Raw genomic sequence first — 144,179 nt, forward strand, 5'->3', positions numbered from 1 at the left:
CTGTTCTCATTCAGCGCGAATACGCAAACATGCTTAACGCATCACCTGTGCGTTCTTCAGTGATTCATATTGTTTATGTTTCCGTTTGCATTGGTCGCAAGTTAAGTGCAATGGCTATTTGCTATTTCTTCTTGTTTCCGTGTTATTTAAGTTATTTTTGTATGCTATTTAAGTTATTTTAAGTATCTATGTTATTTTTGTTATTTAAGATTAAAAGGCACTATGATGTATTGATTGATGTGAAGTGGCCAAAATCTTTTCTGTATAAAAAATTAAGCTGTTACAAAGGTATGCTACACTGTGTAGCCGGTGTGGGTTGCTACCTGTTTATTAGGATGAGATTTATTTTTTTTAGCATTTTTAGCGCAAGCAATGTCTAACGGTCCAACCCGGATTTAAATCTAGAATACGAATCTTCCATCGTATGACCCCGTGTGACCTAGTTTTGAAATATGGTAACGAATTATTATGTGCCACAAAACACATTTTCTTGTATTGGAAGGTTATATCATATTAGCAAAACGGTCTAGCCGTTCTTCATCAATGAAAAAAAAAACTATACAGTCCGTATCATGATTATACTACACTTTGTTTTTTAATGAAAAACAAAACAAGTTACAGAGCTACTTAAAAACAAAATTGTACAAATTTGTAAGTAAAAATAAATAAAATCGATAAATCCTTCATGTTACACAACTATTTGACATCTTACGAAACTCGTTGTTTAGAGTGTGGATTGTCATTAAAAAAATCTTGAACATATGTATTGGCTTTAGAGTGTCGAGACTAATAAAAACACATGTTTAACCATTTTTATTACTGTTTGATAACTTATGACATGTAATTTTAAGCGTTGTGAACCAAAATTTCGTAGCAGTATTTTTGTTTTTAGTAATTTTGTAACCGCTCCGATTGGTGATTTTTTTCTTATGATGCTGTAAAGATAACTATATCGGAATATGCAAAAAAAAACAGAATTCGCTAAAAGAATTACTTTACACATTTTTACAATTATATACAATCTACCTTCGGTTCTTCCTATCTATTCACCTTTTTTGTTATTCTCAAAGAACTAAGTGTCGTATATTTATGCAACGACCCGTATCGTGTAACAAACAACAAAACAAACAAAAATATTTCGAATAAAATGTAAATGGATGTCACACTCACCCGTTTGGGGGATCGAAACGACAGGAAATTTGGAAAACACAAAATGAGCTGAGAAACCGTGCCAGACTCCCCGACTCGGTATCCATCCTCGCTACGCGTTGGTTTCTTCCAATGCCTCCCTTAATTCTCTCTCTCTCTCTCTCTCTCTCTCTCTCTCTCTCTCTCTCTTCGGCCTATCCTGCTCATCGCCTTTTCCCTCTAGGTGAGACTCGTGTGGCCTACAGGAAAAATTTCAAATAAAAATTGCCGACACACTCTCACCATATATCTTCGGGATCCTTCATAAATCACAATGTAATCCCTCATGCTGTACGAAAAATAATGTATAACAGCAAATATTGTTTCACACGCACACACTCAGTTCTCTGGCCAGATCTTCTCGGGAACTCATCCTCCTTCTTAATTCAGAAACGACCACAATCCCTCTATTTCTTCCCGAGTCTTGTACATCGCACCATTCGTTGCTGTATCGCAGAGCCGTAGTCTCACTCACGCCTCAACGATTCCAGGCCAATCGTACTTCCGACAATTTCGGGCAAACACCTTTCGAAGTTTCTTCTTACCACTCTCGACAAAATCATCAGACCCAGTATAATTCGAGTCTTTACCCCAAATACCTGGCTACGGGCACCAATACAAGATGCACACATACACACAACATTATGCGTCAGAGAGAGGATGAAATGTATACAGGCTTTCATTACACTCCCTGGCCAAAGGTTCAAACCACGTCTCGAAAACAACTCCCTAGATCTCTAAAACCTTTTCCCACTGTTCCAGATGCTGCATTTGGGAAAACGATCCATTGCTCTTGAAATTTTGTCCAACCATTCGTTTAACCCTCTTTGCGACCATCATCCTCCTACGTCTGTGGTGAAGCAGAGGTAGACTATAAATATTATACCACAGCTTGCTATTTATTCACAACCATCATCCTCACCTGATGGTCTATTGGAGGGGAAACAATGGTTTCTTTATTTACAAATGCTTTCTTGAAAATGTTGAACAGCTCTACAACAGTTAAGTTTAGCATATTTTCCAAAACATAATTTGCGCTAGTTTTTTTTTTAACATTATTCGATTGGATGTTCGAAAACAACCAAAATACATTTATTGTAGTTTGGCATTAAAATTATTTTACAATCGCTCGAAATCGCTCGACAACAGCTAGATACAATAATTGTTAATAATGATAATGACCAAAACTGTAATCAATAACAATAGGTAGACATCCAAAACAGTCCACGTATGTTGATAATTTTGCTCATCCATCGTATTCGGAATCACAACTCAAAAAATCGTCAGTTTTTTTTTGTTAGTATATTAAACTTGACAATATATACATATCGAATCAAGCACAATCAGCGATACTTTAATATCAACCGTTCAATCAACCGTTAATTAATAACGTTTTTTCTAGTCTGCTACTCTACTTTTAGAAAACCATTACCAACAACGAACTGCAAGATGCAAAATAAGAATTTTGTCATAAAAAAAGCAGACAGGCAGGACGTCGATACTATACACAAGCAACACGAAAACTCATAAGTACCTTGTCAGACAGAACCTTGTCTTTACATCCTGCAACGTACCTTTTTTATTTTACAACATAAAACTCAAGGTTCATGTGCTACACAAGCCAGGCACGACACTATATTTGCCAATTCAAACGAACAAGTGACTTAAGAAGAATGAAACCGTTGTTAGGTAGCATATTGCTACGTCACGTTATATAATAGTTCAAATGTTGCCAATTTTGTGTTTATGGCCTAAGCACATCAAGGCTAATGATAATGGCCTCAATGCGTACCTGTTCCAGTAGATGCCTGTAAATTGCGTTACCCATGCATTACAACATGGTGAAATCAACTTGTCCTATTTAGCACAACACTGGTGCAGTTTGTCGCTGTTCAAGGTGTGGTTCAACGCAACCAAAACGTCAAGGTAAAAGATAAACCATAAGTCCAAAATTCATCTTCACGCCAACGGTGATGGTGAGCTGACCAATGACGAGGATATACACAATAAAGCATTCGCTCTTAGAAGACCTTGTAGAGAATTCTTTTTCACCATACGTTACATTTGTACCAAGATCATCCAACCTTGGCCGCGAGACGATCGAGAGGCATTTCTTGGCGTCAGCAAAACGACGAAGAACGAAGCTAGTCAAGTGGTCACATGGTACTGTAGCCTCGTTCAAATGGACGACTTCTTTGTGAGAAGACTGTGAAAGGTAAAAAAGGAACGAGAAAATGTTGTCACACGAAATGATTTATGAACGAATTGTGATTTATTATCAAAATAAGCAAAGAGAACCCAAAAGCGACGAATTCCATGGAAGAGGCGATTATGTGACTATGCTTAATTCCAATGCAAAACTGGATCTCCAACTGTCGCATCTTCGTGGTGTGGTAGGAGGGTGTGTGTGCGTGTGTGTATGTGTACGTGTGTACGTGTGTAAACTGGTGGTATCGCACTAGTTCACCTTAACGATATGATGATGAACTTGACTCCACTAGTACCTGAATTTGTTTAATAAAAAACGAAATAAATTTTAGTGTTGAAAATTTCTATCCTCTGCCACAGCAAATTAAAAAGATGAACAGTGGATCTTTGTGATGAAATAAATGTCAGTCAAGTATAATACCATCGACCACATTAGATTTCTTGAACGAATTTACTTTATTGCAGTTGTTGCAGGCTTGATTCTATTCAAACATTTGTATGTTTAATAAAATATTGTTTGTTTTTATATCAAGAAGTATTACTGTATAAATAAGATAATCATATACATTCATAACAATTCAACCAAGGCGTACTTTATGGGAAATGTAACAATATTTCATAATCCGTCTTTATCCTTGAGACAATAATGCAAAACTATATAAAAGTCATAATAGGAGTAAATAGTCATCAACTAGAAAAAAGTCAATATAGCCATGCTGCTCTAACGAAAAAATAATAATAATAAAAACACATTAACCATTCCCAAGTTCGAAAGAAGCCTGCAGTCAAAATAAAAAATAAATAAATTTGGTAGGTTTTTAAATCAAACATTATTTGAAAATCGACTCTCCAGCATGAATGATAGAACCGATAACGTTTGTGTCGACACATCATTCAATATTTGCTAAAAAAATATGAACGTCCATCGAAACCAAACCGGTAGCATGTTGAATAATGATGATCCACAGGAAGCAACAATAAATTTTCATTAAATTTACGCGACCTAACGGAAAATTTAGCACACGTACGTGCTCGCACCAAAATGCCGTCATTGAGCCCTTCTATTGCAGCCAGCGCATGCGATTCCTTTTCACAGAAGAAACAAAGAAAACAGGACTCGTCGGTTCGCAGAAAAAAGAAATATCTAGGAAAAGTTTTCTTCTACAAATAATAAAACTTTGCTCTATAAATTTATCTTCCTTTCCTTTTCCAGCAGTTCTGGGATAAAGCACGAATACGAAAGCAGGGTTGGCAATAGGCTGCAAGAAAGAAAACAAACTTTGCCTTCAGTCATTACTGTTCCCAATTTATTTTTCCTGATTAATCTTACCTTCCATAAATCAGCGGCAGCCATGTCCGATCCCATGGCTATTGGATAAAACAAGTGCTTGTTTGATGAAATACAATATTGTTTACTTGCTATAAATGCATGCACTGTCCTACCATTTTGCTAGTGAGAATAGATCTTATATGGTTTAAAAATGCTAAACCGTCACCACTCTCCATTAGATTAGAGCATCTGTTATCAAAATATTGATATAAATGAAATCACGATCGAAAACTGCGTTTAAATATAGCATAAAAGTCGGATGTAAGCAACAAGTCCAATTGACTTGTAATCATTTTCCAATTAAGTTCTCTAATATTCTTCTACATGTGCCATCTGGTGCTTGATGATTTCATACTTTCTGAAACAACGTTCTACGCTTCGACTTCAACTTGCACTCATCTACTTTTTGTGGTTACTTTTACCCCTAAGGTAAGATAATTCCACTGGAAATCCTGACACTCTAAGAAGTATGTCTACGGTTTCGTGAAAAATGGCACCCGTGAACAAGATGGAAAATGGACCGGTGTTCTTATTTATGCAAAAATTAAATTTTAATGAGTTTGTAATTTAAAACGCTCTTTGCTTCGCAGTTCGTCGTTGTCGTCGTCCGCGGAGAGTCCAATGGGACTCGAGCAGAAGAGTCCTGTTGGCTTAGTAATGCTATTGACTTTCACTGGGGGTATCCAACGACGGTCACTAATGGGCTACGATAGGCCATTCTCAAACATAGAATAGTTGGGTGGGTAAAACACAATATGGATACTGTGCAGCGAGTTGAGTAAAGCTATTAACTGCTGTTTTTTTATAGGTTATGATAATAAAATGACAAATTCATTACTTCACACGCACCAAGGTGTATACAATATTGCTTATTTCCTAAGTATAGTTAGAAAAATACTTAGTAACATAACGTGGAGTACACAGGTAGATTTAAAAAAGTTTTAACAACTTTTCGATTAAAACTATCAATACATACTAATTTTATTTGCAGCATTGTACAGAATTTAAGCTATACCATATTGATTAATGTTTTTAGTTACTAATGCTATCAGTTTTAAACATTTAGTAAGACTTACAAAATGAACCATAATAAGTTCGTTGCTTCGAATTTCGTTCAACACTACAATCAACCATTCAATTGAATTGCACGATAAATGTGCTGCCTGAGTTTTAAACTGAATACCATCGCTTTATTCTAGGGAATTTTTTCTAACCTGTAACACCTTCCACCCTATAAATGGCTACGCGTTTACCTTGTTCAAGTTTGCACGGGCGGCTAGGATAGTTGATTGCTTATGTAATTAATTTAAATTAATGAAATTCTGAGATGTTGTCTCATCGCACGTAGCAGGGGTTGAAGTTACTCAAAGATCCTTAAGTCACCCAAGGATCGTTGGATAGCTTTTGTGTATTATCACCTGGTTCCTAACGGGAATCATGTGTCATTTTAATTGGATAGCGACGATGTTAGCCATGCTTTTATTTCACCGAGCCAAAAACACAAACACACGATTCGTTTCATGATCATCATGTTGATGCGTCGAAATATGCTGACTAGTGTAAAACCTTGTTTGACATGAATGAAAAAATTACATTTTCTTGCACGGTGCGATACCGTACGGTGGTTTGGTCCAGATGGGATTTTCACCGTTCCTCTCGTGTGAAGACCGGCGCTGCTACCAATATACCATCCGTTCTATATATGTGTATATATATATATATATATATATATATATATATATATATATATATATATATATATATATATATATATATATATATATATATATATATATAAACCAGGACGTGCCTTAAAAATGACTTGTTAAACAGTTGTGTTGAAAAATGTTAAACAATGGAATTGAAAATATCTTTCGCGTGGCTTGCACGATAGCGAATTGAGCAGTTGCTACGAAAAGATACCCTTGTGTTTTTAGTCATTCATTTTTAAATATCATTTTACCACTTCGTTAATCCTTAACAACAAGTCTTAAATGTTTGTAAGACATGTACACAGGTTTCAAAAAAATCATATGCTAAAGTCTATCGATAAGAAAAAGAAACCAATAGCACATAATTGTTCAAATTGATTTAATTTAGTTCATAAATAACCCAAATATAACACAAAAACCGTATCCTGCTACGAAAACAAAATGCTAACCAATAATAAATCTTGTGTTCTCACTTCCTATCCTAGAGCTACGCAACTCATTGTGGTCAGCGCTTGCCTTAGATGTATCCCTCAAGCATGTATTGATCGAAGGTTGTATCGCTACTGCGAGGCAAGCACATTTAAATGGTTCACGACGTCTTATCAAAAAGAAAGGCTACTATTCCCATTACATAACAACGCACATGAACGAAACAATCTCAAGGATATCGGTTGGGATCCCAACTGGTGCTCTCGCTTTGGTCCATCCTAAAATTATTTCTATAATATTTTCGCGCGTACAAGCAGAATGAGGAAAACCAACCAAATTCGAAACATTTGACGAAAATGGTAGCCGGTGGCCCTGCCTACCAGTTGTATTTCTACGACTCGAGGGTGTTGGTACGCTGAAGAAGAAAGATAAAATATGTCAGAAAAAGAAAATTGCAAAGAACAGCAATAAATTTTCATGAGAAAGGAAGATCTATTGCTGATACTTCTGGTCGCGAGTATCCGACCGTCTAGAAGGACGCGTCAGCCGGAGGCTGTGCCCCGAGAAAGTTATTTTGGTCAGAAATGCTGTGAAGATGGGAGAATGGGGATTTAGCATCAGCAGCAGCAACAGCAGTAGCTCTAGCAGCAATGGAAGCGCCTCGAGGACATTGTGGATAGGACTTGAGGAAATTTCTTTCCTTTGTTGAAACGAAAAAAAGAATCGCACAAATGGGAAAATGGAAAAAAGAATCATCTTACCAGATAAGGGGGTGCCAAAAAGTACCACGAAGACGCTATCGAATTCCTGATAATGGAAGTCGCAGCAAAGAAAGACAAAGTGCAGGAGGAAATTGGTGGCTGGCATGAGACGAGCCAGCAAAACGGGGAAAAGCACTGATACGAATAGAATGAAAATCCTCCCAATACGAACTGAAGGAAAAGAAAAATTATTGAGAAAAATCAACAAATATATCACGTTTGCTTGACGTGGCGTAACAATTTTATTTCAAATTTATTCAAGATCGAGACTTATTATCATAATACTGATAAATATGGATGCCAAAGTATATAGAGAGCTGCAAAAATTCAGTGCAGTAGATCACACACAAAAAAGCAGCCATTGCGGCGCTAGGAAAAACAAGACGAATGTGTTCCGCAAATATAAAAGCAATCCTGTGCAAAACAGCTAAAACTGCATCGTTTTGTCCAAAAACAATCATTCATCAACATACATTGATGCACAGGCAAAAAGGCGATTTAGGTGTTTGCTTTGTTATCGCACTGGTACCAGCAGGCTTATGTAATGAAGTAACTTATGGCAAAAGTAAAGCCAAGTTTACTGAATAAAAATATTATATACACAAAGGCGGATTTACAGTCTCAAGCGGGGCCTCAAGTGGTGGTACAAAATGGGGACAATAAGCTTCTCCCATAATATATATCATCTAATATCAGTAATCCATAAAAATAAAATAAACAATTTAAATTTTATTATTTATCAATTTATCTATATTACCTATTATCATTTAATATTTTATGTATATGACGATCTTCAAAATGTGCTAGGTTACTTGGCCTACTGTTGTTTAATGTCTTCAATATTTCTGCATTCTTTTAAAAATAAAAATATGCGTTTTTTTTTCTTTACCGGTAAAACAACCTCGAGAGGTCTAGGCCTGCCATTGCTGGGTTTCTTTGTATTTGTTTACGCGTAATTGGATAGTCAGTCCTGCATAGGAAGTATTGGTCCCGATGAGATTTTGACCCGTACTTTTGTGTGAGGACCGGCGTCGCTACCAAATATACCACCTGGCCACTCCAAAGATGGGCATTATCAAATATATTTTTACCAACATTAAGATAGGGTTTTATATTTGAATGATTCGCAACAGGTCCCATGCTGTTTTATATGGATCTTTGTTGATTTCAACGCCTCTAGCAAATTGGTGTTAAGCTTTTGAGTTTTAAAGGGATTATTTATGTGTTTACACAAGTTTATAAAAAAAATCTTCCTTAAAAGATCCTCTCAAATTAAATTTATCTCTGCGGCTAGTTATGGTATGAGTTTTAAAGCTAAGATGTAGACGAATTAACAATTTTATTCTATTAACCAATTTTCGCGAACAGCCCTAGTGCAAAATAATCCAGAAGCCTGCCAGGAGTAAGAGATTTTAGACAAATCAATTCGGTTTATTAGAAAAGTATAGTTCGAAGTTATGTAAGAATTGATTAATTTTGTATTTATCATTCTAAGGGAAAATTTAATAAAAATTTTTTTTACAGTTTTTGAAATACTAAGTCACATCGTCTGTGAATAATATGTAGCGATTAAAAACCAGAACGAATTTCCGAATTGTACACACGCGACATTCTCACACCTGTATTACGTCTTGAGTTGAATGTTAACACTTTTTTTACCATTTGGTTTGTGTAAGCTTATTCTACAGATAAAGTTTAATGTTGTCTCACTCTATCTCTTTCGCTATTTGTCTCGCTCACTCTATCTGTTTTTCTATTTCTTTTTTCTAACTATCTATCTCTTCAATGTGTGTGTGTGTGGAATATCTTTTGGCTATCATTATTCTTCATAATGTATCCTGAGTTTGATATTAAATCAAAATATATTACAACACATCGCAGGTGATTTATATCTCGTATGTCTTACAACCAATGAGAAGCATCGTTTTAGGATCAAATCGATTGAAGAAGTACCCTAATTTTATCCTACTTGATGCTCCCTAGCTTTTTCTTCCTTGCTTTTCGCTTTTTCCGGTTTTTTTTTGCAACCCTCTCTTTCGTTCATGATGCCTGTGTTTAATGTTGCGCCTTTTTAAGTACATATCCTCCTTCAGTTGGTTCTTTCTTTCATTATGTTTAGCTTGCTTTCTCTTTTAATTTCTTCCTTTTTCATTCAGAATATTCGTGCAGGACCAACACTGAACATTAGAAATTAAGGTTAACACTCGTATTTCACTGCATTTCCCACCACATTTCATTTGACTCCAAATACATGCCGTTGTCCGTTCACCATTGCATCATTGGAGCTTTTCCTACATTTTGTGTATCGTCTCCCGTCTGTTTCGTATCATACAGATCTTCTACCACGAATATATTGTGCTCAGCGTAATCAAGAGCGAAGCAATGAGTCTTCTTTTATTTTTTCATTATCAGTGGTCATAAATTATAGAAGACGAACGAAGATGAAGGACTATTTTATTCAAGCATATTTATCGGATTATACTTGCCGGATTACACTTTTTTCCTTCTCCGCTTATTGTTTACAGTTTACCTTTCAAAAGATTCCAATATTTAATACATCTTTAAGAGTACAGTTATACAATAAAACTGTTAAACAGTTACATAATCTTCTCTATAAAACTGTTTATTTTTGCTAGATAACTCTATACTATTTATTAAAATTGCAAAATAGCTTGGTAGCCACGTTGTTAAGATTAACTTAGCTTAATCATCAGTGTAATTTATGCATTTTTTGTCTTATGCATATAGAGATTTTTTCTAATGTACACTAAAATCTATTGATTATTTCACTCGTAATTGGCCAACAACAGATAACTACTTAATAAACTCGTGCCGATAATTGTTAATTTACGACTGAACTGCTGAGCTAAAAGAATTAGTATTTTCATTTTCCTCTGCCCGGGTGGGATATGCTGACAATTTGTACTTTTGCTTTCTTTCTTATCAGAAATGAGATTCACTCGTGCCTCACTCTTGCCTTGCCTGTTTTGAATTATGTTAGTGTCCGAAGAACTAAAATGTAAAGTCGAAACTATGTATTTTCATTATAGGAACAGTACGGTGCTGTCAATATTAAATTACGATGCTATGTTTAATGTAGTTAGTAGTGGGATAAACATTTACGTAAAGTTCAGTGAATTCCGCTTATATTTGTTGTACTACCTAGTCTTTCTCATACCGTTTGACCTAACCTAACTGTTTGGCCACGAGTAATTACCAAGGTGAAGGAATTTCTAACGACCGCTGAGCACACCTCCATGGATGGTTTGCAATTCTAAGAACCACGCAAAATACTTCTCGAAATCCTCAAACGAGAAAGGAACACTTTTGGCTCGGTTGAACATAAGCATCGTCAAACTTTCCAGCTGCTACCGCTTCGTGGAAATTCTTTGCAGAACCAAAAATTGTTCTAGCCTTTTTAGTTTCGCTATGAAACCTCCTCACTTCAAGAAAGCTCAATGGCCACAAAAGGGATATGAAGCAATGCATTAATCTTTCTACGCTAATTAACAACACTTTTCCATACATACATGGCTTCGCATCGTTCTTGCTTGGAGATCTGCTTTTTAGTAGGAAACTACTACGCCAAATTCATTACGAACCGACAAACCAACGCAACCATTTAGTCGAAACTTGCATTTTAAATTATTATTTATAACTTGTTCTACCCAACACTCCACCTTAAATTCCACTCTAACCAAACCAAACGCTCTGTGCAAAGCTTTCAGTTCTTTTTTGTATTTGTTTCCTAGCAGTAACAACCAATCCATACAGAGCTACGTCTACACGGTACGATCGCTTGCATAAGATGATGCGGCTGACTGATGTGTTTGCTGATCAGCTTTCTTCGATTTAAATCGCTGTTATTAGTTGGGATTACCTATTGCAATCGTTTCGTATTTCGCTTTGTTAAACGCTGTGGGGACTCTCTCAGCGGTTCCGACTGGCTGGACAGACATCAGCTGTCCACGATAGAAATGCACCACAATTGGTTGTGGCATACCGTTACCCCACGTATTCGGATCTCGTACGATTTTCAGCGTCTTTGAACACATCTGGTGGTACAATCGCAACCATAGTCATGCTGGCTGTTGGGATTGCACCATCCGAGGCTAACGAAAGAAATTTGTTTAAAATAAAAGCGATAAAGAACAGACACATATACATACAAACATATATATCCATTTTCCGAAGACGAAATTTATTAGTTGTTTATTGAAAGGATTCCAACCTTTTGCTCCTAGCGAGCAGTGTGTACGCGGTTCCATTGAACATCATTGCCATTTGCAACCAAAATGCAAAGCCTTTACACCTAAAGCAGGGAGAAAACGGTTTCCTTATCCTACAGCAATTTTCTTGAATTTTCTACCAGTTTCCATCCATCCTGTTGCCGTCAATAAATCAGTGGATTTGGTTGAATCTTTATGATCAGCTTTGTGAATAAGTATGGAGCAAGGATTTTGGGAATGGAACTTGTTTAAAAAACTCATACCTAGGGGTCTTGCTGTTGAACGTTGCATCGATTCGTCACTTAAGCAAATATAAACAATGTGGGTGCAATTTCTAGTCGAGCTTGGTGCCAGCCGTGGACAACGTCGACGATAACATCATTTACGTCATAGATTAAACGTATAGTGTGATATCCTTTCAGAAGGGCATGATGCTTTTGTCGGACTAGAATCATACACAGAGATAGTTTGATAATCACTGCGGCGAAAACTAAGAATAGTATTGTTTGCAAATAATCGTGCCGATGCCAATTAGCTTTTACTAATTTCAAAATGTGCCATAAAGCACTTTCAATGACGAACTGGCAAGAGCTGCAGCAAGAACTGCATTTAAAACTATATTTCTGGCCGTCTTTTTTGACCGAATCCAAGTGCGCAGACCATTGTGAAGCTGTATCATGGGTCATATTCCAAGATCCGTCCTTAGTTTGCGTTTTTGCAAACGTCCTTTGGCCCAAAGTGCAATGGCACACAAAGACCAATTTGTCTCGCAAGAGCAATAGAGTCGCGCTTGAGTTTACTGCTGTTTTCCGTCCAGCTAACGGATGCATATGATGCGTATTTTCGTGCGTGCATTCACGCGTGCATACGCATGAGCTCGAATGCGGTTTCGACAGGGTATCACAAAAAATACCTTTAGAACACCCATGTGTCGTTTCGGTAGACATATTTCATTTTTAGTTTCACTTTATTGTGCACTATTCCGTAATTTATGCATTATTTTATTTAGTGGAATGTCATATAAACAGTTATTAAATAACATTTTTACATACGTGCTCAATTCACGCCGACTACGTTGCGGGCGGTTGGCAAAGATTCCTAGAGTCAGTCTGCTTCCGTTGCGCGTTGGTAACGGATTCCCGTGCAGCGGTGGTTTATTTGTTTTTATGCGTTCGCAATTCCGACGTCACACGCTGCGAGGACGCATAGTTTGGGTTCCTGCAACTAAATGCAGCCAACCGTTCAGAGTAGCGATGGCACTGTTTCATCCTCTGCGCGCCTACACCCACTCTGTTCTGGTCGATGGCCTGTGATTGGATGCATAGTTTAGAAATTCGCTGAGTAGCACCAACGCAATCCACTCGCGAATCGCGTCCTGCGAAGGGAAATGGTTTATTGAATTCCCGCGTTTGAACGCAAATGATGACGATGGCGCACGACGACGATGGCGGATCCGGAAAGGAAAATCCGGAAAACCTGTGCGCTCAGGCCGAGATGAAAATTTATTGGTCTTCCATTCCGTAGCGTATTCGCACCACCTTTGCAGCCGCGTTCGGTGCGTCCCTGAAAGGTCCAACGCTGTCGGAGCACAAAGGGATACGCGGGCTTTCCGATTTATATGTGCGTAAAAAATTTATCTTTCACAAGCTTCCATGATCCGTAAAGTTCGACTTAACCTCGTATACTTGGCAGGCATACTACGGTTCGATGTACCGTTGTTCGCTCGTACCATACCGAAAGGATCAAGATGGATGCTTTTTGTTGCTGCCAGTAGGAAACAAAAAGGTGCTCAAGCCTTCCTTCGTCACACTACATAAGATTTATAGCATACCAAACCCAGCTTTTCTTTGGATGTTAAACTTTTCTATGATTTGCCTTCATTTCAGTTAGAAGAATATTAACAAACTAAACATCAATCTATGCAACTAGGACACTTCGATGCTAGAAAGATGTCAAAATGCGTTTGAAGCAGAGAGATGCCGCGTTGAAAGACAGATTTAAATAAAGATGCTATAAAGTTGTGGTAAGGTTTTGGAGCGGTCCAGTGGTGTATTGGTAGCGGTGCCAGTCTTCACACGACAGGACCGGTCCAAAACCCCTTCGGCACCAATCCTCCGTAAGCAGGACTGACTATCCGGCTACAGGTAAATAAAATCAAAGGAAGCTAGAAAGACCTCTTGGGGTTGTTGTGTCGAAAGAGAATAAGTAGAAATTCTAAGGTGAATGAATTTTTAATAAATAAATTTTGAACAATGAATTGTTTTACATACCTTCTTATTGTGTAACAAAACTATGCGATGTACATCAAAGACATCCGAAGCGATGGGCATTCTTTGAGTTCATTAATCGTGCGTCCAATTCCGCCGGTTAGCATTTCTGCCTGTTACATCTGCGATATGTGCTACGTTTATTAAACATATTATTGTGAAACAAATTGTATCTGTTATCTGTAATATGTTACGTGAAAACCATATTGTTCGAGCAGTTCATCGATTGATCAATAAACAAGAAATAAGACCAATAGCCCTGGAAACAACATTATGTTTTAAAGAAACTAAGAAATATCCTACTCTAATGTGCTAATTGTTCCGGTTAGCACACCATAAAATCGTGTTACTAAAAATTACTAATTGTGTGTTATAAGAACTAAGAGTACTAGTTCTTAGAATATATAGATTTTTGCTCTAATTGATAGTATATATAATAGAATAATAAATCAAATGATAGAATTAAAAGAATTAAGCACTTCAAACTAGGGTAAGCGTCCTTGAAGCTTGCTAGGGACAATTAAAGCAGACAGCAACGAAAATTAACAATTATTTTTCAATCAAATAATAAATTCGAAGATTTCATAGAACGGTGAATAAAAGAAAAATACAAGAGACAGCAAAGGGGAAAAGAAATGTATCACGTTCCATAGATCAGAAATTAATACCGGGTTATTTAAAACAATAATAGTAGAAAAGGTTGGCCTAATAACCTAAAAGGAAGACAAATAAGTAAGCAAAAAAACCACAACAACTAATACTAAATATTGAAATATATACATTATATATAAAATATTTATATTTGATACTTAAAGCGTTTATTTAGCAATAAACGTTAGACGTATGATACTAAAACACAATATGGTCTAGCTGTTCCTCATGAATTAAAAAATGAAAATAACGCTTATTTGTTGTACGCTGAGGGTTTTAAAATGATTATGCCTGTAAAGACTCGTAATGACTGCACTAGCTTCCAAAATAGGGTGAAGCGTTAGTCACTGCAAAGTGTAGTGAAATGAGGACGAATTAGGACGCGCAATTAGAATCCTTGGAGTAATAATTAAAATGGAAAGGCATTTTTGTAACCTACTGTGTTTAAAATTTTTGTTCTGTGAGCTAGTTACACCGATACTGCAGTACAGCTCAACATTTTGTTGTCCATTCACTACCATATGGATAAGCAGAATCGAGAAGGTTTACAAGATATTTGTCATTTGTCGGTTTCATTGGCGTGACAGAGACAACTTACCGCCTTAGTAAGTGCGCTGCTGACTGCTGGGACTGGAGACCTTAGAAACTAGATGAAGAAATGGTCAAACCTGCTTCGTTGCAGGTTCGGTGCTAGAGATAATTGACGCACCTTCACTTATAGACAAACTAAATTTCGTCGTTCCACGGCAATCGGCTAGACAGCAACGTATCCCAAATGATGCTCGATATAAAACATGTTACGGCACAAACAGCCCTCTTCCAGTGATGACAAGACAATTTAACAAGTTTTCGCACTATTTGATTACAACATTAACTACCAGACCTTTGCAAACAGACTACATACAAGAAAGTGTTTTCTCAAAATGTGTTGTTTAAGTCTCAAAATGTGTTGAACATTTTGTTTTTTTGCTCTCATTAAACCTACACGTTGGACGTGTTACATAAACGATTTAACGATTTCAATTCGTTTAATTTGTTAAAGTGTGAATAGTATAATTCGAAACTGTAAGTAATGTTTGCATGATCTTTAATTGTGTTACTTCATGGCTTTGAATGTTTCGTTGTTATCAGAACTGACTATCTGCCATTGTTACTATTCCGTGTTTGTTGGTAGCAGTGACTCATCGTATTCTCAATCTAAAGACGTTTGCTTGTGAACTCGTTTGTGGATTAGAAATGAACTAAAATGTGTTAAACTTGTGTCGTGTTTAGTATTCCGTATAACTTCCACCAACTATATTCGGCATCTACACCTAAATGCGCTTTGTCGAACTTCGGTTGTGGACTGAACCGGATGGGCATAGCAAATGTGCAAAAAAAAACTGTCTAAATGACACATACGCAGCGCAAATCCGAAATTGGAGAAATCGCACAACTAAAGGTGCATTTTGCAAACACCAAGTGCTTGAAAGACAAGTGCACAATCATGTAAGGTGCTATGATCGATAAACGGCGAAACAGGAAAGAAGCAATATATAAAGAAGGAAACAAACCAGCCATGCGAACATGCCCAAACAGAAAGTGTAATAAAATTTTATTGATTGATCGTGTTTTGATTTGACGATTGTAAACAATTACATCTACGACAAAGATGTGGAAGAAAACATTTACCACCACAAGTGGCTATACAGTCGTCCGCTAAAGGTGAAATGACTTCTCGTATAACATGGCAACGCCTAACGTATTACGTGTTACATTGCGCCTTTATTTCAGGCGTCTAACATCGTCCTCCGCAGTGTGCAATTGATCATTCCCACAGGCACAGATTATGAAGCCAAAATGAAAAGCCGTAAGGTATCACGTCGTTCCTGCATTTCGGCTTCTTTAATTCAGCTCAGCAAGCGGCATCCATCCCTCCCTCAGCCATGTGTGAGGTCCAAATCGTGCCAAAATCGGATTCAAAGTAATTTATGTGTTTTTTGTTGTTTTTGCTGTTGTCGTAGTATGGTGCTGGCAAAAGCACCAAGGCCTTTCATATGCTGCAGCACATTCCCAACCACTCGCTATTTCATCCGTCACTTCGCGACAAAGTTTAGCGTCCGCGTGTCGCGTGTTCAGGATTAATTATGTTCGCGGTCCAATGAAGCGAGCCGTGATCATACTGAACTCGAAGCGATCGTTCTGTTGAGGGGAATACGATAATTTTGTGTAAATTATCGCTCAAAGCTTGTTTCGTCAACGCTTGTTCTTACAGAGTAACTGGTCCTACCCACAATAAATGTGCCAGCTACTTCCGGACCCAATGGTTCTTCTGTTGTGTGAAGAGTACAGAACAATTTGCATCCTCTATCAAGATTCATCCGTAGCATGAGGAAGGAAGTTATGCACGGTTTCCAAATAGATGCTTTACTGTTTCATCCGATGTACGAATCCATCGATACAGAAACGAACAGTGGCGGAAGGAAACAAACATTACTCTGCAAAGATTTCGCTAGAATTCTTTTCTCGGTTTATATACATCGCAAGCGCAATATCACTGCGAGGCGACATACTGACGCCAGAAGTAGAACATTTCCCATACGATTGCTGAGATTTCATTGGTCCTGGCATCGGTTCATTACGCTATCGTTTCTGTGCTATCATCAGTAGAGCATCCCATTCAGCATGGCTATAAATAAGGATTTTTTATTTCCTATTCCAGTTTTTGCTTCATACCGTGGACCCAATGAAGTTCATGCTTGGAGAGAATTGTAATTCACTCACAAATAAGTTCATAATAACTTAGTTTATGTTCTGTGAGCATGTGCATTAAATCTTTCATTCGTTTCATTAAACTAGCAAAACCATCTAAAAGAAGTGTAGGAGATAATGCATATCGTCGAAGAAGGTAATTTGACATACAATGACTCTACCTAAAGATAGTAGCAATAAATTTGACAGCAAAACGATTTGCGACGATGCATATGATGGGTTGGGGTTAGTTTACATTGGCTTACTTGAATTTGGTTAAACCAAACAATTTTGTTTATCTTTAAATTCAGGAAATCTTTACAGTCCTGTACATTTTAAAAATAAAATATATATTATGTGATCGGCAATGTTCATACTGAATTTCAAGATGTTCGTTCAACTACAAAATTAACAATAAAGTTAATCATTAATGAATTGCACAATTATGTGAGAAAGTAACGGAAGCCCTAGCTAATTGTTTATTTCAGTATGTGTGAACTGAGCATTTGCCCACAATTCTCCATGTATCCACATTGTTGTTAAGCTCCATTGCTAATGTATTGTGATACACACCATTTACAAAATCATTACAAGAGCTCCTACCGTTTATGGGGCATGCAATGGCAGCTTGCCTTCGTTTCATACATTTCTCAAACAAATCGCGTTAGTTTGATAACTCCTTCACCGTAGCTTAAGCCTACCTGCTAACGTAGTAAGTAAAACAGGATAAATTTAGATTCAGATTTCTTGGAAATCTTAATCTTGGCTGCTCGGCATCACTGTTAATCGTACAAATGATTCGAATCGGCTACACATTTATTGCTGCTTAATGCATGATGAAAAGTACTCCTTACGCATTTAACAGTGTGTTGGCATTGATGGGAGATTTTAGAACTTTTTCATTATTTACAAGTGTAGCTTTGTAGCAAATGCTTTGTAGCTTTTGTCATGCACGCCAATTAATATACAGACCATGTAGTAATACAAAAGAAATGTAATATTAATAGCTTCAATTATTTCCAATTTATATTTTTATAATCACATCATATTGTTCAAAAAAGATAATAAAAGGTTAACAAATATTATTCTTTATCAGTGTGTAAGACGAATTGGAATTTTACACCAGTCGTTGAAATATGTTTTAAACTTGTTATGATCGTTGTACATCGCAAATAACAAAAAAACACACACAAACAGTAAACAGCAAAAAACAAACAAAAACAGCTTCTGAACGGTGCATTATATAAAAAAAAAACAGATTTTATGGCCGACGTGTAGTCCGTGAAAAATATTACGCATCTCATTTTTTCTCAAACACTGCTTTTATATAACGGGACAAATCAAAAAGGCACTTTAAAACCAAATATCACAAATCACTACTCTCCACAAGCCCTGCTAATCGATTTTTTCCGACGAAATGAGAATTGCAGCGGAAAACAAACTCTTCTTCATCCACCATTGTAGTGATTGTCGCGATGATTAAAAAAAAACTGTAGAAGAAACTGCCAACGAATCAAAGAAAAACTCAAACGACAATCAAGTGAAGAATTATTTTCCAAAATGGAAAACTAACCATAAATTAAACCGATACTCTCCTTCCCTGCCGTATGGCTTTAACCGCACCTAACCTTCCCACAGATTAGTTCTACGATCTGCGGGACATGTGAGGAAAACGACCATTTCAATGACTTTTGTTACGAATGTCGGAAGAACCGTTTCGATGAGATCAGCGTCGGTCTCGTCTTGAAAAGAACCAAATAAAAGTATTGGCACTGCGTCAACAAATGTTTACTGTTCAACTATCATGGCTATGCATCAGTGATGAAGAGCTTTGGTTTGAATTTTCACTCACTATTTACCAACACTATTTGTAATGAAGAACAGAATGTATTGAGAAGAGTGCACCAACTATCAAAGATGTTTCGAATAGTTTGAAGAACCTACAGAAATAAATATCAACCCCGAGGATCAGCCTATAGATCAACGTTATCGCAAACGGAAGCATATTCCAGGATATAAGTACGCTAAAACACTGCAATTAGGTAGTGAAATGGTTTGCCACATTTACAACAAATACAGCGCATCTTTGATTCATACTTTGTATAAGCGTACACTAATTTTAGCTCAAAAGTCAGAATAATCTGAAATTTTTAAATTATGCAAATTGCCTTCACTTTTCGACACATTTATTTGATTCGCTCATCATAATTACACTTTCATGTTAATTGAATTTCTAGCAGATTTTAAGTCAGATGAAAATGACTTCTCATTGCTTCAGTTTCTTCAAATGACCGTAGCCTTATCTTGTTTTCGAACGACTTTGGCTAGTGTTAAGTTGTTGTTCGCTTATTTCTTGCTTCTTGCATTGCTTTTCTACACTACTCACTATCGTTTGGTTGCGAAGCGGTCTTGTGTTTCTTTGATAAATCAGCACTTATGCGTTCATGAATAGCGCTGTCGCCTGTAGGACAAACATAGTCCCATGCTCTCAATAAAGAATTCGAGGAAAACATACATTTGGACAGTGCATTGATATCTTCCATCCACTAGTCAATGGGATGGATACGGACCAGTGGATGCGCAAACTATGCGACATGAAAAAACTTTGCACACAATTTTTAGTGCTGTGTTTATTTATTATTATTTTTCCAAAGGAACACATTTATCGTCAGTTGCTGGCTGCCCCATTTGCCTCTCGTTGCGACTTGGACAGCTTGGAAGCTGTTTGCGAGATCTTTTTTTGTGGATGAAAGAAGTATGTTGCTATAGAATGTACGCAATCTACACACTTTTAAAAGACATTTTTCCTTCTTGTCCAATCGCAACCAGTACGCCCCGATTTTGGACGTGAAATCATCAGCGACCGAAACGGGGAGTAAACCTCCGAAGGATGCGAAATATAATAGTTCTTTACAGCAGGCGAATCCTTGCCAGATTTCTATATGTGCATTGGTTTATTTTCACTGTAAAAACGTTCTTGCTCAGTTCCGGCTCAGTAGCTCCATGACTGTTGCGCTCATTGACATTGGCAGAATGTGTAGCTGTATCGCCGCCAACTAGAAACTGTGCACCAATACTCCATGATGAAGGCTGGAAGACGATTTGATAGGGAAATCCTTTGTGCTTTCAGTTGGCGCAAGATAGTGAACGATGTTGATCGCACAACAAACATTTGTTCTGCGGCGAATGTACAGCCACGAACTGTTGTTGGTAATTCATGGCAGTTTTAACAAAGCAGAACTAATTTCCCGTTCATAACTAGTGGCTACATTCACAACCGACTGTGTTAGCATTCTCAGTTGATTCTCTAGTTACTCTAAGTGAGGAGGACTTAACAAAACTCATACCCAAACTCAAACTCATGTTTCAGATGTATAAGAAGAAATCCTTCGACTTTTGTAAAGGTCTTCCGTTTCAAATTCATTGGAAAGTATGTGTTTTTATACATAGCTAAAATATGTCCATCATTCACATGTTTACATCCGTCGCCTCTCCTTACACCGAAAATTGTTGTCATCACAAGGAGTTGTAAATATTCTTCTCCTATTCTATGTGATATTACAACTGTAGAGGTATTTTGCTTGCGTTAAACTTATTGATCGGTACCAAATATTTGAATATACCTTGAGCGATTGAAATTTTAAATATACATAGATCGTGCGGTTGAGTCGAGTAACAGTTGAAAATTGAACATTTCGAATGGAACAGTGTCAATGACAAACAATGTGGCTTGTGAAAGTAATCGCTTTTCATACAATCGACCATTTATTCTTGTACTATTTAGTAAAGTGTCTTGCAGTTACACATCAATCCACACAGCAACGTCTGACAGCGAATGTAAACCCGAAGAAAATAGAAAGGTAAATTCGTTGCATCATATACAACAAACCAACCAGCCGTTTTGCACGTCCTATCTCACCAAAATTAAACAGGACGAGCCGGTTACGTGTGTTGCTTCATTGTTGTATTTTTTCCTTGTGCCATTGTTTACTGCTCATATCCGCTTCACAATTTCCGCATGTCGTTGAAAATAAGCCAATTCACAAGAATTGCTTGATAAACTCAGGCTTCACAGCAACACGTGTGACGAAACTGCAGCAAAAACAAACCTAGTTTCTGTTAAATTGATAAAACATAAAAGAAAACAAGCATACCGCTGCAAGAACGGCATGATTGTTAAAACCCACAAAACAAAAACAACGAGGAGCTCAAACGACTGTAAAATACAACGCATCCGATGTTCATCTAGAGCAAGCGCCCAACAGGAGGCTGGGTTGTGGACACACGTGGACTTGCTTTTTTATAATTTGTTTACATTTGCGATGGACCTACGTTTCGCGTCGTGTTTTGCTCATACGTCCACCGTTCACAAAGCATAAAGGAAATGGAAAGAAAGACATAATGGCCGGAACACGGAGCTTCCGCTTTTGAGGAAACAATTTTCCATCACTCCCGCTGACAGCAATGGTCAGTCGACCGTTCATCCATCTGACCATTGCTACTATCCCGATTATTCACCGTCTCCGTCAGGGAGCCGCAACGCGTAGTTTATGAGCTCAGTTATAAATCATATTTCACATATTTGATCACTGTTTGAACTACATAAATTAACATATGCCTTAGCTTCGGCTATCGTTGGAATGTTGTCATTTTCTCAATGTTGTTCTGGCCGTTCGTTTCGAGTGACCTGAGTCGCAGCGGATAGTTATCGATGATAGTTTTTTGTAACTTGTTTCTTTCTCATGGCTTTTTATGGCACGACAAATTGCATATTCTGTAGGTGCACTTTCCAAAATAAGTTGGTGCCATTTAATGACTGTAGACTGTAAATATGAATTAGTCAATGATAAGGAACGTAAATTAAATCCATCCCTCAGTAAAGAGCATATTTTTTCGTAGCAGTTTTTAGGATTCGTAAGCAATAAATTATTATCCATCTATCCATGGACGTTGGCTAAAATTATGCTGAACTTGATTTTAATTACACACAGATAAATTTTAACCAATAATAATGACACGCTAAACAAAAGAGCTACTATTTATTAGTTTTATTGATATTGTTTCACCACATGGCGTCACATGGTGGGTTCAAAAACTTTCACTCAGGTTGTTAAATGTACATATATATCCGTATAACTTATGAAGATCGTTCTTAGCTGATTATCTTGATTTGGACTTGTTGCACAGGTTCTGTGCTCAACTCTTGACAACCGTACAGCGATGAAGGTACAGAACAAGAATGCAAAGAATTCGTCCATACAAAAGACCTTTCCTGCTATTACATGAACGCTAGAACTAGCAGCATCGTCATCATCATTTCTCTTTACTCCTGACTATTTCTGTGTTACAATGAAATTTAGTTCTCTGTACCACAAAATTGCTATCCTGGTCTGGTTGTCTTTCTAACCGTATCACACCCAAACACATATTACACAGTCTTAGCTATTCCGATCATTTGCATGCAAAGCTACGCGTTTTGTAAACCGGCATTTTATCATGAACGGCACCCATCATTACCGTCCACATTCATTTACACTGTTTGCTATGCTTCGTCAAGCTGGAGCACTACGGAGCCAAGAATGCGCCGAGCACAAAACCGTTCGACAAAGGAATCTTTTTGCACATAAAATGATAAAGTTCGGGTCCATGGTCGTGTTTATTAAATATACATTAATCCATTTTTGAATAATAACTCATTCATCCAGCACGGAAAACAGCTCGCTCGATTGGCCATCCGCACTGGTCCAGCCAATAAAGTATGAATCAGAACGGTGTCCAATTTTCGCATGTTCAGATTCACTTTAACAAGGGCCGGGACCCTCAGGAAAATGTCTCCGTAATCCCATGACAGTGTGGCGTTTTTGGAACACTCACAGTAATGGTGCGTATGTGAATGCATCTCCGAGCATGGTAGGTCATCACATCCAGGTTTAAATTGGTTTCTGTGTGGAGAATAAAGGGTTTCATGGCATCTATTTTTTATCTATACGTCACATGTTCAGCCTCCATAGATGTCATAACGGCAACAGACTTAACTGAACTGATTTTTTGTTTGGCAGCTATAGATAAATTCACTATTTGATAAAAATAAAAATGAAAACTACCTTTCAATGCACGCGCGTGCCACCTGCTCAATTCCAAACTATGCTTAAGTTGGGAGAATATTCAAATCGAGATGTTTTGCAAATAGAAACTTAATACAATTGATAATTGAATGTAAAAATAATGTTTATATGGTCAGCAATGCAGCCTGACCGTTCTTGTTGAATAAAAAAAAGTTTAAATGGTCTAATTTTAATAGACTATAAATAATATCGTCTAAATTTAATCGTCTAAATCTAACGCATACACTATAAATCTAACGTAAAATAAATATTTTAGAAGCATTTCGATTTTTGATAAACTTAAGTTATTAGTGATGAGTTTACTACGTACGTAGATTGGAAAATAATTTTAAAATATAATTTGTGTATTTCTAATTTCATTTTAAGAGTAATGGTAACAGATTCTTCTTTCCTTGAAATATGTCGATGTCAAAAAATAAAATATCGCTGCAATCTAAAAGTTGACTAAAAGACCAATGTTTAATTTCAAGCCTACCACTGTGGAAAGTCGACATATGTATGTTTGCTCCCAAAAGTATGCAATGCAATACAAGCGTCTGTATCTTTCTCCCTAAACGATATGCAAAACGCATGACATACAGTAGCCGATGAAAAACAGACACTGTGTAATATTTAGGAGTTTGCCTAATACTCCGTTTTGCATTTCTAATGGAGTATCCTTGTTTCAGTTTTTAAACTAACAATCAGGAACTAATAAATTCTTAATAGAAACAAAATAACGTTGCCCCTGAAAGCATGGCAGTTAGGTAGGAGGAAGAGTTTACTAACCAATTGAATGTTTGTAAACCTCAGTCGAGGCATATCTCTACAATACGGCATAGACCGTAATACATTAAATGAAATAAATAAATAAATTTTCGTGCAATATTGATGCTGAATACATGTTGTTCGTGTAAAAGTACAGCTTTAATAAAATAAAGTAAAAGTATATCAAGCACGAGTGAGCTTTATTTTTCTAAGAACCTAGCAAGCTCTTAGCTTTAGGCACTTTAAACAATTAATGTGCAAATGGAAATTAATTCGTATAAAATACAAATTTTGAATCTTGATTATTTTATTTATATTCATATGTATGTTTGAAAAAATGTGATAGTGATTAAGTATGAAATATCTTGGCCGATATGATTATATGCAGTAGTTGAATAGAATACTGTGCAAGTATTCTAGTACAGACAAGCTTTTGTTTCCAAATCTTTTATAAGGGGTAATTGCTACAACAACCTTCAAATATTTCTTTAGGCAATAACCTGAATTTTACCTTAAGCAAAAATCTTTTTGCCGCATTGATTGTTTTCCGATCATCACTGTGGCTTTTGCTCTTCATGAGAAATTGGCAGCATCGTTAAAATTAATTTTATGTCTTACCGCTTCACTAACCCATTTTCCTCCATTTCGCGCCTACAGACACGTACCGTGTATATTTACTTCACTTCTTGATTTTCTATCACCAAGCAATGGTTTCTCAAAGACGGTACAAAATGCAACCAAGCATGACTGTAACTCGTTTCTTCGCTAATATTTCTGCCTTCATTGATTCTGTTTTGATTGGTTACCAAAAATTTTAAAATTTCGCGCAAAAGCGAGGCAGTTTTTTGTAATATTGCATACAGTTTGAACGTTTTTTTCTCTCCTGCATATAAGCGTTCATCTTCGGAAGGCTTGAGCATTGAAGTATTGTTACATTATATATCCTGTTTCTTTTTTGTTTCAGCCAATACTTTTTACAAGAAACCTGTTCCAGTGCAACAATGGAACCTGCTGTTATGTTGAGTAAATTTTCGTCAAGTTTGGGTGATTCTGGAGCTGAATGCAATGGAAAATGTTGTTCTTTTATGCGGTTTCATCTCACATGCATTGTACATGGCATGATTTTTTCTGAATATTTTGGCCCGTACGTGAAATTATTCAAGTTCCAAATACCGAACGATGAACATGCACAAAGCATGATGTGAAATAAATACTAACCAATAAAAAAAGGTAGGGAAACGAAAACATCGCATACCAAGACGACGAAGACAATTGTTAATACGATGATGACCTCGACGACGCGATCTCCTGCGTGAACCATGTGGTTCTGATGCTCATAAATAATTTATTTCCAATGTCTTCCTTTTTTTTCACTGTCGGATCACTCTCAATGTCGGAAATGCTTTGCGTCATGCTCTCCAATCGGACACCAGAATCGAATAATTTTCTCCCGTTTTCCTTTTCATGTCATTTTGAACGGCCATCCGCCATGCCTATGGTAAAACGCTTGATCTTCCGCCACTGATGTACTACCGCCCGATTTTTCTGCTCATTAATGCGACGTTCACGATCATCCCAACCCAAACACTGTGCAATCGTATTGTCACCGGGTACAAAGCGTACATTTACCAATCAATCCAACGTTTAATCGGACCCAGTCATAACCCACTGCAGTTTCACTCAACTTCGGAAGCGTTACACAGTCATTTTCCATGAAACCATCGAATCGATTGCACCATACGAAAGGAAAACAAAATTCGACGTAGTATTATAGAATGTATCACGTTTTTTTTTTATCATTCCATCACTGGTCGCGGATGGAGCGTATGCATCGATGCATGTTTTCTGCATGCAAGCTGAGATGAATGTCTGGCTGGATAGACTGCAAACAAGATAAACGTTAGGTGGTATTTTTTCAGCAACAAATATTAGTTGAAGAAAATAGCGCAGAAACTTAACTCGATAGTAGACCGAAACTTTGCTAATGAATAGGAGAAACCATATAATTCGATCTGTTCCGCCTTCAGTTACTTTATTTCTCAGATTTTGTAAACCGTTCAATAAGCAATCATTCGTAATTTTATTATTACTATGAACTAAACTCTGAAGTATTTTGTAACCAGTGAATAAGAAATATAGTCTTTCGCTTCAGTCTGTACACTGACCCCCTTTGGGCCATATACACTCTATCAAAGTAATTTACACATACATGTAGCTCATCGAGAGATAATTGGAATCGTTCGGATTCAATTAATGAGGAATGACGATGCCAGTGAAGTGCAGCAACATGGCCCTGAGCCACGAGAATGCACGGTTGGGAAACCAAAAACGGCGTCAACATATTGAATGAGCAAGGAAAAGTAAAAACTTGAGCGGATGTTGCAAGCGTTGATTGTGATGGTGTCGGCTAAAATTAATTTCGTTTCTCACTACAATCAAGTTGCTAATGTCTTGGACTGCAGTTTCACGACCCCGTTGATGATTGTAGGATAATAACAAACCAGGCGATCAACTCAAATTAAACTGCAGTTCATCATCGTCGTCATTATGGATGCCGCAGTGCAAAAACAAAAACAAAAGTGTAACGTAAAATAAAAGTGCCTCTGGTCTAACGAACACCAATCAATTCGCTCAGTGTCTGAAGGCTTTAGCTAAACACGTGCACATTCAAACTACCATTATCTGGACGATTATCGTAGCAGTGCCGCCTGGAAAGTAGCCATATTGAAAAACTCGTTTGTTCGTCAGTACTTAGCAAAAGTACTGTAAACGAAAAGTTACAAGAAATTTACAATTCCAGTGCTATCTTATGTCGGAATGTTTCTGAATGGGGTTTCTAAAGTTCTAAAACTACTTTTATCTAACGTTTCTATCATCAAGTGATACAACAAATATATAATACTTCAATAAATGGAGCTATGATGAACAAAACCAATTGGCCTGGTTGGTGCTACATATTATATAAAATGTTATATATTATTATCATTATTATAATTATTAGGACATGTGTGACAAAAAAGGATCTTTAAACTTTAGACTTTAGACTTTAGAAACAATATTCCATGTATGTATAAGAAGACTATCGTATTCGTAAGCTCATGAAATGTAAAGCAAAATAGCTGCTTATTATGCTCCGATTCACAAACGAACTTGACCTATAAGACGAAGTAAACATTAAGTAAAGAACAATCGTACCTCGCAATCAAACTATTGATGTAACATCAGTGTAAGCTGCAACAGTCACACGGAAACAAACTCAAAATATGTGAGTTGCAATGGTATATTACACTAAACTAATAACGAAAACACTTACGTTGTTCGCTGCCAATAAACCTCTGCAGTGGAATTGCATTTGTTTTGTTCAATACTGTATGCTTTCAGCAAATGTTCGCACAGTAGCGTCATCTAACAGTAAACATGTACAACCAGACGAAACAACAGCAATGCCCCCTACTATGAAACGCATGCACTATGGTACCTGCTCGCGAGTCCTGTTAAAAAGGGATGAAGGGATGTTCACCCGATTTTTGGAAAGAGGCAGAAAATTCGAAATTTATATCACCCGACGCCATATGCATATCCGTTGGGAACGCATGCGCTTCATCATTTCCAGTTTCTTTACGGTTTTACATGTGGTAAGGGTGGTAAGTTATTGTCGTTAGGATCACATTCCGGCACTTAATTATCGCTGCTCGATTTCGTTGGATGTCGTCCTGAAAGTATGTGCTGTCCAAGGCGAGCAATAAGCACTCCGTTCGGCGAGTGTCAGGTTTGCAGCAAAAGCTTCGACAGAATGTAGAACAATATTTCTCCTTTTCCAGCCGTTGAAAATATGGTCCTACAAAGCGTGACACTTCATAAGCACTTCATTAGATCGTAAGGCATTCATTTGCAAGAAATACCACCGCCAATATTCATTATATGTATTTCTCACTTCACCAGACTTATATTGCTTTCGAACATAATTCCAAGTGCATTAGATGAGTTGGAATACTGCAGCCTGTAAAGGCTATACATTTTGATGGATATAAAATAGACAATCAGTTTTGATGATATATGCTTATTCTCAATACTAAACGGGACGTCCAATGGAAAATCATAATACCAAAGCGACTTTGTAGCGCCGTTTCAGAAGGAGTTTGGTTTTCAGGCATGACACTGTTCGTTGTAATGGTTAGTTCCGTGTTGAATTTGCCGTGAACCAGGTATTTGTACAAACGTTTCCAACATTAATGTGCTGAAGATAACTGCAATACCGATATACACACACGCACACACGCACGCACACACACACGCACGCACATACACTGAACACTGGTATGCTATGATTTTCTGTCGTATTCGATTCATTTATTTTCTGACAAATCTGGTAATTGCTTACGGTCGGTTTTCAACTAAAATGACCCACTTTTGTCTTCTTTACATTTATTTTTGTTTTAGATATTTTCTGATTCCTTCATCTTTGATCTAGCAAGAGAAAACCTTGCCATTCCTTGTAAGGTTCATCCTCAATTTTACCACCTCCTTTGCTTACTTAGTGTTTTGAGCTTCTTATAACTGCGCTCCTAATAGTTGCTGAGCAGCATCTGCAGCACTTCGGGCTGCTCCAATTTAGTTACTTAAACCTACCAGCAAAACTATGTCTCTTTGCTCATTCTCAGTTTTGTTGATCTAGCCTTCTGGGCAAAGTGTTTGTTGAAGTTGCCTCTCACTTCATGTAGAAGCTGTGGTTGTGAGTAAAACATACGTTCTCTGGTCACATGTATTCTACTTTGGGTGGTGTAATTTGCTGTACTCGTTGATTTTTACCTTTATTGGAAAAGCAGTCAACTAAACCAGTTTAGTTGCATCAATTAACTTGTTTCATTGTTACTTTTAGCAATCCTAACGCCAGTGTTATTCCATTGCATTTAAACGCTCCCTTCTTCTAAACACAATTGCGTTTACGCTGCTTATCGCTTACTAGTTCAATATTCAATATTCATATTTAAATACAGGATCTTCTTACGGGCTAGTTACGTATACATTTAATGTTTTGTTTGTAGTTTTGTAGCTTTTTGCAAAAGAGGTTGCGCGTTACAAACTCTCTCACAATTGCCACTTTGTTTTGCACTGGGTAGTAAAAGTAGCATTTGGGTTCTGTCCTCCAAGAAGTAAACGATTTGAGTGGCTTCGTACCTTGACTTTTTTGTTACTTTTCTTCAACTCTTATCGTGCTTTCGGGCGAAATCAACATCACTAACCAAAACTAGGGTTTGTTGCTTTTTTGTAATTATATGTTTCTTTTCGAAAGTGTTCATTAAATCTACAGTTACGTATTTCCGTCCTAGATATTTGTTTTGGTTCTCTCTTTCTCTCGACAGAACATTCTTCGTTTGGTTTTGCAGCCCGTTCCCGTTCATCACAAAAGAACAGCAGAACAGCAAAATATATCAAATGGGGACTTGTTTCCGGGTATTCTCTACAGGTTTAGGGTTAAACTGAAGTTTCAAAGTCGTTTCATGTTGTGTTACATTTTACCACGATATGATACCAAACAACGTTTCCCAGTCAATGTTGTTGAGCAATGCAAGAGATCGAATGTCACTCGTTGCTATGAAGTGAAAATAAACAAAATGTTCCGACGTTCCATGTCTACATGTGAAAGTATGATGTTTCATTCATATGCTGCTGTTTTGAATTTGCAATAAATAAGTACATAGGCATCCAATGCAAGCTGTAAAGTTAACATCATTGCTGGGTTTTAAAAACAAACTACACATGCATTGCAATATTCCGGGACAACGAAGGTATGTATTGAAAGAAGTAGGGGTATTGTAGTTTAGTAGAAGTTTTTTTTACAGTTAAAGCTATCAAAGTATTCTATATGTACAAAACGATACTCAAAATTTAAAAAATAAAATCAACAAAAGTGATCTACTAAAGACAACAAAACATAAGAGCACTGGGAAAATGGCAGAAGCTACAGAGTACATAATAATCAAAATAAATAACGAAGCAACATTACAGATCATTTCCAAAATTTGTCTAAGTCTCCCCTTGGCGAACGAACGTAGGTTTTTTTTACGCGTACACGTTGTTCCTATCGCAGATTACCAAGGATTACTTTTTCCTTGGGAGACCAAACTCAACTATCTAACATGAAAATACTCTTTACCGTGGACTCTAGAAAGTACGATATTCGTACATGTAAAATACTAATAATCGCACTATGTTAAAAATAAAATCAATGGAACGGATTCTACATTATCAGTTACGTAAGTTCTATATTATCAAATCCAAGTAGACCGAGATAAATCTATAGTATTGCATGTTTTTACATCACAACAGAAAGCTACATTCTGATCTCGAACTGGTGTGTGCGGACTGAAATACGAAAGAGTACGACTTGTACATTGCAACTCATTGAAGCGATGTGTAGCGATCCTCGCGCTAATGAACTTTTTTGACATTTTTTGGAGAAGCTACTACCTATTACATTATGTGCAGTAAATTTCATTCCTAGTACTTCTGCGTTGCTTCATACACATTTTAGTTACGTATATCTGTTTCCAAATGTATCTTCTTATACTTGTCGAGAGAACTACATCTTCTTTAATTCATTTCTTTTGCTTAAGTCGATTCAAATTTGTACACTGGTAGTTGTTATGCATTTGTGTTCTTGCGGTTTCCTCGTATGCGTTGTAAAAAGAGTTCAATCTTCATCCCCTTCGCTTTTGTTTACTTTTACCATGCGCCTATATTACAAAGTGCGACATACTTGCCACCAATCGTTCTCGACGGCATCATTGCCGCATCATTCCGGAAGCATGATTCGGTATTAGGAATGGTTATTAACCTATATGTTTGTTCTAGGATTGAAGATTGAAGAAGTGGGGTTGAAAAAAGTATTCTTGAATATATCTGCCTATTTAGATGCTGTGTTATTTCACATAGAAGATTCTAATGAATTTCATTCGTTTTTAGATTCACCATTTCACTACCACCATTCACTGTTGATGCCAATCAAAAATGAAACAACTAAAATTCTGAAACTGACTAAGTTATTTGATCACAATTTTTAAACACAATCGCCGTTCTATGAAATGTGTTAACACAAGATGAACGAATGCGCCAATGTAAAGACGGTAAACCAGCAAATGCAAGCTCAGCATTAAAGTGGAACAACAAAAGCACAAGTTCTCAAAAACCTCTGATGTTGCTGACGAACACTAGCAGTAGATTTTACAAAGAACAAAGAAGGAAAGATCAAATTAGCGTACGGATTGTATGAGAGGATAAGCTGGGGCCTCGGAGGTTGCACAACCGACAAAGAAGGATATGCTAAGCCTACCTGCGAACTTTGATGGCATGAAGAGCAGATAATCAATTTGTAATTGCCGTTTTAATGCGTTTCCTGATTCAACTGGAATTTCTTCCCTTTAGTATAAATAATTACTAGCACTACTGTGATTGGTGTGTTGTTGGTGTAACCCCTAGTTTTGCTCATGTAACGCGGCCGCTGCAGCTGCCGCGGCGGCCGCTTTCTGTGCCTGGGCTTGTTTTTCTTGCTCGTTTAACTCCTTGATGGCTTGTATTTCCTTCTTAAGCTTCATTCGGCGATTCTGAAACCAAATTTTGATCTGTCGCTCGGTTAGACAGAGAGCGTGTGCCATTTCAATCCGGCGTCGACGGGTAAGGTAGTGGTTGGTGTGGAACTCCTTCTCCAGTTCCAGCGTTTGGTATCTTGTGTAGGTTTGGCGTCCCCTTCTTCGTAATCCATTTGCACCTGGGCGAAAATAGAAAGCATAAACGTACAATTTGAAAATGGATATAAAACTCGGACTGCAATCAAAAGAATTATACTGTTTGTTCGAATGTCTATTGTATCATTTTTTTAAAATATATATTGATAACATCTGTTTAGGCTGCGAGGTTCCAAAACTTGAACAAAGTATGTTTGGTGATACCTTTATCATTCGTTTGCTTAGCAATGCTCGATCTCGGAAACGTATTATGTGCCAAGTATAGCTATTGTGTAATATGTTTCTATGTTGAGGGCAAACATAACGCAAACATACACGAAGATAAATAAAAGCAGCATAACCAGTTTCTGGTCATCCATCCCGGTTGAACGTTGTGAGGGTATGTGTTTCATTCGTCACGAGTTCTCGTGACTTGTGTTCACCAACGCAGGACACGGAAAACGAAGGCTCGCACCAACATAAGAAGAACAAAAAATTGTTCACAATGTTCTTTGAATGCCGCCACTGCCAGACATGTACAAGCATTCGAAGTTGCCCGGAGATTCTGCTGCCGTACACAATGTGGGGCCAACGAACTGTTAGAACGATCTACCCAGTGTTCAGTAACCGCGGGTAGCATACGATTCGCTTTTATCATCCCTTTGCAGTGGCAGCTATGTGGTAGCTTTTGGTGTTGTTGGAATACTCGATTGTATTTCTGACCGATGTTGTTGCATACTACATTTTTCGACAATGTGGAATATTTTTTACTCATTCCTTGCGGAGAATATAATGAATGCAAAACGTAATAGAGCTTACAGTCGGCTTCAGTGTGGCTCCACAAAGCAGACAGCAACCTGGCCTGGCCTGGCATAAACGTAGTAATGAAGTCAAATTGCCACACAGGGAAGCTGTAATTACTGACCTAAAAATGAGCACAGTATCGAACGAGACAAAGTGAATCGCCAACGCCATGCGAAAATGTTAAGCCCCAAACATCAACTTTGGGTGAAAGGCGAATTTACTACAAAATGCCGGCTATTGGGTTGGACAGATCACAACGAAATCGACCCAAAACTATGGAAGAGCCTGTCAGCTATGCCATGCCACAGCATTGCACTGTAATTTTTGTGATTGTTTTTTCAACCACTTTTTGTCCACATTCGTGTATTTTTCCGTTTACTGCATGGGTTCTTGCACTTCCAGCGATACATAAACGATCATCGTTACCGTTCGATCATATCAACACCGACGCTAGTATATCAGATGCGAAACCATAACCTGTATCTTTTTAATAAGCCTGAAAGCAAAACAAAAACAGCACCTCAAATTAAATTGTTTCGTGAGATTGTGTGAGAAAAAACCGGCAGAGCCTGAAGAAATGTTTTTACAGTTTTATGAAGATACTTGAGGGTTTGATAGCGGTATAATGCGTGGATAGATCTGATTTCCTTTTGAAAATCGTTGCTTGGAACATCAAAACGTTCCGGTACGAGAGCCGAAATGTGTTCGGCGATCTTCCGAATGTGAAAGGGATTTTAACATTATAATTAAGAAACAAGACTAGCTTTTCGCTTAGACAAGTCTATTTCGGAATGTTTGGCCCAACAAAAAAACACCACCCGGTGGCTTCCAGCTTTGACAGCATGACATAGGAACCCAAAGTAGATAGAGAGATAATTTAAGCTTCCATTTGAGCTATGGGTTTTTTTTGTCTTGATACCCTTGAAACAAAGTGAAACAGAACCTGATCACACACACGCACACACTTCTGCGAGGTTAACGCACAACTTAGAAAGATCTTGGAACAAGCAACGATCAACAGAGGGAAGCAACGATTGTACTACGACATCGCCGTTTTAGCGGATGAAACGAACCAGTTGGAACGGACGCAAAACGAAACGAAAAGAGATAAGTCCTGCTTGTACTCCATAACGATTTCAACAGCATCCAAGAAAGCGGCAAGCACGCAAAACATCGAACAGCGTAGGAAAAGACTAAGCGAAGAGAAGTATTTAAAGACTGCAGGGTGGAATATGACCGAAGAAAAAGAATACAAAATGGAATCGTCAGCCATCATCATGCAGCCTCTGTTTTCAAGGTTTGCGAAGCTCCTCCTAAGATGATGAAAGCGAGCACGGAGTATTCGAATCCACAGTCACTCCAGAATTCCCATTACATATCCCAGAGAAAAATCAAGGGTCGCGATCGTGACTGTGCTCATAAATTAGTGTGCAGAATCAGCATACGAATACACACAGCTCTTCATACACATATGCTGATAGACTCAGATGAGTGTACAGCTTGCGATAACGAAAAGCAAAAACTCAAAGTTTTTTCCAATAAATCACTATTTGGGAGTTATTTATTCAAAATTAAAAACACATAAAACCATGAGTCTCGACAGAGTAACCACGATGATGATGTTCATACGGTTTTGCATGTAATTCAAACATGGAAACATTTATGTAAATTCCAGAAAGAGCTACACGCATAGGTGAAAAATAAGCAATTATATTTACAAAATGGATTTTTGAAGACAGATTGGCTTTTCATTATACAAAGGTGAAATGATGAAAGTCTCTGCTTCAAAAACCTATCTTCGAATTTCGTTCATAGTATTTTCACCATAGTTAGAACCTACGAAATTATTCAAACCCATCGTTTATTCATTAAATATCCCTAATGCTATTGACTCTTGCCATAGCAAGCGATGATTGGCCTTGAAACAAATGAAGATTATTTTTATCTTAATTAGGGACCTAACTTTGCCGTATCATTTTATACGGACTTTGTAATCTTGACAATGTTAAGTTTCGTCGAAATAAGGGCGGACAAGGGTTAACGCTAACGATCATATTAAAGAGCTGATTAGTTGGGAGGATAGGGAATTCTGACATTCAAAATTACACAAAAACGCTATGTGCTATAGTGCACATTTGTTGTGCAAGTATATCAAAGTGATTGGTGATGATAGCTGACGCCATTTTACTGTTTTCAATACCTAATGTTTGGCGTTATACTTTGAAATCGTAAAAAATATGCTTTAGCATACATTACTGCTTATAAACTTGCTTTACTTCGTCTTACAAATGGAACAAAGGTGAATATGAGACGTCGCGGATTACGAGCAACATAGCGAAGAATAATGAAATATAACAGTATCTGGATCTTGCAGTATCTGATGACTTGACCGGTAAAATAGCACGATCTGTTCCAGCGTGAAACGCCCTTACATAAAAACAAACCAGAAATACATTCAATGGAAAAGGATAGAACAAAGTAGACTCTACGTGTGGCGTAAAGATTCGCTGGGAAAAAATAAAACCATGAAAACTGAACAGTCACACATCCCTCTTCATGATAAAATCCCCATACCTCAACAGATGAAAAATAATACAACAAAATCCCAGCGGGAGTAAGCATTCGCTGTGGTTTAATCCGAGCGACCGGCACTTCCAATCGAAGTCGTTCAACAAAACCTTCCTTGTAGCGAAGCAGTATGATGCCAGGGTATGCAGTGGAGATACAACGAAAACATGGTATTGCAAATGCTTGTTAACTTTCTTCTTTGCAAAGATGTCTTCGTCACTAACCAATGCACTTGTCTATACACACTGCTCCTTTTTCTTTGTTGTATGCAGTATCTTTCAACGCTTTAGAAAATTGCACGGCACAGGCTAACCAACTCAATGGTGTGCTGAAAACTCATATGTCTTATCCTCGTGACGTTGTTAAATGAATCGTGTTTTTCCTTCCATGCCTCAGTAGCCCTTTATTAACTAAGATACGGACCACTTTTGCTTGACCACTGTACTTAAACTGGAAATAGAAATGAATAAAAATCATTATCAAACTCTGAGCACCCGATCAGACTCCAAACTTTATTGTAAAAATAAACAAATTCTTCATGCCATATGCCATCTGACAGTTCCAATGCGTCGAAAGGTTTTCGTTGTATTAAACTGTAAGGTAAGTGTATTAATTGTGGTGCTAGTACCAATGGTGATGATAGTGGAATAAAATACCATCCCCACAAAAAAACTAAAATTAAAAAGATATTTCTAGTAATTCGAAATGCTTTGTGGCCTTCTACGAATAGTTCAAAACACAAATGGCCCAATACTGTTTTAAAATGGCTTAAATATTCAACTTTTTCCAACTTGCTGCGACTTTATGCAGAATTTTTTAAGATTTCGTAAGGAACGTCATCTTTTTCTTCAGGCTGTAACTTACAGGAAAATCATGAAATTCATGCTCTTCATAGTCATAGTCATCAAAGTCTTCATGAATATGCTAAAAAAATGTTTTTGTTTGCAAGCATGCTGTCTTTGAGAGAAATTTCCTTATTTTTATTGGGTTGCACCGTAGTACCACTATAAGAACCTAAAAACCGGCATGTTTACATAGTGGTCGTAGTAACATAGAAAACTCCTGTCAAACAAAATGAAGCGAGAATCCTAGGACTGAACGAACTATACAAATCAGTGGACGGGAGAAGATTTACAATCAAGAATGAAGAATGAAAATGAAATGAAAGAAACAGTCTCCCGTTTTTTGGCCATTTGAGGCACAAATTCACCTTCTTCTTCTTTATCGGCAAACATAACCTCAAGAGATCTAGGCCTGCCATATCTGGCTTTTTGTGACTTTCACCGGTAGCTGGATAGTCAATCCTGCGTACGAAGGATTGTTCTGGATGGGATTTTGGTCCGGTCCGTTCATGTGAAGATCGGCGCCACTACCATCATGCCACTGGGCCGTTCGCATTGATCTCAAGAGTTAGAGAAAAAATGCACACAGGTCCTACGGAAGATGAAGAACGAATCTGGATCATCTCAACTGAAGAAAAAAAAAATAGTGAAAATGTAATGAACAAAAAATAGCACCACTGTTGGTACACGATACCCTCACAATAAGCACCATACTACCATTATAGATACAATAGAACATATACAAAAAGTCGTTATTTTCGTTAAATTTGCTATGTTCAATGATGGTTTTTTTTTGTTTAAGAGAAAACCCTGTCATCTATCATTTTTTGTTGAAGCAACAAAATTTGCTCCTCCCAAACAACTTAAACATGTTTCAATCGTGCGGATGATGCTATAATTGCACCACTATTGGTAATCTTACCATAGGCATTTAACTTTACTTTAACATAAATTCACCGTATTTAAGTAGTCACCAGCATTCTGTTGACAAAACGGATTAAAGTTATGTAGTCTTCTGATAAACTGCACTTATAACACAAATACTAAAATAGGTACTGTAAAATGTTTAAAATCGGTGTTAGTGCTGTTAAATAGTTGCACGTATTTCACGTTTAAAAAATAGCATTGCATTATCATATAATGATAACTATATTCAAGATTGTTACGCAACGTACCTTCTTACATGTAATTTCCTTTGGCGATGTTTTTGTGTTCGAAACTTGCATTAAAAGATTTGGGTTCATAGTTGTATGAATTATAAATTGATTTAGTGAACAAATTATACGTTGGATTAATACGCTGACTGATCACAGCCATGAAGGTGCACAGTAAAAGAATCTAAAGATCGATGTAAGCACCTCCCACGAAATAGTAGAGATGAAGAAACCATGGTACATACATTTATCAAGCTTTATTACTTAAAAGATGGTTGTAAATTTATTCCTTACTCCGCAAGAGAACTTCATTTTTTTCTTTCGAACCAAAAACACCTTTTAGAGCCTTTTTGTCGCCCCTCTAGCCACAACGAAAAACGAACATTTGCGCAGACGCTTTTCCTTCCAGCCTCTTCTATTCGAAAGAAAAGGCTCGCTGGCGTTTACATTAGCAGAGAAAAGTACAAGGTCAATAAACTGTTCCTTCTTTTGCTCTGATAAATGAACGAAAATGCTTGGATTACCTCTCCCTTAGGTTTTCTTCCAACTCCAAAATCTTACACAGCCATTGCAAAACACGTGGCAGGATGCCCAGTGAATTATGACCAATTTCTCCTAGGTAAAGATAGCTAGGGTAGCGCGACAATCTTAATGCAATATTACCACCCTACTTCTTCAACATGTCGCTTACTTTGGCTATGATATACGCGAACGAATGAGAATTTCAATGGGGACTGATGCATTTATTGGAAAGCGAGAGGCATGTATAAAGGAATGTCCATGCTCTAATTAACCTTATAAGATACACAAGATGTCCAAACGGAGAAAGTATTACGACAATAACAATGGCTCACGACAATTAGACGATCGCACAAACCTGGCATAACGGTTGCTCGAAATTTTCATCTACCACGAAGCAGCTAAAGGGAAAACAACACGCCCATAATTCTTTCCTACGCTTGTCGCTCATCTTATCCCAAGGGAAATCAAGGGTGAATCTTTCTCTAGAAGTATCGTATTTGTGTTCTTGTCTTCTATGCCTTACACCGTTCGTTCACAGTGATTCACATGAGTATCAATCAGTTGCTAAATCAGCTGAACGGGTTCCGCCGAATCGTCATGCCAATAAAACATAATTGAATCTCCCAATCGGATATATGAATGATGACTTCAGGGTTAAAAAGTTTGCTAAAAGGAAAATAGTATGAAAAGTTACACAACTTTGGAAACATTTCATCAAAAAAGAATGTTTTAACTGTACTCCTTGTTTTTTTTCACAGCCCCAAAACATTCACGAAAAAACCCAAAACTGGTAACTCTTCTTACAATCAAAGGATCAAGTCATTATGTCCACACTAGCACAGCTGGCCAGCGTACTCACATTCAACATTCTAGGACAGCGATGCAGAACAAGAAAAGGGATAGCATAATTTACAGGGGCCCTTGTTAAAACAAGATTTATGAATCTTTGCTTGCTTTGGGCCGGTTCCTTTAGATGTTCCAGTAGAACATGACCGAAGATGATTGGAGAGGCCATGTTTCATAAATGAGACTGGTTTCAAATTGCCAACAAACCTACGCATGGAAGAAGGGAGTGAATGATGTTAATCATGCTACAACAGAGGATACAAGGGTGAAGATTATGAAACAAAATCTGCAACAAAATGTGTACACCCCCGATTGCTGAACATATGATACTACACCATTTGCAGAATCTGATATTTGTGTGTTAAAAAGAAAACGTAACACATCTCTGCGTCGAAGAAAGTGTATTGTTAGTTACACAATGTTCTTATATTTCAATTAGAAACAATAACTGGAACTATGTAGGTAAATGATAAGCAACGATTGAATATGAAATATTCCTTATGCTGTTTCCAAAATATTCCTTGTTCCATTTTGTTATAAATATTGGGTTTGGCTTCGGTTCGCGAATAGAAACGTTAACGTGGGAAAAAATACGTATATAATATTATTTTTATCTAAGTCAGCGGTACATTCGAGTAGAAATGCACGATGAAAACATAAGAGTAATATAAATAATTTTTTTTCCTTCATTGATTGACATTGTCAAACAATGACGTAAATTTAATTAACAAACATAATTTAAAACTCTTTCAAATGTTAACATACTACACAATTTATGTCTAAATTGTGCGCGGGATACCAAAGAATGTTTTACACTAACAACATAGGAATACATTTCGATTAATTCAACATATTCCTTTTTAAAGGCCTATTAGTTGAGCTCAAGAAACCGATCAGAAGGCGACACAATAGCACCTATGAAGTATACCCAGTTATGTGCATTAAAATTTAGTCGTGCAAAAACACTGCATCATGTTCAATTTAACGATTTCGAGATACAAAGATAAAGATACTGCACGACGCGAACGATATTTTCCAAGCAATGTTCAATTCTGGCGTGGTCCCAGAACAATGATTACAATAGCACTGAAGCCACAAGGGGCCACAATTCTGTACTGCATTTGCCTATGTGGAAGGAGGTTCGAATGAACAACACAGAAGCCCTTAATTGACCACGAGCACAAGGAATGTCAACATAGTCTTGGCCTTTGCTTCCATTTTGCTAGTCTGTAGTAGTTGGCACCATAAAATTGTGCCTTCAGGATAGGCCAACCTACATTGGAAAGAGGCAGGGCAGGTTTCTATTCATCCACGTGCTTCTCATAGTTACCGTAATTCCGAACTTCTCACACAGATTGATGCGTTGCTGTATAGACCGTCGTTCAGCACCATGCTCCTGCATTGCGTTCAGAACGGTTGAATACAACGGCGAAGTGATGATTTCGATGTTACTTGCCATGGTGTAACAGTATATCGAAATCCATTCATTATCGATCGAACATTGTTTAATTTAATCCGATACAATAAAATATGCGTCCATTACGTAATATCCTGGGCAAAGTTCATAAATAAAGTAAGGAGAAATAATGAAATTTTCGACGACGAGACGACGAGACGCAAAGCAAGGATGTGACTGAGGAGCTGTTGATGGTTTATTCGCACCATAGCTTACACAGGAGCGATGCACCTTCACCGAAAAGGGGATCGAAGCCAATGTTGGTGCAGGAATGGCAAATAAATGCATAGACAGTCGATGGATTCTCCAATTGGTGCTGGTATATGGCGAACCAGTCTGATCCTAGTACATAACTCACATAACCCTATGGTCAATTAATAAACCATCAAACATCATAAATCAAAATGGAATCCCAATATTTCATGATTCCGATACCGGTCGGTTAGTGCAAAAGCGAAAATACGTACAACTTGTTTGCGGCATGATATTGCGTGGTCATCGAGAGCAGTGCCGAATTGCAGTGAATAGCACAGTAAGCCTAGTGTGTGGCAATTCATTTAAATCAATCTCCTCCTTTTCGTATCGGTCCGCTTCACTTTCCCCACGCACGCAACGATACGTGACGAAAGCGTCCGAGAATGATCACACTATGCCGAAAGCCGATGAGAATCTATGAATGTCGGTTCGCAACGAACGAAGACCACTCACCCTATCACTGACGATAGCGCCAGAACACGCTGTTCGATAGCGAAGGAAGCCTTCATTGATCGTAATGAAGTGTTTATAATGGTAGATATAATCAATAGTTCTTTTCATTTTCTATTCCACGTCATCCACCTGCTCCCAACATAGCATCTGAACTCTTCTGTAGCGAGAAACAAAAACTTGTGTCGAAGCGAGCAGTAAATGCAACAGAATCGATCGATAATGCAGCTTTTAATCAAAGCCGTAAATCTTGAAAAACCTGTGGCCAAAACAAATATAAATTGTCTGAAGGAGGATATGCTCGCCTTGATCCAACACTTCACAGAGTCAAGATTGTACATCTTAGATGATGACGGTGGCGATGACGGTCATGATGATGGTAGCGGAATCTATACCACCCTATTATGCCTTCTTCAGAAGCGCTACAATGCAGAAATCCATAAACAATAACCGTCTACTCGTTCACTCGTGCCATTGGTAATCATAATCATAGTAATCTAAAGGCGAGATCTTAATTTGATACACTTCTTAGTCGATGATCTTCCAGGCAGGCAGATCGTTCTTGTGGTTGCTAGTTCACATGTGTTGTGTTGTTGGTAGAAAATAGTAAGTTGTACTCATAGGATGTGTATATAGCACGAACGGTTCAAGAATGATTAATTGTCTGTACCGGTCGCTTAGGGCAAAAATAAAGAGTGCGAGTCATGGTGATTGAGTAAAAGCTTGTTAAATCGATGTGCAACCAATCAAATCAGATTACAAGGGCAATGTCGAAAATTGTTTACAGCGTACGGAAGGCCTATTTGACTTCTGAATTGTTAAATATTGGACTCTTGACCGTTGTTTCACATTTATAAGAAATTTACAATGCATAGCATTATAACTAGAATCTGTCATGCCTATTCGCATTCGTACATATAAAGGCGATGCAAGGCTTGTGATAAGTATTAAGTGACACACATAATATTACTAATCCAAATTCTTAGAAGAAACAGTTATGAGCTACCATTGAATAGCTTTAAACTATAAACATCGAAAGATAAAATAGGTCCACGGTAAATACGAACATAGTCAATTCAAACGGTAGCAACTCCGTGTGTGAATAGAAACAGCAACCAATTTCATGCGGCCAGCAAATAAAATGCATCCCATTTACTATATACAATCCCTCACAATTCACACAAAGAAACAACCAGTTCGAGGTTTCTGAAAGGTTCTGAAACAAAGTCTGCAATATCCTCAGGGTCAAAATCTGAACGGCAAAGAAAGGCAACACGCCACAATGAAGCACTGACAATCCGCTCAAATAGGCACGATTTGCGCGATAGCTTTTCTAAACTACTTTTCTAGCGGTGACTCCACTAGTATGATTCTTCCACACTAGTATAATTCTTACGCACACAATCATACTCTTAAAGCTAACCTAAAAATATCACACGTAATAACATTCACTAAACAATCGGACCATAAACTAAATCCCGATCTATTTACCTACTTTTGCCTTTCATTATACGGTTACAAAAAAGACTATTGAGCAGAAACTGGAAACGAGAAATCGTTTTGATTTACAAACGGGTTCCCTTACTTAAAAAGCATGTCCCCTTGACGTTGACCATCATGAACATTGTTGGTTCAATAAATTTAGATTATGTAAATGTCGAGTTCGATTATAAGTATCATCATGATTCATATTCTCACGACAAATCAAAAGTGTTAAGCCAATGGTTTGCAATAAGTTTGTCAATTTAAGTATCGGAAATTGATCAACTATTACCACTATGCTATGTTAATAAAAAGTAGGGTTTGCACCATGGCAATGTACAGAATTGCTCTTAAAATACCAACGTTTTGCAGGTGGTAGGTTCAAATCTAATTTTGAACTTTCTGTAAGGTTTGAAAAAAACTAGCTGCAGTTATAGGTACCAAAACCATTCAATGGAACACACAGGACGATCTTATGCGTGAAAGGCCATTCTGCGTTATCATGAATGGATACGGGCTTAGCATTTACAAGAGCTGAAAAAAAGTTTCGAAATGGTTACGAGATCGTAACGTGGCGTTTCTGATAGGGTAGCATGTAACATGTGAGTTCAGCATGGCGTTAAAGCCATACATTAGAGAAGGATCTATAGGGTGTTTTAGTAACCAATAAAAAGCGAGAAAATTCAGAAGAACAGAGACAGAGATGGCCGTGGGTAAGAGTTGCAACGGCAGCGAAGGCTATAAACACAAGGGAAAAGAACCTGTTCCATGTTCCATGCTCGTCCTTCCAAAACGGGCAGGAAGTGCGCCAAAGGTAACGAAGCCATAGGCGGTGAATGCGAGTACCAGTTGAGGTACAGTGTGCGGCGGGATTTATAGCCTCTGTATAGAATTTATGGTTTATTTTCGAAAAACAACATCAACGCAATGGAGGATAAAATAAACATACAAAAGCCTTTGCCCGTGCCACGTCTAGAATCAATGTGTTTGTCATGGAGCCTGTGGCCAAAAGTTTAAGTCTGGGTTAAAGGCTCGTCCTTTCTAGGTGATATACGATGATGATTATACTGCAGAGGGGTTAGTTGTGGTTGCATGCAACCGAAACGAATGAAAATCCCCAAAAATGTCTCTAAAAATTATTTGAGATACAAACTCTATTCTACAGTGCGTTAAATGCTTGAAATGTTTGACTATGTCACATCAGTTTTAAGTAAAAATTTTAAATTAGATTAGATAGCGCGAATCTGTACTACACGAAAACAAAAATAATAATATTTTAATTAAAAAAATATGGGACAAAAACAGTTCAATTAAAACCAAATCAATCTTAAAGCTTCAACCCATTGGAATCTATAGCAGAACGCATACTCATACAACTAGAAATATCGTTTGCTCTCAGTTGCTCATCGGCCATTTTTTTACTCGTTGGTACAGAATCTAATAGAACAGATGGTGCCGATTTCTAGCTCGTTCATTTTATCTAAGCGATGGTGGTCCTGTCTGTTTCTCCCCTTTCTCTTCGCGCAAAACACTGGCCAGTAGAAGCATAGGGCTGCGATAGGGGAAGGTCTAAGATTTATTGCCTCAAATTAATCACCTTTTTAATTGGATCCGCTTCCAAATAGCCAACGCAAACGCAGAAGAATGCGTGTTTTCGATGTCTTGTACTTTTCGAAATGGAGTACTAGTCACGAAACAATCTACACCTTTTCTCAAACTATATAAATTGTTACTGACTATATACTCAACAGATATCATTGTCGGATGACAGATAAGAGTCTAAAACATATGATTTCAACCTTTTTCTATTTTAAAACAGCGTACATTCAAAAAAACCAATTTTTATTATGCTGTTTAACTAAACAAGAATGCTGAACTTGTTAACTTACTGTGAATCTTGTGAGTGAGCCATAAAATCAGAAATCATTTTAATGATCATTGATCAAACACAACAAATTGAATGTGTATACTTTTCGCATTCATGTAACCATTTCTTTATATTCTAGGCATTCTAGGCGGAAAAAACGGTGGTTACGCTGAATCTTGTATAATAATATTTTTATATTTAACGTACATCGGAATGTATGTTGTTAGACACACAGTTTGAATAGCATTCTTTTGTTTTTATACCTCCTAAAGAATTGCTACTGTGTCCATGAATAAATACGCTAGATCATACCACAAGAGTTGAAAGCAAGCGAAACCGGAGAGGAGATCCGAATTTAGTATCAGTTGTTTTTTATTTTACTATGATGAATTTCCGACTTTTTTTGTTAAGCCGTGGAAAGCTACATACTCTCTCGATATACACAGGATTATCTTCAAATCCCATTGCACTCGCCACAAAATGATATATGAACTATCATTTCAAAGAATTAAAATTCTAAATCCTTATGGAACTCACCAGAAGAAACTAAATGTGCAATGCTGGTATTTTCCTTGTGAGTGGTAGATACAGCACAAGCAAATCTTAAGATTTATGACACGTTTTGTTCATTGTCTCTTTGACAATCTTCGACCAGAATTCTATGCCATTCATGGCAAAGTGTGAATTTTTTTCTTTCCCAAGTTATCAGAAAGCTACAGCAATAGAATGCTACACTCGTAGGATAAAAGCATTCATGCTGCCAGTAACAGTCCCATAAACTAAGGCTGAACATCATGGTCGACAATCTATTGAATTCGCGAAATGCTATATTTTTGTAACTTTGTATTCTTGCAATAAAGCAATCAATTATAAAACGTAAGCTTAGCACTAGTGTCTACAGGTATGCAAAAAGGATATCAGCATTCAATCTGAACACCAACACGAATTGCTATGAATAGACATGTAAAATGTATGCAGCATTTGTATAGTACTGACTCGTAGCAATCTGTCTGAGTAGTCGCTATTATAGTTGTGCATCAGCAGAGAGCACATGTTTTATTGCTGTCACCCAGCGAGTTTGCCCGATATACTATCATTCGTACGTGATAATACCAGATAATAAAGCTGTAGAGACGTAAATTTCGTTTCCATTATGCCTTACAAAACTTAATTATAACGCTTGACATGTATGGAACGCACGGTCGTGGTGTACCCACGTTCTTTGCACACGAGTACTACTGAAGTTAGTTTCGAAGGCATTTCAGTTCCCTACCGAAAGCCCATCTTTTGTAGAAAACGGAAATGTCTTTGGTTTATCTGTACTAAATCTCAGGTCGAGCACAATCGGCTTAGATGCTTCAGCACAATTTTTCTGTGCACGGTTCCTAGGCATGACTTTCCACAATGAGCCACAAGTTTGCATATCCATGGCAGAATAAGGTTGGTCATGTGCAAAATAGAAACGTCTATTTAATCTAGTAGAACAAAGAACGCTTGAACAACTTGATAAAATATACTTTCACCAATTCTATGGCGAAAGCAGTCTTTCTACATGATATACTTCTATTTCATCCCTGATAACAATGTTCTTTTGTTTTGATTTGAACGTTGTACATATTTGTACACCTTGTACGCTTGTACTATTATTCTTTCAACCCCTAGGGCTCAACAATGATTAATCGGTACTTTTCCACTTCTTGTCTCTGACAAGCCTTGTCAGTATTAGACCTAGACTAGAGATCTTGACATGCGAAAGGCTGGTCACAACTGCAAAATCAACTAATCGGGAAAAGCTGAAAAACTCATGTATTAAACATTTTTCCTCACCTTGTTAGAGTTGTCTTTTTAAAGAAAAAAACATTAACCATTACATACGATAAAACTTCTAATCGATCTGCCTTGCAGTTGCCAAGCGAAACATGGTACGAATAACTGGATAGCTCGGACAGTGAAAGTTTTGAAAGGATTTAATTGTGCGAAGGATTTTCGCCTTCGAAGAGATTTATGATGGGCTTATACAGCAAAAATGATGTTATAAATGGATGATTTTGTATCCTAAAAAAGAACACGTCCCTCTCTATCTCTTTCTATATCTACTGTTTTTCCCACTCTCTGAACTTCTTCCTCTCTCTATCGCCTTCTCTCTCTCTCTCTCTCTTTCTTTATCTCATTTTCTAACGTATTTGCTTCCATATTGTGCTGTGAGTTGTACAGGTTGGCACGAAACAGTGCCAAGGTAGGTTGAAAGTATGATCTCTCGATTTTGAACCTACAAACGGCTCAAGTACCATAGTTTTGCTATGCAGTAATATAGAAGTTAAAGTTTTTGTTACCCATACTTAAGGATTAACAATGATTGAAACATTAGGCAAAACCGAAGCGAACAATCTACACCAGGATATATTTAGCTCAAATGAAAACTCATTATGCAACTTGGAGCGAAAGTTATCTTTCCGCTAAAAGTAATGAAATTGTGTTGTACTTGCGAGTACAGTGAACTTGGAAGTGTATAGAATAATAAAAGTAATTCATCAGCATTTGCAATTATTTGGAGTCTTTCGTCAGTACAGTAGTTTAGTAGTTATGCATCATGGTATTTCAGGATCTTGCTATGAACTTTTAACGACAAATAAAATTTTCTGTTCTCCTTGTTCTCGTTCTACCTACAATTTCTGAAAGACAAGACTAAGACATACAAATAGTATATAGCAGCTTCATTTTGGCATATGTCTCATATTTCTACAGCACTCGCGTTAAGTAAAGGCCCATTGACTGGCTGAGGTTTATGCTATGTCGGACATATTACTTATTGGTTGTTTTCTTCTACCGACCAAAATTTAATTACCGTTTGCTTTATTTTATCGCACGGCTCACAGGCCGAAGATCCCCAGCTCAAACCGTCAAACTACTCCCAGATATAAACTGAGTTCTGCAGATTGTGGATGCAATGGAATGACTGCTGAAGAAAAAGGTCGTTTCCGGAATGAACTATTTTGTAATCAAATAAAGTAAGCAACGCAATAAATCTTCAAGAAATTCCTAAAATAATAACATCATAAATATCTACCATTGCAGCATCCTTTTTATGCGTCTGGAGAGCCGGAGAGTAATATATTACGTGAAGCTATAGCTAGCAACGACTAAACAAGCTATGTTGTGTCAAACGAATTTTTCATGATGTATTTTTTCTCGTTTTTTTTCAAATTTTCGTACATGTTTGTTCCATGCGTCGAGAAGTATTTAGTAATGCAAAAGCTAACTTTAAAACCAGTTTTACCATTTGTTGCCAAGCTTCTTTATACAATGCAACATCAGGTTTCAAACCGAAATGGACCAAATATCTTCGCTAGTATTTTGTTTCCTTGTCGTTCTGTATCATCATGTACGACAATGATTCACTCGTAAAGTTACGTTAAAGATGATTGAACTTTCCTACTAACAATTACCAATAACCTTTTTGCTCATTTCGTGTCGTATCGATTTTGCAACTGAACACATCGTTGTATTAATAGTTCGTTGAAGGACAAAACCATAGCGTAATTAATTATGGTCAGCCCATTAAAGTACGATAACAATGATTATTGTATCAAAAACAGCAGGTCGTACAAAAAAAGCGTGCAATGCCTCATGCTTACTGATCGCTTTTTTGTTTTCTTGTTTATCAAAGTAGTTTTGAAATGCTACAGTAAATATGTGCTCATCCATCAACGTTAACGAAATTTGCACCAACTATGTTGACGTAGTTTTCTATAGCATACCACATCGAGCAAGTCGATGTACCGGTTTCTGTTAAAGCACATTGAAAATAAAAAAATAATTGAACGTTTTCTCGAGAAATCCAACAAAAAAAGTAAGTAAAACATTATTTACCAGCAAAACCGTGGCATCAAATGACTGCCAGTTGCAATAACTGTAGAAGCTTTCCCTACGATCAAGATTGGCATTCGCATAATTACATTAAATTTAATTTAGCTTTAAAAGCAAATTAAAACTTTTGCTCGAAGCGCGTTTGCCATTGCCAACACTACTTCCTGATGGATGCAGTGTATTACCTACATGCATGACATACTCCTCCTTTGGCTGGCAAGTGTTTCGATGCTGTGTACACGTACCACACCAAACAAGGAGCAAACAAGTGTCTTTTCTTCAACATCGGTTTCAGCCAGGTTGGTACTAGTACGTGGCGTCGACTGTCCATGAAATGGTTACATTTAAAAGGAAAGAAAAAACGCCATTCTTTGGCAGGCATGCCACATTGAAAGAAATTCTTCGGCCTCAATCGTTCCGTATACGTCCTAGGGCGTTCAAATTAAAATCATATCCCTGTTCAACCCCCTGCCTTTTAGCTTCGATTAAACGCAATTGCATTTCACGACTGGTTATTTTTGATCTCTCTCACACTTGCACAGCATCCCATTCTTTTCATGCTCTGGATCGTCCGATCGCCAACGAGTTTAACTTAACAAGTCGGGTTTGCTGTGCCGTGCCGTGCCTATGGAGTAAAAAGCAAACTGAAGAAAACATAACATGATGTCCGAGCGGGCCGTGTCCACAGACTGCAGTTTTAAATTATGCTTTGCACCAGCAATTCGAAGCCTTCGTTACTGTCGCGGTCCACCAAATGGAAAGGATGGCGTGATGTTCTTTGAGGCATTGGCGCATATAGAGAGTATGTCGATAGTTTTCGCGTTCCTCATTTTAAAGATACCTTTTTGGACAGAAAAAAGATGGAACTGCACGGAACCCGATGCCCGGTTTAAGTTTTCGAAGGTTCTTTGTATGGTTTTGTTTTTATTATTTTGTCGAGACGCGACATTACGATCCAGTTATCAAGGGAAACACCAATAATGCTGTTTTCTTGACCAGGAGCAGGAATGGAGAATACTGGGAGGCATCCATGTTTTCCATATAAAATGAGCACAAGCCAGCAAAAACCCTTTTCTGACAAACAATGATTTGATTCCCGGCCCTTTTCATACATACTTGATGCTTCCTTTTTTGCCTAACTTCAGAGTATTACAGTCACTGCTGCAGGCGTTTTTGCAAGACTCAGAAAGACAGAAGATTTTTCATCATCGTTGAAATCTAACCCCTCCGCCGATTCATTCTACGTTCAAGAATGTTCATGTTGCCATCAAATCTTGTCTTATTTCTTCATTCATTTTTTTTTTCCTGTTGCTACCAGCGACATCAAAGCAACAACCATCTAAATCTGCAACGTTTAATTATCGTAATTCAAATTTAGACAAATATTCATAATATTTATTAAAGTTTTATAATAGAGAAAAGTGTAACCTGGCTTACTTCAATTACTGTGCCAATAATCTAGGTAGTTTGGAATGAAAACTTTTGTAATGTTTCATCAAAGTTGTTGTTAGTTGAAGAAAATGTATCAACTCTTACTTCTTCGTGAAAACAAATTATATTGCAATACAATATACAACGGTAGTTGTAAAATAACCTCACTCCCTCATATATACATACGCACAGAAAAAGGCAAAACGCATTCTAGCTCATTCGGTATTCCGAATGATATTAGTACAGACAATAAATTGCTTCAGAATCCACCCGTTCGAAACAGTCACAAGAAGTGATTTCTCTACGCGCTGATTGTAGTCGAAAGCAGTTGTTTGAGCCATGTATCCTCAAACACCCCCTACAATAAGGCATTGCTACAAAAACCCAAAAGCACATTTGTGCTCGAATACTGTATGTATATAAATGAATATATTATCTCTTCTTTAACGAGTAACCTCATCAGTGGCGTTTTGCTTGATCGCCCAAGAAAACGGAAATTCAGTTTGTAACATAACTTCCATTCGTTGAGATCTGTTTCCTTCGAACCGTCTTCGCTTGTGGAAATAAAAAAATTCTACCTTTGTCAGATCATTATTCTTCAACAGTGTGTGTTTTGTTTCAAGCTAGCTTGAAAACAAATAGTAAAAGGATGAATTTTTGCACCCTCCATCTTTTTTATCCATTTATTTCCAATATCCATTTATTTCCATTTATTTTTTATCAGGCTATTTTTAAACAAAGTAGTTGTAGTGAACAGTACATGTAAAAAAACAAAATATTGCCTCTTCGTTTATAAATGCATCTTCACAGTATTAAAATTTTGGAAGTATTCATGTAGTAGTATTCATCAACATGATTTACACGTAACATTTAAACAAAGAAATGTTTGCGGATCTGGAAATTTGTGCTGCTTTGGCATTTAATTATTGGTGTCTTCAAGAACGTGTTTTTACGAGATTTGTGAAAAACAAGTAGCTTTGATTTGAAAATCATCCAGGTAAAGAGTAATTGGACACTAGTTTTTAATTTCCGTGGCTTTCTTATAGCGTAAATTATACCAACAATAGGAGAAGTAGGAATCAAAATTCAAGTTACCAAAATTATTATCAAATCGATGGTGACACAAAATACTACGCAACACCAACAAAACGCATTTGGTTTAAGTCTGATGTACAGAAAGATTAGTTTAGATCTGATACCAGATATATTTCTTCTGTGTTTAGGCCGCTCATGTGCTAATGTACAATGGCCGGGCGGTTACAATGAGAAGCTCCATCAGTTATCATGTTTATTTCAGGACGAGCCGGGATGACCCAGGTCTGTAATCAGCTTAAAAAATTAATAACAAACTAAGTCGACTACATTAAATGTTTGACGTTAGCGTCACTCACGTAACAAATCAAAACAGTAAAACTTGAAGAACTATTCGGGTCTAGAAAAAATCCTTAAAATCCTGTATAGTATATGACAGTTAGTTAATTTTCATCGATCTGGAAAGCACTTAAACATCGTCTTTTATAGATCCTTAAACAGTAATTTAGCTGTGTTTAGTAATGATAGCTGACCATTTTGGTAATGTAGTCCAAATCTTAAAACTGAATATGAAATCTTGAGATGTACTAAATGTTCAGTAAAAGTTTTATACTTACTGGAACCCACGCATATTGCATTATTCATCGCTTACCTGAAAAGAAAAAGAAATAACATATACATTCTGTTCATCATAATCGTAATCGTAATTTGCTGCATTTGTAGTAACATAAACATTAATAAAGCTGCAGCATCAAAAATATCTGCACCAATTGTCTGGTATGACGTTTATTAACAGTTTTAACTAAGCACACTGTAAACAGCATTGCATACTGTGAATAGTTACTATAGATACCTTTAGTATACTAAATTTATCCTTTTGATATTATTACTAAATTTATAACCGTAAAAGTACGTTTTAATTCTATTTATTTTTACATTTTGCTAAAGTACATTTATAATTATTATGCTTTAATGCTTCATTCTTACGTGTTCAAATCGAACCAGAAGTCCAGAAGTCACTCAATTAGCTAAAGTTTGCAAATTAATTCCATATAAATGAAGCGAAAAGAACGGTGTCGAACAACTAGGTAAAGCATCCCTAAAACTCGAATAAAATCGAATATGCTTTTCTCATTTCAAACGCAAATATACATCAAACAATTGCAAATATGCATACGACGTGACCGAAAGGCACCCAATTTCACGATTAGAAATTTAATTCTTTCTCTGACGTAGAGGTTAAAGTCCTGAATCCGGTTATCAGTTTTTGAGATGGCTGGGCTCGCTTTTTCACACATCTTGTTTCCGCATCACCACTGCATGACCTAAGCGAGAATTGTTTATCTATTGCCTAGAACAATGAAGGGAAAAGATGTCTCATAGTTACGATCCTTGTAGTTGTGATTTTAAATGGGATCGAAGTGTGCGAGCGGGCGTTATCCTTCTTCCTATCACAATTGAATGCACGAGAGAGCACGAAATCACACACGGCCGGGTAAGCTTGTATTGTGACATATTCACACATGGTGCCTCCATCCCCAACGAATGTTGAATGTTCCCCGCAGGCATACAGCATCATGTGTATGCGAGTATTTTGGTTTCCATATTGTGACTACTGGTGTCAGAAGGCCACCAACGAGTAAAACGCGAGGTAATCATTTCTCTATACTCCATTGGTGCACGCAAATGAAAAACCTGAGGCCGTACAATTTATGGAACCATTTTGAGTTTATCAGTGTTGGTATTTATGTTTCATCTACCTCCAAACGCTCACAGTGGCTTATTTCGTTTCCCTCATTTCGTTCCCATGTTCCATTGTTATCGTCATGTGGAAGAACGCGGTAGTAGGGATAAATGTTGTTACGGAAGAGCCGAATCCAATACACCGTGGACAAACGGACGATCTGGCGAGTTTCGATCCATGCAGTATTGTGGTCCAACAAAAAAGAGAAAGCTGCGAAACGAATTTTGGACACTCATTGTTTGCAACTTGCGCAAAATGAGAGAACAGCATTTGTGACCCTTCATTTTACAGCAATATCTGAGAATGAAGATGAGCATCGATTTTGCTGCGTAGGAGTGAAAACAGGGCAAACGAGCACGCACTGAGGAACTGTAGTGTACGCAAGAAAAGCAAACTAAACTAAGCGCGTAAACATTAACCCATTGAAGTTGTGACTATTTTCATCGAAGACCCGATGCATGGATTGCCGACAGCACGTGGTGGTATATTTATCACGCTACTCAAACCACACATTTTACCCGAACGGACAAATCTCCCCCCATTGCGAAATTCCACTATCGACACGCTCAGCACAAAGCGCCGTGTGCCCGAGGGATAAAGTATCCACCATGTGAGCCGGCATGTGTATGAAAACATCGAAAATATATCTATTAAACCCTCAGGGATAAGCAAACGATGAGAACACAGCATTGAAACACCGGGGCGCCTAACTCCTGATACGAGCATATGAAAAATAGAGATACAAAAACGGTTGACTAGAAAGAGAAAGACAAGAGAGTTAAACCCTCGCTGGTACTGTCCCCAATATCACCCGGCTGTAGTGACCAGGAAATGCTGGGGCCGAAAACTGAGAGCAATTAATAAAACCTGCTTTAATGTGTTTGTTATCACATTAGCCATATTGAGTTATAAATTATATTATTAAAATATTATACTTTATGATTATGTTTCTCCAATTCCACAACAATACTTTGAATTCTTGCGCATTCGGCGGCAAAAGGTGCAGTAAATGAAGGATTTCGAAACGACGGAGGTGCAAAACGGCGACAAAGCCGGCAGAAATGGGCGTTGCAAGGAAGAAAAATCGATTGAATTATAATTACAATTGATTATTCGTTTTTCCGATGCGCATTCGGTATTTTATGTGGGTGAAGGTTTATTTTATTTGTAGACTTGGCTACACTGTTACTTTTTCTTCATGGGAAGGGTGACCATTTTACGAAAAAGCATTAAGCTATAGAGCTTCAGCGTAATGCTAATGAGTTCAAGAGCCACGTAATCCATGAATTAAGAATCGGTTCGTCCATCGTTACAATTTAAATAGAAAAAGGTTGATATTTATTCTGGGGTGCAGAATATAAACAAAAACACATGATCTTTTAAAGATCAATCAGTTTTTTCTCTCCAATTGCAGGCTAAAATATTAGTTTTATAATTGATGTTAGTACCAAACGTGCCAGTTCCCGTAATGCCGAGAATAGAAAGAAAAAAAAATCCCAGGATCTACGTGACCACCGGCTGCGGTGTTTTGTAAAAAGCAATATTCCTTACTGCATGAATTTTGATTTATGACAGGAATTAGAAAGTTTATTTTTTACGGTACCTTAAAGAGAAAGTTCAAGTTCAAGGAAATGAGAGCGAAATAAAACGTGTGGATGAAAATATACGGTTAATGTTCATGTTACTTAACAAAACGGAACTCATTTCTTTGTTTTTTTTTGAGTTTAAAAAAATTGTAGTTAAATATATATTTGCATCTGTCCAACTTTGCCTAACCTTGACAGATCCACAAAAAATCGGTTTGTAATATATATAAATGGTGAAAAAAAACTTATTATTCAAACTGTTCTAGCCAATCCTCCCTCTTCTTTATGTACTGTTTTCGGCTTACATTTAGCCAAATCGTTAAGTATTTGTTCCCTTTGAAGGACATGCAAACCCGCCTCAGTCTTATGAACATCCAACATTCATAGCATGATAGCATAAAAAAGAGCTTGTAAAAAATGCCTTCCACTTATCATAAAAACCTTTCTCCAGTTTGAAGAACTTTGTAACATTCTTCACTTCGTACGGTCGAGACGTAACATTTGGAAACACATTCGTGTGTGAATGACGCGGCTGGTGGGACAAATAGTCTTATGTGTCTTGCAAAGTAACGAATAGTTCAGAAAATCGGCGCATTACTAACCATGTTCATGAATAATGTATGATACTTTGTTTCAAGGGGGCGAATTCAGTTTTGAAATCAAGCTGCGAAAGTTTTCTTTGTGATCCGAATCCAGAATTTGGTCCTGTAATCTGCTCAGTGGAGTGTTGTTCTGATCTATGCCATGGTGCGTAAAAAGCCACATTCCACATTGTGGTTGCATTAAGCATGGGAGCACTATCTGCTTTCATAAGTTCCATCGGCCTTATTGAATAGAAAATAATGCAAAACGAAATTCTACATGAGTAATGTTGCGGTGAATTCGAATAAAAATAACGATTGTTTAGTTGCTGCCACTTTTATCAATTTTGGATGTCGCTAAAGATTTTTTATATGCGATAAGGTTTAGCAAATTAGCAATGCCGTATTGCTAATTGGTCGATTTTCTTGAAGAACAAAATATTTGGCCATTCTTTGATGTTCCGTTTAATTTATTGAAATCCATGTATCAGTTAACTTTCTTTCAATTCTTCATTGTATACTTATTATTGGTTGTATGAGGACACAATTTTAAATTTCAAATATTACAATACTGTGCCACTTCCTACAGGTTTAGTAAATTTGATCAAATACATAGTTGCTTGATAACATTTACTGATAGATATTTAAAGCAACTATTACACTCAAAATCTCAAACGATTTAAATGAAATTGAAAATCGTAGCAATTAATACCCATACGAAACACAATGTCTTTCTACTCAGTATGTCTTGTAGTATAATGTATTAAAGTGTATAACATGTTCGAAATCGATTTCTACTTGAAGTGGACAGTACTAAATATTAGAAAGAATAAAATAATATTTTATTAGAATTATTAGAAAGAATAATTTTATTAGAAAGAATAAAATAATATTTTATTAGAAATAATAAAATATTAGAAAGAGGAAGAGGAATATAAATGTTTTTAGTTTGCGATACTTCGAATCAACTTCGATTTTGCGATCATATTGTTGAACAGATTATAGTTTAAGTTTGCAAAAGAAGAAGATCAGCTAGTTAAGCAAAACGGCGTGGCTCTTTTGTTGAATAAAGAGTTTATGATATAAGTTATATGCCGGGCGTATCGGCTATCGACATCTTTAACAAAGCTCATTGCAGCAAAGCCTCTATTCTATTGTAACATAGCCTCAAGAAACAATAGCATAGCGCAGCAAAACTATGTTTCTAACAGAATAAGGAAATACAACCGGCAAGCAAAATGGATTGAATAAAATATTTCACATACCTCACGACCAGAGCACACTGCAGCATTTGATGGCCACAATCACCGCGCCGCAACGTCGGAACAAGTCTGCATTTCATGTGCTTTCTAGATGTACGGAAGCTTATATGAAGCAAGGTTCTTTAATGCTATTCACACTGTCATGCAGTAGCTTACAGAAGCAAACACGAAAAATTGAGTGTGGTCAAGCAAATGCCAACGAACTGCATTCTGCACCAGCAGCCAAATAAATGTTTCTGTAACGCAGTGCTCGTACAAGAAGCTGCTTGGAGAATGAAAGCATTTAACGATTTTAGATTTTTTTTTTTATTGTTATACTTGATTGTGAGCAATACTTATAGGATATATTGAAAGTTTGTTTTAACTAAATCTTTCATAAAAAACGTTAAATGAATATATTGAAAGTAACAACACATTACTTGTAGCTAGATTCGAAACAAAGATTGTGTTTGTTACAGTAAAAAATAAAACAAAATTATGTTGAACTTTAATTTAAAACATCTCCTGGACGCTGTCCTCATCTATGGAGTTTTGTGTAGTTTGTTTAATAACGAATTGATTCACCTTATATATGCAGAAGTAGGTTACTACAACGACAACTTGATGTTTAATTTTTCCTTTGCTTTTTAACGAACCTTTACGTTTTATCATATTTTTTTCGTATTATCCCTTACGTTTTATAACTTAATATATTCACATATCATGGCATAGTATTGTGACGAAAGTATTCATACCATTTCGCATTATTTAGCAGTGCTTGTATAAAACAAAATGCACAGAAGTCCCATCCCTATTCACATGAACCAATTCAACGCCAGCTCGACGTTTACTGCGCTACTGTGGCTGTTCTATTTGGATTCAATAACAAAAAAAAAAACAAACAAAACATTCATTAAGTCCCTGCAGGTGGTGCTGCAGCAAAAAGAACTGCTTTCGTGATCGAATCATACGTTTTGTATGACCAACAATAAAAAAAACCCTTCTCATGCGGTTCGAATTGCACGATTGAACCACCATAGAGATGGAATTGGTAAAATGCAGCAACAAAACAGACAACATGAATAATGTTTAGATAATCACATTTCGTTTACTTCTTCCTGGTCTTCCAACAGCAGCCGTTACGCTTTGGTTATCATTGTGATGTGTGTGTTTTTTTTATAAAGACGCATTTTAACTCTTCGTGTTCCAACCAGGACGTCTCACTATGAAGACGGCTTAAAATTACGACAGGAGGTTTTTGCTTCCTCTCTTGCTGATTACCGATGAAATCGTAGAATGGGTGTCATTCCTTCGTTTACCGAGCGTCTAGCACGAAAACACTTAACGATTGACAAAATGACGCATACAGTGTATCACGCAAACGAATACAAACAATCAAAAACAGTAATCATTATATAACACAATCATTTGAAATGTAATATATCTATGCATTTTTTATGAGCAACAGTGTCTTAAAATTCTGTCGCGACATATACTAAATTGAGTTAAAACTTTATTCAAGATTTCCGTTACAAACGTCACACGCTCCTAGAAATTAGGAGTTTTTGTTTTATTTGAGAAGTATAAGGAGTTTTACCTTTTCTTACATGTGTACAATTTTGCACGTACTTAATAAGTACCACTTAAGCAAAATGTGTGTTTTTTTATTGCGCAATGGCCTACGAGTTATAGCTACAACTAAAATTCTATTCGATTTTTAACCACAAAACAGAATAAACATATCTTTGCTACAGGGAAACACTTCGGATAGGATTTGACCGGCCATGTCTTGTAAAAGACTAGATCTGCTACTACCTACATCACCAGGTCACCACAAAACAAAATGAAATAATTTCCTATCAGTTGATAGCCAGTACTTAGTGTATACTCATCTGCCGTTGCTAAATTGTAATTGTGCATATTGATATCCGTAACCATTGCGGTATTATATTGCAAGTTTACGTTAATAAAATTATCCGCATATTATTGCCATTTTTCTGTATTTCAGTGTTTGGTAAATTATAATCATGCTCAATCAACAAAAGCAATAACATACTTTATGCTATGTACACAATACACAACAGAAACTTAATGATCAAAACCAATCCTTGCAACCAACGCATAAAATTTCCAATGTACATCGAACATGGTACATTTAATACATTTACAATATTGGATTAGTCATTTGTCAAAAACACGGAGTCTTCAAAATTACTTACGGAGATTGTTTCAATATTGACCGCTTTTTCAGTTCCATGTTATCTGAATTTACGCATATCTGACATCACACGAGGTAAAAATTTCTCCTTTTTTGGGTACAATGAAATGCTAACGCCCACTTTTACTTGCTTACGCCCAACACTTGTTTGTCATATGATAAGTTGATATGGTTTTATTGAACTCGCGCGACTTTTCAACGCATGATTCGTAATTTTATGTGCGATTTCCTCTACTTAAGCATTAATGCATCGAAGCTGCATTAATTTCACCATCAGTCTGACAAATATTCGCCATATATTAATGTTAAAGCGATACTGTACTTTCAGAACCGTACTTCCAAACTTACCCATTTCCTGAAAACATGCTGTACTCGCTCTCTTCGGAAAATGAATTCGCGGATTGTTTATGCTGTCTGCATTATCCTTCTGGTTCCACAAACATCACATTTGGTATACGGATGCTCACAATAACTTTGAATTGAATGTGCATTAATGAATGGTAAGTTTATTTTATCATTATCATTATGGTTGTTTGTGTGCTGCTCATAAATCGACAACACCATCGAATCAAATAGGATTGCAACGCCAAATTTCGATATATATTTGATGTGTAAAATAGCAACTATCAACTATCTGATCTTAAAATCATTTATACACCAGTAGATTATTTACCAGCAAATTTCAGATATTTTACCAAATAAATACAATATGGAGATTTAAATTGGCGTCTTTAAGCAAATCATTGTTATAAGTGTTTGAAACCATCGTCTCATTCCACGCATGCTAGAAAACCTAACCGTATCGCCGTACAACGCTAAATAAAACATTTACTTCACCAATTCAACGATAGAGGACTTGTGTGATACTTTCTAGTCCCGGGACATTCGTCAAGCTCCTTTCGGTTCACTCAATTTCATTTGCTTTGCGTTTGTTTAATGAACATTACGTGTGTAGGTAACCTATGCCATCATTCACCAAATGCCTTTTTTGTTTATGGTTTTATGATCAGCAGTTGGTAAATGTTACGTAACTTTCACAGGTCATTCAGTGAAAAAATAAAATATCTATTTTTATGGCTTGTTCGTCAAATTGTTTAACAACCGCTACCTGCTTGTTGGCATTTTACACACCGGTTGCAATAGTCTTGGGATCCTACCGTGTGCCGAATTTGCAAGGTGTTTTCACTCCAGGAAGTACTGTACGTCGGACGATAACACACTGCACAATATTTTATTACTTGCAATATAACATCACTTGCACTGATTCGGGTAGCGTAGCATTGATCTCTAATACTGCGTGGCTGTGTTTTCAGTAAAGAAAAACCTCGACTGCGTCAACACGATTTTGAACAGAAACTGATCTTTGCTACGTTGGTAATGAAGAACCATTCCCTGCCATTCTTGAGTTCTAACACATAGAAAAAATCGTTGCGAAAGGAAATAATCAAAAGGTGTGTCCTAACTCAATGTGTGCGTCGCTTAAAATCTGACTACCTTACGTTAGGGGTACCTTTCGGGAATCACAATGCAACCCCTAACAAAATCCAACATTAATAAGACGCACAACGAAGAAAACCTGCACACAATCAAAATTCATTTTGTGTATAGACCTAACGAATCTCTTACGGGTTTGCTGCGAACTACCGGAGAATGTACGAAAGAGTACCAACAACACGTCTACTTACCATCTGTATGCTGACGTCTATCTTTTCATGTATGCTCATGCCACGATCCAAATAAAACCTCTTAAAACGAACAGGATAAACTTCACATTCTACCCAAAAAACAAAAGCTATGGGCACCGAAAATAAGCTATAGCAAGATCACAATGGATCGATCAATCGGAACATCCTCTCGTGTCGAAGAGTTCTGAGAAATCCATTTTAAAACCGTTTTCCTCAACGTTGCAGCTATCCACGCCATCCACAGAATCCAAAACAAAAAAGGTAAAACAAAAAGGTTTTAATGAAATAACTCATTTGGAGGTATCAAAATAATCACGACCACCCTCGAATCCACGAACTGTGTAACATAGATTGAACTCTGAAGTGGTCAATGGATGATGATGAAAGAAGGAAAAAGATGAAATTGCATTTATAAATGGTTATATTGCCAATTTCCCGACTGCAGTGAAAGCTTTGGCCTGGAGAAGCCATATTTCCAGCATAAAACAACGTTTAACAGTTGAGTTAAAAAAGTAGTACCAAATACCATGAAATCGAAAATTAATGTAAACTTCAGCCAACACAAAATGCGGATAATTTGATTTGATTGGTACTATTACGACCATGATGAAATTTTCCGCAGGCCTCTCCTAGAAATGCGATAAAACAGACGACCCGAAATCACTGCTTTATATCGGTTTGTGACGGTAAAGCCACAGGAAACCTTTCCGATAGCGCTGCTTCGTTCTACGGTTTACTTTCCTCCCTATTCGTCTCCCGGTGCATAACAAAACGTAGCAACGTTTACACTCGACTTGAAGCCATACTGTAATGTTGCAGAATTATCGACCAAAACTCCGTTTAACCACATACGCTTCCCGGCTTCTCTACCTTTACTGTTTCAGAGCATCGGGCAGCGCTAAGCTTAGGGCTGCATTCAAGCAAACAACAAGGATAGCAAGGATAACTGAGACTAAATAAAGGGAAACTTACTACCGAGTGCATAACTACACACGGGAACTATTGGAACAGATTTCAGCATTCGTAATCAAACGACACATTCGTCTTCAATAAGAAATTCGTCTTCAACATCTAAGTAGCGATCAGCAAATCGTGCCTTTCAACGTTGCTTCTTTTATCTCGCGGTCGCGACGAAGAAATTATGAAGACGAAATTTTAACGACGGTGCTTATTTGCCGCTAAACGCTCTCTTGAGATCGTAAAACTCATCGAAGCGATTATGCCGCTGGTGTGTATATGTATAAGGGAGCGGGTGCTAGCTTGGATGTGTGTGTGGTTGCGTGTTTCTAGAGCTTCGTGAAACTGAACGAAACGGCTGCCATATTGCATTGCTGCAAATATTGCCATCTTCTTTTGCACGTTTTCACAGCACGCAGCCGAGTAGTTAGCACTAGCTCTTTCTTTCCAACGGCGGCTTGCCCCACCATCCGTTGCCGAACATAGTGTAATACGTTAAGAGTTTTATGGTTTGTTTTTGTGCCTTTTGCAGTTCAATGTTTTGTGGATGAATGTTTGCAGTGCTCCAGTTGAAACGGTGTTTAGTGTGAAATGTGTGTTACAAAATCAAACATTTTTCGGCGAGCAGCGTGTACTTTGACCGTACGTAGCGTACAGTAGTTGTTCCAGTCAAGTGTTGAATGTGAATGTCGCAAATAAGTGAATTTTCGAATCCTTTATCGTGTTGGCGGAAGCAACGGCGTCAACCAGACGACGCCATAAAGATTTCACCAATGTATTTCACGCACACCTTTGTGAGGTTTTCACTTGGAGCACGCACACAGCTTTATCCCTACACAGCAAATCACATAAGCAGCATGTATGCGTGTGAAATCGACGAATGAAGTCGGCGTTGACGGTCGACCAAAACTCAACGTGAATACCACAACAGGATTAAACTCGCATTCACAATGATTTTTAAAAGTGCTATATTTCCTTGCGATTACGACAGTAAAAGTGTGCAAAGAAGTCTTAGCAATAACTTATAAGCAATCGAATTGACTGGTCAATCTCAAATTTGAACAAACTCAATGGTCTTCATAAGTTCAACGGCTTTGAAATCATTTTAATCTGACGCTTTTCAATTCCACTCGCAATAAAATTGACCAGTCTAATTTAAATGCATAATTTATATTGCTAAATATGTTTTGGTTAATCACAAAATGGATGTACTTTTCTGGATTATTTGAAAATTACAGTAGGGAAATTCGCTCACTCCATCCGTTCTAAATGGTTTGAAAACAATGATTTTAGTGTAGATTTTCTTCTTCTATAGATAACAATACTAATACTGCCTGTCATTGATTATCTTTCTGATATACTTCTCACTTGTTGTGCAAGAAAAAACACTACACAAATACAAAACTACTGTCTGTTTTGTAAAATTAGATTCAGGTGATCAGGTGATCATGATCTGGTAAAAGTTATCCTAAAACATTCAAAAGTAACTCTATTCTGTAAAACATTTCCCTTCACAATTGACAAACATGTTAAGATTTTGCTTAAATAAAGTGACTTCTTATATTTAAAAATAAAAGTACTTCAACAATGAAATACCATCTCATTGGTCACTTGTTCCAAGTTATTTTCAATGCCCATTTAGTTTTCATAAATCGTTTAATTTGCTTAGAAATGCTTTCAGCACATGCGCAATTAAACCTATAAATTGAAACAAATTATTCCTGAACCAAGTTGAATGCTTTTATCGGACAACTTTTTACTTAAAACTGTAGCATTATTAGCTTCAAAAACTAAGTATAACGATTCACAATTAAATTCAAAATTGCAATTTATGGTACAGTAACGAGTTTACAAAAATATGGTTTAAATCTAGATATCGTTCTGAATATATCCCCAACGCAATGAGAAAGTCGGAAGAAAATCAATACTAAAATATGGGAAGGTGCTAATAGCGCGATAACATGATCCGGCCGTTCACCTTTAACATCAAACATGGAATCCTCTAGTATGAAAAAAGCAGTACGAACAAAAAGAACAATGACACAATTTCCTACTTCCTTTTGGGAGGAGGTGGACGAATATCTTCTATTGCTAGCGCCCTACGCTTACCCTGATTGTTTTGTGACCAACCTGCAATTACACCCAATTCCAACCCGAAAGACATGTGTCCTGGTGGTACACATCTACAACCATCGTTGCGGATCAGCACTAAAACGGATCTAAAATTATGAAATTCACCATTGAGGAAAAAAACGGGAATGAAAATCCAGAACATTCTCGTTCATCTAACATTTCTAGCATGGATAAATGAACCTGGCTAGCGTTCACGGATGTTACGTTGCCTGGATACAATGGTTTGCTGGGACAATGGATAGCAAAATATGTATGACGCTACCAGAGTGCATGACAGTGGGCACATGGGGCGGTGACATGGGGAAAAGATTTGCTTTTCGCCCCAATCCTATTCGAAAAGAGGAAGAATAAACTATGTCAACATATAAATCATCTAAACTTCTTCTCCCGACGGCCATTTCAGGGATGCGTTTTTGTTATCGCCGGCTTGTGTGTGTGTCTGTAAACACGTGAAACTAGGTCTTATACGATCTATCTCGCTTCAACCATACTCCACCACACCACTCTCCTCATAGCGTGATCCAAAACACTCCAACGAGACTCGAATCTCTGTCGCTGACTGCAATAAATCAGTGACCGTTGCCTTCGCCATTCCGCTATCATTGCTCACAAATGCTGGTGTTGTGGAGAGTATTGGAATTTCAGAAGCCATGTGCAAGAGCGAAGCGAGGAGACAGATTGTATCGCGAAGAAGAGGAAAAATGGATCGGGATCGTAGCAAGAAGCCGACGACGAAGATGTATTTGGTGCTGCAAGTAGTGTGAAGAAAAGGAGAGATCTAAAGATTTTCGCTGCAAAACTGAAGGAGCACAAAACAAGAAGCCGTTCCGTATGAGAAGATTCATGCCTCTCAGCCTCCAGATCGGTGCGTGGTAAGCGAAAGAAAAAATCACTTTCAAAGAAGTGGGAAAGAGTGCGAATCAGAAATAAATAAAATATACATTAGGGCGTGGTTAATGCCATTATTTTTGGTGCTGGTGTTATTAGTATTCCGCCCGTAATTGTGGAACGTCGGTACCGAGCAAAAGGGGCCAAATTTTGATTCTGGTGAAGAACATTTCAAGTGTAATTCAAAGCGCTTCGACCGCCGCTCCACACAACTCACAAGAAATACAGTCGTCCAGAATAACAAGTCATAAAACACTGATACGTATGACAAATTGATCTTTAATGCTTTGCTGGCCGCATGCTATTTCAACGCAAGTATACTATTATATACCGCTTCTCTTATGTAATACCAGGTAGCACAACAGTTAATACTTACTTTGACGAATTAGGAATTGCTATTAGGAATGTGCGTATATTACCGTTGTAGTTGTAAGTGTTTGCAATTAAATGTATATGCTGCATACTTTTAAGCTTAAAAACGTGACGAGTGGATGGAGTATTCTTCATCTATGTCTTGCAGAATGAGTAATCATGTCCTGTTGTCATGAAATAACTAACTACAAATATTTATACAGCATACATCTTCAGCTGTCAGATTGGCAGATATTCTATTAATAAAGTAAAATAAAATTATCAACCCGTGGACAACCGAAATTTTAATCTTTTCAAAGGAGATGTATAATTTGTTTCCATAGATAGATTTATTTTTAACACTTTTAGACAAGAAAATTCAGTATCAGCAGTTCGAGAGAAAACATTCATAATTCATTATTTTGACGGCACTGCATCATGAAATACACTTGTGATGATTTAAGACTACAGCGGCTATCCTACCACATTACTAGGTGCGTTTTATATTCCTTATTTACACCCTTTAAATGTTCAGCTACAACATTACAACAATCACGAATTCCTCATTCTTGCTTTTCGTGCATATTCATGATCATGTATCAGGAAATACCATTGGGTAACTTTTGATTTCTCACTTCTTCACTTTTGGTCGTTTTGGTTAATGTATCAAGGCGATATTTCAACAAATCAATTCAGGAACATTTAAGATTTTGTGTTGTTTTAACAAAAATCAGTCTTATGTTTTATAATATACTGTCTTGCTGCTATTCTTCACAATATTTTTTTGAATCATACAATGGTTACCTCTATTACAATATATTGCTTTGTTTAATGAAAGTGAATATTTTGGCTTCATTAACATAGTAATTGAATTATTTTTTTCTTTCGTAGTGACCTTAATTATCAAGCAACGATACAAGCCATCAATTAATATTGTAAATACTGAGGCTTGCGTAAAAACAACTATTTAAGCTGTAACATTGAGTACTAATAATAATAACAATGTATATTGTTTCATTAAGACGGAACGTTACAAGATACGTCAATACCTCATATATGTGACGTCATATGTATATTTTATTGTTGAAAAAATACAAAGAAAAAACAGAGAATCAGTTTTGGCACAGCAACCATAAAATTAGGTAATTTTTTGTGAGATCAACCAGGACTTCATTGAGTGAGGGGGATAAAGTTCCGGATAGGATTTGAAATCGGTTCTGTCATGTGGGACCGATGACACTACCTAATACACTAACAAGAGATAGATCATAGATCCAATAAAAAGGTCATTGGTCACTGGAACAAATGGATATTATGTTAAAGACAATCTATGAAATAAACATTGTTGTACTATTTTTATACTTAAACATTTTTATATGCCACAAGTAGTGTGACCATGTGAAAGTAAACAAATTGAAGATTACTTCACATGTGTTTTTTACTTAACAGATATTCTACGGAGAGTAAAAAATAGAGGGCCTTTTAATTTGGAAATGCGATTTTCGATCAAAAGTTTGTCACTATTTGGTTCATAAATCTAATATACTTCAATTCAAATATAAAATCCAATGCTACATTCAAGAAAAGTGTGCAAAGAATATCTGATAAAATTTTTCTAATCAATTACAATTACATTTTCTAACCTCCGATTACAAACACAGTTTCTATAAAGTGGTGCCTTATGAACTTGAGTTATCATAATGTTATTTGTTATTTTATTGGTTTGAAATTTATTTATACCAGATATTCCTAAAACTTTCCTAAAACATTCTATCTGTTTGTCCTCTCTCAAGATTCCATGAACATGCAACTTAAAATCTTATTAGAATTATTCTTTTTTTTTCTTCTTTATCGGCACAACAACCTCCGAGAGCTATTTCTATGCCCGCCATTTCTGGCTCTTTTAGACTTCATTTACCCGTAGCCGGATAGTCGGTCCTGCGTACGGAGGATTGTTCCGATTTTATATATAGGATTTTAGACCGGTCCTATCGTGTGAAAATCTACGCCGCTACCAATTTCACTACCAGGGCGCTCCTGTTCTTTATATTCTTCAACCATATGAACCAGTTTACTAACAAATAGGAAAAACAGGTCCTACCAAACACCAGCAACACACTGTAAGACATATTGTTACTGAGGTTGGGATTCCGTCGAAGGGCTTGCCACGTTAAAAATCTTCCAACATAAACACCCTCTTGATTGATGAAATGTTTGCCAGATCGTGCCAGGTACGGTCTGTTGGGCGGGGTTGAACCAGCCTTTGAGGTACCGATGAAATCTGAAGCTTAATTTAAAAACAGAAAATGAAAGTGATCGATAGCAAAACAATCATTTGAGCGTCCAGCAAACCGGTACATTCTACTGCAACTTCATATTACGGCTAACAGAGCCGTTCGCTCTACAGAAGTATCGATTCTGTCATGCATAAATAAAGGCGTAATGTTTATGTCCCACTAATCCTCACACCTTTTTCCGCTTCAATTTTACCGATAGCAATCAAACATGGCAACAATGTTCAAATCAAAAGCACCTTTCTTTACCTTGTGAGAAAAGATCAATGAGAGCCGATGGGAGAACATAAGTCTAATATTAGTTTTGTGTATTTTACTGGCTTGTTTCTGTGGAACAGCTGCAGAAAATACAGTTTGGCCAATTTGCCCATCCAATAAAAATGCGCAGCCAGCAGTTTGATTGTTTCAGAGATGCAAACGAAAAAGATATCGGTCTAAGAAACAGATCACTTAAAATCACATTGTTTACATCATCAACATCATAGAGGTAATACTGTACGATGGAATATTAACTGGCAGTCCTATATTCGTGCCGATCTAAATGATCTAAAGACTACAGTTTGAAATAGCGGACGAGCAAACTCAAATAATATGATATGTCTACGGCAGTTTGGTATAGTGTCAACAAAGCCACTTTTTAATGAAGAATCGCTAGACGCCGTATAATAGACACTACGTTTCCCCATTATCCGTAGCGTAAACATTGCAGGCACATTGTTATGTAATTTTTATCAAATGATTCAATGTTGTTTATTTACATGCGCACACCCATATCTCTTGCAGCATTGCTTTGAGTGGCGCCTTTCCAACGAGCAAGCTATTTGTGTTGCTGCTTGAGGCCTCTTTCGTTTAATAAACAAATCCAACGAACGCTCTTTGTGATCGCTATGTGTTCCTGCCTTCCATCTATCACTGTAATATAGTCCCCACTTCTTTCGCATGCTTTTGAACACGTTCCTTGTTTTGTTTTGTTTTGCTTTTACTATATTTGCTATCGATTCATCCGATGACCATACTGCATCTGAGGTAAGGGAGCACACATTTAAAACCGTTTAATATTGATTGAAGTACCGATCGTTTCACTTTCATTGTAAACAACTCCGCTCTAGTTGTGTGAAAATCCATTCTGAGCGGAACTTCAAATAATGAAGATATCGAAATCGAACGAACAAAAGGTGCTCTTGTGGCCGTTCCATTTCAATGTCAACATTTTTATAGGTTTGTGTGCCACTGACATAGTGATAAATATAGCTTGGTGAGTGAGCGTGTGGGTTTGATTTAAAAGAAGACGTTGAATAAGCTTCTTAGAACTGTATAGTTTACAGTGAAGCAAAGATAACTATTGTTGGATATGTTTTGTTAAATCAATACCTAATTCTGCAGTTCTTTGCGACTTTTCACAAATTCGTAACAGCAAAGGAATTATTTTTCTCTTAATTTAAACAACATATTTTACATGACAAGCAAAGGTTTAACCGAGATGTTAGGCAATATCCGTCGGTGAAACCCCCCTTCATTTGTGTGTTAGATAGAATGTGTAATGGCAATACGGAACTTGACGCATGTTTATCTGTTACTTACGGTTATATCACTTATGAGTTGCAGTAGCCTCTTGACGGACAGCGTACTTGCACCAAACGGATTAGTAAGTTAAAACGAATGTCAAAACAAAATCAACATACACAAAAATCATCTGGGTAAGAACAAATAATGCCATAAAACATATAAATAAATGTATCATGTTCATATGCAACCAAAAGTGCAAGTTAGAAAATACACACTTATAAATAGCTCTTGTTAAATAAAATAATGTTAATAAACAAAATGAATATTGTTCACCCTAACCGAACCACACGATTCACTGAATAAATGTGTGGAAACTGATTGATTAAACTGTCTGTAATATAGATCTAGCGTATTAGATTAACCGAATCACATCTTAGATAAAGAGTAATAAAACTTAACTACAGGGTTAATATTTTATGGAAATGCGTCACTTCATATATGTGAGCATGATAACATGACGATCTTACGTCAACTCAAATTGATTCGTAATGGCTAAATGATATTTTTTATTAATTTATTGATAATGGTCATCTGAAGTTAGTAACATTCAGTAAAACACTTTTAAAACTTACAAAACATTAATTAGTAATCTTGAACAAAGATTATACAAAAAAACTTGCATGATTTAAATTTAACAAATCCTCGAATTCGCGTGGTTTGTTTGTTCATTTATTTTCTTTTCGTAAACGACTGCCGACCATTCTTTTATATACAAACCAAACATTTCAGTAATATTATAGAAACTATTTCCATTGGTGCGGAATGGTCATACTAACAAAATGTAACAAACATATCAACAAAAACTATTAAAAAATTATATAAAAATAAAAACAAACATAAAAGAAAACTTAATGGAACTTACCTATCCAGTCTGGTAGAAGTGTGCCCGCAAGAGATTCTGAATATCTCTTACCTGAAAATTAAAAAAAATGAAACTTGTAAAATAGGTTTGCAGCTTAAAGTTCAGAGAAGTTTTAAGAAGACGAAAGTTTAAAAATTTTAAATAGTCTTTATTTTATGAACCCAATCCACCAATCAATTCTAGTTTACCTCAAACCAGCTGCATGATGGGGGTTACTTGGCATCTCCATAGTTATACTTGTGTGAGTGTGTTATATTTCGATTTTAGCAAACCCAGTTTATCATTTCTGATAAGTGTAGCTATGGCAAATAGTATATATTTAAATCATATGACAACAATTGCATAAGCGATACGGATTGGCCGTTCTTCATGAATCATAAAAGAACAATAATTGTATGTCACTTGAAATTTATATGGTTTGTCAAAAATTCTTCGAAAATCGAGAAATTTAAACTTATTTCTATTTTTCGATAAAGACGGATTAATCTGCAAAATGCTAACACTAACCATGGATATTATCATGGGCAGAGAAAAAGAACATATCGAGTAAAGCATAGACTAATAATTTATTCTTTCAATTCTTCATGTCAACTTGTTCATCGTTTGACGTTTTGAAGACGGTTCAGTTTCGTTTTCTGTATTCTAGTTCATTTCCCGTTTGGTCGATGGAAGCGAGCATTTTACCAAAATTATTTACATATTGAAAACTGAACCATTATTTTGCAAGCTAACATAGCAGATGAATAACCATACACATTACCATTAAATTATAAATGTCTGTTTGTACCGATTTAAAAAAAAACAAACACACACATATATTTCAGAAATTCGGACAGAAGAGAATTTCAACAAAAATCGAGTGTCACACCGATGTTAAGATGAGATTGTATTTGAAGGAGCTTAAGAAATCGAGAAACCGAACATTGTCTGAGTGTAAGCGGATAAAACGCCTTATTGCGTCTGACATCATTGTCGTGTCATGTATGATTTAAAGTTTCTTATGTTTAGCTCTGTGCTTTGAGACGTTTGGCACTTACTTTTATTCATAAATTAAAAAAATGCATTACAAACGTACATAACCGTTGAAATAAAATGTACAACGTATAATCGCTTAGCATAAAATAGATTAACTATTTTGCTTATGTGTGCACAGTGGAGCGCAATGTGTGTTTATTTTTCAAAGTGCATTTCCTGTGTGTATTTCTCGTGGGTTCATTCTTAAGCTTCTTAATAATGTTTATTTTTTCTTTTAACTTTTTTACTTTTTTGCAAATCTTACAAACATATTCGAAGCTTAGCATTCCACACACCAGTTTATGAGAGAAAAATCAGCTCTAGCAACAAACCTGCTCTAGCAACAACATGGGCAGTACCAGCTATTAAATTACCGCATGGTTCGAAAGTCCGTCGTCCTTCATCCACGGTTACACTCACGAATATCAGCTGATGAACTCTGAGAGAATCAGCTGGGCGAACGAGAGCTCTCATTCTATATTCTCAGCATCATCAAGCGTGGCGCTGAGTGACCCAATGATCGTGATGATTTGCTTGTTGAACGCGATGATTCAAAGAAAGAAGGGACTGAAGCATACATTATATTGGTTTGTTTCAGTGTGTGTAAAACAAGTTTTGAGAGCCCTTGATTCTGACGGTTGAGAAGCTCTACACACATTGTTTACTCGCCGCATCTCTACGCCAGTTTAGAAATTTGTGCTCAGGTGGAGTGGGAATATGTGTCGTGCGACGGACCAGGTCGATTGGCCAGACAGCACTTGATTTTGGCTACACTGGAGTGCAGTCACCGCGTACAGTAGCTACTACGTGCATGTGGTCCGTTACCACTACTATTAACCCAATCGCTCAAACAACAATGGAGCAAACATTTTGATGACGCACGTCGACCATCCGGCATCGAGGCTCATCTCTGTTCATAGGACACCCTTTCCAGCACTTCGAGGGAATGAATGAATTTTAATTTTTATCTTGTTTTTTTCTCTGTTGTTGTTTACTACAGCAAACAACGGACATTCAACAAAGCTTATGGTTGTCGTAAAATTGTTATTAGGTATATGTTTTTATGGTCAACTTATAATCAAATTGATTCTTGGCGCTTGAATAGAAACGTTTTTACTGAATTGGATTAATTGTTGTTCTTCATTTTACATCAAACGAATGGCTCTCCGTGTTACTTCTTTCATTGTGAGGAAATTAAAACAAACCTTTCCACACCTGTACCACGTACTGTTTCGCTGTCTGTTTTTCCATCGTGTTTTATTTCATTCCCAGCACCTCTCAAGTACGAAACCGTAGTTCCCCAGGGTTGGTTTCGGGGTGGCACGAACCAGTTACCACTACTATTGACTGTGGCGCCACCGGTATTACTCCAAGCAAACGAAATGAACGAAGAGTAGGAACATGCAAGTTGCCCTCCACTTTCTGGTGCTTCTAGCACGAGGCTGCTGCACCGTGTGGTAGTGCTCAAGTTCAACACAAATTGGAAATGCCGCCACACAGCGACACTCGAGAGCTCACTGTTTTCATAACATCCGTGTTGGGTGCAGCTAAATCACCCATATGTTTACTAGAAAAAAGACATGCTAGAAAAAGTGCGACGATCAAAGGAGAACTAAAGTGGAAAGACCTATGGAAACGAATATTCGGGAGAGCAGGCGCATGGAAAATGTTTTCTACGCTGCATTGTAATTGACCGCGTTGTCGGCACGGGCTCGGCGCCGTTCACAACTTTCACGCCATACCGGCCATCCGCCATACGATGTCTGTCTGATGGGTAGTTCCGTGGCGATCGGAAGTAGATTCACTCTGCTGTAATACCCTGCTGTGCGCAAAGAATTTTGTTCAACTAATTGTGTACTGAAGTTTTAGGAACAATCATTACAGCTGTTTCTGTTTCAGTTTCGTTTTGCTATTAAGCGAACATGCTATTCGTTTCATGTAGTGTTTACAGTTTTTTTTTGTTTTATTCACATTTAAAATAATCAATCTCAAAGCGATTTGGTCACATAGAGCTGATGGGGTGAATAACATAATATAAAAATATACGATCAGTAGAAACGGCTGTCCTGTGATGTTCAAAGGTTAATTTTTTGTGGTTGTAAATAATAATTTATTGTTTGAAGTTAATCAAATAGAAATAAGAACTGATACTGAGAAACCGCTTGAAAATCATTCACACGATGGCGCATTTCAAAAGTATTAGATATGCAATCCAGTTGCCAACTGGCTTCATCTATATTGTTTTTTGACTGTTTCCATTGTTAATGTGAAAAAAGACAGCTTCGTCTTCACAGTCCCATGCTGCAGCAAGATGTGAGACTACACAATTCAAATGTATTTGTATTGCAATGAGATTGAAAAATACAATATCAATATTACTTTAATTTGTCATTGCAAGTTTGCGTTCCTCGTGAACATATTATTAGATAATTGCTATTTTACAACGTTCGATATAGTCGACAAAGTGACACCGTACGTTTAAAAACTATTTCTAGAGCGTAGTGGAAAATGTGCACGGCAACTATTCATTCTGCATGCTGCATACTTGCCACCACAGCACGGCAATTGTAAACGATGTGAGAAAATTATACACGTGTTCTATCATGGTTATTAAATCATTTAGTGTTGTTAAATGGTGTTAGCATTCTCCACTTCCGAGTCATAAAAAATGAACCGCTGAAAACTGCTCTTTTCTCTTTGCTACTGCTTTTCTCTTCCTGCTGCTCTTCATAGATTCGCTCTCGCCCGTGATATCCTCTTCTTTCCTACCTCATCGCAGCGCAGCGCAGCGTGGTTCTTCTTGAAGCGCTGGATGCTGCTAAAAATTATTATCCTAGACAACGCTATTTATTACCTCTGTACACACAATGTCGTTCTTTCACGAAAGAATAACCCACCAAAGCAAGTGAAACGTACAAAAACTGCACCAAACTCTGCGCCGTGCTATCTAATAAAACCTTAGATGATCAGAAAGAGCTATGCGAATCAAAGGCGAACGACACACAGGAAGCGGAGGCGCACAAAAACAGTGCTAATGTAATTTGTTCGTAGCACGATGACGGTAGTTTTTAATTTAACTCAGTTTGTTTGCAACACCAAAAGGACCAGGATTGTTTTACTTTCCACCTACACGCAAACATGGTTTGAAACATTCTCATACAAATTGTGAAAGTGATTAAACTAATTCAAAACCCGGTAACAAAACTCCACACATCAAATTTATCCACTAATCTCGATCTAGTTTGAAGTATGCTCAACAAATTCACTCCACATTTATGGATCAACCAAAGTGATTGTTTGCGAAATCTTTCCAAAGTCTTTCATAATTTTTTTCTATAGCCATATATCATTTTCATATGCTTTTAAGAACGCTGTGATAGTACTGTGAAGAAAAAATTAAAATAATCACATTTTATCACCTGTTTATCTCAATTTGTGTAAGAACTTCGCTTACCTAATAAATCTTGCATACCGATCTAAATGATCTAAAATCTTCACTTTGTTTGTTCAGGTACATAAATGCCACACAGAGGGCACTCATTTCGCATACCATCAGGCAAACGTGCTCAACTCAATGTTTCCCATCATCTCTAATAACGCTACAGCGTTACAGAGAACACTTCTCCAGGAGATTTTTGCGGGTGTTGTTGCTGCGTGTGAATGAGTGATAACGATCCCGAAACATAACCTGAACGAATGAAAGCGAAAAGGTGCAATAAAAATGAAATAGTGTGAACAGCAGAAGTACAAAAACTCTACCTCCAAAACATCGCATGCCATCCGATTGCTGTTCATCCAGAACGTTGTCCACGAATGAAAGAACGAGACTAAGAAACAACGACAGACAGAGAAGCATGAATGTGAAAGAGAGAACGATCTCTTTTATCTCTACAGGTGAACAATCAGGAATACGGCTAGTTTACGTAGGATTTCGATTTAGAGCTTAGCAAACTACCATCTTATTACAACCTACCGACTAGAGCACACCATCTCCATCAGCAACCCTGATCAGGCAATTGTGGCACATTTCGTTTAAAAAACTTCAATTTATTTTTGTGCAAACCCTATTTTTTCACAACGTCGACGGGTAATGAAACGATGCCATTGTAAACCGTTCCCCATATTACCGGTGTGTTCTCCCTTTTCACCGGAGTGAACCTGTGAAAAATACATCAGTGAAAATTAGCGTTTAAATAGTGAAAACAATTGGACACTTGCAGTGGATACTTTTTGTGTGAAAAAATCGTAATTGCTTGCGGGAAAAATTACCGAAATACGCAAACATACTGCAATTTATTGGACACTGATGTCTACGATGATGAGGCCGGGGTTCAGAAGAGTTGTAAATTTGCCGTCGGTAAATCGTACGGCCGTTGGTTTTATGGACGGAAGTACCAAAAACGATTATGCCGATTACCCATCACCCCGGTTGTAATTATTCATAAATAAGCCTTATCGGATTAACGCTCATCTTCCGACGGTTGGTTGACCAACAGATTCAGTTATGCCTTTAGAAGCACGCCAACAATTGCCAGCCCGATATTCTCATGGAATATGCGCTGAGCTATGACACGAGGTTCGTGTTTATTTGTTTATTTAAGGCTTTACATGAGGTATAGTGAAGTCACTGAAGCATCTCGCATGGAGTGCTTTTTTAACTGCAAGGGTTTTCAAGGGCATTGTTTCAAACATAGAGATGATAGATGTATGTGTTGGATGGACATGAAGATTGGCGTTTACCAACAAAACTGGACAGTAAGAGCTAAGATGTCGAAAAGATTGCCTCCACAACACCGTATCATACAATTGTTTATGTACTCATACCGTAGAGCCTCAATGAAGTGTTTATTACGATGTATTATCTATGATAAATTACGAGCTGGTAGTATATACCCACGTACCCACCTGCCGCACTACTACTGCTTCAGTGGCTCATCAGTTTACAAAATGTGGGTGGATTTACAACTCGTTGTATGTTCAGTCGGCCGGTTAATGTGATAATTAGTATTTACTGTTGAACATTGCGTGAAGTTGATGGTTAAACACGTCATGAAGAACATGCACGAAAAGAGATTGTAATTATAACATGGCTCTTTAATTTCTTGCTGTAGAAGGCAAAAATTCAACCAAATCATTAAAAAAATATGGTATAAATACCGTTCACATGATCTACAAATTTTATCAATTTCGCTACGAATTCTAGCCTATCCTAATTTAATTAGTTTCTAAATTCTATTTTAACTAATTAATTTATCATAAAGCAAGATGCTCCAAGCCTGGGCAGATATTTTTAAGAAAATAATAGTCAAGCATTATTACCAGTTTTTAATAATACATTGAAAAAACACGAGCGATAGAAAGAAAGTGAATGACTAGAGTTAATCTTGCTGTTGAATCTAGATTGTTTGATTTGTATGAGTAATTTTTCGCTCTAAAATATTCTAAATAAAAATTCAAATTTCGCAGCAGTTATTATTATTATACAATGTCTATGATGGTATTGGGCTAAAATCTCAAGGATAGAAGCAACCATTAACGCAATGTGTGCACAAATATGCTTGACCTTCAAAGAGAACGAAAAAGAAAGATATCCTGGGTGTAATGGTAATAATGTAATTAAGTAATTGCATCCAATAGATCACACTGAGATTCCTTCCGAGCGAGTCTAATGCGTGTTGAAAAAAAGGATAGTTTAAAGAGAAAAACTTTAATTGTATTGTCACGTAAGAAACACATAAAAAGTAGGCATCTCTTCCTTACATCACACCTTCGTTTTATCCGACCGCCACACATACACGTTTGCAGTGTCATAAAGTATAAATATGATTGATCTCTAAGCTGAAGATTTTGCTCTCTTTTCTTGTGTCTTTTGTGCACTGCTTTCTTTGGGCTCTACCCAATGTATGAGTGAAGGTTGTATACAAAATTACATTTAATGTAATGTTATAATGTTTGCATTACTCTTCCAAACTAAAATTGTTTAATTATGCAATTATTCTAAAATAAGTTAAGTTTAATCTTGTTAACCTTCTCAGATGCAATATTCTTGTGAAACTGCACAATCTCAAGTGTTACTTAAATTTCCTTGCATATGGATAAAAAATAAATAAACAATTATCAAACTGTAGCTGAAGATTGTCTGTATTTATTGTTGGGGTATCTGATGCGCAATAAACTACACGAATTTTCTAAAAAGAGCTTTAGCTCTCTCAAACCAATGATAAATAAAAGTGTAACCGGTTATCAACAAAATGCAGCAACAAATTGCAAATAATACCACGTAATCAATAAATATACATGGTATTCTTTTTTTTTTAAGAATAAGTTCGAAATCAACGTTTAAAACCGATTTAATAATTAAAAAATAAATAAAAGTACAAAAAAAGTTTCAACATATGAAATACATAAAAAAAATATAATTTACTAGCATTATATTCGCAAAACTAAATAAGGTTATTTAATATGAAGTTAGTACAGCTTAACAAAATGAATGAGATAAGCGAGATAACCATTTGTTCACATAGATCTTTAAAGATTGTTAGAGAATCACATGCTACCGAACTGGCAACACTGTACAACTGCCACCATAGCCATCATAATCATACCAGACTAGCAATTACAGTTTTGATCCCATGGTATCACCGGCTGAATACGCTATACCCTTCCCAATCTACGTTCCTTCCGCCTTCGTGTTTGACTCTGTTTGTTCGATTCTTCTCGCTTACGTCTGAGAAATTGTTAGCTTTTTTTCTCTTCTTTTACCTTTGGGTATTGATTCTCTTCTTGATTTTCATCTTTTGACTGGCTAGAGGTTAGGTTATCAATGTTCAATTCTTTGATATTCTGATATTCTGATATTTTAAGTCTCGTTTTCAACCCAAACAAGCTTCGCGATCGGTCGTGGCAAACACGGCACGTCTGATGGCAGGAGCGGTAGCAGAATATGGTTTTAAAAAAAGTGCAGAAAACAGGGCAAAGCCAGCACCGGTAAGAGAAAAATATCCGGGGCCAAACTGAGAAGGATGAATTGGTTTGCAAATGGATATTTCTTGATTTATCTCCTGTGTGTTCCGTTTCACATATTTCTTCGTCATTCTGCTCATCGGATGTGTTGCCATTACATATTTCGGTTCTGATCAGGCAGTACCGGCTCATGTCCAACAAACTAAGTTAAGCCCAACGAACGGCTAAGAGTGAATAACCGCAATATCTCTTCCAAAATAACAAACGAACGAGAAGATAAAATTAGTCAAACCCTACAACACGATCACGGATATTTCAGATTGTGTTGTATTGCTCTCGATGTGTACCTTATCGATCACATAGTTGATACAAGTTGCGATCATCATCATCATCATTATCGTTCACAGTACGCTATGTTGATATCGGACCGGATATATCGGATATAGACTACAAAAGTTCATCTACCAAAATAGGCAAAAATTTTTATGACTGTTGAAGCCGTTAATGTACTTCGATCATACCACAAATATAGTCATTGAAAACCAATAGAAACTAACATAACGTTTCACGAAAACTCTCTCCAAGAACGTTGAAACTTTTCAGAACAGTATTAACAAATTGATGTGAAATCAATATTAATATGTCATAGGATTATTTACCAATAGGGTTCGATAATATTCAGTGATACTTTTTGAACCAGCATCGGCGCTATCCCTTTGGTATTCACATTACGGGCTTTTGCATTAGGTTTAGAATTTCATACAATTTTGAATGTGAGCTTCAACCGCAAATACATCCCTAAATTAAATTTTCCATGCATGCTAACAGTACATGTTGCATGAAGATTTGATCACAGCCAATATTTTGTTAGATACAAGTTTGTTGCAATATCCTTTTTACTATCATAATACAAAACTGTATTTATTGCAATAAAAAATGTGTGCAAAACATGCAAATGCCCTATCTATGCTGCTTCCGATCGAAACCGTGTATTACTTTATACACATATATACCTTACTCAACCATGGTCTACCCGATACACCAGTGCCGCTCTGGTTTAAGCTGTTCTTTTCTTTTTTTACACACCATCATCGTTGAGGAATGCTTGCTCCACACCCGATCACCGGGACAAAATTATGCACGAGCCGCAACACTGTCCCTTATTCGCATTTGCTGCACCCTCGTCCACTGTTTTGTTCTCTTTCTGTCTGTAAGTCTGACACCTTTCATGCACGCTTTGGTAAACGCTTCGCTGTGGAGCGTGGTCACGTCACTGATCAGCGGTTGTGATGGAAATTTATTGGAACACAGTTTTATTAATGTGAGAATTTTTAATATTTATGCCGTTTCTTTCAAACTTTTGCTGATTTTACTACTTTTTTTTAAACTGACAACTGTAATAAAGCGTTTGTGTGTGTGTATATCATCATTTACTATCAACTGAAACCATATAATTGTTGCAAAAGATTGATTTTTCTTATGCAATTAGCTATTTAAAAAGAAAAGAGTTCAATTATTTTCATGCTTTAGAGTCTCGTTTTACCGTAGTATGGTCTACAGCCATGTCCTTTCTATCTCGACAATCAATTAATTCAGATGTATTTGGGTTTTGTATTCACAGTGCAGCGTACTTAGCACGCTGGATGATTTCTGGTTTTTGATATCTCATTTTGATGGATTGATGTCTTAATGTTAATAAACAGACAATCGGTATGCCTTAGACATTCATCTTTACATGTATATCATTTCATATCGATCTTTAGACATCTAGTACGAAACGAATACCATTTCGAGGTAGAGCAAATTGATGAGGCATAAAAAATATTGTAATTCGGCCAGGCCGTTTTGCATCAAATAAAAATAAACGTTTTGTCATTGGTAGCAACTGTCTCAAAATGATACATATATGCGAAAATATCCTGATGATTCTCGTCTATTCTCGTCACCCTTCATTAATAATGTTGTTACAGGATAACAAAAATACTGCTTGCAAGTATATGTTGCAGGGAGATTAGTAAGCATTGATAAAAATATTGTGAAAAGGGTTCTGATACAACTGCAATTCAAGAAATATTAGCCTGTTTTAATTTGTAAACAAGCGTGGCAGTCGTTAGCACTGTTTCAGTCGGCAGTTATCTTTCAAGAAAACAACATAAAATTCGTGAATGTTAACGAAATAAGAGCGCTGAAGAGTTGAAGAGTTGAAGTGCAAAGGTAAGAAGGAGATAAATGAAGAGAGAGGAAGAAAGTTAAAGTGATCATAGAGAGAGAGAGAGATAGAGATAGAGAGAGAATTCATAAGTGACTGAAAGTTGGCCTTGAATAGACTACAAAAGTACGCTCGATATGGTGCATTATAATACAGATTATAATAATTGAAACTGCACAGCAACTATGATTGTGTGCCAATCTTGGACTATTTACCATCGCTATTATTCCACAAATTTCTCCACGATTGTTTCCGTCGTTCTGAATCGTGTATTTTCCTATCCATATCTTAAACATGAAAACGTACTGCAGCACTAAGGGCTTTGGTTGATTACACAAGCTTACAAAACGCGAAGTAATAGACCGATAAAATTGATAATGCTCTATGATGCTTAGCAATCACTTGGCCTATTAGCCTTGAGTATTATCTCGCAAATTGGCCACCTTAGAATGAATAAACACATTTCAGTACAGCTTTAAAATCGTGATTTGAATGGCCATTGTGGCAAACGATAACTTTACCTATGTGTTCTAAGTTTTTTATAAGCAATCTTCAAATAAATTCATTAAAATTATTTCTTATAGACGAAGTATAATACATTGAACTAAAAACAACTACAAAACTAAGGAAAAAAATGTTTTGTTTGCATATATTCCAGAACATTTCAACTCTTGTTACATCGCAATGATTAAACTTTGATTTAAACGTAGTGAACGCTTTCCATTACGAAAATGAATTATTGTTGCGAATCTTGGCACCCGGCACACTTCAATAAGAACTTCAATAAAGAAGTTCACAAATGTCGAAACATACCGTAGAATCTACAGTTGCGCGCATAAAAGCACGCAAATGTTGAATGAAAACAAATCGTAAATCAAAATATCATATTTTGTAGAACGAGGTATCAAACAGACGTAAAAGATGTATAGCGTGGTAGATCGATTAGAATTAGCAAGGAGAGCCACAGAGGGGGGTTTCCATAAAACTTCTTATAAAGAAGTCTGTTGCAGTAGTCGGGTTGGTTTCGAATTTTATACCTATATGCATCAGAATGCTTATGAAGCTTTCTTGAAAACGCTGATGGTATGTGTGAATTGTTATTGACATCGCCAAAACCTCCAACATCCCACGAACACATCTTGCAGAAGCAGGAGTCAACCGTTGCAAAAAAGTTCACTTCTTTTCGCGATTAAAAAGCTGTTGAACAGGATGTTTTACCTTCCATCTCTTTGTCTGTTTTATCTTTTTCTTGCTAACTTGCAACCAACGTTAAGGGCTAACTCCCGATTTGAAGTTTTATGATGTGTTGTTATCTTTTTGTTACAATCCATCATCAATCCCTCCACTCCGTTCGGCATTCTCACATGGCACAAGCGTGAAAACATTTTTTGTGTGTAGATGATTATGATTATACTCGTGCGCACGGATTTCGAATTTCTGTTGCGTGCTTTGTGGTAGTATTTGTATTCGTATCACCACTGCTGGTGCCTCGTCTGTCTTTCAAAATATTCCGTGTATTTTCCCTCTGAATAGAGCTTCCTTTTCCGGTTTCTATTCACTCCACATTAAATTTCTTATCTGTTCAAGGACGAATACGGCGCTTTGCGCATGCCAGACGATCCTTTAACCGGAAGCCGTTGAATATAGTTCACTAGTGCAAGAAAGTTTATACCACCTGACTGTTGAAATTTTCGATCTTGCATGCAAAGGAATGCATGCGTCTGCGTATTGTGTTCAGCAACGAGTTGTGTTTCTCCCTTATTGAAATAATGTAAACGATGGGTGCAAAAGATGAAGAAAAGAGAAGCACTGTTCTCCGCTTCTATATTTCGTATCGTGAAGGTGGCCGTTTTTGGTAGTATGATTTATTGCACCATTTTTGCGACCGTTTTCTTTTGCTGCTACGGTATCTGGATAACAGCACCCTTCAATCCGACTTGGTCGAGTGGCTGTTGAGAACAAAGTCCTGGGGTCTCATAAAACTCACCGTAACAACAATATACCGCAGTGCGCCCACCCGTGGAGTCATTAGGGCAATTAATTCAAAGCCGATTCGTCATCATCGAGTAAACCGATCTCGCAATGAAACAAGGTTTGTGTATGTGTGTGTATGTGTGTGAGTGAATTTAGGGTTGTTATATGCGTTAAGCAGTACCTTTCAGTTTTGGTCGTTATTGCAAACTTGTACAGCCATATCGCGAGAGACTTAGATAGAGCGAGAGATTGAAATAAAGTATAGCACTGATCGAAGAAGGCAAGTCTGCATGATCTTCAAACCATGTTCCAATAACACCAATCATAGTGCCCTTTTGCAAGCCTATCACACCTTCACAATTCAGTAGGGTAACTCACCTCCATCATCATCATCATCATCATCAACTTGCTAATGATCACCATAGCCATGATTGATTATTCTAATGCTGAGTTTGTTAATTTTTTTTTTACTGTAACAACAATGTTAATCTGCGAATACGGACATAAACTTTAGCAATTTAAAAATAATAATTTATAATTTCACGAAATTCGAAAGAAAGTTGAAACATATATAATATAAGTCAATAAGGCATCATAGATAATCATAAACCGAAGTCGAATGAAACAACGAACAAAATGACATACATTGTATCATACTACATGTAAAGGTAGATTGCCATTTTCTTAGTCCTTAGCAATCGTATCCAACCGAAGAAACTGATGGCGTTAGGCTTGTGTGTTACAAAAACAATTATAAAGTTTAAATGGTGCCATGAATATTCATTCATGAAATTAATTTTTTTCATATCCATCATGCATAGAGATAACCGAGGGCAAAAAACTAGTTGAACTTCCCCTATTCCTTTGCTGCAAAGTAGTCGGTATATTTGGTTTGGGGCGATAAAAACTATATTTAAATTATGAGATATTAAATTATCCTCCGTTTAGCAAACTACGAGTAATTGAATGTGTTGCTACATTTAGTAAAATAAGTATGAAAGTAAAAAAATGCCTTTAACTGTTTACTTAAGTTTATATAAGTGATGAATGAGTAGGCTGATGATGTATTTTTTCTTATAAATAAAACGGCCTTTTTTATTCAAAAAGGGTATAAATAAAACCGAAGCATACGCTATATTCTAAACGGTGTTCATTGGATATGTATTCTATTGTTCTTAAGTATGAGATATGTTCGAGCGAGAGTTTTGCGATGTTTTGAGGAAGATTACGCATGTTGTGAATATTAATTATTGTTGAACGTTAGCTAAGCTAAAGCTTCACAACTGCTAACGTTGTTATGCTATTCTTCGTAAACTATGAACTATGACAGCACGAGAGAAATAAATGTTGTCAGAAAGTAAAAAAATATTCCTACTGCACATTCATGCTTTACAGAAATGTAGAAACAGAAGAATGGGAAAGAAAATATTAATTGCTACAATACAGATAAACAATACCAAAATTATCTGTATACGGTATTGAATAATTCAGAAAAGCTATCAAAATGAATGCCAGTAAAATATAAGCTTTTTTTAACACTGTATCACGAAGTCATATATTTTGCTATTAAAATAATCAGTTTTTATGATTGAGGGTAGTATTTAAATATTTTTAGTAATCATATTCGCCTACTATTAATTAATGCAGTTGATTGTAGCATATAATAACTAACAAATGAAAACCATAACATAGGATAACATCGAATTACAGTTACTGAAGCCCAAGAAAAAAGGTCTGCTACAGAATATAAAACAAATCCTCAATCAAGCGAAGAATGATTTCTCAAGGTGTTGAAAGCATGGGACGTGGTTCCTTCCTATGTTATGTAATTCAAACATCATCATCATATCACGCGGTGATTCTCCCATCAATAAGAGAAATCATGTTTATCAAATATTAAAACAACGATATAAACATTACTATTTGATCAGCATGAAAATAACTTCTTTACAATGGCGAAGAATGCGAGAGTCTTCTTTTTTTTATCGACACCACAACCTCAAGAGATCTAGACCTGCCATTCATGGCTTTCTTTGACTTTATTTACCCGAAGCCAGTTAGCCAGTCCTGCGTACGCAGGTTTTGCCTGGATTCGATTTTGTACCGGTCCTGTCGTGTTAAGAACGGTGATAATTATTTTATAGTATCGAGATGATCATCAAGTATTACACATTCTGAATTAAGGTTATTTCCGCAGGGAAACGGTTTATTTAATTTATGATGTATTCAAAAAAGAACAATTCGCACAATGATTTTTTTTGTATAACGCGTGAAACGCTGGAATGGATAGAATGCGTTATTAAAGGTTGACTGGTTAAGACAGTGGATTATTTTTGTAACTTTTTCTTGCATTAGTGTGCTTTTGTAAACACTCGACAAAATGTCCCGGAATTCAGGTTTCATTATTTATTATATTAAAGTTTTCCAACTGTCGTAGACCTGCATAATAAGATTTACAAATCATTTGTAAAATAGGTATTCGTAAAATAAAAGATTTGAGGCCATCGAGACCACCGTACCGGTGTTTTGTTTGCGGCGTGTTTATAGGACACGACCGGTTCAAAAACCCATCAGGTAAGTAAATTCAAAGAAAGCTAGAAATGGCAGTTGTAGACCTCTTGAGGATGTTATGTCGATACAAAAAAAATTCAACACATTTTAAATTGGATGTACAGAAATTAATATTACAACAATTTCCAAACACATTTTGTTCGAATAAGAAAAATCTTGCTTAACCTTCCAGCTAAATCTTGTAAGAATTATTGTTCAGATAATATAGGTTTTGTTATATTTTTAACAATGCTCCTAGTTTCAAACTATTTTATTTGTTGTTAGCTGTAATACAGTGAATTGGAACTTGTTGTTTTAAAATGTATATAGTTTTACGTTAATACATCTAGATAAGACATTTTCTCACCATAAAAACATATCTTTTCGAAAAAAAATCATACTTAATTACTTCCATGTACAACGAAACCTCAATGTTTAACTTTTTATAAAATCATATCCACTTCTTATTCACTCAAACAATTTTTTTGATGCAACATATCGTAATTTTGTATTCCATCATAAGAAGGAAAACTTATAGATACAGACATAACCTTACGTCAGGAGTTTTCCTGCATCGCTGCATTGGCTCTTTATCTTCCATACCCCTGCTTGTTATATTCCAACTACCAACCAGCGCCCAGAAGGAGGGCAGATACCGTTTTCCCCGTCGAAAAAGAAAAGATTTGAAATCCTGCTAGAATTTATCTCTTCCTATTATACCAGGCTGCGTAAGAAGAGTAGCTCTCCTGCTCTTCCCCACAGCTTCTTACAACGTCATCTGTAGCTGCAAAGGCGTCCGAAAGCAAAGAACGAAGGATGCGATGAAACGTACCAACGAAAAATAAAACTTCCATTTCAAGCAAGATCTGTTACGGTCGACACAGAGTGCATTCATTGCAGCAGTAGTACATAAAATGCTGTCGAGTGATGTATCCGTTTCTAGGGCTCGCCACCGCTCATTTGACACACTAACGCCGACGCATTTGGTTGAAGAGTTTTTTTTTCTTCTTTCATATAGACTGTAAATGATTGAAGATAGAACAACCATTCTTCCCTTTTTCGATCAGCTCTACCATTGGTAGCCAAGTTAGAGAAAGAAGTTTTCCCTTCTCGATGGTTTTTTTTGTTTGTTGCTTCTAACATATGACGCTTTTCTCTCTCTCTTTTGCTTTCACTTGTAATCTATGATGAATCCATTTGAACGCATGCTCTTTTTTTTCTGCTCATATAGCAACATGTTTTTGAAACATGGTACTTCGACAGAAAATAATATTCTTAATGATACGCGTACGACAAATGTATAGAGATCGCAAAACAAACATATGCGGGGATAGTCGCTGTCAATGACGGCTGTGCAATCAATATAAAAAATATCTTCACTTGAAATGCCGAAGAAAATGTGAAGGAATAAAAGTGCACGCCTTGAACAGTATCAATTCAGTAACAGTAGTAATTCTGACTACTAACTATCTTGCTGATGATGAAATGAAGATACAACGTTGTGTACGTTAAGAGAAGATGCTGCTCGAACAATACGTACAAGCGAAAGCGAAAGCAAATTAATGAACACATACAAAACTGAAACGAACTACTTGTGAAGAGAGTCGGGACCTGCTAAGACAAAGCCGGCGATTCAATCGCAAGGAACAGCTCAATTTTCTGTTTCTACTGACCGAACGAAAACCGCTTCAATGAACCCTAGCATGCACACTTTCGCCCGTGTAAGAATCCAAGGCACCCGGCGCAGCTTGAAATTAATAAAATTTAATCACGTCTTTAAGCGATTAAACTACGTCAATTACAATCAACCCATGCCAGCGGATGAAAGACCAACCTCGATGGACTCTTAAAAGCAGAGATTGCATGTCTCACGCCTGCAATGGGAATTTGTGTATGAGTGTGTTTGTATGTGTGTGCGGTTTTTGCGCTTTCTTCGACCACGGTTATGACGCGAGGGAGGAAGGTAGGCGGTCAATTCTTTTTCGTAGACCTCTAAAGAGAAAAAAAAACTGATGGTTCATTCTTTAGGTGTTGTCTGAAGAATATACACTATAATTTTTGCACACCATAACGAAGGCCACCAGAAATGCAGCACATTATCTTCGGGAAACATTCGTAGCTTCCTAAGTAATAGGTAACTCTTTTTTTGTGACATTTTTATACATTTTTTTTACATGCCAATTATGGACACAGATACTTCCTACTTTTATTAGCTTGAGTAGTTTTTGGCGAATGTTGTCTTGAGAGACTTTGCAATGCATTATCCTCAGTCATAATCCTAACTCGGGCAGTATGATTAAACATTTGTATTTGTAGCAAATTTCTGTTTTTGTAATGTTGAAAAATAGGGAAAAGAATAACATGAAATATCTAAAAAAGATTAAGCATTATTATTACTATAAATAGGAAATATTTCCACTTTGGTACAAAATAATGCTAGTAACTACAGCTACATGTAAAAAACAATACTTCTCAAATATTGTTTTAACAATGCTGAGAAAGTTAATGTTGTTAGGCTTTCCATGTGTTAAATTTTTATTATATGAATAGAAATTTTGCAAGTGCTTGTTGGATTCTGAATATCGGCATCGTTCGACTTCAGCTGATAAAATTACCATCATCGATGTTGAACTATTTATAGTTGAATAACAGCGGAAAGCCATAACAACAACAGGAACAAAACACCATACCGAAACACTTGGCAACCCGATCATAAATTTACGCTTAAATTATGGTGCAATGCTGTAGGGGTTGAACGAGATGTGCAAAGGAATACAAGATCGCACACGATCTTTCGCACGATGAATTTTTGCCGCTCGATCTCCAAAGAATGTCTGAAACCTTCTTTATTTTATTACGCACACGCTGCAGTGTGCACTAGCACACAAACGCATAAACATTGCGTCCACACAATAAATGTATTTGTGTGCCGCGACTAACCGTGATTGTGAAGCTTGTTTAGTTTTTGTAAATTGAACCCTTTATCGTAGCTAATAACGGGTCCAATCATATGCGTATGAAAAACAGGGCACTAGGGCTTTTTCAAGGATTAGCCAGAACAGATTACCCCAACATGTGCATGAAACTTTGTAATTTGAGTATAATTTTTCATGCCTGTTTTGAGAGTTAAACGCAAAATCCTGTATGAAAAATTGATAATTTTTTATGACATAAATAGATTGACAAATATGAATGAAGCATGTACACGTAAAAAACAAAGGAATGAAGACACATGTACAAGTTGTGGGTTAAGAAGAGAGATGAAGAGAACATCACATATGACACACCAATTAAGCACTGATGGCATATTATATGCTGATATAAAAAAAAAACTTTTTCTCTTATACTGGGAATTCTTCTGTTACATTTATAGAATTCGTGGCGTACGTTCTAATTTACAATATATTGAGTAACACACTTATCGAGAATACCGGCACCGGTGCAATGAACTTGAAGCGAATGAAAACACCTCGTTTACTTTTTGTTGGATTGATAACGTTTCAATAAAAGTCATCCAGGTTCATCATCACAAAAAATGTTCTAATCGTCCAGATCTTTCCAGCTTACCTGCAATAGCCATCCAGGGATAAAAAGTATGATTGGACTGATGTAGTCCAGTAGTAGGAGCAGTTTGGCCACCGGCTGACCCAGTTAATGAACATTGGTTGGTATTCCATGATCCGGGTACACCGGCTGCGGCAGCAGCTGAACCAGTCCGACTCACAGGGCTTCCTCCAGATGCGTCGATATAACCCCCGACTCGTGAATCAGGTGTACATGCCGAAGGTCGCACCGGAACAGAATTGTTTTGTTGGGAAGGTACGTTACCACCGGTGGCACCGGTGGCCGCCCCATTAGCTGCGCCACTGTTTGCGTTCCACACATCTTTGTAGCCGTTGGTTGCGTCCGTGCCGTTATTTCCGCTACCACCTTTCGTGGCACAGTCTTTGGAACTATAGGAGCCCTCGTAAATCTGTTTACACGCGGCCTGTATGCTGGCATCATACGGTGACTCTTGGGCTGTGCGCGTTTGGTGCAGGTGATGGTTCGTGTACGGGGACATTCCGAGCGATAACGGAAATCCTCGGTATGCCGCTGCCGCTGCAGCCGTTGTTTGGTCGTGATGTGTTCCTGTCGTCGTCATCATACCGGCCGCTGCCTGGTGCGGATGTCCATAGAACCCGGTCTGTTCGAAGTATGAATTCATGGTTGTGCTGGTTCACTGACAGACTTATGCGTTAAAACCAATGCAAATCCCAAACTACGTCGCTAGACGATCTGGGAGTCGTCTTCGATTTTTGCTACAACAGCTGTATCTTTTTCTAATGTTCACCACAACGGAAGAATATGATTTCCTACAGACAGGCTACCATACACTCGCTACGTTCCGTGTTTTATAATATACTTTTTCTCAGTCGAAGCACCATCTCGCCGGTAGAAGAAGGCAAACGATCTAATATATGTGTTTTTTACTTATGCCTAAAAACAATTGGCACTTAGTCACTAACAAAATCTATACTGTTTTCACGTCTTTGTTCACGCTGTATTATGTACGAGTAACAACTGCAGCTGGTTGATGCAACTGGGTATTGGATGCTTTTATTGTTTCAGCACTGATCGGTACACCTATATGGCAATGGCCTTGCGCCATACATAAAACCTATCAGAACGCATCCAGCACTAATGTACGCTAGTAAGCTGATATAGCAGCAGAAAATTGTGTGTGTTTTAGGAGCACTATCTGCCAAACTGGCTTTCTAAAGCCCATAGCATGTATTACACTGTCAGAGAGTATGGCTCACCAATCGCACCAAAAAAAAATGTTTTGCACGTTCTTTTAACCACTTTTCCAGATGATACCAGTTTGCATTAAACGAAATTACACAATTTTGCACTGAGTTGAGCTACATACATCGATCATGGCAAATTTACCATCCCGAGATCACACACGTCCCCCACAATACAAATTCGCGGGAACACGCAATAATAATATCAATAACAATAAACATAAAAGCGCGCCTTGTTTCAACGGGTGAAATTTTTCGAATGAACCGCTTTCGACGAATTCGAATAAAATTTTGTCTTGCAGTCAAGATTCATTTTGTTTGTGGTAATCTTCGTTAAAAAGCCATTCCAGGAGAAAAAGAGACGGCTGCGGTTCTCGCAACACGTTCGTGCTATCTTCGTTAAGAGCCGAAGTCGACTTCGGTACCGTGAAGCGGGAAGTACAACGAGTGCAAGAGCGAGAGTGCGCTTGCTAAATGAACGTTAGAGGGGGGCAAAATGCTCTTCATGTTTATTTCCATTGCTGACCGAACTCAACGAAAATCCATCTTTTGGTGACTGCGTTTTGTCGACGACGACGGCGGGAGACGCAGGCTGAGAGCGCATAGGAACATTTTTCTGAATTCCTAGCCACTTCACTGTAAATAGTGTTCGAAAGTTTTTTCAAACGCTACTACACGCACAAACCTTTCCCATGCTTTTACGACTGTAATTCTGTTGAGCTTCCGCACATAGTAGTGGCCAGAACACAAAAAAGTGTGCAAATATGGATTCGTGTGCAATGCTTGAAAAATCGTAGCAAACTTTCGTACCGAGCCACATCGAAACCCCTCCTGAAAGAACCGGAAAACAATTACCTTTGCAACGTAAAAGTGGCAACAAAAGAGTTGCATTATCATCCCTGAGCGACAATGAAGTGTTCAACCGAAGGCTTTAATTACCTGAATGGCTGGTTCTGAATATTACATAAGTCTCTGCTTCATCATCGGATACATTGAAACTCGTGATCACTACAGTGAAGTGCAAGGTCGTCATGGACAGTTTCGATGAATGTGTTGAGTAAAATCTATGCAATTACTGTTGCCCAGTTGACGCTGTCCAGGCGGGCTTAAACGGTTAAGGACTTTGGCTGCAAAAGGCTGAAGTCTTTCCACCACATTCCGAAGAAAGGACTCAAAACTTTCTCTTTTGCTTGCTCCGGCACCAACCGGTGATTTTATGATGCCCGATCTTACGTAACAAGCCTCAAGAGATGTTCTCGGTGCGCTTGTATTGCCCGTCTAAAGCTTTGAAACACTGATAAATTTGATTTATTACAACTTGGTTGATTCCGGCCGGCTAACTTTACCTAAAAGCCCTCATGTGTTGTTGTTTTCCCTCCTCTGTGCTACGGCGACGAGTCAATGTTACCAATAAAAAAGAGCACACAGATGCATTTGCTTCAGAGTTTGAGCAAGACGGTAGAAGAACAAAAGCAATGCTGCAGAAAAAAATTATGAGGTGAAAAATCGAAATATGATTTATGAATTACCTTTTCTTCAATTGGTAGAGATGTTCCGCTTACTGGACTTAGGTATGGTTTCTAAATAATGCCTCGTGTACAAGCAATACAATCAACTTTGTGGTGTAAAAGGAGTTTTGTTTGGTTCCCTGGTTGACAGTGATAAGGCGTGAAATATTAATCGTTATTTTTACCATCCAATAAAAAAAAAACCGGCAAAACCATTTGAAACTGCTGTAACCCTGGATCATTTTACGCAACTATTGCATTATTGGAATGTGTCAGTAATTAAAACTTGATACATGTATCTTTTTTGTGAAGTATATTCGTGTATGCTACGCGGTTAAGGCTGAGAAAAGGTGTCCAAAGCTAATAATTTCTAGGTGCAAAACAAAAGTGCACGTAGAAAGTGTTCTACTTGGATGAAAATGCGAGCTTAACTCGAATCTATTTATTTGTAAATTATTCTCAATTAAATTTATTTATTACTGTGATCTGCGATTACAGTTTATGTCAGGGACAGTTTACTGCCCTGTTTTGCTTATTAAATGTTGTTTATATTAATTTTACTATTTTTCCAAAACAAATTTTATTTTTTAGCTTTTATCAAAAAGCGTAATTGCATGAAAACATATAACATGCAAAAAAACATCATTTTGGAAAGCTTTAAAATCATAGCAATGCCCTATATTCTCAGAAAAGATAAATTAAAACACATTACATTTTTCTGACTAAAATCGCCAAACCTGGTCTCGAACGTATCGCCTTTACGCACTCAAAGTAACAAATAACTCAAATTTAACACTGTAGTAAAAGTGGAAACTCGCACAGTGAAGTGAGATTATAATTGTTATATTATTGTTATTACGGTGACCATTGCTATTATTACGAATCATAAAATTATTATCGTCCATTCGTTCCGATTGTTCGCCAGGTTTGTTCGGTTCAACCCGACTGCCAGCGGTAGTGGACGTAGTTTATCGTTAGGGGTTGTCCAGGAAAATTTACATAAAATGGTCATACATAGAAAATGAGTTCCCGTACTGGTTTCGTACGCACTTGCACTGGTTGGACGCTTTCTAGACAACGTTGAAAATAGGCACCCTTTTTCGTAAGGTTTTCCTGGTGTACTCGACACTTGGCCCCTCGACAATTAAAAATGACGGAGTCGTTAGATCGCTTTAGCAAACCGTTGTGCAAACGACATACTAGGTTGCTCTAGGTTGCCGAATGATGTTCATATTTGCACTTTTCCTTGCAAAGCATGAGTTAATCGCTTTATTACCTTCGTCACAACGCAACGACATCATTATTTAGACGTCATCTAACATTCTGACGAAGCGTACTACATCGTTTCACTTGATGCAAAAAAATGGTTCACCGATAGACGAAATCGTACTTTTACTCAATTTCAGTATCTAGTATGGAGATTCAACATGTAATAATGCCCATATTTTTTACGCATCTTGAATCATTTACAACCCAGCAAATCTATAAATTAACTAGTTAATTTTTATGCACCAACTATCCGACTCAATACACTGTTATTGTGTGTATGAATAACGATGTATAACGATGAAGGATTATGTTTATACAACCCAGACTGTTATGATATTTCCAAACATGAATATGTTTATTAAAAAAATACGTTAATGAATTTAGTGCAACGTTATATGTACAGCGAAATACAGAAAATTTGGAAAAAAATATACCTTATCAACGCCGAGCGGGGTGGTGTATTGATGTTCACACCGGTCTTCACACGACAAAACCGGTCCACAATCCTATCCGGACCAATCCGCCGTAGCAATGATAGACTATTCGGCGTGGTAAAATTAAGTCTAGTAAGCCAGAAGTGTCATATGACCGTAAAGGTTGTTACTTCAAGAAGAGAGAGAGACATTGCTTATCAACGCATTAATATTTAAGTGTAATAAAAAATATAGCATCTCGCTATGTTGATGAAACACGGACCTCTTTACTACCCAATCTAATTTCACTTATGTGCAATTGTGCTATATATATATATCGAATTATATATTGAAAATGTCGCATATTTCAACCGTTTTATTAAAAAAATCCATTCACGTTATCTATACATGTTTGAAACCGCAGATCAAACATTTTATTGCTCAATCTTGATCGCAATATTTTCCAACTTCAAATATAATTTATTTAATGCAACAAATGCATTTACATAAAAAAACGAGTAGTCCACTTGAAGTTGTAACACCGTGGTAGAAAACCCGACATCATCTATTGAACCGCAAATGCCACCATAAATCACATAACCATAACCCCGTGGCCGAAAGATTTTCTCTGCAAGGCAATAAATCAAATTTACAAGTGTTTACAGGCAGTTTAAGCTATAAAACCACTAATTTAGTTATCGAGTCATTAAAACAGCGTTCTTTCACAGCGATTTATGGAAGAATGTCCGTGAGTGACCAATGCAACAGTAAACCGTTGCTACGTTTATTGTCACACTTAAGCGATCCGTAAAATAAAAACACAATCGTCGGCACCGGGAGCTGCCAAAAAGTCATAAAACTCGTGAACCGAAAGTCGTCAAACAAAACTCAACTCAAGGGTACTTAAATGAGGATGGAACGGTGGGTTCGTCGGCTGTCAAGGTTGATGCTTGGTGGTTGTTTTATTGTCATTTTATGATCCAATTTAAGTAAACCTCTCTAATTGCTAGTCTAACATTATTAACGATACACATCATAAACTCACTCATCTGCGCTACCATCTGCACAACAAGCATCAGTTCTTCATTAACCCGAAACTCGCTCGATGTATCAAAGGGCATGAATGCAATTAGTGCTTATTGATAGTTACTTATAGTTTTACAGAATCCTATATTTCATAGGATAAGCAGCATCGGAAACATAAAGCAGCATCAGAAAGCGTTCTAATACTTTCAATGACAATTCTTATTCAATTTGAATGAATCTGTGCATTGTAACAATATCTCAAATTCTTTCGGTTGGTGAAGAGATCCCTCAAAACAATGTGCTAAGACATCACCATCATGCGCGGCGAATGGGTTGCAGTTAGCTGTGAATTTTATTTCGTTTTTACGACTGTTTTATGGCAAGTTTTGTTTTTATGACCGCTTAATTTTATGTGGGAAATCAACCTCGCTGGGTCAAGAGATGTGTCTTCAGGCCGTCTGTACGAATGAAATTGTTTATTTTTTTCTACAGTTTTACTTTCATTCACGATTCGAAACTGTTTTATTGTTGTCTTTCTTTTTGTTCCGCTCCCTCAACCATTCGTTCATTGATTGTTTCATAGTGCGTACTGGCTAGTGCGTACATGTAAACCACACCTATGCCTACGCCACCTATGCCTTGTACCTTGTTTGCAATGAAGACATAGAAAAAAATCAAACAATGACATGAGATAACGAATAAAAGCATAATATATTCTCTTGTTCACTATATTATTCCTAAACCGATTTTTTTTATTACAAGGTCGCAAAAATAAACTTATCAAAATGTTTGCAGTTATGCTATTATGATTGGTTCTGTAAAATAAAAAAAACAACTTCTTTGTTATGAAAAACAGGCATACATATCGCTTTTGAATGTCGTTAAAATGTTTATGGCTTTTTAATATTGCCATAAACCCATAACAGTGTTGACACAAACCTAACGATACTGCTCTTGAACACCGATTGCCCAGCATGCTCACACAACCAAATAACTGCCCTCTTAAAAACACGCACACATTCGCATATTCGTTCCAGCATTCTCCCTTTGAATATCACACATCCATTCTCTTGCCCGCCTTTTCCAATATTGGCGTATACGTTCACCTGGCTTGTTGTATTATGTACGGTAGAGACATCTACATATGAATGAATGAAGCTAATGCCATAAAAAGAAACCGAATCAGGAAGTTGTTCGAGTTGTTCGAATATCTTTTATCCATTATGTTAATTATCGATAAATCATTATTTTACATTGTTACATTTTAATTATATCTTGACCAATCATAAATCGTTTGAATTAATAATAAAGCAATAAAGGTTAACAGCAAAGTTTATATAACATTACGAAGGAAAATCTTTAAAAAAATACAAGCATAACTATTGATGTATTAAAACGGCATTGTAGTCATTCATTCAGGTTATGCAAAAAGGTATCAAGCCGAAATGTAGAAAAGTTAAAGTAATGAGTAAATATATGTGATAAAGTATTGTAATCATTGTTTTTATATAATAGAAAGGAACATTTAATATCAAACCGATCAATATTGTTTTTTTAACATTGAGTTGAAATCAACACTTTCCTGCTAGATTTTAAAAATACATGTTATTCTCTTACACTCTAGTAATTTTTACACTTAAGAACTTTAGTGCTATTACAGTAAAATATACTGTATCACATTAAATAAATATCAAGCACTACCCAGCAATCTTCATTTTACATTCAAAATAATGCCAAATGGTACATTTAAACACGACAAGCATCCCCACCAACAAAAATATAAAATTCAAGTTGAAAAACAGATGCACAAACAAACCGAACTCATATCTGAGACGTAAGATAAAATACTGTCTAAAAGATTCTTAATCTGTTACCAGCTATGGCATCCGAGTTCGGAGAGTATTTATAAAGCAAGAATCAGAAAAAAGGTGGAACAAGAAAGTACAGAAAAGCACCGAATAAATCAATTCAATGTCTTTCTTTCATCCTTAAACCATAAATTCCTTCAAGAAAATTGTGACCCAGCACCTTTGTGTATTTTTCTACCTTTTGAAGACAGCGGTTAATTTTTATCCAAATCGTATTCTACTGATATATTCCCTTTTATCATTGGTATTTGGAACGGGTAAATGTACTCTCATACACTCTGCTTTACGTCACCGCAGTGTAATGGAGTATTTCGAGGCATGCTTGCTGAGCATTTTGGAAACCATCATGGCCGTCCCTTGCCTTCCTTGCACGAGCAATGATTTATTAACCCTAGCAAATGAAGCAACGCTTTCAGTCGGGAGAAATAGGGTCGACTTAGGGAATTACGGATAGCATGCATGCTGTCCCACCCATGTACGTCTTGTGTCTCATGACGATGGCGGTCTGCCATCAGTGCTCTTTTCACTGTCATGGATTCGTCGTGGCCGTTATGTTTGGAGTTTGTGCAGCACACGAATGTGGTATTAATTCTCCGTACCTTAATTTTCCCATCGAAAATGTGCAATATAACGTTTTGTGTTGGTTTTAGATGTTCCACACGTAACAATTGAGACATTAGGCGATGTTGAAGAAAACGTGAAATTAATACCTTTTTTTATATCCCATTATTTCCTGTCTTCTGCACAGCAACATCGATCATTATTAGCATGTCCTGCATGGGTCCCGTTGTGTGAAGACCTGCGCGGATATCAATACCCCACCGGATTGCGTCGAATTGTTTTGGAATTGATATTTAAAAAAAACAGGCATTAAATAATTAATAACTGTAAAGCAAATGCGTCTTTATGATTTGTTTCAATTTTGTCGAGATACACTACTCGAAAAAATTGTTTCAGTGTTTAATAATATCACATTCAAGATTTTTTATTCTAATATCAGATTTAAATGTTCAACGCTGTATTTCTGTATGTATTGGAATATAATAAATATGGCAGAAACTGCAAATGTAGCTTCATGTAAGGACTGTTTCATGCATGTAACCCACATAAAAATAAAGTATAAATTTGAAAGCATTGAATTATTTACCTTTGTTTTTTTGTCATATTTAATGTTATTTTCCATTTGGATAGTAGTATTTTAGGTTGTTTTCCTGTTATCAAATCAATAGTCTAAATGACAAATGCATTTGATATCATCGTATCATAAATAGGTTAAATTATTGGTTTCTTGCATGCGTTGCGCAGTTTGATGGTTAAGCGATAGCTGTATCAATCAAAGCTACAAAACAACTGACAACTGGTTACGTGGTAAAATAGTTCAAGTCATACATGGCATAATGAGCATCTTAGGAAAAGATAAGTTTTGCTGCTTAAACAATTGGTAATTTGGTATGGTTACCAATTCAGTTGCATGACAGAACTGTTGAAATATCATGTTTACCACAGCTATTCAGATTATTATGTTCGTATGTTGGGAGGTTGCTTTCAGGCGGTTATTTATAAATGCAGCATTTGTAGGATAATGTTGAACGGAAACTATGTTTTGCTATATAACAAAAAATGGTTCCAACTCGGCGGTGTGTAAACACACATATCAAAATAAAATTAGATGCATATCCTGAACTACACTATTATAGTGGACTGTCAACACCAACGAAAACCCCGCGTAGCTCTAATTTTCGCGTACGTCGGATACAGGTGTTTATACTTCAAAGTTACATATTCGACTTTTTCTTTTCTACAAATCGGTCTCGCTCAGAATCTTTTCTGCTCTTTATTTATTCCTTATTTTAGTAGACTTTTTGCAAGAGAACGTCTCCAAAAATTAATTAACCGAGTAAGGCAAAACTTTTTGCGGTAAACTAACTACTACTAAGTTTGTCGATAATTTGCATGATGCACTGGCTTTATGACACATCAAGAGGCATAGGAACATTATACCACAATCACATCCACAGATCGAACAGATAGATCGAACCACTGTCGTCATTCATTGTATGTCTAGTGCACAACATTTTAAAAAAAATATTATGTATGTTTAATTTATGCAGAATATTGGTGGATATAGTCAAGAAAAAACGATATTGAAACCATTTCCAACGATACGATATTGAAATATCCAACTACCCACCATACCAATATAACCTTAAAATTTTTGTATGGCGGAGTACTTTATACACAATTATTGCACACTTCGCCACATAATTGCCGCATTCAAGCATAGCAAACTCATCACCAAAAAACCAGCTGGATGAGCGGGAATGCGACTCTCTAAGAATTGTTGTTTTTGACCACTTTTACTTCCTCCTGCGTAAGAATAGTATTTTGACCGCAGAGGCTAAACTTCCTTGTTCATTTCTAACGAAGGTGAAACTTTATCGTCGACTTTGAAACACTTATCGTCGATTTTGGAAATACTTTTTATGTGTGCAATAAAAAAGGATCTGTACGGCCGAGTACACCCGGGATAAGGCGACCTTTCACAGTTTGAAGAAGGGAATGTCTACAAACGAATGTGAATTGTATCTTAGGTAAAGCTGCCTTTAGCTGCGTTCTACTTGAATAAAAAAAGCCGTGTGAATTTCTTTGATCCAATTATTGAACAGTGGACATATAAAATAGGTGTGTTTTTTTATAAAAGATGACTACGGTAAGCGTACCAATAGTGGTGGTAGTGGAATAAAACTAAACTAAACTAAACTAAACGCAATGGAGGTATTTATAGTAATATAAAATCTTTGTTCTTTTACCAAAACACAAAAGGCCTAATATTTTGTTAAAATGACTCAAATATTAAATATTAAATAGAATAAAACATATTTTTTTCAAACTGGCATGTTTCTATAGTGGTGAATTGAAGTAGCAATTGCAACAATGCAATCCGAAAAAAAATGGACACAGGTCATACGGAAGATGGAGCACGGATCCCATTACCTCAGTGTTATGGGAAAAGTGTTAATGATAAAGTAATGAACAAAAACTAGCTCCTTTATTGGAATTGCTCTGTTTTTTCGAATAAGATCACTTTTTACGTATGGTACATATTACGTATTGGTACAATTGAATTGAATTGGTACTTTTACGTATTGGTACAATTGAACTTCGGGGATCCATAATACGGACATTGTGCGAAATTTGCATCGTGTGTAGGAAGTTAGGGTGTGTTTCACATGTTGCTTTTCCGGAAAGCCAACTATAATTCAGAAAGTCAACTATGTTCAACTATGCTCATACAATTTATAATAGAGATTATATAATAGATATCACAAAAAATCTGCTAAACTGAACTAAAAAACAAAAGTAAACCAAAATAACAGAATCAATTGTTCGATTATTCTTGTGATGACAGACAATTGTCGCATAAAAATCATGACATTAAAATCATTTAAGACTGTAATTAACCCCAAATAATCATTTCAAGTTAGTCATTTCCCGAACGTTATGCTAAAATACATGATATGATTAAAAATAACTTATTCCACGTGGTTTGATATGTTGGGCGTTTAAAATCCGTTACATGTGTTATTGAATTATACCTTCAATTAAAATAGAATTCAGTTTTCCCCGTCCTTATCAGCAGCTCTATGTGATTGTAGATCATTGGACAATTCAATACAACTTTTATAAATTATAGTGATCAAATTGTTTTCTTACCGTCTACTGAATCTACCGTCAGTAATGATTTTGAATTTGGAAAATCTTGGCTAACGACTACGACGTATAGCGATAAATAAAATCAAATATTTATTATAATATTCTGATTTATTTTACCAGAATCGCAATTTCCAGAATTCTGGTTAAAGAATCGCACACCGCTTTTTGACAAATTCCCTATGGTTTTTTGGTAAAAAACTATGCATCAATACACAAACAGCTTTCGAGCAATACTGAGGTTGTATGTGTTCAATATTCTACACGTTATTGAAATTATCCTTGAAATAAATTATACTTTATCTTTTAGTCTCATGCCTAACCCATATTACTGTGCAATACCAAATTATTCAACTACTTGTTTTTTTTAATACATAGTTAAAGAGATAGGTAAGTATTACGCACGTAGCAATTTCTAAGTCAAACATTTGAATAATTTCATGTGTTTATATATAATGCACTTTTAAACGCTGCCAGCTATGAGTATAAATATTGAAATATAAATCAGAACAAACATTGAAGCTGTGGTAGCTCAAAGCATAATTGATAGCTGAAGGATAATATTGGGCATTAAAGCTTTGAACACAAATATTACATTCTTGATAAAGTCGTAACGCATTTGCCAGTTGAAATTCATGCATTAAAGTTATGTGCAACTTAATTATCATTTGTAGATTAGTATTTTTCGTTTCGATTGGAAATTATGCTATCCTATTTGTAAGTTAATATTCTTTTCAGCTAACTATACATGTAGTCCGCAATATACACGGTTTCTATTATATGCGCATTTGAATACACGCAGTGAAACTTGAAAGCTGAATTAGTTTGTAGTACAAATTTTAAGCATGGAAAATTAAAAATGGATGTTTGGCCCTTTTAATTTAATGCTACACATTTTTTTATTTTTTTATGTTTTCCAAAATATGTAGGGAAAGTGGATAAATTGTTATGCTTGCACCAATTGTTGTGCTATCTTCGAAAAAATGAAATATATGAAAAAATCCATGGCGATTTGCAGTCCCAAATAATTTTCATCGCATAATTTATCAAACTTCTTAATATTCCAACAAATTTCACATATTTAGAAATTTTATAAAATGGGCGGCTCGGTAGTGTATTGGTAGTGGCGCCGGCCTCCACCCGACAGGACCGATCCAAAATCCCTTCCGGACCAAACCCTCGTAAGTAGGACTGACTATCCCGCTCGGAGCCAATAAATTGAAAGAAAGTTAGAAATGGCAGGCCTAGACCTCTTGGAGTTGTTGTACTGATGAAGATTCAGAATCTATCGAAAAATCATTATATTAATTCTTGCTTTCAAAAAACAAACCATTTTTAGCGTTTTATCAAGAAAAGACCATTTTTTAAATCCACTTTTTATTGAGACTAAAGCGCATAATCGACGTTTAATGATTTCAATAATTTGTTTGTGGGTCGTTTTCGCTTAAACATCGCAGTTTGTGGCTATTCAACGACGTTATATAGTTATTTTATATGTTTGAAAATTAGCACAACAAGGTTCAAGGAAAACCTAAAATCACCATTTGTTGAGCTATTTTCGTGTTGTCAGTTTAAGCAGTCATACTGCCTGACAAAGCTCGAACAATGTTTTGTTATTCATTGATAAAAAGTTTTGAGTGCATTTATAGGATTTTATTGATGTTTAGTTATTGATTTAGTGCAAAATTGCAATATCGGCTTTCGTTAACGTTCAATAATTTTGTATGAGAAAAACACATGATAATTGTACAATTATTATATTGTTTACTCAATTTAAAAACTTAAAACAGCTTCAACCTATGTATTGAACGCGCACACACATTACCAACATTTTGTGCTGGCTGTCTTTTTCTTCTTTATTGGCACATCAACCTCAAGAGGTGCCATTGCCATGCCTCTAGGTGTGTCATTTCTGGCTTTCTGTGACATTATTTGCCCGTAGCAGGACAGTCAGTTCTGTGTACGGGGGATTGGTACGGTCCGTTCGTGGGAAGACCGGCGCCGCTATCATCTTGATGCTGGCTGTCACAGTCAAAACTGTTAAAAAATGCGTTGTTGTATAATTTTATAGAGCCAAAAGCGATTGAAATTTTGAAAAAAACATTAAACTTTCATTCTGTATACATTTTAGACTAGCACTACAATTGGAACATATAGCACAATAAATGGAATACATAGTACAACAATTGGGGCATCGGAGAGGTTTCGAAAATGGCTATAAGTTTAATTTTAATTGGTAAAATTACAACATGTAAAGGAAAATGTGTGTCTATTAGAAAAATCCTTGTTTGTGAAATTTGTTTTAAAAATTATATCACAATTGTTGTTTTTGTGGAAATGCTGTACAAACTCGTCCATATTTGGTACAGTTACCCTGTGGGAAATTTATATGTGCGATCGAAGCATAGCTCAGATCTAGTTTTCCGCATTTGATATTTTGATGAAGAAGTGTTTACAAAAAATCTACGTAATTGAATTTGTGCAAAATATAGCAACGTTGGCGGATCCAACTCCTGAGCTCCTGGGTCTGAGCGGCATCGTAATCGCTCAACAAAAGGGGGGGGGCAACCTTGAAATCCTCTCTCACCTCGCACGAACAAAGGCGAATACAAACTCTTTTAACACTCTAACTTTTTCTGTGACTGAACCCGAAGGGGTCCTACATCGCTTGCCGTAGGATCCGCCAAAGGTTGTTGGTAGCCTTGACTTTCAGGCCACTTGAAATTCAGGACCTCAATCGACCGTTAGTTAGAACCAACTGGGCGTAGCAACACTTTTGAATGAATGACAATCATAAAAAATTTTCACCTAAATGTAAAAAAAGTTCTTGCGGCTCGTTGTCATTTTACTCTATATGTCATTTTACCTATATCCTGAACTGACTTGGATGTTTTCTTTGGAAAAGTCATCTGAAATGATGAATATAACACATGCAAACTACGAAAATTCACTTTATAACTATGTACGATAACTATACACGAATAGTATAAATATATACGGTTTTACTCCCGGATTCAGGATAAGTGGAATTCTCGGATCTTAGATCGTTAAAAAATAGAAATTCATATTTGAAAGCGCTATAACTTTGTAGAATATTAGTTCTGATTATTTTTGCAGCTTTAACTTTCAATCTCTAAAAGTATATCGCCTTGTAGTTACGCTGCATACTATACACGGTTGATAACAATCTACAGCTAAATATCAACTTCTAAACAGTTATTTTGTTTTTAACAAAGCCAAAAGTTTGGCAGAGTTCACATGGCATAAGCTGTCTCACATTGGTCGGAGAATGAAATGTCTAATAGCCAATATGATGTGATTGCTTCCAATCACAATGCTGCCAATGCTGTGATTGTGAATCAGTAGTTGTAAGCAATACGTCTAGGCGGTAATACTTCAACATAATAAGTAAGCAATACTTCATAATAGTAACTTCATAATAAGTAAGCAATACTTCATGAAAATGAAAAATATAGCGTTAAGAACAATCGAAGAGTTCATGTATCATTAAATCAGTAGTTGGTTATCAGCTTTTCCCCAACAATAAGTAGGAGGAAGTAGTAATTTGAGGCATACTATGGATTACATTTGAATAAAATTTTCGCACAAGCATTGGAAATTTATCAATTCCCGTGTAAATAATCATGGAACACCTTTAGCATTTTAAAGACTGTTTTAAGTCAATATTTAAGTCATCGAGTATAGTGCACGTTCACTCGTTCGCGGATTTTAGTTCACCTGTTTTTTTTATTTTGCTTTGTGATAATTTGCGCTGTGGAATTTAATTTCTTAGCAACTTCAGCGTATGTTTCTGAAATGTACACTGGATATATACTGTGTTGCAATAAAGAATCATATGTAACGATGTACGTATATATTTCAATGATTTTTTTTTAAATATTCTGCTTACTTCGTCAATCCACCATTTGATTACGCATTTCTTCAAGCCTCATGGATGCATGAAACCGCTCCAATTCATGAAATGGAAAGATCAAAATCTTCTTGAAATACTGATTTAAAATCTATTCGTCAATTAAAAATTTAGATTTCTTAATTTTTATTATTTTTATTTGTTTATTGGTTTCAATATTGTCATGTTCAAGATCAGCATAGTAATTTGTATGCTGATTTGTATTTTTTAGTAAATTGTAGTTAAAATTGTGTATTTGCTCTGTCATGATAAGTCAATTGTGAATTGCAATAAAATAAGGAGTTTGCAATCGTTCGCAAGTATTGGGTATTTGTGAAGGTTATGTGAAGAATACGTGCAATGTATAGCACATCGCTTCTCTTTCGTATGAAGTTTAATTTACATTTACCATGATGTTATCCGTCATTAGAACTTCTATACCTACCATGTGTGTTCCTTTACTGCATAATCCCCAATGTTAGTGTCTGGAAAGAGATGTGAGAGATGACGAGAATTCTTGCTCGTGTAGCTGTGTGTCATTTATATGCATTTATATTTATGCGATAAAGATTATTGTTTCAATTATTAATCGCTAGTCTGAAAAATGAACATGTACGAATGTAGCGAATCTCATCTGTTGTTGTGCGTGTGCTGCTTGTCCTGTATTTGTACCAGTATGGTATAGCTACCCATTTGTCCCACTGACCGAATGATCTTTACGACAGACGTGTTTATTGGGTTAAAGTTATTTGCCATGATGGCATTATTTGAGTCAATTGATACCAATTTGGTTAAATGTTTCGATTATGTGTGCGCTGTTCCTTAGATTTATTTGCAATGTAAGAACTATAGTAATTGATTGCATAAGTACTACAATTTGATGAAACAAAACAAAAACGTGATTGTTTTCTGTCAATCAATCAATTTATATATATATATATATATATATATATATATATATATATATATATATATATATATATATATATATATATATATATATATATATATTTATATATATATATATAAATTAATTTAACAACCAGCATGTGTGAACTCTCAATCTGGTCTCTAAAACATACATCTTCTATGAAGCAATTGGCATTGCATTTCATTGCAAGAATTCAAATGATTTTCAAACATAGGCAGAGAAATGTTTATTTTTGCCGAGCATAAAACACGTTGGCCAGAGAAAGAGGAAGTTGTGCTTACATAACGCATCAAATCATCGCTCATAAATAATAGCGAAGAAGCTGCTGCTCTTGCAGCATTCCTAATTCTACAGAGACATTTGGAACGCATACAAATATTGCACTTCAGGTCATGCAGTACAACACGACTAAACCTACATGCAAAGTGTGGGTAGTGGTGCATTCGATAACAATTTACCCATAACTTTAGCATACGGGTGGACGAAATAAGTAAAATGGAAACCACGTGTAGTTGTTGTCTTATCTAATTTTAAAAGCACCTATACGTGACACATCAAGAATTTAACTTATTAAACTACCTATTTCTTTAAGCATAAGGTGCAGAAGATACACCTTCAATTAGTTTATAAGCCTTTGTATGAAATTATAATACCATCAAAGTAGAATAAGTGAATAATGCAAACACTACAAAAAGTGTTCGCTTTAGAAACATACATTTCCATACATTTCACGTAAATTAAAAACTAAGATTTCAAGCTACCTTCTGCACATCAAAATATAGCAAACACGCAGTAATAAAAAATTGGGATCAAAAGATGTAATTTTTGCTTATCAGCTGGAGTAAGCTTGTAACAACAATGTTTGGAAAAGTGGCATTTTAAGTCAAAATGCAAGTTGAGTTTAGTTTAAATACAATGAATGCAAAAATTACCGTAATCGACTGTTATTTAGATTGAAACCTAATTCGTGATACCTTTTGATCGTAATCAAGAAAGTGAAATGGGTAAACAGAAACAGAAATTAATTATTTAAAGCACTTGTAATAAAACTTATCTCAAATAGAAAATTCCCATTCTAATTCATTTACAACAGCAACAGCGAACGGAAAGAACCCCTCCGCGTTCGGTTATATAAAATTGGACAAAGAGAAATGGCAGTGAATGAAGAATGTGTGCTCAGTGCCGTCGGAAGGTTATTTCATCCTTTGTTCGATCCCACTAACGCTCGTTACGGTCGTTGGTTCAGTAAAGTCGTTGCAGGCAGCAAAACAGTCCCAGAACCTTTCACCTTGTACGCAGCGGAAAGAAGCGTTCATCGCAGGAAAAGAAGGCCCGAGGTTGAGTGAGTCGCTTGGAGCCGTTTGTCGGAGGCAGTCTAAGGCAGTGTGTGATCATCATTTTTATCGCACAAATGGGCAATTCTCGACTCTTTCACACTCAATAAAACAGACACTCTTCAGTAATCGAGGTTCGGTTACGACCGAGCTCGCCAGCAAGGTGGGTGACTCGGCTCGTCGCATTGGTAACCACCCATTGGAACGACAGAGAGACCAAGTACGGATAGAAAATGCGCACAAGCAGTTAGGAACATGGAGTAGAGCCGTTTCAACGCTCTCTTTTGCTCACCTTCTTGAGCTACGCGCCTTGTGGTTTCCCTTCGCAAACGGAGGACGATCCCTTCGCAAACGGAGGACGAGATCGTTCGGTTGAAAAGGAAGCTGTACGATACCACTATCAAATGAAAACTTCCCGTGATTTTATGTCCCATTCTATCTCGCATAAAAGAGTCGTAAAATCCGTAAAATCGTGAGAGTATAACAATGCCACGAGCCTCCTCAAACACGTTTCTAGCACGAAACAACCCAACGAAGCGCACACACTATCACAGTGTGTGTAATAAAAATCGCTATAACTGTCCCATTTGTGCTTACATAAATGGAGCTATAAAAGCCATGCTGCTGCCTCACTTTGGCAAACAGAGCGTCATGTTTCCGGGTTTTGAATAAATTCATGACAAGATAGTTTATAAATAGAAGGACTTTCCTGCGCATACTCTGCGCCTGCCTATCGATGCGATTAACGAAATGTTAATGTGCGGGAATTTCTCTCACATTTTCCTACGGCTCTCTCGGAACGCGTTCGCTCGCTACTGCCTGTGCACAGGCTTTCGTGGAACGAATAAATTACAGTGTTTACAATCATGGCTGCCTATTAAACCGACAGAAAATGGGCGGGTCATTCAGTCGCTCGTTGGCCTTACCGTTCGTTCGCTGGGGAAACCTACAGTATGGACAATGGATGTGTGACACTATGAGCGACCGAACAAGTTTCAACTTTTTATTAAAGTTGTAGAATAATCAATAATACCATCCGTTTCATGAAAAATTTCGCGAATATTTTTTAATAAAAATCAGATTGTTCGTTTACAGAATAAGGTATGTTTTGAAATTGCTCGTATTAATTGTAAATTAAATGGCTATGGATTTTGTTTTCACCACTTCCCGAACCCAATTGCATTCATTGATGAAAGTTAATTAAATGCAAGCAAGCAAGTCTGTAATTCAACATGTCCCAACTTACCTTCAAGATACTGTGTTTCTTGTGATGCGCTTTACCTTTGCATTGCTAAATAGTTGTTTGAAAGCGCAAGCGAATGGTTGATACTCAGGTGCAGAAATGCGACGGAAATTGGACATTGTGAAGGTGCAACAAAAATATGTTTATCAAGCGCCTGTTATCTGCTTTTTTTTGCACAGCATGTTAAATGATGATGTCGACATCGTTATCGTCACTCCTTTGTGAGATCGAATGATGAATATTTTTAAATTGCTACTATATTTTCACTACAACTAGATATTCATGTCCTTAATGCAAAGAGATGTCCGAGTAACGTTTTCATTGCTGCTAAAGGAGAAGAATGTAATAAAAGCAAGCATATATAGAATGAAATACAGCAAGTCTACTGCTGTAACTGAAAATGGTCCTTTACATAAATGCAAATCTCAACACACTTGTAGGAGCTTTGCAAGGAAAGGAACGAAATAAATTTCATACTTAGACTGGTTGTTATACTTTAACGACTATTGAATCGCTTCCATTGGAACCGGTAGAAATTTGAATTGATCATTCTCTTTGCTGTTAATCGTTACAAAAATATCATAAGTTCTTCGTCAAAGCGTATGTTGTTGTTGGTTTTACAGTAAAAGTTTGCGCCTGTATTATGATTCAAACGCTCCATGCAAAGTACACGGTCTCATTAATAGCGGGTTATAGGATCGAATTTAATCTGGATCAATACTTTCAACAATGATCAATTTTCTGGATGCTTAACCATCCATGTACCACACCAAACAACAGATAATTCTTTTTATATTGGTAATACCAAACATAATTAATATCAGAACGTTGTTTAGATTTTCATTTATTCATTTATTCAAGTTCATTTATTTCATAGCGGACCATAGGAGTGGTTCTAAGCTGAATGTTGGTAATATATAAATTGAAAAATATATGTTACTACATTACACAGTAAGAACTAACCGTGTAAAGTTTGTAAAGTTTTTTTCACCAATGAACACTACTTCATACTATGTCGATTGTTGTGGAAAACATGCGAAAAAATGACAGTTTGCTGTAATAAGAACGAATAGTAAGTAAGTCAACATGTCACATAGCATTATTTGAAAAATTATAATTTCAAATTTAATCTTTCTACCTTTTCACGGTGTCGATTATTTGCCTTTTTTGTTCTAGTTTGTTGCCGATGAACCTAACGTAGCATAGTTTCACGGGCATTCACGAAGATTATACGTATTTATTGTCATTTGAAATAAGTAGATATCAAAGATATATTTTGGTTTTTACTTCTCAGCTAGCCCAGCCCAACGCTATAATGTCAAAAGGTCTGATTTGAATAACGCTAATCGACAGTTCCGTCTTGCCAGCAAATGTATACCGTGAGGCGCGGGTTCAAGATTTACGAGTCGCTTGTTAAATTATGACCTATGCGATAGGTAAAGCGTTGCCTAGTAATGGATTGTAGTTTTGTTTATGTCCTCCTGTAAGAGGTTCACGGCGTCGTGGTTATCGTCCGGAGAAGCCATGACATTGGTGGAAGCTATCCTGCATTGACTACGGCCATACCACAGCACAGTTCATTATAAGGCACACATGCCGCACGAAGTCGCTTCCAGAACGAATGAAAAAGACCCAGGTAACGACCAAGAGAGCAATGAAGAATTGAAGAGAGGAGGTATTAGATTTAAATATTGTTTTTCCATGTTTGTGCTGGGAAGAAGATCTGAAGAGACTGACTTTGGCTAGATGTAAAAAAGCGAGTGGAATTAAAAACATGCGAAGGAAACCAGATACATTTTCATGATTTATGCGTGCTGGCATCCGTAACTATGTGGGTCGATGGAGAAGGAATATTGAAAACGAAATCTTTGCTTTATTAAAAATCAACGAAGCACCTTGATAAAACAACCAAAAGATTGTTTTTTATTTCAGGATTTCTCTTGAAACAACACCAGCGCGATTTGTCATTCCCGGTTGAAGCATATCGTATTTCGATATTCCTTAGTATATAAATTTTATTGTTCAATTTGAACGTAAGCTTTTATCGCAAGTTGTTGTTCAAGTAGCAGAGTTTCTTGTGTTCCTTGTATTGCCGTGTATATGGCTTAATTGTTCGCAAAATGTTAATCATTAAGCTAATGTATAAAAATTTAACAATAAACAAAGCTACACCAAACTCGTCCTTTGTTCTACGCATTATTTCAATTAAGTAGCACGATCATGTTTTGCATTGCTTTTGAAATTCTGAAATAGCAATTTGTTTATTTAAAAACAATTTATTCAATTGAATCTTACGTCTGATCTCACAGTCAGCCACAATAGTATTATTCTGATGGTGTTTCAAAGTAACATAAATTAAGGTATGGATATCTTATGATCCGAAGAATACACATTAACCAAATGATAATGCTAGAAAGGCCACTTTTGTTTCCCAAAGCAATTGCGATTAACATTAAACACCTTAACAAATAGCCAGGAAATAAATAGTTTCCTCAGATTAGCAGCTACTTTTTCGGTCTTTGCGATAATGAAAACGACCTTATGTCTCGTTTGCTACGCGTATAATGTGCTGAATAATTTGATAATTGAATATTAATTAATTAAAATAATACGATAATGTGGTTGATCAGCGCAAGTGGACATAAAACTTTAGATGCAATGTCGTGAGGGATAATGGTTACCACACCAGCAACACAAAAGTTCCTCCATCGACGGGTGAAAAAGTATGATAAAAAGCTCACAGGTGCTCAGTGCTTACAGGCGCCTTAAATCTGTGTAATTGGTTTCAGTTATGTTGTCCCAGTGGTTTAGTTATGGACGGTCTTCTTTGGGCTAGTGGAATTCTGACTGGTACAAGAACATAAATCAAATCTCAAAATACGCAAGTACTTTTGGGAACCTTCTCGCGCTTGTGCTGGTTGCATACTGGCACCGTTTAACATATTTGGGGCATTCATATCCGAAGAGCATAATTATTCAAGTATGCCTGGTCACAAGTTTGTTAGCACCACTCCAACGTTACGCATATGACGTGAGATTGTTCCAGTTTTGAAAGTATATTTTGAGGAGCAGCTGGATAAAGCAATTAGCAACACAGTGCGTTTGACGGGGACAATAATAATAAATATAGCACCACATAAGCCGTCCATAACAAATATGTAATATATGTATAGAACATTTCACAGTATATAAAAAAATGTTAAGAAAAATATGAATACTTTTAACCATTATCAATTATCAATTGCTAACATTTTCACATATTTTAAAATATTTAGTTTCTAGAGCTTATATCGAGTTTTGGCAATTAAAATAATAGGTTATATTTTGTGAATTGATATGTACTCACTGTATAAAGAAAATTTATTTTTCCAACAAGATTCTGATTTGTGCAACTTCTGTTAGAGCGATTGTGAACGGCTTCTAGCAAATGCGTAAATAATCATTGCGCACAACAGGAACTTGCAATTTCAAACAGCATGACATGAAATACTATCTACGCATACGTAGTGGGAGTAAAATAAATCGTTATGTTGCATCTAATGGATTGTATTTACATAACGAATTCGTTTCGCTATTTGCGTTTCACAAAGAATCAGAACATAAATTATGTGAAATGAACAACGGAAATCATGAAATAAACTCCTCCCTGGGTATTTACAAAGCAACGATGTAATATTTGGGGTTATAAAATGACATCGTTGAGCATTGGCAAGAGTGGCCTAGAAACGATCCGGAGAAGCATAGCAAAGTAAACAGGCTGTACAAAAATAATGTATTAAGTGGAAAAATGTATACAAGGACAAAGAAGGGTGAATTGGTCTATGTCATAAGATAGTTTGCCAGACACACTTCTCTGCACACTGAGGAAAGCGTATTTGCTAAGCTGGTTCAAACTTTCTACGAAACTGTTTTTGTCACCTTGAACGGTAGGAAATATTAAATTTATGTGTTTGTTTTGTTCATATTGCTATTGATTAAGCCACCATTGGTGCCGTCGTTAATAAACTTAAACACGGATCAATATCTACTATGGAGAATAGAAACTGGTTGGATTGGAACCGTATTAGTTAAAAAAAGAATGCCCCGTTATGTAATGGTCAAAAGTGCTATCTTTACTTAAAACTTCATCACACCTGATCTTATTAAAATTATGTACCTAAACAAATGCAAATTACATCAAATATCCATCCGAGCGGTATAATAATTTTGGCAATTGCTTAAAAGTTAAATGAAACGAGTTTTTATCAGATCTAAAAGTTTGTGTTGTGAGTTGAGAGTGTTGATCTACACTACAGGACAGGCTACAACATTCCATTTTAGAAGAAACAATTCAAACGGCCTAGCCCCAGTTCCCCCGAAGGAAAAAAATAAATAGTGTAGTTCTTTCTACAGAGCAACATATAAATAATAAATATTTTTAATTGGACGCATGCGCTGTTGTACATCATGTTGGTGTACAATCGCGGAATAAAAGGTTCAGTTATTGTGTTCCATTGATACACATTATTTTGCAAACATTTTGGTTCTGAAAAGGTGTTTAACACAGTTATGTTAATAGATTATGAAGATAGTCGTACAACATGAATATAATTATTGCAAATAATACTTTAGGTGCTAAATATTGGTTAAATTAAAAGCAAATTGGTTGTTAAAACTAAAAGAAACGAACCTAACTTTTTAATCACTATTTTTCGTTTCAGAAAGATAGAATCAAGATTATGCAACCAAAGGCAGACAAAACCAGACCAAAGGTAACAAATATGAGAAACATGAGGCGAGGAAACCGCAAATTGAAATAACGACCACAAAGTCTTTGTAAAATTGTAACTAACCCAGAGCAATAAAACAGACCCGAAATTGTATATTATTATCCATCATATTGACTTTTATTGACCTTAAAATTACCATAAAAGCAAACGTAAAGCAACACACGTACGTTGCAACAACACAACAACGAACAACAACGTACGAATGTACGTTGCACACACAATCCAGGATCTTGAAAGTCATCTAATTGAGTATAGCCGCCTATTTGATTGATGCATACCGTCGATTCATCGAATGTTTATTTTTCTGTTCACAGCTTTTCAGGTGATTGTTTCGTGTTTTGGGAAACCGAAAGAAAGAAATCAAGTAGCTACTCATTGAAAGTATAAATGATAATGCGATAATAATCAATCAGAAATATTCTTGTTTAAACTCGTTCAACTCGAACAACTGGACAGAAGGTAATGTGTGCTGAATAAAATGAAACTTTTTATAAAGTTTGGAGTTTTTCATATTTTTATCATTTTAAAACTTTATTGCTACAATAAAAACAAAGTTTATTTTGGCATTGAAATAAGAAAAAGTTTAAAATAAAATAAAAATGGGTTTTTTCTTCCAATACTTTTAAAATATATACAAACTATATACATAAAGCAGTACATAACGATGCACATGCTGCATGGCATAAATCTGTTATGTTAGTACTGCTAACAATAATAATAGTAATAATAATGTCATAAATATCTTTCTATAAAGTGAGAACTGTTATCGACCTAAAACACTTTATGCGAGAAGCACGATACAAGATTGGGTAACCTAATCGCCGTCGGCTCTCCATGTACTATCGTATTCTACACGTTTTCTTTTTTCGAAAGGAGCAAAGGTTTATAACGCCAATAGTGTTGTTTAATTACAGAGCATTATCCATTTCTGGTGGAAGTTTCTTCGCTTTGCTCGATTCATATCACATAATTCGAAATAGAATGTAATTATCTTTCACATTCTAATCACAGTGCCGTTTATAATGAATTGTGAAGTTTCCCCTACTTCGGGTCAGTTGGCATTTGAATATTAATTTTCTGGAAACATTTCGTACAATTACCCCCGGGTTAAAGTAAATTATTTTGGTTGTTTTTCGTTTGATGTGGAAAAGAACGCACAGCAACAACAGCGTTGTAGTACGAGAATTGGGAACTTATGGGTAGTGGATGAAAAAATGAGTGTACGAATTCCGTTCTATGCAGAGTATTGAAACGTTCAATGATTGGCTTACATCTACCTTTAGATCATGTGCATCGAAAGTTCAACGAAAATAGTATAGTTTAACATAAGTGGCTTTCAAGGTAAGCGGTCCATCATTATCTTTGGAAACACTTATCAGTGGTTGATAACAACACATAATCAGCCATAATATGAAAGTTAACCGGTGCACACGTGGCATTTCCAAGATTGGATGCATTCAATTTAGCTTTGTCGCTAAAAGAAAATTGTAAATAATTGTGCAATCATGTAGTATTGAAGATCGATGCTGATTGATGATAGTGGCCGATTATCTGGAGGTAACGCAACAGAAATCAACACAAAATTGATCTTACCGTTCTTTGCATGTTCATTTTATTACTGTAGCGTGAAATGATGGCACACAAAACAAGTTTTCAATAAATATGCAGCTCACACTGCAAAGTAATACGTTAGCTAAATGCACTAAACATGGCTTACAACAACACTTTAATCGAGCACTCGAACATCACTGAGACTAACGACATAAAATTCTGTTGTCCGTAGTTATTTGATTGCACTTTGGAAAACTGATACATCACAGTAAATGCTTCTAAAGCATGTTCGTCCATTGATACTTGTGTGAGAACTGTCATACTTGTTTCGTCACTATACCTTGAGGGTAGCACTGCCCATAAAAATAATGTTAGCATAAATGGTTGTTGTGAAGTTGAAATGTGTGCAATATAAAGTGTGACATACGTCAATACCACAATAAAAACATATTTTGTCATTCGGAATGAATATTATAATGCTCACCCTACAGGGGTAATACGAAGGAAGAAACGAAGTAAAACGAAGCAAAACACAGTGTCCTTCAAAATAGAAAAAACGTAACTCATAATTCTAGAATACACAATGCAAACAAGCATTGAAAGTTTTGTTTTTCTAACCCTTCAAAGTATCGTAGATAACACATGCTCCAAGGTTCAGACCACGGGTGGGACTGCCTAAGACGCTGCAAATGCCTTGCAGAACGCTGCCAGCATTAGGTAAGTCGGAAGAGGTTTTAGGCCATAAGTTCACGTAGAATGTTGATAGGGTAGTTATAAATCTTCGTTGCGTCTGATCCGTAACTGCCACAGCCTTTGCGATTTTTTATGCGTTTTGTGTTTTTTATCATAAAAAATCGCTCAAAATGAAATACCAAACAGGATGACTATAAATACAAGGACATCGCACAGTTGATCGTGCCGAAGAAATGGAAAGAATTGTCAAAGGATACGGACAGGAAAGACAAAGCGGAGCTAACTAAAAAAGAAGCTGTCGAATAGTTTCATTTTCTACCTCCGACCCGCTCACGGTGGAACCCTTCCTTCATGTTCGTTTATCTTCTGACAGAAGCTGTGTCGGTCATTTGCCCTTGAACGTTAATCACACAAGTGTGAGCTATTGTCGGATTCTCGTATGCCAATTCAGTAAAGTAAAACACCATTGTTGCAGAATTTGTGTGCAGAAAGTAATGCGAAACCCTTAAAATAAGTTAAATTATTCATAAAACATTTCAGTTTTATTTTTTTTAATTTAAATTTTATGTATATGTATAGTATGTGTAAAATATTTGTACTTCATTTACATGTTATATGTTTCATTTCATGTGTACCATATGTAGCGATTTGTAATAACTGTATTGTAAACATATGGTACACATGAAATGAAACATATAACATGTAAATGAAGTACAAATATTTTACACATACTATACATATACATAAAATTTAAATTAAAAAAAATCAAGCTTACATAATATGTTAGCTAGAGATATGAATAACAAAAACAAAAACATATTTATTCGTTTTTAACTCCAAGTTAGACACAGAAAATCTGAAACAAGTGTTGAGGGTTTAATATCGATGATTATATGGTGTAGCGTGATTGGCAAACACTTCGGCTATTTTGTCAATTATATAGTACAACCGCAGACAGTCTTGTCGTTTCTCCAAAAGTTTCTTTTTCTTCCTTTAATAGTCAATTTTACTGTTCAGGTTTTATTAACGATTCAAGCGAATTTTGATGTTCAACTTACGCTACGTTAAATTGAAGTACAATATAATGAATAATGTTTGTAATCGGTCTGAATTGATTAATATTCATAGCTGAATAGCCAATCTGGCGTCCATATTCGTTCTAGGTAGGGTGTAGTCGAGTCTACTACTATGAGCATTGAATTGCTGAAAAGTTGCGTTACATAATAAAGTAAGACTACAAGCTCTTCGATAAATTAAAAATACAAAACGGTTGTGGCATGGCATTTGACATAAATTTAGGGTTAGGCATTCTTATTGCAATCGATTTCTTTATGTAAATAAGATCAAAAACTGAGATCGACGAAGCAAACGTGTGAAAATGGTACACATATTTTTCACAGTGACTGTTTCTCTTTTGTCTCATTAAATTCATGATATGACTATTACACCAATCACTAATGAAGATGCCATACCTGAAGCATTTTATTCCTTCTGCAATACGGAAATACATACCTTTTTCTCATGTGTCGATTTTTTCAAAACTATATCACAGTAGTCGTTTTCACTGTTCAGAGTGGAAATTATAAAAATACATGCCATAAGACAACTAAGGCACAATCTTTACATGTTTCCACTGGATGGTAATGCTCAATCTGGAAAAAAGAAGAAACAAAATGAAAGTCATTGTTGACATTCTTTACTAGCATATGACAATGACGTAGAAATACAAAATCGAAAAGATTGTCAATTAAACAAGTATATTTGAGCATATGATTAAAAATGATTTTGAGAATGTACGACGATTCACACGATCTTTGACGTAATGTGATAAAAAAATAATTGCAGACAGCAGACGATTCAACTCAATGTTATGTAATAAAATCAACTGTATGATGTGATCAACTTGTAAGTATTCACAAATTATATTTCGAAATGAACTTATCATATTGTACTTTTGAATGATTTTACTAATAACTAAATGGAATCGATTAATGTCTTATAATAATATAGATTAAAGACTTTATAACCAAATAGTTCTTACTAAAATTATTACGATTTTCAACACAACACAAACCATCGTGATATTTACGTTTTTTCGGGTATAGATATGGAGGGAGAAATATTTAACAAGAACGCACTTCCGCTAAATTTGCCTTTTTCCTTAACTTCAATGTGTCCGATTAAATAGGATTCGTTGCCGCAATGACAATGATTCAACGTCATGGTAAAGCTCTCTAGAGTATCGTGGCATACGTGCTACTTCAAAAAGGGGTTCTGGTGACAGCATCCATTTCAGAACATACTACCACATTAAGCCAGAGAGATACATCCGAAAGGTCTGGTAAACCATTTTAATCCACGGGTGGGTGGCTTTGATCTATGCTGATAATCTACCACTTTTAATGGGACGAACATTAATATGTTTGTATAACTTTTCATTAAATCTGTTCGTAAATCCCTGGTCACTGCAAGCGAATTTCTAGTGAGCACACCACCAGACACATATCAGTAACATAGTGCACGGTCGAGCTTAAAGTCGAACCAGGCCAGGCACCCTAAACGGAAATGCGCCTGGATCCAGATCTGCTCCTTTGCAAAGGAGTGGCTGAATGGTTAGCTAGGATATGATACTCTCATCCTGGTTTCGTTTGAACAGGCTTTGTTTGAATACACCCATCTTCCCCTGCTAGAGTGGTGCTATTCCGAATTGTCTGTTAGCGAGAAAATAATACACTGATAATGAGACATTTTAATGACCCGTAGATAGAAACGTGGCACTGATGTATGCTGCAACGACGCTCTCCTATCGTGGATAAGCAAGAGAGCCTGCCGAACGGAGGATGCAGAGAAAGATTATAGGGATTTTGCTATACGCTTTTCCACTTACATCTACATCTACATTGCTCCTGACACGGTCTTGAAGCCTTTCAACTGTAATATGCTTACTGCGGTACTCGTACGGAATAAGAATTCGTAGGATCATTGTGACAAAAATTATGAATATATAGTGGACAATATCATTATACCCACCTCTTCTGAAAAATCGAACATAGCTGTAACGCAGAAGGATTCTTGCAAAATAAAAATATCGTTAACAAAATTTAGTTGCATTGAAAAAAGTACCGAACACTCTACTATTGGTAGCACTTGAGGTGAAGTGGATAGTTAAAATAATACGAATACATTTGATTGTTTACTTTTCGATCAACTGTAACATTTTTACTAATTTGTTGGTAAAAACAAGGTTACATAATAAGTAATGTAGCACTTCGAAAAGTTAACAAACGCTACTAAATCCAACAAAAATGTATCAACCTAATTCATCCAGGCGTGTTACATTTCCTTTGTTTTAATAAACTAGACCGCATTAATTGATTGTTATGAATGGTATCAGAGGATAATGCAATAGTGCCAGTACAAAATCCTAGTAAAATCAAAAAAAAGCATCAACAAATTTGCATTATTTTTTAAGATCATATTTTCAAAAGCTTATACAACACATTTTCAAACATGTTTTCAAGGCAAGCATCATTTTAGTTAATAGACAATAAAGTTCATTAAATTTGCATATCAAACATCTTAAGCAATTGAAACCGTTAGCGAAACGAAAACTTATTATTTTTCAATTAATACTATGTTTTCCAATCATTGTGCTGCTTCCTATTGAAAAGTTTGAATATTTTTTTTATGCGTAGCCAAAGCATGTTAAAAGTACTACTAGAGTTAGTTAATAGTAAAACTGTGTTAAAAAAATAAAAACATAAACATTAAACAATACCATATAATATAAACCTACGTTTGCACGATAAAACAACACATTTTTATCACCAGCGTGGCGCTCTAAATTGTTTGGAATGAGTAAAATGGAAAAGATAATAACCATATTTTATGTGTTATCTATTTTTACGACCAACGAAATCCAATTCCAATTTTAATGCGTTTCCCATCCATCTAGTGTTTACGTTTATCTCACAACCCTCTTTGTGAAGTGTGGTTTAATTCACTGGACGAATGAGATACATAGCCTGATGTAGTTACACGCATGGTCTGACTATCCATATACAATGAGCATGCTCAAACACAAAATCCTTACGAACTGCAAAGTCACGGAGTACTGGATGAACACATTTTGATTCATGGCCCGGTACACGGTGCGTCATTTGTTAGTTATACTGTTTGATTGTTTTACAACCGAACAGTGTTAAATTGTTATACCTCGTTCAGATCAATAGCAGTTGCAAATCTTCAAAGTTACTCAACTATTCTCAGGAGGTCTCTAACCATGTGCTAGTCAAACTGTTGAAAGATGAAAATTGATATAGTTTGGAATCAAACGTGGTTTGTTAATGTTGAAGGGTATGATTTTTTTGCATTCGCTTATACATTTACTTAAACGATGCTCTAGCCGTAGTAAACGCAGGCTTGAATTTAACGATTATTGTTTAATATGCACCACCATCAGCAATAAAATTTGGTGATGGCTTATTTTCAACAGTTTGCCGCAGGCTAAGGCAATGGTATGAAAAACTGGGGAAGTACGTATATACATCCGCATCCGCAATTGATTGTTGGTTGATTTTTTTTGAAAACAAACAACAACGCGTTGGTTGTTGTTTGTTTTAAAAAAAATATTTTATTTTTAACGAAATCCTTTTAAACGACTCCAAAAGAGTGTAATTGTCCTTTAACATTCTTTGTGCATGTTGGTATAATCACTGCATTTATTACTCCTAACAAAATATTCTGCAAAATTTAATAAAACATCTGCAATATTTAGAAAATTAAATCGAAAAGGTTGTCTCAAATAAATAATGTAGTTCAAATTTCAATATGTTTTTTTTAACTCAAACATCTAGAACTGCTTCAAGTACATTGCGCATGTTATATTTGCCTTCGCTTTTTGCTATCGCTTTGAATAATGTTTGCACCGACGGCCTTATTACAAAATCAATTTCACCATTAAAGAGATGATAGCGGTTGCTTAATGTTGAAATCCGTTTAGAATTGATTTTATAGTTAACAATATTCTTATTCGTTTTCCATTATGGTACGGATTGTGTATTGCTTTTTCGCTATCAAATTTAAACAAAAGTTAATGAAATAGTTAATACATGAACAAACACTCGTCTCGTTATAGCAGTTCTAAATTCAAGCGTTCATCTAAATTATTTTTATGTTTTCAAAAAAGAACTAAGGAATAAATGAATGGCTTGGTCATTAAATGCCCATGCTTTCCTAAAATGTAAAATGTGATTCATTTATTATTTATCTTCTTCTATCCCCTTAGTCATATTTACAACCATGCTAGAACAGGGAGTGGCAAACACGTTCGAGAAACGTTTCTTTCATCTTCCCATCAACGTTTTCGAATTGTTAATGCTTTTTTTTTCTTTCGCCATTTCGTGTTTTTGTCCACGTTTCAACTATGCATGCGAAACTTCCACCAAACGGAGAAATGTTAAACAGCCATGCGACTATTATTTTCACCCAATTACATGTTATAATATGCTGTTTGGTATGAGCAGCACTAACGTCAGAAAGTTAAATAAATGCAACCAAGCGTTATGACAAGTCGCATGGTTCATTTGCTGCAGGCTTTCCTTTTTGCTTCGATAGTTGGTTTCGACATTCCGCAATTGATGCTTTGGGTGCACCCAGGTATAAATTCATACACGCTAGAAAATAATTGGCTTGTGTGTACTGTACAGCTTGGAATCTGAAGAATTAACAATGTTTAGCACAAAATCTTACGACAATTCACTTTTCCATTCATAAGGCGCAATGCTTTATTGAAGGACTACAACCTTGCTGTAACGAGAGCTACCGTTTTTTCAACAAGCAAATGGCTTTAAAATCATATTTAATTAGTTGGATAGTTCTTAGCTTCGTCTTTACTTCATACCTTACCAAGTACACTGGTATGCCAGGTCTGTTCAAGTCTGGTAGTGTCGTACCAATTTTCCAGTCTGGTTAGCATTCTACAGTTCCTCTCTTATACTTTACTCGTGCACTTCATGCCCGTGCTGTTTCTACCTTTACCACCCGTTTGACAGTCACCCACGTTTTATGAGCAAATGAGTCCCCCAAGAATGCTGCACAGCAGTTTTAAGACGATGGTGAGGCGCATTGGGAGAAATTAAAATACGACCGCAATCAACCTATCTTGTCCTAAATTTATTGCATTTAATCTTATATTTATGGAATTGTGAGAAAAGAAAACGAAATCATTAATGAAGCTATAAATAAACAATCTATCTTGCATTTGGTTAGCTTGCCAATCCTCCTTTGCCTTGTATTGGCTTCGTGTTAAAAACAAGCTTGGCCTAACTGGTCAAAGCCCGTCACGTTTTCCGCTGAGTTCCTTGCGAAGGAAGCAGCTAAGAGATACTTGAATAAAACCATGTCCGTAGTAGCAATGGGTGTTGGTTGTAGGGTTTCTTCTTTTTTGTTATAAGTGAGGATATAGAAGACCAAATCCTCAAAAGGCAAAGCGACGCCTTATGAGGATCAAAAGTGTGGAATGAAATTAACTACCTTAATGGAGTCATATACATAAAAATAAATCTAATCTTGTGGCTACGAGCTGGTAAGCTCATGCTCAAATAGGGGACGGTATACCATTATAGTTGCTATGTTTTGAATCAATACCTTTGTTCTCAAACCAGTACACGTTTCCGGGAATTTGTGACGTTTTCAAGGCAAAAGCATCGAATTTATTTATTTTTTTACTTTAAAATGTTCGATCAGCAGTCGTTCGAAAAGCAGAAGCATATAATTTTGGAAACTGTTGCAGTTGCTCGTTTCGAAATCAATTATGGTCACTTGCTGCATTCATATTATACATTAATCATCAAATTATTATATCTGTTCAGGACTTACTACCCCATACCTGCATCTGAAAACGGGGAACAAATCTAAAATGCCTTTCTGTAGATATGACGGAATAAGTTTAAGTCTTAAAAAAGAAGAATCAAAAGTTGAGCAAAATAACTCAAATTTCAACCTGCTTTTGGATGTAAATCAGTGTACCTTTTTTCGCAGTAATTGTACTTATGCATGATAAAAAAATATTCAACCAAGGTTTTTCATGGCTCACCTTTTTACGATCCGAAGGTTACAAGAAATAATTATTGCAGTGCCATAAAACAAAAAAAACGATTATATCATTTGAAACCGAAGTACAGTGTACCTTAACCAAGAAAAATAATTACGAAAAACGAGATTGTAGTAGGTGCTTTTTAGTGTGCACCCGAGCAGTTGAAAAAAATGCCTCCATGGTGAAATGTAGTTTTGAGGTTGGTTGTGACCTTGTGGAATGTACCTGCTTTAAAAAATTCAAAAATATGAACCATCATAAATGAGAATATCGTCTATGCGGATACAGAAAAGAAATTTGTTACGTACAATACATCTTCAATACTTTTTTCTTGTTAGCTTTCCCATTTTTCAGCACGACGTGCTTACTGTCACAGGATACCAATTATGGAGGTCGCAATTTCGATAGCTGCAGTTCACCGTTCTTAGTCCAATATGAGCTCGTAATAAAAAAGTTTTTGCATGCTAAGGTGTATGCATTTCTCAAAAGTTCCAATTAAAGCCTTCAAAAGAAAGATGTTTCATTTTGATCTGCTTGATCGTTGAAAGGCTTCTTAAGTGATGGAAATACTTAAAGTTATGAGAGATGTTACTCGGGAAAATTGTAACTCAAATAGATTCACATATTTCGTTTAGCCTCATTTTCATGTCGAAGTATATAGAAAGGTTTTGGTAGACCACATAGCTACATGTGCAGTCTCTGATACGCTTCATATATGATTTAGAAAAGGTCTTTTCGTGTCACAGTTGATTTGTAATATCTCTTTTAAATTGAAATATTTTAAATAAATTGTTGTGCTAATTTATTGCTATATTGTTAAGGGGATTCTTTTCTCATTCTTCATACGTTCTTGAAAACAAACATAATGTGATTGATTCAACATTCTTTAAATATTTTTTCCAAAACCGCGATTGTTTTTATTTTCCATACCTCTGTCACGTTAATATATTACTTTTTTGTATTATATTATATTACTGCATTGCAATGAAGGGTGTCTTTCAGTAAACGATTTTGTAAAACTTGTACCTGTAAAATATTTCCATTAATAATGAATTAAATCAACCATACATGTTGTGTTTACATGTATATTGAAAATCACAAAGAATGCCGTTCTCGTTCAGAATTAGCATTGAGACAGATGAAATGGACACACATCAACACTTTTTATTGATTTCGCTTAGCTTCCTGCGTTTAAACTAAAACTTTAAAACCATGAAAGCATTGCATTTTGTGTACGAAACGCAGTGCCACAAACCATCCAAAGCTACATACCATAAGAGTAAAACCAGTTAATTAACCTCTTGACCTGAAAGCTCCTGGCAATTTCTGAAGATACGCTTGAACAAACCTTCCAAAGGAAGAATATCGCGCAGAAAGAAGCAAAATGAAGGATATATTTTTCACTGCACGTGAGTAAAATGCAAAATGAAAAAACAGATTAAATAATAAACATTAAGAATGCGTACAGTAATGTCATCAGGCTAAAGCCCAATCAAAAAAGAACGAGAAAAGCAGAAGAAGGCAATAACTCCATATGTACCATTGCCGACTATACCGTTGCCACGGCCCTGTCATAGACCGGTGTATCCAAAGCTGGACGGCGAGCATCGTTTTCTGCATAACAGGTATGAATATCAAATGAAAGATACAGCAACGGAAAGCTGAAGAATTGTTGCTTGAAAAGATACGAGCACAGAGAATTTTCTGACAGCTGTAAGGCAGGAGAACAAAAATGGCCACCGCTGAAGGAATTGATATAACTGACTCGAATGTGGACGTCCTGAATTTTAACGTACTCTCCAAGATGAAGCCATCGCGTTAGTGTTTGCTACTTACCTCTTGCAACGGTCTTAACGTAGCGGAGCACAACACAACGCCAACTCAATTCGATGGCAGCGATGCAAAAGAAGTTGTTGTGAGAATTTATGAAAATTTTATTTTATTCGCATCTGCAGGTTTCGGCATTTGCCATCTTGTAGACCTTGGGGGGCCATTAAATTAATAAATCTTCCAACTTTGTCCGATTTGCAACTTTGCTTCCACTCCCCTCCATTTTTACTTGAACCAAATCGAAGTCGACGGTGTCCATTTCCGTAGTGCTCTTCTAGCCAATTTCTTGCTTGTCTGAACCGAATCACAATCGATTCGAAAGGCATACTCAAGGGGCACCCGAAAAGGCACCGCATCGTCAGGAAATGTTTCAGGCAGCCTCGTGAAATATCTCAGTACAATGAAAGGACAAAAACATAAGCCTAACGATGGCGGCAAACAGGAGGATGAAGCGAAAAAATGAGCACATTATGAAGATGTACAACGGTTACGTGCGTCGATAGGTTTAGCCGCCAACATTGGACGTGGCATAAAAAGCGAGAGCCATTCTATAGCACAAACCGTTTGTGCCCCAGCACTTAACAAGCTTTCTCCACATTATGTCGGCGGTTCAAATTTATAATTTTAAATAACACAATATCTCTCTCGACAAGAAACACATTTTACAAATAACGTCTGTCAGGTTTAGTTCTGAACAAAGAAATGTTTGAGACCCGATTTTTCAACTAAATGCATGCCATAAAGGCAAAAAAAATATAAAACCGTACTCGTATTGTTGAAATAAACACTATTGAAATCACATTCCATTTTTAACCATATCATACTCCGAAACAAAACAGTTTTATAGCAAGTGTACTGCATGAGGTATCTACAAAACAATCCTATAGTGGTTTTATATTGTTTTCTATTTTGTATGGTGAAATGTTTGGTGTATATTCTGGCAAATGCGTGCGTTTCTATTGCACGTGCTACTGGAATAGAAATTGTATCCGCTCACAAACGATCCACCAGGGGAAAACAGTGGTCGACGTTGATCAGCCAAATGAGGAAAAAACGGCAGCACAATGTAGAGGTAAATAGGGACGAATGAGGCGATTGAGGGAAGCGGAGAATTTATCGCTTTAATAGCCTGCTATATCTCTTTTTTATGTTTATAAGAAAAAGAAACATTTTAATGGAAAAAGATCCTATGGCAGCGGGTGCCTTAGGGAAAAGCGAAAAACTTTTCAAACACTCCTCTTGTGTTAAGACACGGTCGACGATCAATAAGGATAACGACACGAACGGCTGGCAAGCAGCGCAGAACTTTGCGTTTCTACTATCGCCATTTTTGAGAAACATTCATCGGTACGGTGGAAAGCGGACTGCCACCAATGTTATCAACTTTCCATCCTTTAATGGGAGCAGCATGTGACTTCCAGAAGTTGGATTTTCGCGTGGAAAAATAACACTATAGCTTGACTTTATTCTCGCAACGTGCTATGTTCGCGTGAAATGAGGATTGAAATTTTGCCACAAAATATCATCCTACAAACTTAGCGCTACTTACGCGTCCATTCGCGAATGCAAGACAATGTCCCTGTTTTCTTTTGACGCAAGAGAATTTTGTGTCGTTGTCTCTGCCGCTCCAGTGTAAAATGAAAGTATAGCACAGCCTGTCATATCCTTAATGGAAGAAATGGAAGAATTGTTTTTCTAATCCTCCTTCTTAAAGTGGTTACTTTAAATAAAATTTTAAATGACTAATTAATCAATAAGTTCCAATAATGTTCATAATACGCAATAACATGGAAATGAGATAAACATGGGGATATTTCAAAATTTCATTTTTAACTCGGAAGAAATTAAAATTCCAAGGCCTTCAAGTATATAACTATGTCAGTAATGTTTCTTGCAAAATTTTAAACTGTGTTGTAGTAACTGTGAGAAACTCTTACTATATACTGGTTGTACTATCTTGTCACACTATTTTAATTTTCAATAGAAGTAGCATAACGCCTCATCATTATCATTATCACCTAGTTGCCGAGTATTTAAATTATTATAATAATGTCGATACGCCTGGATATACGATACCATACCATACGATACCGAGCAAATGTCTCTTTTCTAATTTAGTAATCCTCATTTCTTATTTAGTTGCCTTTTTAGTTTTATCCGTAATTCAAACCGCGATGTTTCATCTTGTTTTTTATTTCGCCGAACAACCGAAGTAAATTGTACGATTTGTGAACAGTTTTGATGCTCTACGAAATTTGAATTAAAACGACCGTAATATGAAATACAGCGTTAAAAGGGTCCGTACTTTGAATCAAAATAACGTTGCAATTTCGTGAAATTTTCTACGTTTCGAGATATTTTATTGGAAATTTTATTGGAAATATTTTGTTGGAAATTATTGGAAATTGGTAGAAGGTTTTGCTGTATTTAACTGGAATATGCTGTACAGCACCAATTTAATTTGTAACTACTTCATTAGAAAACTAAAAACTAAAAAAACTTCACTGTACAACGTTAATTAAAAATTAAATTGAAACCCTGATTATTACTTTAACTAATGTTGAAAAGTAAAAGCTTGCAGCATTGTAATTTTTTGTACTGTTTAATTTTCTTTTTTAATAGTGTTCGAGTGAAAAATGTCTTCAGTATTGTTTGAATCTTTTCTGCAAGGTTATTATTTGTTGGTTCACAATTATTGTCACAATCACACATATTGCCTTCAAAGACCGATTGAAAGGAAATCGATAATTATTTTGCCCTTTTCAATACCGAGACTAAATATTTAATATCGAACATACTTCGCTAGTAAAAAATTGACAAAATATTTCTTCTTGCCTGCTAATATACTACATTTAAATATAAATATAATATGATTTGTGACATGGTAAGATGCAGGGTCGTGTATAAGATTGATTAACATGATTGCGATGATGAATAATTACGAAAATAACTTCCAATTACATGAGATTTTAAAAAGCTCTATCCTGGCCGTATTACACGATTGTTTTTTTTTGTTTTTTTCTTTCAAATCGCGTTTGACAGATTTCAGCCATGACAGATTTTAGGAAAAAAACATTCGACATGACCAATTCTTTTTTTGTCATCGGATGGTTTTTTCTGTCAAATTTAAAATTGTGTTTAAACATCCACTGTTTGGTTTGGGAACCCTTGTCGTTCTCAGACCGATCATTTCAACAGTGATGTTTCGTTCAATTAGACGTGAATAAACCATGCGTTTTGTTTTAGAAATAAATTAATGACAGAAACAAAATCCTTTGGACCAGGCTCACGGTCCAGGTGGTACTTTACGTCAAAGTGCGGATTTTGACAGCAAATAACCAGCCAAAAAAATCCTCATGCAATACGGGTTTCAGATACGAACACATAATTGATAATTTAAAAATTTTAACACTTATGCATAAAACTAGACAAAGTTTTGCGTTCCTTATTTTACCTACTAGTGTAAACGAATATACCGTAAAAATCAATTTGTTATTCGTCATATCATAGTCTAGGCTAATAAAAAGTTTAACAAAAGTTATAAATCAAATTTCCACTTAAAAAGTTTATTAAAACTCGAGTTTAGCCAAAATACTGGTTTGTACCAGGAGTAATAGTGGTTTAAAACAGAAATGTTCCAGGATTATTTGATTTTTTAGCTACACTACAAATAGAAAACATTTCAACCTCCATCATCTTCAGCCGCAAAGTCAACCAACACAGCCTATCTTTTATCCTAGTGGGTTTAAGAATGGTTCATACGTGCTACGTACTTTCGTTCCCTCTTGCCATATTTACATGCTATCCAATAGACCAATAACCATAAACCATTACACATTGCACATATGCCTAAGTGCTCGTTAACTGGTATCTAATTTACTGTCACTCTAATTAAAACAACCGCAATATTATCAAAAATACGTGCCCCGAACCTATTCACACCGTAGCACACCGCAAAATGTACACGCAACGCATCCTTTCATGCTAAGGCAGAGAAACACAACATCCCAACGAGACCATTAAGGTGACATAAAAAATGCATCGTTGGTTCCATAAAGGTGTGCAAAACGACGTATGAAATTTGATTCATCCCAACAAAGCAAGCTTTGCATTAATGGTAGGAAATTTCAATGTGATTCGATATGTTGTAAATATTCATTATGCAAGTAGAATTGAATTCTCCATATTATTCAGGGTAAGTGTACCAATAGTTGTGCAATTAGTCAGTATCCAAACAATTTTAACTATGTTGGAGGCGTTTCGAAAGAAAAAGAGAAGATTTTTTTTCGAAAGAAAAAGGGTAAATCTTTGTAAATGCTACTACGCTCACTATAGTAACATGCTTGTGTTTGGTCCCTATAGTGGCACTGTGCCCAAAATCTGAAAAATATAATGAATATACACTGAAGATCACATATTTGCAAAAGTCAACAATTTTTCAGTATATTCGTGAAGACTTCGTGTAGTTTCCTGTCATTTATAGCCTTAAGAAAAATATTACTTTCCCTATGAAGTCATGGAAAATTTTGCATAAAGTTGCGGCCTATTTAAAAATGTTGAATGTGTAAGCCTTTTGAACAAAGACCGTTTGAGTTTCAGACGATTTGAAGTATACCAGAAAATATTTCGAAAATATTTATTATTTATTAATTTAATTACAAGTACAGTAGAATGTCGATTATCCGGGGAGTAAACCGGTGGGTGGATTATCCATGAGCTGAAAAATGACAGCTAGTAGAATAGTTTATGACTTTTATGACTGTCTAATCCGTTGGGTCGAAAGGAACTTGGGTGTTTTATATAAAAAGTGTTTCCAGTTACACTTCCTGGAAAATTACCCATATTGTTAATACACAATAACTTCTAAGTTTAAACATGTATGAATACTTTTGGCATTGACTGCTTTCTTCAATATATTAAGTCATTTCATTGTCTTCCTTTCTTCAATTATTGCACGTACAAATCTAAAGGGGCTATTACTATCACTAGCTATCACTATCACTACATAACATAGGAAAACATAATCCAACATTTTTACCAACCTTATTTTCTTGCATAAAATTAGGTACTGGTACTTCCTAGCATTTATCCTAACACCTTTGGATTGTTGCCATGACACGCCAGTAATGGGTCCAAAGGAATACGTTCTTTCCTCTATTTGTGCATTCTAAACCTGTAACATGGCCCATGCTTCTCGTTTCTATCAGCACCACACAGGAGCTGCTTCCGTCAACTGCTCCATGGACATTCCCATTGATCAGTGTTTAATCTGTCAACAGTAACATATACAGTTAGTTTTCTCTTTTTTCGGCGTAACGACCTGCAAGGTCATGTCTATTATTTCTCGCTTACTAGACTTATATAACCACATCAGTTATTGCTACCGTTAACGTACGGGATGGGATTTGAAACGGTTCTGTCGTGTGGAATAGAACACCTTAGAGCTATCCTCTTAGAGCTAAAGCGACCCCTACACTGTAAACTGTAGAAAATTTCACCCATAGGTGACAACCAACCACTGGAACCAACATAATGCTGTTTGCACCAAATCAATTTCTGTGTAGAAAATGCTGAGTATAATGTAATCTCATCTAGCACGTTTAGATCACGGTAGGATTGTTACATACAAAAATATAAGAAAAACTAAACCCAAGCCATTCGTGTACTTTATAAACATCCTATCAAAGCATTCCTAACTGCAAAAAGCCATATGAGCTATAGAATAACCTTTACTTTGTATAGCACTCCGAGACTGTTGCCGATATTTCCATGATAACTTCCATGAATCTTACCCCAAGAATATACAAAGAAAAAATCCGAAGTTCACCTAGACTGCGTTGGATAAGTAATATTGGTGGAAACGGAAATTTAATACGAAAATTCTAAAAGATCTTAATGCGGATGAGGTTTATCCTATGCTCGCCTAAACACATCCGTTCCAACCAATAAAAGAAGGACAGTTCCATAATACCGTGTTTGTACTTGTCAGATATTACACAAAACAAAAACATTGTCGTGCAATTTTCATATTTTTGCGCTAGTTTCGGTAAACAGTAGTAAAGTTATTCTGTTCAAATATTATTTTTATTGCATATGCGCAGGGAAACTTTCCCGACGAAGAAAATAATGTATAAAGCAAACGACTTACAAAAAAAAACACTCCGAATTGGCGCGTAACACCAGCCCTTTGTTAGGTGGTATCCTCGTCTTGAGAAAAGAAGAAAAACATAAGAATGAGTCACAATCTATGGTTATAAACCCACTGTATCAGAGCGCATTGTTTACTTAAGAAAGTTTTCACTGGAAGGAAAAAAGAGCGTGATGGAAAATCAACTACCAACCGGAATGGGTGCCAGCTCAAAAAGCAAGCACACAGTGAACGTACAGCTTCCCAGCATGGAGTCCACGCCTGCGTTTTTTCCTAGACACACGCCACCTAGGCACCCGCATCAGGATCATGCATCAGCAACGTCAGCAACACTGGTTGGTCCACGAGCCAAATCTTTATTCCCTATGGCCCAAAAGGTTTTCTCAATTCTCGCACAATTGAACCACCCCATCCTTATACCCCGCCTGGCATCATACTGAATAATAAAGTTTATTTTTGCTCCAAGGAAATTGCTACGATAAATCTTTGAAATGGGGCAAGTCTTTTAATGAGGATAAATATTTCAGTTTCCTTTCTCCGCCGAACCATGTCCTTAATGGTTTCTTCGCTATCTTTGTGCTCGGTTGAACATTCTTCCAACGCGGCCAACGCCACATAAAAGGACTCCTTCGACTTGTGAAACGAACGAAGTTAACGAATCTTCGCCGCAGGCAGTGCTACGGAAAATGGCGTCAAGCGCAGAACTTGCCGAGGTGGTGGTAACATTTGGTACGCACAGCTTTTCGAAAAGATAACGCACAATGTTTGATAACGCACAGGATGAACGCTTGCCAAGGGTGACGATATTGTGTATGTTCCTGATACTGATGCTAGGAAATGGTAATTTCCATAAGCTGAGGTATGTTTCCGACATGGGTTTTATTAATATTTAAACATACTCTGCGATGATTTTTTCAACCGTGAAGCCTGCGGCAAAAGAGGGAAAAATATAAATGTGAAAGAAAAGCTCCATTTAGATAATTTATGTTCTATTACAATAAAATACCGAAATTGAAATAACACAGGATGTCTGCCTCCTATCCATATCATACTAGTACTCATACTAGTGCACTATTGTTTGAAATTTATTTTACCCTGATTAATACAGTGAACTAAACTAAGAGTTCTACACCATTCAATGTCTGCGACGGTCCGAAGATGTTGCTGACGGCATAACAGTTTTGATGTTTTCAATTTTGCAATTATGACAACGAATGACTTTTTGACCATTATTCATTCCATTTCACCTCACGGATAGTATAATTGTTTTGCTGGGAAGGACCACTTTTTAAACACTCAAAATAAAAATGATAATTTGTAACTCATAATGGATAACACCACGCACGTCTTTTGGTGACTATGTAGTTTTGTAAAAGGTAGCCATTTTTATAACAGCACATTCTATCCTCCTATTTGTACTCACACACCTATAATAAATTGATTTTGCCCAGCAAGTAAAAATTTTCCTTCTCAACAACACTACTAAAAACAAGATTTTTTTAATTCATTTTATAGCGGCTTTGTATCTATAGGCTAACATTCGCCTCTTTACTAAAAAATGAATGAATGTAAAAAAAACATTTGAGAAGTTATAGATTAACAGTATTGTTTTTGTAACAAGAAAGCCACGGTGTCATCAAACAAAATTTTGAACAACGTAGTTATTCAATACATATTTATTTATAAATCAAAAAAGACGATATTTGCTGTGTTTCACAAGAAAACGATGAATTAGAACAAACTGTTGAACGTTATACTAACTCAACAAATATATTCTCACATTTGTCCCTTAAGCGTTGTATTAATTGGATTTTGAAAATCTTTGGTTTATTCTTGAATTAGTTTTGCTGTGCAATTAGTTTGCTGTGCAAATGCAATAACACATTTCATGTACAGAAAGTTGATCGTTATTTACATGGAATAATCTGTAGTGTATCATTTACAATAAAAAGGTAAATGGTCATGTGCATGTCAAAAAGTAATTTACCTCCACATCACTCCACGTGTGTTTTAAAATGCGATTTATCAAATTGTTTCTTTAGCAAACATGTCAAAGGAAGCTCAAATCTTCAAAAATAAAAATAAACTAATCGAAGTAGCAGGGCACTCAACATTTTAGTATTAACATATAATGTTGTATTCATAATTGAATTTCATCCAATTCGAAAAAAATGCACATATCCCATACTTGTATTGAAGTTTCACACCTCTTTAACATCATAGCAATAAGAAACTAGAACAACATAGTATCGGAACAATTCAATCTCCAGAATCATTTTGCCCTACATGTATGCATCGGCAGAATCGACCATTGTGCGTATTTCGAGGTAATAGCGCCACCTTATTGTCGAATGTCGAAGCTGATAAAAGAAATGAGAGAACTGTTCGAAATTCTTATTACACGAAGCGTAGACCAGTTGCATATTTCGTGCACATTCCAACCAATCAAATTTCGTCAAATCATCCTTGAATCACCATTAGCTTTGAGTAAAAATTAAGGGTAAGGTAAAGAAGTTCCCAATCATCTATTTACCTTTCGTACAGTACAGTTGACTTGTTAACATTGGTAAATTAATGCATGCTGATTTTCCCTTAGTTTGCTGGTGAACTGAACGATAAAGTTAGGAAAAATCTTTTACGAATCACGCACCACGGGTAGAGTAAATGCTGTTAATCGTTTTAAAACCATTTTCATGTCAAAAATTGTATAACACGAATATTTTATTTGATGCATTTCGGAACAGCATCACGTTACCTCCACAACACGAAAAAACTGCTCGAATGGGTACATTAACAGCATGTGGAACTCGGTCTGACTGGTATGTTGTCACCTACAGAAATATTTTCAATGTTATTTTATATATTCATCATTGCTTTTGAGAGATTTTTTTTGTTATTAGGAAAGATCTGGTCAACAGCAAAACAATTAATTATCCAAAAATTAAAGCGGTTATCCAAGCGGGATATTAATAACACGCAATACAGTACTTACTTGTGCTATTACGTATTTAAATTTAAGCTAAACATTTGATTGAACTTCTATCCTTTTATATCTCATTAACACCTGCTCGCACCAATTTATGAACTTTATGATCGGTTCGATTCCAGTGTACGATTCTGAAACAAACAGGAGTTCAAATTTACAATCGCAATCGAGCCCTGTATTAAAACTTTCGAACAGTTTCTGATCTCTTTTCCAGCTTCTAAACTCGACTTCAAGATGGCGCTTTATAGTTGTGAAAGCACAGTGCGTGCTGGAATATTGCAAAAGGTTTGAACAGTTCTAAACAAACTTGTGCTAAACTGTTCTTGGTAGTTCAAGAATGCATATAACAAGATTATGGTTTTTGAAATAATAAATACAAAAATATCAGTAATAATATCAATAATGGTAGCTCGTATTTTCGGTGCATAGATATTATATGTTTTATTTCGTATTTGCCTACTCGCTCGCCAGCAATGGTTATTGATCAAGTTGAAATAATGCCATAAAATAGAGGTATTTGTATTAAAAAAAAACTCTATCCCCATTTCCAACTTCCGATTTTTAGTTGTCGTTTCTGGAAGGCTTCATAGGTAGTGAAGATAAAAGAACAAAGTTGTAGTATCAAATAAGGATAATTAAATCGATAAAATTGCGCTCTTTTGTACGACACAAGATGGTGCCAAGACATCGGTTGTTTAGACAACAAAAGTTAGAATAGTGAAAATGAGTGCCTCTTGAAATCCATCCAATTGGCAATGGCGTATAAACGAGATCCATCGTCAATTTAGGGTGCGCACGCATTCGTAACACGAGAGAAAATGTTTTCCATCACTGAATCGATCTCAGAGAGCAGAGCGCAAAACAGGTAGTTTGAAATTGAATAGACCATCAAATACGCCCTTTATGGGTGTGATAATATTTCGCCCCGAGCAGCCATGCTTTGTTATCGTTCCCAGTCGTTGGAGTGAGCGAGTCAAATGGTTTTACTCTGCCGAGTTATCTACAAAAAAACAATGATATAACTAGTGCCTTCCAATGCTTCATGAGTGAAAGGGATGTCTGATGTGTACCGGTTGGAATTCTCCATTTGATATCAATTCTCTCTCATGCTTGTACGCTGGTTTTAAATGATCAAAAACGAAAAAAAAAAATACAGATAATCATGTTTAAAAAAAAACTAAATTTGAGTTTCATTTTTTTTAATTTTCATATATATTACGAATTATTAATGAGATGTTGTTTGGGCATGAAGCTAAGGTGTTTTAATTTTTTTAAATAATAACAAACATATTAGTTTAGACATGCACTACCGTATTCTACTGAAAGTACGGAACTAATGCTTGGCTGTCTGTAAACCTTTTGTTATTTGAAACATGACAGTACAAACAAGCCTCTATGTAAATAATGAAAACAATTGTAAATGTTTTTTAACTACGAGAATTTTCCGTTAAAGTAGGCATGTATTTTCATTCAAGAATTAATTAGTAAGGTCCATGTTGTGTCAACTTCAAATATATCGTTTATATATTTTAGCATCAAGTTAAGGAAATTGCATTCACAACCTTATAGTTTAACTAAGCTTTACAGGAAGACTGGTCGTGAAAATATTTTTAACAAAGTGAGCATTTTTCTGTTTTTTTGACTCGAATTAGTTGTTATTTCATGAACTTCAATGTACTATTATTTGCCACCGGGTATATCAATACGTAGTTCAATGCCAACAATGCTTTTGAAATGTATTTAAAATTTTACAACTGCTTTAAATGCACATGATCTATTGCATAATAGCACGGGCACAATAAGAGATGAAACATTTTTTAAAGTAATCACTTACCACTAGAACAACACGTTTTCATGCATTCAATGTAGTGGTTTTACCTGCAACGGAATAAAGAGAATAGAGTTGATAGTAGTTAATTTACGCTAAATTTAAATTAATTTAATTTCATCACCGTTAAAATTTTATATAGCAAAGCAAATTGCAATGAAACTGCAAAACAAATAAGTTTAGTTCAGCACATGTTTTCTAACATGTGCTATGTACCATGTACTAAAATATTCTCGAAATCTTATCGAAGAATTTATATGCTTTAAGGCTCAAATAAAAAAAATAACTTTCAGCAAAGCTATGCTAATACTATGTACAATTTTTAATACCAACCAAGGTTACCATTTAGCCTTGTTGCTAATTTCTAATGAAGGTCTTGAAGGGAGAAGGGTCAATCAATTCCGACAAAACTAACAAATTTTTATGGAATAAAACTTGACTTTACTGCACAAACAAGCCATCTCTGAAAGATACAAGCCATGAATGAAAGAGGCATAACCAGCCGTGCTTTTTGCCCGTTTTTTTCATCGTCAAGGTTTCCTGTTTGCTAAGAAAGGCTTGCGAAAGGAGGTATCGGAAAGGGTACAAAACTATTTAAATGTTTTCTCCAGCTGGATGAAACGAGAAAGTTTCCTTCGGTTTACTGAAATGAAACCTTTTTCAGTTTTTTTACCTTTCTTCTTCCATTCTCAACCTAGGTAAAATATATGACGCTGTCATAAAAATTGTTTCTTGTGCAATACAAAGTATCAAAGAATACCATTAGTTTTCTCTCATTTACGTATGACACCGTTCAGTTTATTCAATTCCAATGCAATTACATTTTAAACTCGCATAAAAAAAATGTCGAAAGATCGTGCATTTAAATCATGGCTGTCTAATGTCTTATTATAGCATTGCAAATTTAAAAACAACAAGTACCTTGACTCCAACTAACATAATGCTATCCAAATGTGTACAAATGCACCATCACGCTTCTGCCACTTCCGTGCTAAAGCAAAACACTTTATCAGAAACCACTTTATCATGCATTTTGAAACACATCCTACATTAATTGAACGCTAACTACACCTTTTTCAGCCTAACATTATGCACTTTCTCCTTGACATGGCTGAATATATTGATTTTTCACAACACACCACAATTCACTGCGTTGGCAACACATCCATATTCACAAAACTATTCACCTTACTCCGGTGCACCAAACACGGCACAACTGTGCAGGAAGTAATAACGATAGTGGGTTTTCGCGAGAACAAGTACAGAATTATACATACTAGTACACATCGCACAAATTAAACCCACAGAACAAACGAAGCAGATTCCATAACACCAAACACACCATGTAATCGTGCGTCTGGTTAGCAAGAACTGACACTCAGTGCAGACTGTCACCACCGGTCCCAAGTTGGTGGAACTGTCAAAAACCAAATCATCGAATGACGAGGATGGCGGCGAAAGACGAAGGCCAAAAGAGAGCACAATAATGCCATGTTTTTAGTTATACCATGCGTCGAACTCAAACGGGAGAACTGAAAATTATAAATCCACCCAGGAGATTATACGCAGGGAAGCAAGCGTACGGTCCCGAACGCTTGGTTGGACTTCCACATGGAACCGAACAAAGGTGGTTGCGATGGGGACTGGAACAAAACAAAATTCTCTTCGCTGTGCTGCAGGTTAGGGCACCAAACAAATATCAGTCCTTTGGAGGCTCCGGCGCAGTGGAATAAAACGGGCATCGCCCACGACCTCCGCTGGCCATACTGGTAAAATTTTGCCTTTCTGTGTACCGATCGGCGGTACGGCGGTTGCCTTCCCGCAGCATTTTCGGCTAGTGGTTTTTCGGCAACCTTTATGCTTGTCTTCCATGTTTCGGTTGCTGTCTCTTTCGTATTACCTCACCCTTCGACGTGAGCGTGAGAGAATCATGAAAAGGATTCTCGAGAGAGATCTTTTCTGCAATAACAAAACAAAAAAGAGTTGAAAGAGGGGTAAAAGAGTAAAAGCGACTATTGAGCACATAGTAGTGGATTGAGTGAGAAGGGAAAACATGCTGACAATTACAGAATGCAGCATTTCTTTCTCAACCAAGCTCGACATAGTTGGGTTTAGAAAACGAAAAAAGAGCACAAAAAATCGATCCACGGAAATAAAACTGTGTGAAGAGGATAACAAACGCTTTTGGGATCGGTTATGCTTGGAAAGTTTTCAACGGTGGGTAAAACCACCGAAAAGCCTTGAGGGGATAAATGCTCGAGTCACCAAAGATCGAGAATGGACAATATATGGGTAGGTTAACGCCACATTTGTGTTGGCTTGGACTATAACTGAACGCTGATTTGTGCAATCGGTTCCTAATTTTACTTTCAAATGAGACTGAACGTATGATACTGCAATGATGATAGATGGATAGAATTTGGGGAAGATCCCATTTGTAATGAGCAGCTAGACGAAACTAAGTGTTAAATCGTTAAGCAATATGTTTTGAAGGTTGACAAGAATGTTAGCAACATTAATACATCTTATATATACAAACAAAATACAAACAAAATATTAGAATCCGTCTGACAGCGCTTACCAAACAACACATAATTTCGGTTTAACAACAATCTTACTTGATTGTTGAAGTTTGCACAGTTATTTGATGTTTGTTGGTTAACTATGCATACAAAAACAAAAATAAGTTCGCTTATCTTCACATTCGTCGGAAGATGCTAAACGGTTTCGAAACATACATTAAAAAAACGTAGAACGCAGAGCCGAACAATAAACTCAATTTTTCCATTTTCTTGTCAGCCTTTAAAAAGTTTTGGCCGTGTTTGATTACTAAGGCGGAGGCTGGGAAATAAATGGGTGTACGTAAATTATAAAAATAAGGGGACTTTTTCGGTACGACACGAAAAAGGGCACCTAAACAGAGGAATTGTGCCTGCACGGAACGACCGAGCGATTGTTGCAAATATCGCCGAGGGGTAAGCTAAAAAGGAATAACACGGATTGGTTGGATGTGCCGCAATAAATGGGGTTCGTTTGAGTTATTGGATGGTACGACCGCCAACGACAAGGGACTAGACGTAAACCCGTCTTACCGGTGTATGGGTTGACGAAGGTGACGGAAATATCGTTCCCTTATCTTATCGTATTAAATATAAATCCCTAGTTTTTTGGGCCGTACGTAGAAGTGAATAAAGCAGCGACGCAAATAATTCTTATAAAATGATAATTACAATATTATTCGATGTTTCCTGAAGATTTTCAAAGGATTCGAGCGAGTTTGTAATAAATGAACAAACTGCTTCGTACAGTTTAGGAGAGATTGAAGTGATTTGTTGACAAATTGAAAATCATTACAGCTTGTGATCATTTTACCTGTAAATGAAGTTACAACAAAAATAACAACGACAATTTTCGTTAGACTCATACAGTTTATTACACTTTTATTTCTTGTCTGCTTTTTTCCAGAAGACATTACACTGTCAAATAGAAAAAAAAAACATTTCAGCAATTCAGGTTTCTGTTGTTTGTTCCTCACCATTTGCACACATATTGAAATTTTTTCACATTTCATCCGAACCTATATCCTACACCAGATTACGTATTCAAGGGTAGCATTCTCAAGGAGTGCCTTATTTAGTTGCTCACTGTTGAGCAAAAGAACGCCTCTCACTTTTATCCAGTCATTCTTAATTAACTTAATATTAAGAAGTGTGCTCCATTTTCCGTCTGATTATGCCACATTGGTTCATGCGATGTTGAATGAGATCCAGAAGAAAGAAAGTCAATGAATTCAGTGCATGTTATAGTTACAAGTGTTTTGATAGAGAGGGTTGCATGCATCAGTTATGGCAAGCTGGCATTTTAGACTGGGTATGAAGTTGCTGTTATCGCGACAATGCTTACTTTCCGAGAAAAAAAATCGTTCACAGTTGATGAAGGCCCTTACACTAATGAATGACTTGTTTTGTTTCTTTATAATGCAACTCTGGTTTAATTTACGTATTTCATTTTTATATGTTCGAATTTTAGCTTTGAAAAAGTAAAATATACAATCACAAACATTCATTTACCTCACATTTAGTACAGTCATGTTACTATTGCCGAACTTATCAGTATTCTTTTTTGTGTTTATCGATCCCAGTACAACTATGATGCTTCATAGTTGCAGACTGTCTAGTATATATAATAGAAACGAAGACGGAACTATATCAAACAGAAGCAAAGTTGAGTTTTGCCGGAGAGCATTTTAATAAATTAATCAAACTGTTCAACTCATTTATATGAAAAGAAAAAAATACATTAACTTCTAGCACCTCATCGCATACGAATCGTTCAGTAACTGGCAAAGCCAACAAGTAAATAAAATTAAATGTAACTGTGATGTACCGCAACATAAAACAATATTTATGTACAGAGCACGAATTATCTAAACATATATCGATTTATGCGAGTGATCTAGATTCATGAATAATGAAAAACAAGAATATTTAAGGTCTGACAAGCGATTTCATCTGCCTCACTGCTGTAAGATTTATGGGGAAAATTGGTATTCTTCAGTTTGGCTATGTTTGACCAACTCATGCTACGATTGCGTTCGGTATTTGATACGCTAGTCATATGAATGTGTATATGTATGTTTATATGTATATATGTATATATATATATATATTTATTTGTGATTTGTTCGCATTAATTCTAACAAATGGACAGATTTGCATTTACGTCATTAATATTTCTTGAGGTGTACACAGTGAGTAAAATGCAATGTGTTAATGGCATTACATTGCAATGGAAAATGCATATCTCATGCAGGTAAATGGAAAGCAAGAAACTTGATCTTTTGCCTTTTCGAGCTTGTAATGATGGCTGAGAGGAAACATGTTCTGCTTTTGTTTCAGTTGGTTTGCACCTTGCTTTTGCTTGACTAAAGTACTCACTTTTGCCACAAACGGTCAGAGACTCTTATACACATGCTTCAGTGTACAAAAATCGCTTCTTAAAATAACTTTTACATGTTTAATTACGTATATAGGGGACGCTATAAAAAGCGCATTTCCTTTCCTAGCTGTTATCAATCGAAAGTAACGCAAACGCACGCATGATCCTGATATTAAGAAATCTGCTTTGCGTTTGAGCAAGGTTTATTCGCTTTTAAACCGATCGTTTAACAGCTTTCCTATTTGTATGGTCTTATTTAAAATGAACCTCACGTCTAAATCTATGCTTAGGTACAAATCATAAACAAAACATAGTACGAGAAATAAGAGGACGGGTGCCACATCAGACGATAAAAAACGAAAACTGTATCTTATGCTACTAACGATCATGTTAAGCTTGAGTATGATTAATTTAATTTAGTTTTGTATTATTCTTTTTTCGTTTGTTTTCAGACGAACAGACATTTTGATTCGACCAAATCAACGTGCTACGCTGGAAATGTGTCGAATGTGTAATCTTAAGGTATTTCACACCCAAACGACTCGAGCTTCTCGAGATGAGAAAACACTGGTTTTTCTTACATCAAACTACGTGAGTAGTATTATTTGATCGAAAAGAAAGATAAAGCTTTACAGGGTAGAGCTTTCTGTATTCCTCAATTACTGTGGGTGAAACGTTATACCGACTATGATCATATATTAGTATTAATTAGAACCTAAATTAATGGACACTGGATAGTTTAACTTATAAGGAAAATTTGTTTCGATAAGGAAAAGGGGATAGGTGGCATTGATTCATTACCCAAGCAGATCATCTACTAGCTTACAGTATGAATCGCAATGTGGATAGAAATAGTAATAAGTTTCTTACATACTAGTACGTATATTTGTTCATTTGTTTTCTAACTTATTATTACGCACCTATCGATTTATGTTTTCTGCGTTAAGTTCTGTCCTGCTTTGTTTCGTTGCAGAGCTTTAGTATTGTTTTGTTTGTTTTTGTTTTCTAGTACGTTACAAAACACACTTACACTTAGTTGGCTGTGTGGCAAAATACGTATAGGCAACCATAGTTGTCTATTCCTTCGATTTCTTCTGTCGTGCTATACTTTGAATTTGAATGAAGTTTGCTGCTGCTTCTATGATTTGATGATGGCTATTTTATTATGTGTAATCCTCGCATTGACCACAACGATTCTTAATGTATCTTTGCAAATGTGTCATGGTTTCTAATCGTGTGTTTCTGCTTATAAGGAAATGAAGCGTTGGTGGATTCTGTTCGGTCGTGTTTACTCTCAGTTTTACCATGTGATGTTGGGATTGAGATCCTTATTATCATCGATATTCTATTTGCTGCTTTGCGGAAATCAGGATTGTTGCTGCCAGTTTTTCATTCCATTCGTTTTCGATTGCGGTTGTTGTGGAGGAGTAGGTTGCTTTCGCAGTCTAGCTTTTGGCAATTAAATTGTAGCCTTGAATGTTGTCTCGAGTATGTTTTTCTTCCAATTCTTCCAATCCGAATATGTTCCAGGAAACACGTACGAAAAATGTGTTTATATTGTTGTGGAGCACTTGGGTAATGAGAGTACGATTGTTTGATTGGGCATGAGTTTGTGTGTCAATTCTCTAAAATGAACCAGGCATTGCTAGTATTCAAGTTTGTGCTATGTTTGGAAAGAATTTCAGCGTGTAAAGATCACAGACGATATCGAAAATGTGATCATAAAGAGAACACCAATCGAAACAATCATAATTAGGACAACAGGTGCATTTAAGGGTAATGAAAAGAAAGAGAAAAAGAAAGAATTAATTAAGGAAACGAATAGAATAAAATGCAAGGAACGTAGATACAATCCATAAGCTGTTAGTAGGTATGGGGTGTATGGGAAGTTCAGGATTAAGTGTTTGGTAATGTTTTTTTTTGCTTGGCTCGTAATAATTACTTCGCAAATGTCTCATTATCTGAATGATGTCCATCTGAATTATCTCCTCTAACAAGAGATATTTAATACAGTACGATTGCTTCATAGTGCATGACAAGGTTTACGATAGGTCATGTTTACATAGTTTGCAATTAAGTGTTCGATAGATATTCGAAAACAAAAATATTTTAATCCCATCGTTTATTATGTTGCATAACCTGGAAAAGAGAAAAATAGCGTATCATAGGAAAAGCTTTAGTTTCACAGTTTTCATTTTGTAATTTGATAAATGTCTGAAAAAGCTTTTTATATTTCATTCTGTCATTCATTCAAAGCTAGAGTTGTAGAGACGAACTCATCATAAGTATGCAACTAAAACAATAAATACAAATCTGAATAACTCAGCAGAGCGCATATCAAAAGCAATTATTTAGTTTTTTGAATGCCTGAAAAAGTATGATGATAATAACAATAATAACATGACTCGACTTTCGTATAAAAATACTACAACTAACAAGCTCAACTAACTGCGAAGACTTTAAACATTGTTTAAATGAAATTAAATGGTTTAGATTAAATTTTTATCTTTAGCTTTCAAACAATAGTGCAAAATGACTTTTAACTATAAAAGTTTTCAAAAATAAAACAATGAAAAGAGCATACAAAATTAAGCAATGCAACTAAGTGCTGAAGCATTTCAAAAATCAAATGATAATTTAAATAAAATCAATATTGATCAAAAATAATATTTAAACCGGAAGCAACTTAGCCAAAGACTCAAATGTTCCTTTCAGTTTGGTTGTGGTTTGGATAGGTATAGGAATGAACTTTACTAACTGCTTTCAGGATGTCTTGATTCGTTTTATTATCCAGACCTCCCATCATACTGAGATTCCCTCCGACGCCAACACCCATTCCGCCGAGTCCTAGCTTTAGATCGTTTTGTGAAACGATTGACGGATGGTGGAGGTGGCTCCCGAGGTTTCCAGTGCTGCCACCGCTTCCAGTGCCACCACCTCCGCCGGCTCCACCACCTGCTCCAGCACCGTTACTGGTTTGTTGCGAGCCAACAATCGTGTGCTCTTGCTGGCCTTGTTTTTGGCTGTGATGCTGTTGGGCGGATTTTAGCGATTCATTTTTCATTTTATCTTGTTCCTCGCGTTCGCGTCGGGCCTGTTATAGTGAGCGGGATAGAATGACAAAAATGGAAGTTTTTTTCTATATAATTGTGATAAAAATCAATCGATGAAATGGAATGCAATATCATTACTGTTGGACAATCAATACATGGACATGTATCGTACCTGTTCGTTGATTTCTTTGACTGCACGAAGCTCTTTCTTTAATTTCATACGACGGTTTTGGAACCAGATTTTGATCTGTCGTTCCGTTAGACAGAGCGCATGTGCAATTTCGATCCTTCGTCGGCGGGTGAGATAGTGATTGAAATGGAATTCCTTCTCCAGCTCCAGTGTCTGAAACCTTGTATAGGTTTGACGACCGCGCCGGCGTGGACATCCGTTAGGACCTACAACAGAGGAACGTTTTGTACAGAAAGACATTTTGCATCTTTTGTTCTACTAGAATCCCATGTTCCATCTTTTGATATATAAATATGGTAGCACATATAGCATATAATAACCTATTCACATCACCGGTCATACCAAGTTGAACATTGTACCAATTAAGGAGAGATGTAATTCCTGCATCATTTTATAACCGAAGCGATGAGCTTTCAAATTATGTAATAAAATAGCGCTTGTCAATAAACTAAACAAATGCAAAAAATCAAACTGTATTACAACTAACTAAATAAAGTAATGTATGATTTCCAGAGAATTTATAGAAAATGTTACTTTGGTGCTATTCTTAAACACCTATTAATTGACTTAAGATGGCCGTTTTCACACCTCGACGCTTGGCATACCATTCCATTTTCATCCACGACAAAGAAGAGATCATGTTGAGAACCGAATGTCTATTGCCCGTCGCTTTTAACTGATTGCTGTGCTGTGTTCCAAATCCGCGGCAAGAAAACATGAAGATGTGTCCAATGCTGAGGGAAGTGTGGTTAGCTCGAATTTCCCCGCTGATGATGAAATATGACGGTCGTAAATTGTTGACATTCCACTATCAGAGAGACTACAGGGAATTGCCGTAATATGTTTAACCCCTCGAGTGAAAGAGCAACGAAGGTGATGAAGGACTACACTAAAAGGAGAAAGTTTTTATTCTCCTGTAAGATGCATCTTAGGGTTGAAGAAAACAGTCAGCAGAACAAGCAGGAAGATGTGGCTAGAGCAGTATTTATGACTGTCTGATATTAAATTCCTTCGCAATGGAGCTCATCGAAGAAAGGAACAGATCCTTTGGTTTAAGTCCTGCTATAGTTGATGAAGTCATAGTTTACCCCAATCTGCATTTCCGTCGAAAACCAAAACCTACAAATACCATACGGGAGTGCACCATTGGTCTAACGGATTCGAACGGTATAAGTTACCCTAGGGAACTTCACGATTCCTTTGGGGATCGCTGTTTGCATGTTTGTTGGAACCATATTGTTCAACTTTTTATTAACCGTTAAGCTGTTGGAATTGAAATGAAGGCTACATCCGATCCATGAATACTATCAACGTCGTGGCTCGCATGGCTGCAGCAAATTGGCCATTTGACACAACGAAAACATACTCTGGCCTAGGTACATGGAAAATGATTGCCTAAAATCGTTTCTATTATGTGATGTGTGCGTCTACCATAATTAAAACTGAATAAAAAACGACCAGTGAAACGAGTCGATAGTATGGCACTAGGAACAATACTTCAATCAATGCTTTTTTCACAGTATTATTAGTAACTGACCTACGCTATGTTCCGCTTCAGGTTCTGAAAACGAAACGTTCATGGTTTGGTGTCGTCGTAAAGCCGTGTTATTTATTACGCGCCTACCATGCATCAAAAGCCCATACACTTACTCCATCCGCATCGAATTGACCACTGCAAACGGTCTGTGACACGCTAGCGAACGAGTAAAAATATATTCCATTGAGGCCAAACATTCAAAGAATGCACTTGCTAAGAGTAATAGCCAACATCAGCCATACCTTCGTGAATAGAAAGTGGTAATGCGAACATAAAACCACGTGTTCACGTTGTTGATTATATTATAACCATCATAAAACCAATTATTGTCAATCCTAGTGCCAACTGTTTCGTACACACTTTCGGGCAGTTTTTCAAACCGCTTTCATGTTGTATTCTTCATTTGTCTTTAACTATCAGGCGTAACGCAATGCATATTAAATGCGCGCACAGTATTTCATCGTCAACCAACTTATAAAGGCACAATGCGATCAGGCAATCTGCAAAAAAAGATCAAGTTTTGTACGTACTTGACTCATGCTGTCTCATCATTTGATGTGATTAAGACTTTGAAAGCAGCACGAGAAAAAAACGTAATCAGTTATGTTAGGAAAATGTTATTTCCCGTACTCGTAAGCATAAGAAAGATTTAGATCTTCTTCTTTATCGGCACAACCAACTCAAGTGGCCTACCTGCTATTTGTAGCTTTCTTTGCTAAAATTTACCCGAAGTCGAACAGTCAGTCCTGCGTACGTAGGCCCACCAGTAACTTTTATAGATGAACAAGAACAATAAGAAAATTTGCAAGTTAGTCGATTATTTTCTTATTGACTTAACGGCATAGAAGGTCATGCCAGTCATTCTAGGCTTGCTAGACGTTTTTTTTAATTATACTCAGTTCCGCGGACTGGCAGGGATTGGTTCGCATGGCATTTTGGACCGGTCCGGTTGTGTGAAGAGGGCCGTCGTTACCAATACACCACCGGGCCGCTCCTATCAGCCGATCTTACGTTGTTCATTATTTGAAAGATTTTTGTCGAACGCTATGTTTAACAATATTGTCACATAATACAATGGACGAATAAACGATGATCATTTTCGCCTCTGTCACTTGCCGTGCCTATTTGTACATATTTTGTTTATAAACAGTTTTCGTTCTGCACGAACAGATGCTTTTATAGAACAATGTCAAATGTTGTACTATTGAAAGTACATCAGTAACATATTTGCCGCAGCGTAAAACGCATTATACATTGTTCTATTCTTTTGTTTTATAACACTGAATCTATCGACTCCCGCAAACAAATAAGAAACATTGTACCGAGTATAACTGTAGCGGCACGATTCAATATGGCAGGCATGAACCCTTAGCCCTTCACAACAAAGTGTTTGTTTAATAGCAATTCGTTTGATACATTTTAAGTACATTGTAACGACAAACGGTATTGGTTTGAAAGTTTCGGTTTTGAACGACCAAATTTCGTTTACTTTGAAAACCGTCACTTCAAAACTATCGGGTCTAAAATACAAAACATTTCACAGATTGAGTAGAAAACTATACAGTTGCACATAGATAAGCATAGTTACCCAGCGATTGCACCCAGCGACTACTACTCATTGACTGCACAATATTGTCTTTTATGTTTTGTAAGTGCATATGTTTATACATATTTACATTTTCGTATCTATTGACGTTGAAGAATCTATAGACTATACATTGGTCATTAAATAAAACAAATGTTGCTTTATGAATTTTGAACCTATTCACTGCACCTCGATTTACAAATACTCCTGATTATTTTTCTTTTCTTGTTTGGTATGTCAGTTTATTGGTTTGAATTTTGTTATACGACAAATGTAAAATTAACTTTAAATTAATTTAATCTTCGGTCTTTTTCTTCTTGGCATGACAACCTGCTAAAGTCATGCCTAGCATTTCAGGTCAAAACCGTTAATTGCTATGTTAGAAATTAAAATATTGTCCATTCTCTTTGAAACGTAGGTATATCACACTTCTACTGCTAACTCAGATAATTGCAAAATCAAAGAATGTAGTGCTTTACACG

General features: G+C 36.4%; 2 protein-coding genes across 2 annotated transcripts in view; both read right to left on the bottom strand.

Moving 5' to 3' along the window:
• Positions 1–31,852: 31,852 nt before the first annotated feature.
• Positions 31,853–87,700, bottom strand: LOC128710332 (homeotic protein ultrabithorax-like). The gene is made up of 3 exons (XM_053805383.1): positions 87,061–87,700; positions 68,784–68,834; positions 31,853–32,145 (listed from the first exon to the last, which is right to left on the bottom strand). Exons 1-3 carry the CDS (start codon positions 87,698–87,700, stop codon positions 31,853–31,855), a joined length of 984 nt encoding a protein of 327 aa, XP_053661358.1.
• A 51,741-nt stretch (positions 87,701–139,441) lies between these two features.
• The window catches only part of LOC128718917 (homeobox protein abdominal-A homolog), a 16,717-nt gene continuing 11,979 nt past the window's right edge, over positions 139,442–144,179 (bottom strand). The window contains exons 5-7 of the mRNA XM_053812533.1: positions 140,558–140,781; positions 140,091–140,426; positions 139,442–139,471 (exon numbers count right to left, since the gene is read on the bottom strand). Of these exons, the coding sequence (XP_053668508.1) occupies positions 139,442–139,471; positions 140,091–140,426; positions 140,558–140,781 (590 nt within the window). The remainder of the gene's footprint in view (positions 139,472–140,090; positions 140,427–140,557; positions 140,782–144,179) is intronic.

The sequence above is a fragment of the Anopheles marshallii genome, chromosome 2, assembly GCF_943734725.1.
Source record: "Anopheles marshallii chromosome 2, idAnoMarsDA_429_01, whole genome shotgun sequence".
Lineage (NCBI taxonomy): Eukaryota > Metazoa > Arthropoda > Insecta > Diptera > Culicidae > Anopheles > Anopheles marshallii.

Bases quoted from the DNA above. Each gene is read 5' to 3' on its own strand.
- LOC128710332 (XM_053805383.1), bottom strand. From the start codon at position 87,700: ATGAATTCATACTTCGAACAGACCGGGTTCTATGGACATCCGCACCAG. The intron at 68,835-87,060 runs GTAAGCTGGAAA...TTTAATTTTCAG, and splicing joins TCCCTGGATGGCTATTGCAG to GTAAGAGATATTCAGAATCT. The intron at 32,146-68,783 runs GTAAGTTCCATT...ATTTTCGCCCAG, and splicing joins ACTTCTACCAGACTGGATAG to GTGCAAATGGATTACGAAGA.